This window comes from Alosa pseudoharengus, unplaced genomic scaffold (genome assembly GCF_046254945.1).
Source record: "Alosa pseudoharengus isolate Yale_2024_CS ecotype anadromous, Long Island Sound unplaced genomic scaffold, YU_APseudo_1.1 YU_APseudo_1.1_scf_11, whole genome shotgun sequence".
Lineage (NCBI taxonomy): Eukaryota > Metazoa > Chordata > Actinopteri > Clupeiformes > Clupeidae > Alosa > Alosa pseudoharengus.
This window is the reverse complement of record NW_027468576.1, coordinates 18281212-18424146: the sequence shown is the minus strand read 5'-3', so window position 1 is coordinate 18424146 and position 142935 is coordinate 18281212. Positions and strand designations below refer to the sequence as shown.

The window sequence follows — 142935 nt, the reverse complement described above, 5'->3', positions numbered from 1 at the left end:
ACGCCAGTGGCAGGAGGTCCTCACAAGCACCCGGATCCTGTCAGGTCAACGCAGAACGCAGAACAGAGAACAGAGAACACAACGCCAAAAAGTCACCACTCAGTATCATAAAATTAATACAAATACAAACATACGTCATAAAAAGTAATACAAACACATACCGTGCATGACAGCCATAAATAACACAGTACATCACATGTCAGCCATGTAACAATTGAATTCAATGTAAATGACTTATGTAGCAGCATAGCATTGTGTAACTCGGGAGTGTGCGGCACTTCTCTCCTTTTGCGTTATGTAGCAGCCTTAACAATACTGTAGTCTCAAAGCACTTGTCACTTACTAAGACCTGAGGCAGCATCCATCAGAGTGAACTAACTGAGGGAGTGGGGCCAGTGTTATGTTATGCTATGTCCACTCACTAGGACACAAAGGGGAGTGCATCCTCTCTCTGAGGGAGTGGGGCCAGTGTTATGTTATGCTATGTCCACTCACTAGGACACAAAGGGGAGTGCATCCTCTCTCTGAGGGAGTGGGGCCAGTGTTATGTTATGCTATGTCCACTCACTAGGACACAAAGGGAAGTGCATCCTCTCTCTCTCACCTGCTTTGCTGAGTGCTGGGTGAGGAGGTCTGCAAGTAGGCAGGTGTTCTTCAGCCATAGAGCAGTCATGTCCAGATCATTACAATGCTTCTGTAAGGAGGAGAGGAAACAAGAATAACTAAGAAACAGGACATATTCACTGCGCGCGCGCACACACACACACACACAGTCAGAGACACACACACACACACACAAACAGACACACACACAAACACACACACACACACACACACACACACAAACACACACAACCACACAGTCATACAGATACACAGCAACACAAAAACAAGAATATCAAAACTCTTGAAGAACCAGGAAATCAATTGCTCAGAGAGGAAAATAACTGATTTGTTCGAGTTGCCAAACAGTATGTCATCACAGCTATCAGTTCAGTCCCTGCAATGGACAGTGGATCTCTCTTGTAAGAGGCATCTATTATTGTCTCTCTGTTACACAACAGAAGGAGCTGTTATCAGTGATCATGCATGTGTATGAAGTGAAGCACAGTGCAGCCCAAGTGCAGTCAGGGCTCACTGGCCACTCTGATGAAGAAGCGGTCTCTGCTAATTGACAGCTAGATGGGACATATGCGATTACATCACCCACTCATGACATCATCATGACACTGGTGCCTCTCATGCGGCCCAGTTCTCTCTAAATGACCCCAGACATGAACCCTGGAATATGAATATGTGGGTCATTGTAGGCTCAGGCCATTTCTGTGTCCCCCTTTGCCTGCTTATGATAGTGGGTCCACAGAAGAAATCTAAATCTGATTTAGAGTTAGACTGCACTCTATGTCTATGTCTATGATGCATTGTCTATTAACAATTTAATATTCCATTTGTAAGCTTTTATTTACTGTTATTCTTTACTATTATTTAAAGCACATTGAATTACCCTTGTGTATGACGTGCTATATAAATAAACTTGCTATGTGCAGTTCTTCAGTGGTGCTGTTGTGAGTTAGATATATACCTGTTACTTTTAGTATGCCTAATGCACTGTCTTTGAGATATTACAATTGAATAATGCACTTGCTATTCAGTGTCTCTGATAGTGATAAGTGTCCAGTAAAGTAAAGCCATGTAAAGTGTTGAGTGTTGACCTTGAGTGCGGCCTTGATGCCAGCCACGGCGGCGGTGCAGAGGGAGCGTGCCCGTGCCTGGTCCCCGCTGCAGTCGGCTTGCCGCACACACAGGAAGAGCACCCGCGCGGGCAGACCCAGGGGCAGCGACAGGGCAATGTCCACACGCACGTCTGATACACACGCGCACGGGAACATGGGTTAGAGATGTGCTGCTGCCAGGTTTACCGTAGTGTAAGTCAGATAACAAGCAGAGATTACTTGTACCTGCACTATATGTTAATGCTTACTTTTAATCATTCATGTATGTTTACATTAACTGTTTACATTAATTGTTTGACAAATGCAGAACTCTCTGCTGAGGTATACTGTGAAATGTTCTGTGTTTTAATTTGCCATTGAACACACTGGTTCTTAAACCAGGCAGTAGCTGTCAGACACAACAGCTCCAGTGTAAAGAAGGAACATGAGAGAGAGGACTATAAGTTCTTCAAGTGGAAACCCTCTCTCTGCTCTGCTGAGAAGTGCCCGCCCGCACAGTACACCCTCATTGTCCTCCCAGCTCTCCCAAAGGGCACACACCTGTGACGAGGGTCTTGATGAGCTTGGCCTCGTCCTTCTTGCGGCACTCCAGCAGGCCCCCAGCGCTTCCCCCTTTCTTCTGAGGGGTGGCGGAGGCCTGGGGAGTGGAAGAGCTCACCGCAGGGCCTGAGAGGAGGAGTAGAGAGAGAGGGAGGGAGAGAGAGAGACAGAGAAGAAGAAGAGAGATTACATGAGAGAGGCAATTAGATGAGCAAGAGAGACTTTGACTTTCATAATACATCACTGCTTGGGAACAAGCCATATTAATGACCACCAGCAACCAAATATCAATCAATATCAACCAAAAACAACTCAGAGCTGAACGGTTCAACCAGCCAAGCAGACAGAGAGAGAGAGTGGGTGAGAGAGAGAGAGAGAGAGAGAGAGAGAGACAGACAGAAGACGAAGGATGTCACTCAGACAGTAATGGAACAGCGGTATGAGTGAAGCCAGATGTGTTTGAGAGAAGCTCTTAGCACACAGACCTGTGAAAGCCAGAACCCTCCTCAGCCTGGCCACGCTCCTTAGATCTGTCAGCTCCTTTCTCAGGCGACAGCACTCCAACTCTCTCACCTCCACCTGCTCCAGCAGCTCCTACACACACTCGCACACACACACACACACACACACACACACACACACACACACACACATACAGTTGAACATGCGGTTCAAAACAGCCTCAAAGTGAAACACATACACAACCACACTGACTCGCCCAGTATCCAGACACTGACTCCCTTCACAAAAACACAAATATTCTTCAAAAGAGACTGGCACACTAGTTAACACACACACACTACACACACAGAACACAGGCCCTCCGCATCTATTATTTATTCTCCCTCTCCAGCTTGTTTTGTAGAGTCAACACTAAGCTAACGCACATTTTGTCTGCACTGACTTCAATGGACTGTCTGCTGTTCGTTCCCCGTCAGCCATGTCTCTGTTGTAGTAGAGAGAAGAGAGAGAGCTTACCTGCAGGTCTGCGCTGGTCTGGGTTGCAGACGGTGGACGCTCTCTGTCTGACCCCTTGACCTGCAGTCTCAGGGCAGCCAACTCCTCCTCCCACTGCCTGCGCTGGGTCAACAGCTGGGTCTCCAGGAACCTACAGTGGACAGCAGATACCTTACACTATCAGAGAGGCATATGGTCTATCACTAAAGCATACTAATTACAATATGTACAGATCCTACATGTAAGTAAGCTATTCAGTATGTATGTAAGTTAGCTGAGGTCAATACAGTATTACATTACATTACATTACATTACATAACATTACATTTAGCAGACACTTTTTGACCATAGTGACTTATATGTCAACTACAAGGGATTACATTGTCCGCGGAGCAACTTAGGGTTAAGTGCCTTCCTCAAGGGCACAACGGTGGAAGCCGGGAATTGAACCCACAACTTTTAGGCTACTGCACGCTAGCCCAGCTCCTTAACCACTACACTAGCACCGCCACTATGTATGCATAAATGTGTGCATATCAGTATGCTAATAGAGTATGGCCACTTACTTGTTGGCCACACGCACAGCGTCATATGCATGCCTGAGATCTTCCCCTTGCATCTTATCAGCCGTGTCTTTTGCAACCCCCACCTCCTCCATCAGCACGTTCTGAACACCAGCACACACATTAAACAGTGAAGCAGCACACAAGACCTAACAAGCATACTTGATTTTTACATCTCATTATTTAAGTTCTTTCGTGGCAACGTAGGTAACTTCCACAACCACTGAAGCAACCACAGACGCATTTTGTTTCTAGTGCAAATGATATCATGACACTTGAATATGTAAAGATCATTATTAGGGGCTCATGGGAGAGCAAGAACTAATTTGATACTCTTACAGAAAGGTCACTGTGATTAGTAACTTCCTTCCTGAGCCCTTTCATCATCAGTAAATAATTTATTAAAGCTCCATTTGGATTATTTTTATCCGAATCATTAGTTTCTTCCGTCACTGTTGTCGTTGTTTTGCTGAGCAGTTAGTCTGCATTCTGTGCTCTATATTCATGCATCAGCTCCAGAACCCCCACCCCCCACCCCCCACCACCACCACCACCACCCAACCACACACACACACACACACACACACACACACACACACACACACACAGGCACACACACACACTCCTCTCCCCTTGAGAGTTAATTAACGAAGGTTCAACATGGAGCACGGCGTCGCCGACCTACCAGGGGGCCATCTGGGCTGAGGGGTCTCCTGTCGAAGGTGGGCGAGGTCACGCTGACCCTGCGCACCTCCTCGGGCGACGGGAAGGAGAAGCCGTGCATGCTGGGGGAGGGGGAGGGGGAGGGGGGCTCCAGGACCAAGCTCTGAGTCGAGTCCGTCCGCCGGTGTCCCCGCGGGCGCTGCCATGGCAACGAGGAAGGAATTACACTCCGAAATGACTCTCATTACATAAACAGAGACAGAGACAGAGGAGCACTTTCTTCTTCACTACCAAAAATATGACACTTTAGGACAGACCTTTTTCACTAACATCCAAAAAGTCATACCAAATTTTATAGACGTTGAAGATAATAATAAAATGGCCATACTTCTTGGAGAAGGGGCGTCTGCTGCTCTGGCAGCACAACATGTCTTAAAGTGTCACAACATGAGGGACATGTTATAGAACAAAAAATAAATCTGTCTCTGTGTTAACACACATACATGCTCCTGTTCCTACGCACGCGTGCACATACACACACACACACACTCACACACACACACACACACACACACACACACACACACACACACACACATACAGAGCATAGGTAGGAAGTGAAACACACAGAAACACACATAATCGAAACAAATACACATGTGTATACATTCATCCAATAAATACACACACACACACACACACACACACACACAAAAATGTACCACACACATACACAAACACACACACACACACACACACACACGCTATTGTTTATTCTGTATTTACATGTATACCTGCATTGCTGTACTGTATGTCTATTTTCTTTTGTTTGTGATTCTACTGTGTTATCTGTAACACTGGCTTTGGCAATACTGTACCCAAACAGTCACGCTAATAAAGCTCCTTTGAATTTGAGAGAGAGAGAGAGTGGAGGGGAGAGAGAGAAAGAGAGAGAAAGAGAATGAGTGAGAGAGTGTGTGAGAGAGAGAGAGAGAGAAAGAGAAAGAGAAAGAGAAAGAGAGAGAGAAAGATGTTCTGGGCTTCATCAAGGGAGGTGGGATCAAAAAGACATGTCTCACTGTGTATCAGAGCAGGCCCTGTGTAATTACATGTGGCTCAGGGTTGAGCACTGCTCCTGATAAGGTAATAAATGTGCAGGCCTTAATGGATCATTGCCTGACACTTCCAAGCCATCAGTTTTCATCATGAACAAGTGGCCCTTGAAACACACGCTAGTGATTTCCACAGCAGAGATGGGGTTATTTCAGCATGAGATCTGCGTGCTCTGTGTTTATCTGCTGTCAGGTAGTCTCCTCTCTCTGCGGTTCCCCCAGCGGTGTCAGTGGTCCGCTGAGGCTGGCTTTACCTCGGTGAGCAGGCTCATGTCGCGCAGGTTGTCGTATCTCTGCTCCAGGCGGGTGAACTCTCTCAGCAGGCCCTGGTAGCGACGCCGCTCCTCCTCCAGCTCCGCCTGGACGCCCTCTCCTGCCCGCGACACAGCCTTCTGGACACAGTCTGACACACACACACACACACACACACACACACACACACACACACACACACACACACACACACACACACACAAACACACACACACACACACACACACACAAACACACACACAAACACACACACACACACAGAGCATAGGTAGAAAGTGAAACACACACAAACACACATACCGGTAATCGAAACAAATACACATGCGTATACATTCATCCAATAAATACACACACACACACACAAATGTACCACACACATAGACACATACACATACACACATAAAACACACATACACACACACACACACACACACACACACACACACACACACACACACACACTGTGTGCCTAAACATACTTCATGCATACTTGTACATCAGAAAAGTCAGGGAAACAGCATTTTTGAAATGAGATATGCACGTATTTTCCTAATGTTGCATCATTGTGTTGCTTTGGACATCTTTTCATAGTATGACTTACCTGCCTGTTCTTTCTCCTGCTCCAGTAAACGTGCAGAGAGCTCCTCTTTGTCTTTCAGCAGGCCATCTCTCTCTGCCTTAAGAGCCTCTTTCTCCTAAACAAGGGAGGAGGGAGGAAGGAAGTGACAAACATACCAAACTTTCCTCATAAAACAAATGTGCAAAATTTATAATCTATATTTTATTTATTTATATTATATTATTTATATTTTCAATTCAATTTCAATTTTATTTTACTTATAGAGCGCCAAAACATTACACATGTCTCATGGCACTTTACAGTGTTAAAACATTCAAAGAGAGCCCATGAGTAACAGGGGCGAGGAAAAACTCCCTAGAATTGGAGATACATATAGGAAGAAACCTTGAGCAGATCCACGACTCAATGGCCTGACCCATCTGCCTAGGGTCAGTTACAGGGCAGTAAGGTCTGTAACACTAGGCTAAGTTAAGAATCTTCAGTTACCTGTGTGAGGTGGAGGATCTCGCTGGTCGTCCTCTCGTCGATCTTCCTCCTCTCCTCCTCCTCTCTCTCGGAGATCTCGGAGGTCCTCTGGGGCTGATCCTGCAGCTGGACCTCCAGGCGGTGCAGGGCCCCGCGGAGCTGCTCCAGCTCGGCTGAGTGGGCGACACGCTCCGCGTGCAGTGTCTCCCGTAGACTGCCACTCTCCCTGGCCTATACACACATACACAGTCACAGATACGCACACATACACAGGCACGGATACACACACACACACACACACACACACACCACATACACACACCACATCAATCAGACACTAGACATACAACATCCACCTGTTTACTAGTTTCCCTTACAGATATTTCAGGTTTCTGGCGAACAGTTGCAGCAAATTTGCGGTAAGGTCATATTTTCACATGCAAATTAGGTTACTGGCAAACAGTTGCGGTTAGCTTTTGGCAATGTTGCAGCAAATTTGCAGCAATGTCATATGCAAATTAGGTTTGTCACCAGAAGTTCACTGGAAGTTTGCCATTATTGGCTAAGTGTGGTGGCAAATCACTGGCGAACACATTTGCCACTAGTGGCAAACCTTTTTTATTGTTGCCAGGACAAGTCTGCCTATAGCGGCCAACATTGGTAAACTTCTGGCAATATTTTCCAGTGAACTCTTTTGCTTCCCACAAATCACCCACAAGTTTGCTGCAAGTCTGCCGCAAACATTTCATTTTTGTAAGGGTTACTCAACAGTCCCTGTCATTGTATGGTCACTCTTCATTCTACAGGATATTATACAGAGTAATGTGTTCCTGCACAAAACAGAAACATAACAGCCTCCGCTAAATGAATAAATCTAGTGCAAATGTCCATTTGAGCCCACAGCTTAGACGCACCCTCACACAGCTGCATCTACCCCATCGTCTCACCTGTTGGTCAGCGCGGAGCTGTAGCTGCATCAGTTTGACCTCCATGCCCTTGTTGAGCTCGCGGAACTTCTCAACGGAGCGCGCCTCTGCCCGCAGCTTCTGCAGCTCCTTGCGGGCAAGACGCCTGCGCACGCAGCACTGCATCAGCACCACGGCGGCCCGAACGCGCCCGTAAGCCCGCCGCTGCAGCCAGCCGCGCACCGCAGCCTGCAAGCACACGGCAGCACGCTCCTCCAGCAACTGGGGGAACACAGGGAGACGTTTCAGAAACACCGCTGAGAGGGAGAGTGAGAGTGAGCATCTGTGAGAAAACACTTTTGGGCTTGCTGGGTTAACAGACTTATTAAGACCATGCAAACAGACTTACGACAAAATACTGCAATCGAAATGAGAACTCCAGAGAATATGCTGAGGGCAGGCATAGGTTGAACCTTTGTGAACTTTTGTGAACCTTTCTACCATTTTACACTGGAATAAACCATTTTGCTGTATCAATCCGAAGAAGACAAAATATTTTCTATTTTTTCTTACATCATGTTCATGCTAAAAATTGGGTATAGTATGCTATGATGATGATGACAGTGTTCAATGTACTGTGAGGATGTATGTAACACTTTATTATAATAATGAGTTGATAATAATAATATAAGTTAATATAATAAGTTGATCATGAGTGTATTATCATAATGACAACAGGATATGAAATCCATTTTTATGAAACTATCTGGTCAACATCTTCCTTGAGGAGACACCATACCTTCCGGTAGTTCCTGCGCACCAGCGTGCCTCTGGTGAAGGCCTGGATTGTGATGGTGGCCTCTCGGATCATCCAGTAGAGCTGCCGCACCACCACCATGCGGTACGTCTTCTGGATGACCAACGCCGCGCGAGTGTAACGGAGAGTTTGAGCCAGCCTGCAGGGAGAGCAGAAGATACAACACAGGTGAACAGTGCTAACAGCTACTGGCAGTACTGACACAACCAGGGCAGGCACATGAGTACCTGACGACAGGTAAGGTGCCACCTCAGAGTCAGCATACAGTAGCCTATGCGTCTAAATAAGAGGTGATGTTCAGGACATAGACTATTTAGGTCATAGCATCGGGGGTGATGTTTAGTATATTAGCAATATAGGTCATAGTCTAGTATGACAGAGAGGTCGCCGTTTCAGTGTAACTGTGACACATTTACATGCAGTCATTGATGAGATGCCTTCCCTTACTGTTGCAGGCAATTTACAGTTCACTGAGGTTGAACATGAGAATTTTTTTTTTGAAAACTGAAAAGCTTTCAGCTACTGTACTGAGAACTGAGTTGTGCCTGTAAGTGCTACTCTACTCTACTCCTATCTCAGATTGTTGTACGTAGCCTTACTTAGTGCCTTAGATAGAAGCTCTTGAAGGCTGTTCTGTTATAAATAAACTATATAAATAAACTTGACTTGACTTGTTGGTGATGTTTTTTGGCCACAAAGGCTGCTTTGTTGGTGATTTTGATATGATGATATGATTGTTTGATGATTGCCTGCTGTGGGAAATCCCCTACCTATACAGCACTAGGAATTTAACACCTCACCTGTGTATATTTGAAAGAAAGAAGTAAAATACTTAAAAAGCATCACATCTGTAATATGCTGCAGTGATCACCACTATCAGCCTGCCTCACTGACTGCCCTGATAGGCCTACCTCCTGGCCAGTCCCCCGCGGGCGTATCTCTGCAGGGTGAGGGTGGCCCAACGAAGGCGGAGGTAACGGCGGCGGCCCAGCCAGCCGCGCACCCAGCTCTGGATGACCACCCCGGCCACATGCAGCCTCTCTGACCGCAGCTTCTCCAGCACGGCCACCTGGCCCGCCCGGAAGAACACCTTGGTCTTGCCGAAGCAGTACTGCTCCGAGTCGGGGATGAGTTCTGACAGGGTCCGCTGGCAGCTGGCCCGCACCTCCGCCGGACTGAGGGAACCCCGTAGCAGCACACGGTACCGGCTGAAGAACTCTTCGTAAGTCCATCTGGTGGTCACACAGAAGGAGTTTATCTCATTTCCGCTGCTAAAAATCAACCCACTTAGAGCCACCTGCACGTCACATAAGCACTGCATCTGGTAATATCCACATACTGCTTTCTGTGTGATGAAGTGCATAAGGTATCCCACACAAGGTGATGTATAACATCTTAGCTCTGATCCCCTCTTTCAGTAGCCATTGAACACATCTGCTGCTAATGACTGAGTGATTAATGCAGCGCTAAATCAGAATTATGTAACGACAGCCTTAAATGTGTATTAACAGCACAGTATGCGTAGGGTATGATTTAACATGTGCTTAAGCTCAATGCTCCACCTCTGCCCATAACCCTGGTGGTGTTAGCCGTCACCTTGATGGGTATCCTGCGGCGCTGATGCGTATGGTCTCCAGAACTCCACAGGCTCGCAGCTGCTGGACCGCCCTCTTGGGGTCAAAGCTGATGAAGTGCAATTTAGCCCATATTTAGACATTTATAATCTGGCTATGCTATGCAACAAAACGATCTAATGCCACCTGTTACCTATAGTCCTACAGGTGAACTAGGGACAAGGGCAAAGCTTACCACATACAAAAACAAACCCTAAAATGCTAAAACATCATTTAGGCCTACACATGCCCAAACCCTCGCCCCACTAAACTGTCAACAGTACTAGCAGAAAACTGTAAACAAGACAGCAGATTATGCAAATACTTCACACCAAAATGTTTTTACTGTCATATGGCTCAGACTGGCAGTAGATTCTACTCACACAAATGGCTCTTTGAGATCATTGGGCTTTATACAGCGGACATAGTGAGGAGTGGTGCTGTTCAGGGTTTCCATCAGAAGCTGGAGAGACTGGCGAAACTGTTAGAGCAATGCAATTACAAACAATGCAGTCTTCACTCCGTATAAGGTAAACATCAAGGGTCATATTGACCTACATACATAAAAACAACACTTGTGTATGAGTCATTCATTGTGAATGAAGTCATATTGCTCTTGAGTGCAAGTGTCACCTGAAAGCCCACTGTCAGCTTGTGCTCTCGGTGACCTCTCTTGCCGGAGCGCAGACTCCCGTTGGGCACAGACAGCTTCACAGCGCCCCCTGCTGAATCCTGCTGGAACAACTCAGCAACGAGCTCTGACTGAAGATTCAGAGAGGAAGAGTTCAAAGATAAATCAGGTTGGGTATTTTATATACTGTATGTATACAGACCAACAGGTGCAGATCAAGGTATTATAATCGGGCATACCTGGCTTGCTTTCATGATATTGATAGGCTCTTCAAATACCGTGTCACGGTTCTTGTCTAAAAACCCATCACATTCATACTGAACCTGATCAACAAATGAAAAGAAAATTGCATTGTTACTAACCAAGGTCAAAGAATATCTTATGTCTCTATATCTAATGGCTTATCTCACCAAAGAATACATTTTTTTTTTTTGAACTTGCACGCCCTTGTGTCCTCGTTGTGAGCTCACCGTATCAGCAAAGTGCAGGATGATGAAGGCTGTGTTGGACATGCGGGGCTTGCGGAAGTGGGCGCACTTCGTGGCATGCTGGTCATACAGCTTCCTGGCCCAGCTCTCATCTGAGCCCTTGGGCATCTGCAACAACACATGGCACGGGGAGTCAGAACCCCAGGCTCTGCCACACAAACAGCACATTGCAACGAACAAAACAAGAAAGTCGTGGTGAAGGTGACAAGCTTGACTTGTGGGGGCAGGACTCTATCGGATGTCAGGACATCAGGATATCATTTTTATCTCAACTTCAAGGGGAATTCCAAAAATGTCTTTGAGTGAAAAATTATTTAAAAAAATGAATTCTTACAATAGAAATACCTTCCTGTGAGTGTCACTGCATTGTGACTTTGAGTTAAGAGCCAGCAAGTTAGGAGATAATCAGGCTTAGTCTCATTCCTCCAACTATTCAGGTAAAACCTGGTGCCTAAACCTCTGTCCTTTCCAACTGGGCCTTAATGTCCAGACGCTAATAGCCTCGACCCCTCGGGCCCTGCTTACCCTACACTCCTCATCCAGCAGGTCCAGCAGGCCGAGTGAGCCCTCGATCAGGTCAATGCAGGGCTGGTTGTCACTGAACTCAATGCGGTTCCAGGGCAGCTCCTCTCTCACATACTCCTCCTGCTCCAGGTGGAACACATGCTACGGGGAGAGAGGACAGAGAAGAGATAATAAATAGAGGAGAGAGAGAGGGGTTTCTACCAGCAGGCCCAAGTAAATGCTGAGCACTGTATGGTGCACACAAGCAGAATGACTTACTCTGTTAAACTGCTGTTGCAGTTTCTCGTTAGCGTAGTTAATGCAGAACTGTTCAAAGCTGTTCCTGTCAAATGTTTCAAACCTGTATGAGGAAAACTCCATTACTAAAACTGAAAACAGGGAGCTGTAATCTATCATTAAGATTTTGTGAAGTATGTGTTTTTACTTTTAACTGTTACTTTTAATGCCATCGTATTCGTTAATTCTATGATTTAAGTCGTTTTGGATAAAAGCGTTTGCCAAGCAACTAACTCATAAACATAACCATAACCATACTATGTTGTCAGTATGTTACCCACCATTAGGCCATGCTATCTTACCCACCCATTAACCATGTTATGTCACCCACCCGTAGATGTCCAGGACTCCGATGAAGGACTTTGGCTGCTCCCTCTGTGCGCGCAGGGCAGCGTTGAGCCTCTGCACAGTCCAGCTGAAGAGCTGGCCGTAGATGTGCTTGGCGAGGGCGTCCCGCGCCTCCACGGCCTGCCGGCCCGGCATGGGCTTCACCAGCATCTCGCCACCCACCGCCAGCCGCCGGTGGCACAGCCAGTGGGCCATCTGCGCCCCCTCCACGCCCAGCAACTTGGCAAACAGCGCCAGCGAGCGGTCCTCCGTCTGCCGAGAGACACACACACACATGGGCACACATGGGCGCCCACACACACAAACACACAAACACACACACACACACATACAGAGAGAGAGAGAGAGAGAGAGAGTCAGAGACGTGAGCTGGGTAAATGGAAGTTTTTCTTGCCACCAAGTGCTTCATCAAGGGGGTTCAGGTAGTTTAGGCTCTGTGAGGTCCCTTGGGACCATTTCAAATATTATTGGCACTATATGAATAACCTAAATTGAATTGAACTGAATAGAAACACTTAGGCACACTGACATGAAGGAGGATGTGGTGTGAGGCAGAGCAGAGCTACAGCTGGTCCCATAAAGCTACTATAAAACAAATGACCACAGAGTGCCTTTTAAGAGTAAGCAAACTGCGATGGGTTTATTGGAAAGTTTATGGTGATGAGAGGGGCATTAAAAGGTCTATCTCGCTCAGTGTCGGTGAGGGAGAGCCATACATCAATGTAGCTGCGGTCTCCTCCTCTGCCACTGGCCTGAATGTTGATGTTTCCGAGGTGCAGGACAGCTGCAAGGATGCGGAACAGTTCCATCTGCTGGTCTGACTGCACGCCTGCGGGGCCGGAAAAATGTACACCATTAAAACGACACAATGTAAGAATCGGCATTTCCCCCTTGGAGTCAATTTTTGACTTACTGGCTTCCTCTTTAGCATAATTTTTCCACATCGGAAATTGACACCCAGGGGGGTACTCAGTGTGTCGTAAAGTACTGGTAATGAAAAGGGTCATGTACCTGCGCCATGTAACACCAAAGTTACATAGTGCAATGGCAGGTGTTCCAGGCATACAGTGGCAATAACAGACAACATTCTCCCTATTATCAGTCAGTGCGCAATTAAAATGAGTTTGAAGCCATTATCTTACTTGTGAAATAATGAAGTGTTTGTTTCTGTAAAGTATGACGCAGTGTGTCAGACATGGATTGTTTACCCAGTATGGTGAAGGCATTACGAGTGCGCTCTAGCTCAACAACATCATCTGTGCCAGGAATCTGGGTCTCTTCCCCTTGGTTGGTGTATCGGAAGTACTCAGCTGCCTCTGTGGACAGAAACGTGTTTCTCAGTGCCAAATTAAACTCATAATTCACAGTGATCTGATCGCTTGGGGGCCACAGAGGGACATGTTAGTAGGTAAATAGATTAAAAAGGTTATTGATTTTCTCCATAACACATAAATCGCTGTGTAGGTGGACCAAAGAGAAGGAAAAAGGTATTTCTGTAATTCTGTATTTTTTTTGCCTGAGTGCTGTGCCATTTACATTGATTCATTTGGCAGATCTGATGGCTTACCTAGTTTGAGTACCCTCATCTCAGGCAGGTCTTTAGAGGCACAAAGCTGGTAGAAGATGTGATAGTTTCTCTCCATGGAAGCCTGAAAACATGAGACGATCATGGAAGATACTATATACTGACTAATATAGCTTTTCTAATGGGAATCGCATCAGTCAGGTGCTGGGTACCTGAAAAACAACTCGAGATTTCTCCAATAAATATGTTCTCATGTTTGCTCCAATGATGTCACCCTTGCGTCCAAATCCAATCTCTATGTACTTCCCAAACCGGCTGCTGTTGTCATTCCGTGTGGTTTTGGCATTGCCAATAGCCTGTGCATGGTGATACAACACACTCAATAAAACCATAAGACAATTTAGACTTTCCACCGCCATTACACTAATATTACAATAATATATCACCTGATGAATCGCCATCATCCTGAAATATCAGTATGATTATATCATTATCCTGAAATTTCAGGCTTATCTTTGTCCATTATTTGAAGGACAGCACAGAGGGACACTTTTATATTTAAGCTGTAGTACCTCCATGATAGGGTTAGATGCCAGGACTCTCTCCTCAACGCTAGTCTGCTGGGCAGCACCCCCCACCACAGCAAAGTAGCGCATGGTGAACTTGGCAGACACGGTCTTCCCTGAGCCAGACTCGCCACTTATGATAATGGACTGGTTCTTCTCCTCCCTGAAATAATCAACAAATACCCACGCTGACAAATCAGTCACCAACATGTATAATAGCACACTGTTCATGCTGTGCTTGAATTTGATGTACAGATTCATGTGCCTATTAACTGAGTCAAAGAATATAATTATATTGGCCTTAACCAACCCTGCACTAAGTGACGCAAGACATACTTCCTTCGGCAAAAATAAATTAACAAATATTTGTATCTGTCTTAATTGCTGTGGACAGCCAATTGTATGTCTGTATGTGTGTTTGTGTGTTTGTATGTACCCTTTATGTAATATGTTGTGTGTGTTTTTTATCTGGACTTTGAGTCTGTAAATAACTTTATGTAGCGTATATAGTACATCATCATAATACTTCCATAGCCATTCATTGCAAACACTTTTCATACCCTCAATGGCTTACAATCTCCAGATTTATTACTGTGATGTGATGTTGTATACAGTATATACTCAAACAGACTTATGATCTTCTGCTCTTGGTTATGTTCTTCAGGAGAGCGAGTGAAGCTGTCTTTTGTTGCTGTTGACAGGTTACCTGGTCATGGTGCGGTAGGCTTCCTCAGCCACAGAGAATATATGGGGCTCCATGTCTGCCATGTCCTGTCCACTGTAGGCATCGATCACCTCCTCCCCGTATATGGGTAACGACTCATATGGGTTTATGGCCACCAGTACAATTCCTGGAAATGAGCCCGGCCAACATTACTCAGTAGGTATGATCAATTTATCAACATTACTCCGTACGTACGATCAGTATATCCACATTACTCTGTAGGTACAATACGTTATATTAACATTACTCTGTGGCACTAACACAAGCATCACTACTAAGATAACAAGACACTTCATGTATATTTGGGTAATATGCAGTAGGCATAAAACTTAACCCCACTTTGTAGACCCTGAATGTTATTTTTTTGTGTTTATGTTGAAGTTATATGTAAAGAATGCATCAGCCTTGTAGTAAGGTTAATGTTTACTCAAGACTGTCCATCAAACACCAAATTTGACCGTACCCAGGTGCCATGGCTCGATGAACTTTACACCCAGTAAAGAAAAGACATTATAAGGCCATAAATATAAAACACATATTTCCCTCGCTACTGAATTCCAAACATTACATCAGAGGGCCACTCCTCTCTGGTGTACTGTACCGCAATAGGTGTAGATGCTGCTGTAGTCCAGGAAGCGGACCCGCAGGTTGTGCAGGACGGCCGGCTCGTGCAGGAAGGTGAGAGCTGTCAGGTCATTCTCCCCCTCCAGGATGTCAGGGTTACCCAGCGGGGGGAGTCCAGCGGCGTCTGTGACTGGGTAGGAAACCTCCTAAAGTGTGTAGGAGAGAGGAAAGGGGGGGGGGGGAACTGGCTCTTCAGGAGAGACGTTTGTTTATTCTGTGAATGAATTAGCCCAAAGTCCTTTCCTTACTGTGTGCTTCCAGAGGGACTCAGGATTCAAACTACACTGTCATTAAGACAAATACTCTCCCAAGACTTCTTAATGCTATTCAAGACATTATGTACAAATACCTGGCTCATCTACACAATAAGATATATAAAAACTGTGCTTGTTTAACAGACAGAGACATCAAGTAGTGTGGCTGTCTGATAGACAGTGATAGGATGACAAATGGTGGTCATACAGTAGCTGTCAGCAGCAGTCTGCTGTTATCAGTGTCTGTGTTAGATGTGTGATAAGAGGCTCTCATCTCACCCTGCCATTGCTTAGCTGCAGCTGGAGCTGGCCATCTCCTGGGCTGAAGTCCCGCACAAGCCGAGCGGACACCCACACACTGTCAGTGTCGGGCACCCACACACACGCACCCTGCGGCCACAGAAGCACACACACACACACACACACAATATATATATATATATATACTGGGTCTTTCTCGATGAATGACAATGATTTTACATTTTAATGAAATGGCTTCTCTCATAAGCAAATAAGCAAATAGATTAGAGTGTAATTAGTGTTAGAAAACGACTCTGGGCAAAGTGACTGTATGGTAACCCATGTCTACCTCTAGAACATAAGGTCAACTATTTACTCACCAAATATTACAGAAATTTGAATAAATATCACTGTGCCAGTGCAAAATGGCTGATTGGAGATACACTGTAGACCAATGACAATCACACACATATATCATCAGCTGTTTTATGCATGCACAGCTCTCATGCCCCCATGGGCCCAACCCAAGCACATTGCTTTTCTAGCATCAGCATAAAACTCAGAACAGCCATGTTAAAAATTAACACTGGTCATCCCTACATCCTCTGCTATGCAGTAACAGTAACATTACTAATGTTTGTCCACTTATTGTATACAGTGAGTACGATCAGTACAGGCATTGTTCATGCATTCGGTGGTCATTTCATAAATATGGCATGCAACTTTAGCAGGATAACCAACGTCTACTTTTGTACTGCTCCTACATTTGCATTTTCTTGTCTTCAGTAATGTCATGTCAGGTTTGAAAGTTTCTTCTCATTTTGTAGCAAAACGTTTTATATGCATTTACATTGTTATAACACTTGACCAAACGCTGATGATTTTTTTTTTTGTCATTCATATTCATCAGGTTAGCAGAGAACAATTGCACAGACAGGTACTTTACCTTGGTGTATAACTCAGTTGTAGCCATGCCAGCCAAGTTGATGGGGCAGATTCAAAAAGATGGCCTTAGAGGTGAGTTTAGTCCAAACACAAACACCAGGGAACAGAGGGTCCTCTCTGGGGATGGTGTTGTCCACTTCCCCGGTTGCCTTCTAAGTGAGAATGACTGTCTATGCACTTTGCTCAAACAAGGATGGAACACTTGCTGTGCCAAGCATGGCTAGTTAACTGTTAATCTGTATAAGACATGACTCACTTCAGCTGGTGGACTATATCCCACTAGATGGCCCCAAATTCCATACAAGCCGCCCATAGTACTACTCTCAACAACTATGAGATGAAGGTAAAGTTTAAGCAGTGTCGTTATTATAATACTCTTAAATTTACCATTAAGATGATGGTTAAATAAAGCAAACACATCAACATATATACACATAGTATCATGTAGTAATGGTACGCATTGTGCACTCACACCATCATATGACATAGGGCTGGCCCATTTAATAAAGGAAAAATTCAACCCAGTCCTTAATCATTCAGTTCAAATGAGAAATGGGATTGGGCCAACGTGTTTACCTCTGCTAGTATCTCTACACACCATAGACTGACCATAAATATCATGTCATTTGAAGGTTTTAAATGTCCATTCCCTTGGTGTTAAACATGAAAACACATCTTTGACTGGTTTCCCATACATGGATTAATCTTAGCCCTAGACTAAAAGAAAACTTCAATGAAAAATCCCATTGAAAAAGTCTTAATCCATGTAAATTGGCCATTAAAGTCTAAGCCGCCAAGACAGCTATTAAATGCTAAGAAGTCTGACTCACTGATCATTTGGCAGTTACGGTGATTGTGTGATATCTGAGCAAACAAAATATGACAGCAGCAACTACAACAACAAAAAACAGAAAAGACACAAGACACATCACCACACATAAATAACGCAACAGTGCACCGCTTCACATACAGCTGAATTTTAATCTGTAAACCATTCAAATCAACAGTCTGTTAAAGTAAAACAATACCCCTTTCATATAGTAAGAACCGAACAAGTGTTCTAAGAGTGGGGGCTGCAGGCAACCCCTGATGCTGTGAGTGTCCTTCATCACATGAGGACTCCTCACCCAAAACTGTTTTTCTCTAGCACACATTATGGTTCACATAAGGTTGGGGGAGAGAGGAGGCAGCACCATAGACAATTCAAACTGAATTTTCTAGACAAGAAAAAAAAAAGATGGCACTAAATGTCAAATTTACTCATGTTTCTTAAGAAAGGGTAGAAAAACAGACTTTTTTTAAACTGTTGTTTGTATGGGTGTTCTTGAGGAGCGATGCAAATCTTAACAGTGCTTCACAGACAAGAGCTGTTTGGAAGAGAAAGAAAATAAAACTGTAACATATCCCAGGATAACCAGCTCCTCTTTCTGAGAGAGGTTAAAGTTCATATGACCCTAGGGGCTGTGTAGAATGAGTGTTGAGAATTTCCTGTTATATTTCTTGGCCCCTCTTTGGTCGTCATCCGGAGAAAGATGAAGGACAAATTTCACATTACAAAAACCTTAATGCTCTCTAAAAACAACAGACAAATAAGGACGACGACGGCGACAACAACAACAAAAGCAACAACGCTTTAAAAGTCACAAATCAAACAATCTCGTCTTAAAAAAAACTATCTATGAAATTTAGAGTGCAGGTGTCTTATAATCTTGATCCCTCTCAAATCACTTAGTGCTCTGAGAAACAGCACCAGAAAACAAATCAGTTCATCCCGTAATACCATGTCCCTAGACCCAGCAACACATCTCGCATCTTACCATAGTAACACTTGTGCATCATACCTTGAGCAAACAAGGCTGCCATATTTCTCAGGTCAATTTTGGAGGATGTGATACGGCTTTGACATGATTGTCACAACACTAATGTGTACGGACAGGAATCACATCTTCATGAATCCCGACTTGAAATACTGTATTTTAGCTGACTTTATAGCGTCATTTTCCTCCTACAAGCCATTGTTGAAACAGTTCATTTTGTTCAGGGGGCAAAGATTAACTACGCTAATCGGTGATTCAGAGCAGAATCAGCTGCCATCCGTGGAGCTTTAGGACTCCAAGTACACGTGTGAGGGGGAGGCTTTCTCGTCTTGTTGACGGTAGCAGGTGGGAGGTGGTGATGGGTCCGGGTTTGTTAGAGAAGGTGGTGGGAATCTGGTTATGGTCCTACGAATGAATACTGGAACCCACGGTCAAACTGTCCACATATCCTGTGAAGCCAATGAAGGTGAATTAATGACCATTCAAGCAAATGTCACATAAATCAAAGAGTCATACAATACCTGTTACTGTATGAATATAACTATAACTATCCAAACACATAACAGGTAAGGGAAATCCTTTTAATCTTTTATTTGTTTTTATCAGTGTTGTTTCCAAACAAAGCTTTAATGTTTTGTGGAAGAAACATGAATAGAATGTGTCATCTCTCGGAATTATTTATGTTGTTTATTCCCCCCGAAGCCCACAACCCCCTCTGCTATACTCTGCTGTTTGTGTAAGAAACATGACAGTGTTTGTGTGCTTTGCAGCCCCTAGACCTAGAGCCCCCCGTGTAGTACCTCTGCTATACAGCATCTGCGTCGTCATCTCCGTTGGCGTCCTCCTTCAGCACGTCTCCTTCGTTGGACGCCTCCTCCACGTGGGCCAACATATCTGCCATCAGCGCCTCCTCCAGTCTCTTCCGCACACTGTACACAAGCTCCTCCTGCTTCCTGCACATCGAAACATCAACACCAATTAAAAAAAGATAAAAAGACTAAATTTTACAGAAAAAGCATTTTAGTCACATCATTTGGTCACATCATTTACAGTTCACTTGATCTGAAATGAGCACTTCATGCATCACAAGCAACTGTTAAGGTGATGATACATGGGGCAACTTTTTGAGCAATGTTGCTGGGCAACCACATAACCAGTTCCATTAATTCTGTTTGGATGACCATGACAAATTGCCTACTGATGATTTAAGTTCTCCAAAAAAGAAACTGTTGCCCAACATCAACGGGAACATGACAGAACCACAATAATGAGGCTCAAAGTCTGCCCCAAGCATCATCAGCTTTAGTAACTTCAAACTTTGAAAAGTTGATTATGAGTGCCTGCATACATACTTTCCTTCTCAATATTTTCTGGTTGTTAGTAAGTTAACCAAAGTCTGTCTAACTCTGCTATACTTTATATAAGATTAAATGTCTGGGGTAGTTGTTCACTGGTCTTCCATAATATGGACACGAATACTATGCAAATAGTGACAGACTGCAGACCTCATGGAAACTCGTCCATATGCGTTCAATGCTGAATGGCCATACCTGATGTCCTCGTCTGTGACTATGAAGGCTTTACAGAGGGGCTGTGATGTGTTGAGCCACACGCCAGGGTTCTTCTCCACAGCGGCCGACAGCTGGCCGGTGATGGGGGCCGTACTGGTGTGCAGGGCACTGGCGATGGCCGACAGGAGGGTCTTATCTGTGCATCCGGGTCCTACTCCTGCATTTACATTACATTACATACATTCATTAGGCAGACGCTTTGATGCAACGTGACTTATGGTGCGGATAAGATATACATTTTCATCAGGTCCTAACACAAACACAAGGCCATCTATTCTCACCGAGGACAAATCTTCTCGGCACAACACAAATCTTCAATTGTACAAAAAACATATAATTGTTGCACAAGAACCTTAGTCTCTGTATGTTAAAAAAAAGACAGTATTGCCATTGCACCATTTTTCTCCAGTACCTTGCAAGCCTTTGGGAAGCTCCATTGTCTTTACAAGCTCCTCCGCTATGTCAAATGCATTGAGACCGCTAAGCTTCTTCTCCCAGAATAGCTGTTGGAAAATTAGTTTAAAACAGTCCATTTTGGTATGTGCAGTGCAGATATAACAAATAGTGACTCAGAGGACATTGTGACTGATTATGAAGCCTTAAAATGGGTTATGCTGACATATAATATGTCTGAAGATTGAATCATTTTCCTTGAATGGCATACATACTTACACAACACTTACCAATTACACATGTGATTCAACAACATAGCTATTAACTGGTTATTACTTTCATACATCTAGTCACAACATGCACTGACAACAAAACATGTTTTCAATCAAGACTTGGTTAATCATATAATCATTTCAAATGAAGGTTACCTGTCTAGGCTGGTCAATAGCCTTCTGAGGATCTGTCTTCACCTTATTGCTGGGATGGTTGGTAACCTTGGTGACAGGTTGTTTGAAGATGGAGGCTGTCTGTCTGACTGGCAGTGATGTGTTGAGATCAGGCTTGCCCTTCAAGTTAAAACAGAGTTATGTCAACATAGAAATCTACTGGATTACCTCCACAATTAAAACACTTTTGACCTAGAAATATTGATGAAAATGGTTAATCCTGCTAAATCGTTAGTGTGAACCAGTCCACATACCTTTGTTTGAGTGTTGTTGTCATATCGAAGTCTCTGCCGGTTCTTGTTCAGTTTGCTCATTAGCATTTTACCGGTGCGGAAATCGAAGGAGCTGAGGTCCATTGAGTTTCCGAGATAACGAGCCAACTGCGGCTTGCTCCGGAACTTCTTTCCAGTTGGACTGGGAGAAGGTAAAGGGCAACAAACTATGGTGTGAGGTGTTGAAGTGAAGGGACAATATGGTAAAAGATATTTATAAATAGGAGCACAGTCAGGCACACCAGTATATGAATACCAAGACCACACTTTCAGGCAGCTCACAGATGCAAAACGCTGCATGCACAAAACTATAGCCAGTCAGCAGAGCAGTAGCACACATTTAACACACACAGAGCACAGCCACTGATGGTAATGTTATGGTAAATTAGTGAATTTGACAGGAACCTGATAATGTTTACTGAATTTCAAGTAGGCATCTAACTGAAAAAATCTGGGTCAATATGTCCATGGTGTTTACAGTTACATGTCCACGTTCTGGAGGGCGGAATGTCTGTTCACTTTTCATATGTATAATCAAGAAGCCATTGGTCACATTTCAATGAATGGAGGCAATTCTTCAAATGCGTACCAGTGGTCAAATTCGAACCCCAACAATGGCAACATTGTTTCGCATTATGCAGCTGTCGCCGTCCACAAAACGGAACTAGCAACGTGCGTCATAACCTGAGTTGCGATGGCGAGCGGTCGGATTTGCTAACCCCCTCCCACATGAATATCTTTATTTCAAAGACAACCTGCGTACGACGTGTCTCATCTTCCTTCACCTGATTAGAGGCTACCAGATATTAGCAAGTATGTGAGCCTGCGGTTAGTGCATTTGCTGTTAATGTGATGCAATGAGTATCAAAACAAACAAAACAAACTGAATACATAAATTAAAACATATATCGTGCTTTCCGTCGGTAATGCATGCAAATTCCAGCGACTGAAAGCGGGCAATAGAAAAGCAACAACAGCTTCGCATACGTGCACCATATTACAGAATGAAGTTTAAGAAGTAAAATTATACGGTACCACAAACTATACAAGCGACCCGCCTCCCCCCTTTCTCGCCTCTGTTCCTCCTCCTCTTCCTCACCTCTGCTAAAAAAGAACAACCATCTACTCCTGAGCATAGTCATCTAATGTTACATCTGCAAAGTTGATGACATTTCAGACACTACTACAGTTTCTGTTACATGTAATTCAACGGTCGTCAGGTCATTAGATCATTTAGGCAACGCTTCAGCTTTATAACTGACTTTGAACGTCTTGTAGGCTAGCTTTGTCTTGCAATTAACATGGTGGGTCGCTGGCCTCGTTGTTTTGATGCCGCATGAAGGCTACATCCCCGCCCCAACTTTCTCTAAGTCACCCTTGCAAATGCACCCTACACCATAACCAGGCCCCCCAACCCTTCGCAGGAGCACCCGTACTTCGGCATGATGCACCATGTCCTCCTCTCTCAGTACCTAAAGTAATAGACATCGCTTTTCCCCGCAGACAAACCCGACTTTCTGGTCACTTCTTCCCTTTTCCAGCCCTTTGGGAGAGCCGAGCACTCCCACCTTTTCCTTTCCATGTTTCTCCCGGTTTAATTCCAGTGATGATGGTAACAAGCAGGGCTAGGTGTCTTAACGTTTGTGGCACGGAATGCAAATCATTCGCATTAAATGCTTCTGTCAACTACAACACGGCCATTTTCCAGTACTGCAACAGAGTCCCAACAATAACTGCATCTCTTTGTCACGGATATATCGCTCCGCCGTAACTCAAAGCCTCATCACCACTCGCTTGTCTCGCGAGGGCAATGGGAGATACGTCCGCATAGGAAATAGCTAGCCTACTGTACGCTACAGTAAGTTTAGTGGTTTTACGGCCCTACCTTCCCAGACTGATCCGGACTTTTGTTCCATATATTGGACCCTACATTGGTTGCTTCTCACCATGGCTGTGAGCTAACGCGACGTGATAGACGATGCATTTCTATTCAAAACACCCCAATGTTGAAATGGCTAACAATTTTCACAGGAATTAGCTACCTTAAACACAAAAGCTGAAAACGGTGCAGCCTTCACTAATGTTATAATTTCAAAATGAAACGTCATGGTGGACGAAGTTGGGCACCGGTGAAGATGTTCACTTGCTAGCGGCGGTGCTTCAATTCGCCGTGTATCCATCGCCTATAGCCTACCTTCAAACTACTCATGTGACCATTTCTGTCGAAAAAAAAATTCTCTAACGTATAATAAGATTGATCCACAACAAAAATAGCATCTTATTTATTCAACATATTCGCAGACACCTTAACATTTTCTATTACTGCCGCCGCAGTTTGTGCATGCGAGCCGTTGCATTTATGAGCAGGTTATTGACACTATTAGATTGATTAGCTGGAAAAAGCGAAGCTTAAATGCATTCACATAGACAATAATGGAAATAATAATAGCTCATCTTGAATATCCAATCGAATCGGCTTATTACTTACTCGTTTTTCTCCATCTCGCATACTATCTTGATTTCTCCCGTTTTGGAGTTGGTTAAATCCCCTCTCCGCTCCTCTTTCCCCTCCCCCTTCAACGAGACAAATGAAAGACATTATTCGCGAAACCAGGGAAACCAGTAGACTAGAGCCAATCTATTAGTAGGACTCTGATAATAGCTTATCATTTCAAATAGCTTCACTAGACTTTGGAGATCTCGTGCAGTTAATTGTCATATTTACAGATCTTTCCCAAATAGGCCAGTGACTTACTGTTCTGCAGGGTTACTGTGAAATGTTTTAGGCAACAGACAACAAACGTGTCAAAGTAAAGCAAATATAACGTAACCCCCTCCCCCTTATACAATGTATGGCCTTTTGTTCTGTAGGCTCCAGAACTCTGTTATTCATACCCCAAAGCTTTAGTTTTCTATGCGAATCATTTATGTGAAATGGTATACCTTAATATTCAATGACTGAAGTTTTACAAGAATTAAACCGGTCAGCATCACCCATGTATCTGTTTGAATATTTAAAATTGAACAAACAACACAGGCTACATATGCATATCATTTATTGACAATGGCAAACAACAATCATACAATCCAACACCACTGGAAACAACGTCTCTCCATTTCAATCAGAACTCTTCTGTCGGGTAGGCCTATCATCGGGTGCTGCTCCTGCAAACAATCAAACATATGGCAGACATTAAACACGGTTTGTGACGCCTAGATAGTAGCCTAAGCGACTGAATAAAATACCGGTAATCTTATTTTGTAGATATTGCGCCATCTTCTGTCTGTTCAATAAAACTAGGCCTACTGTTTCATAAGGTGACTGATGTCAGAGGGATAAATATTGGGTTGTATCAATAAAAGAAATACAACTACCAATTTCCTCTTATGTATCCATGCTTATTGCGTGGAAAAGCTATTCTTCCTTCTTGAATTGGCCATTTATGTAGGGGACATAGTCCAGAATCAGCCTCCAGTACGTGAAGTAAATTAGGGCCACTCCACCAGTTGTGCCCCAAGCAGCCAACGTGGGAACCCTTGACAAAGGAAAACAGAGCCAAGTTAAGTGTCCCAGTATCATCTTAGTATAGACCCTCACGCTGAAAGATGTGTTTTGCAATGCATCAATATCTAGGTCAGTATAATCCAGCAGTGCTTTAAGTTTGTGAGTTTAGTGCAACAGTAACCTACCACAAAAATGCTAGTCAACTTACTATCTACGAACTGACAGTTTTTCCCAGTGTCTTTGGTGCATTTCTCGAATCATCATTAACATCTGCACAGCAGTTAGTACATTTCTCAAAACAACTGCACCGCATAGTGGATTACCTGCAAAAGTGTGTATCTTGCTCAAAATGCTTTGTTTTTAGGTCTCAAAAGCAATTAAACTCTCAGTGCAATCAAAATCCTTGCACTGTTTATGTCAAGATAGTCAAACTGCTTTGTCTTGTCTAATTAATAATACGCAAGGCAGCACTATTTTCTATGTGGCATAGCTATTTCAAAACGGTGTGTGTGTGTGTGTGTGTGTGTGTGGGGGGGGGGGGGTCGACTGCAAGACAGTGGATGTTTCAAAGTTTTTACTGTTGACAGACATTGTGACAATATAAAGTAAACAAAGGCATTTACAGGCTTGTTTAAAGGGAAAATGAAACAAAATATACAGTAAAACACCCCATGGTCACCACTGGCAGCCAGATTTACTGTAGTTAATCTTCCTATACATCCTAACATTCCTGTCTGTCAGGCAACATAATATATGCTAAACAGACTATGACAACTAGTTCAACACATTTGCATGTAATGACAGAAGCGATGAAATAAGGCCAATTTGTTTTATGGGGTAGGACTATTCAGCATGGGACCAGTAAAGGGCATTTTTTATCCAACATTATCCGACATTAGCAATTGAACATTTAAAAAACAGCAGACATTTGTACAAAATCAGTTGCATGGATGTACTAAAGCATTTGTTCAAGATGGGGATAAAATGCTTTAATGATGTGCACAAGTGATAAGATGATATGGAGTTTGAACAAGCAGTTTTGAGAATTTCAATTCTGATCCGAGAAATGTGCCAAAGCGACTGAGAACAACTGTAAGAAAAAGTTCAGGTCATCGGGGCCACTCACTCTCCCTTTTTATAGTATGTTGGTCTCAAGGGCCCACATCAACCTAGTCTATAACCACTCATTTGTGATTTGCACCGGTAAACAATGAAAATGCAATATTATACCACTTTAATCGCCCCTATCTTCAGTTCATATGTTCTGAATTGCACCAAATTTCATGTGTATGATTAATTTGACATCCTCTAGAGTTTTGTGGAAATCTGTCCATAGGGGGGTTATACGATAAATTAATGTATGTGTACATTTAGTGACTGTGTGCACCCATCAGCCTGTAGATGGTGGTGTTGAGCAAGAGTTGCCGTTACAATATGATGATGATGTACTTACTACATTTTTAAGGCTCACACACACACTCTCTCTCTCTCTTTCACACACACACGCATGCACATACACACACACACGCTCACACACACATACACACAGGCAGGAATGCACACACACGCACGCACACACACCATTTCCCCACAAACACACACACTCACAAGTTAACAAACACACACACACACTGAAGCACACGCAGCACACAAAAGCAAATGCACACATGCACACACTCATTTACATACACAACAGTTGCAAGAGTAAAGGATGGAGTAGGAAATGGACACAAACTGACAAGCGTGATTCATTATTGCAGTGTGCAGGACTGAGCTGCGGTCATATTTTGTACCGCTATATGGTACATCTAGTTCTAAATTATGTGTCTCCTCTGTTTGGGTTGGTTTAAATCAGTGGTTCTCGAACTTTGTGTCATTCCCCACTTAGGTGGGGAATTTTCAAGCTGATCCCATCAACCGAGTTTTGGTTCCACGTTACATTTCCTGTCTCGTCAGCTGCATCAGGTGTTATTTGAATTCACATGTCGGGCTGGTAATGACTCGTATGTTTGTGTGTGGCTGATTTGTTTTGAATCTATTATCTTTCTTGTCAAAAAAGAAAGCCGTTATTAAAGATAGGCACAAAGAAACTAATTTCCTCCTGTTCCTCGCGCCCCACCTGTCATGTCTCTATTCCCCACTGGAGCCCGCCCCACACTTTGAGAACCACCAGAGAATGTCTAGTTTCAGTGTATCTAAATTAATTCCTGGTGCAGTGCAATGACTTTCACTCAGCATCGGAAGGATGCAAGCAGACTTTCTGGCAGCCGGTAGGTTATCATTTATACGTTCACTAATAAGTCTTTGAAGCCAACTAGGCTACTAAAGGGAACATGTTTCAGTAACAATAGCGGACAACATATAGTCGATAGTCGAGCAGAGTTTGTTCAGCTTATCTGGAGCCTTGGCCTTTTCAAATTATAGGCTAACGTAAACATTGGACTCATTGGACTATATTTGCAAAGTTAGCTATCGTTAGCCTGCTAGGATGACAATTACTTGTACGTTTGCCACAGAATACAATATCTTGATAACACTGCAAGACTCACCACATTCTCGCAATGGCAATATACTTGGGACCAATAACCTTGCTCAATATATTATGCATTTTGTCTTCTGCTTTCTCGAACGCTGTTCCAAGGTTGTTTTAGAAGACATCGGTGTGTTTAAGGACCCGAAGGCTAAGGTGGCCGTTTTATTGCCTGATAGAAATACGAATGTTACATTGGTCACCACCACCTATTACATTTGCTACTATCTTGTCAATTTGTAGCTGTCTACATACAATGTAACCAATGACTATATGTAGCCTCAGTGTGATAAACTATGGCTCGTTTTTACATTGTTGACCTCCACGGGTGGTGGGCCTACCATCACCTTTCATCAGGTATGTGGGTCATCATGGCTTATTTTTGACTTGAAGTGAGTATGCAGAGACAATAAATGCAATAAAGCTATGATAAAACTTTTATTACAACGCTTCAATTGATTTTTATTCTTTTTTGAAGTATACAAGATTCAAAGCCGGACATTGAAAAAAGGTATATTTCTGTCATTAAAAATGGCACATTTATTGCTACATTACTGTTATATACACGACAGTTCTCAATACCTACTTTATATATATATTTATATATAAAACAAAATGATAACAAAAAAAGACCTAAACTGGAGGCACTCTGAAGACACAACAGCAGTATTGTTCATGTCCGTACTGCAGATGTAAGATGCCTGGTTCTGAAAGGTACTGTGATGGAGATGCAAGACCACTCATTCTCACTCCAGCCCAGGACCTTAGCATACTTACACTTAGTACATTTTATTATTCAACTTCTGTGAATATGATTCAGTCCATTTATAGGGACAAACTGCAATCACCCTCAACGAGTATCACCTCGTGATAGAAAATGAACAAATCTCGAAGTGAAATGCAAAACATTGCCTCGTACAATCGGATACTATCAACGCCACTCAAAGCTCTGACTTACAGAGATGCTGAAAATGTGGACAGTGTCAAAGCAGACGTCATAAGAATATTTCCAAAAAAAAGAGAAAATACATCTTTGCAGACTCAAAAGCCTATTCTACGGATTTAAAGGAGGAATTTTGCTGACAGTATAGTATAAAAGAGCTCCAGTTCAGGTGATTTTTTTAAAAGAAAGAGGCCCCTTCTACCATCAAAGTTTTACATTCTGAGGTGCTTCACAGAACAAAGAGCTAAAGACTGAAACCTCAGGTTTTGCAACCCAGTAGTGTCAAGAGGCATAGAAATGACAAAGTAGAAAAAGAAGAAAAACAAAGTGGGGATAAAGAAAAGTGGGGGTTAACAAAATAAACCAAACCTGACAGATTTCCCCCACAGCATTGACATAGGTAAAATATCATACCAAACTTAAAAAAAGACATTTACACATGTTAAATGTTTCATTAGATACATTGAAAAATGTAAATTATTCCATTTCATATTTCCCCCAAAAGAATGTCATGGGGAAAAAAAAAAAAAAAAAAACATTGGGATGTACCTCTTATGACAGCAACACATACAATGTTATGCTGTTAAAATAGAGAGGGAAAATGTTTTACGCACTGAAAGAAAATTTTAAGTTTAGGCACTGGTAAGTCTTCACTCTCCAAATACGACCAGTTTCGTCTTGAGAATGAAAAGGCCACTCTTAATATTGAAAGATTTCCCCTCTTTCCCTCCCTTCCCACTTCAAAAATGGTGATGTGATATGTTTTGTTTGCAACACAAAGACTATAGCGCAAGTCTGTGGCATTCCATATAAGGAGCATAACAATTGCCACAGATAACACTGTTGTACCACCTAATTTCCACAGAAATTTCCCACCGACTTTAACTGTACAGGAATACCAAAGTTCCCCATCGGTGTTATCTCCTAGGAATGCTGCAGACAAAACTACAACAACCTTGAAATAAATAAAAAACAAAAAAAGAAAATAAGGGCAATCTATATTTGAATGGTACATTCAAAACCAGTTGCATAATTGTATGAGCAAGGCAAAGTCCAGAGGGCAGGCATTGCCTTTTAGTAGCTACACCACCCGTCCATAAGAACACTTTGATCTCCAATGGATTTAGTTGCAGACAGTGGCATTGCTTTTGTCTCAACATTCCCCACACCAAGAGAAATTGAAATGTGATGTGTCGAATTTTGCAGTTTAGTTCTTTGCATGGCTCTTCAGCTCCCCTGGACAGTTGTGACCATCCCCTTGAAATGGGAACAACCCTGTTTCTGTGGTTGAGCCAGTGTGCTTGCTTAAACTACATCTTTCCCTCTCTCCCTCATCAGAAAAAAAGATGACTGACTGACTGACTGATTTGATTTGCAGTCTTTTGGGTATGTCATTTAATTTTCTTTGTGATACACTCTTCTTCCTTGCCTCTATGATATATTCTTCATTTTCAAACTAATATTGTCATTTATGTAAAAATCTACAATGTATAGTCTAACAAAAATATACTTTCTTATATATTCATATAGGCCTATATATTCAATCTTGCTTCCTGAATGTTGAGCCAACATCCATAGCGTTATGAATGCATTATGTGGACTTAAACCCAGAAAAAAACAACACAATTGCAATGCAGCCTCCTCCTCTAATGTTAAGCCTAAAGACCTTCCAATTCATTCAGGATTTGCAACTACGCAAAAGCAAGGGTCATGGTGAAATGTCCTGCACCTGTCCCCACCTCCTGAAGTTTATGAAATTTATGTCAACAGAAATATAGGGCCTGCTGAATGCAGTACTCAAAGAGCAATGCTGAGAATTCAGCTTTTGCGCTGGGACCTAACCTCAATCACTAGCCAAGCAGCTATACAAACCAACCATATCGGGCAGGAATTGACACGACTCATACACAGACATACAGTCATATGGGTGAGAGAATAAGAGGGAGAAAGAGAGAGAGCGTGAGAGAGAGAAAGGGTAAGACAACTGAGAGGCAACTTCTCCACCAGGTGGCAGCCAGCGAGAAGGCAAACAAACAACAGCTCAGTCGACCAGACGCGAGTTGATCCAACGCCAAACACAGAGCTTTGTGATATGATCATCTAAGTCGAGGGCCCGATCATCCAAGTCGACGGCGAGGGCGAGTATACGGGATGAGGTGACTGAAACCATGCTTGTGCTGGGAAAACCCTGCACTGCTATTTCACACTTAACACTGTGCCCTTGACTTCAGGTTAATGGGATCTTAACCCAAATGAACCAATGAAGTCTGTTGCACTCGTTATTTTCTTTTTCACTGTGGATGGACACTTCAATCTTCTGCTTTGACAGCTTACAAGCAAGCTAGCCAGTTTACCCTCATCTCTGCGCTGGGTAACCTTCGCACGACCCCTACGACACGTAGCTTGCGTCCGTTTCCGAGACGATCATAGCCTCCAGCACTGCTGAGGTCCCTCTCGTGTCATATGCTTTTGGTTACACAACACAAGTAAGACTGTACCTTCAGGTTGGGAATGACGCACTACATAAACTTGCTCATCACACGAGCAATTGCTAAACAAAATTTGTTCCACACATGAAAGCAATTTGCTTCAATGTCTCATATATATATAAAACATAAGTAGGCACAAATCCTTGATTAAATTTTGACTTTTTTTTTGTTAGGTGTCTCATTCAGAGTACCTCTCGGCAGTGAAAATATTGCCTTTTGCGGAAAAAGGACAACTACCCCAGTGCTCCATCCTAATGTGGAAGCCAAAAAACACATGAGCATACAAAATAAAGAGCATACAAAATGAAGAAAAGAAACGAGTATACAAGAGAAATGTTCTTCACATTTGCGCTGGTAGTGATGGTCAGGAGTGTGGCAAATAGGCTGTGTCAGTTTTGGCAGTAGGTGTGTGTGTGTAGACGAAACGGGTCTGTGTGTATGTGTACGTGCACCTTGTAAATTTCATGGGCAATGCACATTTACCCCAGTTTTTCTATACACACACGTACACATGCACACACACGTGTGCACACACACACGCACACACACACACGATGATGGGGCCGATGGAAGAGTAGGGAAAGGCCACGTCTTCTGAGAGCCATGGAAATTCCATCAGATCTGTGGAGTGAAGACAGAAAACAATTACTGCTGCTCCTAACCCCACATAAAAAGAACACTTACAAAATTAAAGCAAAGTGCATCAAACAAAACCAATATGTCTGTCTTTGACCGTGACAAAACATTGTAAAACTCCCAGTCTGAAGTTATCCTAAGATTTCTTACACATCCTATAAATGCTGTGGCGGTTGACAGGGATGGCGCCCGTGGATTGGACTGGACTCACCTGAGTTTTCTACATGTGGCTGACTGGGTTGTGTCCTTCTCCGCCCAGGCCAGGGTGCGCTCCCGAGAGCTGCATGGGAGACTCCCCCACCACACCGGACACCTTCTCTTCCTCCCTGCGCTTCAGGCACGCGGCTTTAGGGTTCAGGTTGCGCTCTGGGGATAGAAAGACGGGATGATTTGATTATGATTAGGGATTATCATCATGTCAGAGCTGACAAGGAGAGCTCATTTCCTTGGTCCAGACGTGCAGAGTACATCTGAGACAAACATGAAAGGGGGGGGGGGGGGGGGGGGTGGCAGGGTAGCTTTTGTTGCCTACACATGTTGCTTATATTTATCCAAAGCAACTCTCAGAGCAGGCTGGACATACAATGTCAGTCCCTGTACAATCAGATTGTTACAATGCCAAGTACCAACGTCTAACAGTGAGGTCATGACTTTAGATGGATGTATGTGCCAAATGACACATCACCATGATCAAAGATATAGGCATGAAGTACTACTCGACCGTGACTTAAAATATACATCCATTTTGAATTCCATGCAGGGACTACTTAAGCCAAAATATTGGCAAAATTCAAGGATTTAGAAACACCAGAGAGATTGACCATTTCCCTTTTGGTGAACAAACATGCCTTTTGTAGAAGCTAGCCTTTAAAAGTATATATTTTAGGGGGTTTTTTGCCTTTAAAATAGAATAGTTGACTGACAGGGAGCAAGAGGGAGAGAGAATTTAGTCTGAGATCTGGAGACGCGAGCTGGTCGGAACTGAAATCAGGTCCCCAAGGGCACTTGGACCTGCTTGTAAGACATAGGGATGACGCCACTTACACCCCACAGCTTCCCCCAAAGCTAGACTAACCATTTCTATTTGAATGAACAGATAGGTCTTCTGTAGAAGCTAGCTTTATGGCACTAGAGTCACTACCTCGGACTTGTTGCTCCAGGTTGAGGATGACGTTGACGGCCTGGTGGAGTATGAGCAGTTTGGTCTGAGGTTTGTCGTTGTTGAGGTGCAGCTGGCACATGCGGCCCAGCTCCTTGAAGGCCTCGTTGATGTCGCGCACACGCAGGCGCTCGCGCGCGTTGTTGGCCACCCGCCGCTCCTTCTCGCGCTCCATCTTCAACTCGGGCGGAAGGTCCTCGTCATCTTCCTCATCGTCTTTGTCTTGGCTGTAAAGGGAGCAAAGAAGACACTTGCGTGTGAACAAGTGAAATATTGAATCTTCCGGGTGTATAATGGTTGTCTTAAATCTTTGGTGATAAGCAATCTTGATAAACAAAATAGTCAGTCATGCATAAAATGACATTTTCTGTGAGATGTTTAGATGTGAGTGTGTGTTGCATTGAAATGGCAGTATTTTCCAAATGCATCCACCTTGCGTTTAAGCAAAAGAGTTCCATTGCAAAACCACAATAAATGCAAGAGAGAGATCCTGACACAAGCTTGCTTCTGGTAGATATTTATCTTAGACCATGTTTTTTTCTTTTTCATTACAATTTCCATATTTGCAGCTTAGTTCATTTTGAACGTTTTTTTTTTTTTCTCAAAGTGAGGAGCTTTTTTTTACTTAAACTACGTTCTTATGATCAGTGACTATGTGCTCAGTGTTCAAGGGTGGTATTTTCTAGTTTGAATTCAAGGTCTCCCCAGGTAAAGGTAAGGTCAGACAAATGACATGTGTACAATGGGCTTTCCTGGGAGGGAAGGGGGAGCGGTTAGGACATGAGCACATTCTCACGCAGGTGGGGTAACTTACTCGTCTCCTGCGTCTGACAAAACACCTGAGAGCATCTGGAGGGTAAACGCCTCCCTTCTGAAAATAATATCACAGTTGGGGAGGAGGATGAGAGCTGGGAGGACAGGACGCCTGGGAACTTGCCCAGATTGGTAATGGCTGGCCACTGACAAAACTCCACTTGATAACACGCTAACTCAGACACATTATAGGACACACAATAGTAATTTAGCTAACCGAATCTACACCTAGAAGTACTTAACAACTCTACTTCATCAATTGCTTGGATGCATTCCGAAATCCAGTTTTAGTAGCATTTAGCAGACATTTTTCCCTCATTCTCCCATCAAAAATCAAGCTTACCAGAAACATGTGCACCCTTTGGGCAAATTCTAGTATATAATGTCAAAATGCAAATGACTGTACCGTGCTCGATTGCGGGAAGCTTTGCTGTCCTTCTTCTCATCCTCAGACTTGTCTGCTATGGATGAGTTCTCGTCGTCCTCCTTGTCCTCTCGCTTGATGTCCGAGCTGCTGGAGGAGTGGGTGGAGCGGGCTCCGCTTCCTGGCAGATCTGAGAGAGAGAGAGAGAGAGAGAGAGAGAGAGAGAGAGAGAGAGGCAAGAAGAAAAATAGAAAGATAGAGTGGACACATAGAAAAGACAGAAAGAGTTAGACACAAAACTTAATATATAAAAACAATACATAGTTATATACATAGTTGCATAATTCTGGCTGCTATAGGAGGCCAATGTAAATAAAAATTTAAAATCTGCACTTTTCTATTTTACTCCCATGATCCAACTCTACCTGTACATCTCCCCTCACCCACTGCAGTCCTCTAATGAGCATCTGCTATGTAGGCCTTACATAAACACTAAGAAGTCAGTCAAGACTCTTTTTTTTTCTGAGATTCTTCATTGGTGGAAATATTTACCTAATGCTCCTCATTCTAGTGATGGCTTCAAAAAGACTTTTAACCAATTCATTTTTCCATACAGTCACAATTTGTATACATTTATTGTTATTATTCTATTACACATCAGTAATCAGTTCTCTGAACTGTGCAATCACAACCCGTCTCCTCCGCTACATATTTGAGGGTTTCTTGCGCCCTTAGCCGGCCCTACTGCATGTCCCTCTCTGTCTCTCCCGGCAAAATAGACACCTATACAAGAAACTTGGGTGTAATGATTGATGACCAGCGGACTTCTGACCACGTTCCCCCTGTTGCCCGGTAATGTCGCCTCACACTATTCAATGTAAGAAAAATCAGGCTGTGGCAAATCCAACACACCACCCAGCTCTTAGTACAGACCATGGTTCTCTTGCCCTAGCGAGAACTCTGGAAGAACCAACCCTTCCAAGAGTACCTCCTCTCCTAACATTTCTTAACAACCCAACACGCCTACTTTGCACTTCCCGTCTTACCTCCTCCTTCTTTTACAACTATCTCCTTCAATTCTATTTAGTCCATTTAGAGAGAGAGAGAGAGAGATGGAGGAGGGACAGAGAGAGAGAGAGAGAGAGAGAGAGAGAGAGAGAGAGAGAGAGAGAGAGAGACACAGACAGACAGAGACAGACAGACAGACAGAGACAGAGACAGACAGACTCACTGGTAAAGCCCTCTGGTTGTCCTCCAGGCTGTGTGGTCCCAGGGGCATGGTGGCCGTGCAGTAGGGAGTTGCTGGGAGGCAGGCCTGTGGGCTCTTCATGGTGCCCTCCAGACTGACAGGGAAGAAGGCCAGAGACGTGTTACCACACAAAGCAGCGAAAGCAGAACACTGTGCAGCTCTTTAAAGTGTCATACCTGTATGTTAGTATTAAGGTGTACATACAGTAGTGACGAAACACACAAATAGCCACATGCTATTAAAACATCCTCTTTGTGCAATGAGTTTTTGTACTGCTAGGTCAAAATAAACAAAACTTTACACTTTACAAATTCACATAACAAGTCAACAACGGTCTATGAAGTGTAGTAGAGTACAGTAGGGCCCTACTCCTGCTCTGTTTACATTCACTTTGTCTTTCTCTCAGTCCCTCCAGGATCTTGTGAAGATTTGTAGTCATTCATGCAGCCAAAAGAGATGGACTTTGTTACACGACTCCTCAGAAATCGCATTTAAATTTCCTGTGGGATCACAAAGTTGTGATCACACAAGGATCTTGAGTGGATTAGACATGGTTGTTGTTGCCAAAATGTACGAAATTGTAGCTGGACTTCCTAATCTCCATTCATTTGTCATCACTCATTGCAAGATTCTGAGGGGTCTGCCCTCTTTGTTCATGTAAACTCTACTCTCTTCTGCAGACTGTGCGGTAGCTGCTTCCCCAGCGCCAGTGGATGGGGCAGAAGTGGACCTCCGGGGCTCACCATGGCAGGGTGCCGGTTGCCGAGTCCCAGGCCGGCGCCGGAGAAGGCCTGCGCGAGTCCCCCCAGAGCTCCGTTCTGCAGCGCGCTGACAGCACTGACCAGGCTGTGCAAGTCTGAGTGACCCCCCGTGTGACCTGGGCCACCTGGGCCCTGGCCTACTGCGTGGCTGCGCAGCACATGGATGGCCTCGTCAAGACGGTCCTCCATTTTGTTCTGCTGCAGAGGAGATAGAGAGATAGAGAGATAGAGAGATAGAGAGATAGAGAGATAGATAGATAGATAGATAGATAGATAGATAGAGAGGGGGGGCATGTCAGTTGTGATGTTTTTTTTCTCTCCCTTTTTTTCTGAACACCTTTTGGAAGACGTGGAATGAATGGTTATGAGGGAACAGCAAGAGGGTTGGAGCATTTTAGAAAGGATTTTAGAAAGAAGAGGAAATGAAAGTGCATGCTGAAAGAGTACCAAGGCGTGCAGTCCTCCTTCATAGTTTGGCGACAAGGCGGTCTGACCACTGGGTCTTGGCCACTGTGATGCACCTGCATGAGAGAGAAAAATAACGTGTGAAATATGCAGGGCCGTTCAAAGTCAAAGTTTTTTTACAGCTTACACAGCCCTGAGCATGTTATACCTCATCCTGAACAGTAGATGGTGCTCTAACGCCTTCTTGTGCAGAGCCGAATATTATACAGCTCTGTTCTTGTGCATTTCTCAAGACTCATAACAACTCTGCTTCCACATGAAGCAGCACCATCTTTCCAGCACAACACTTCATCATTTGCAAATTCACCACTGATAATCTACCACATCTTGTGGCATGTCTGCAACCATACAACAGCAGTTAGTTGCTAAAGACCCCGTCTCTCAGGCCTAGGAAGGGGGCTGTACCTGCGATGCCTTGTGGGGAGCCGACAGGAGTGGAAGGCGTTGAAGGGAAGTTGTTGCTGTTGTGGTCTGATGGGTAAATCTGCAGTGTGCAACAAAAGTGAAATTGAACAGGAGGACAAGTTGAACAAAAATATTAACAAGAACACGTGAATAGTGCAAAAGGCCATTGTGTTGTCTTTTTTTACTCACTGAGGCGAGAGCTTTCCCAATCTCATCCCCTGAGCTGTTTGTTGTGGTGCTTCGATTGGCTGTGGTGGGAAACACAACAAACTATTATCAGCTCAATCCTTTTACTTACACACACACACACTCACAGGTGACCGAATTAAGACAAACATTGAGGTCGAACATGTGTTTCAGAGCAGAAACACAGCAATTGTTATGCTGGCGACAGTAAGGGCCGTCTCGTACCCATGATGTTGTCGGCGGCGCCGTTGTTGGAGGCCGTGTGGTTGAAGCCTCCGGAGCTGGAGTGGAAGCCGGAGGGCAGGCTGCCGTTGACGTCAGTGCCATGGAGAGGGTAGTTCTGCGGAGACAGCGGCAGGGGCTGCCGCTTCTGCAGGACGAGGACGAGGAAGAGGAGGAGGAGGAGGAGGAGGAGGACGAGGAGTAGCAGAAAGGGAGAAAGGATGAGGGGGAACGAGAGCAAGAGAGAAGACACACACACACACACACACACACACACACACACACACACACACACACACACACACACACACACACACACACACACACACACACACACACACACACACACACACACACACACACACACACACACACACACACACAGGTTAGTCCTCTTCACGTCAGCAACCTGATTCAGATTACACAACCTGTGCGTCACATCTCCACTCAAAGCTATAATTAGCGCAGCTGTATGACTGTATGGTAACCAACACCCCACCGAGTGGGCAGAGGCATGATTGAGGGGGAGAAGAAAAAAAAAATAAGAGTGACAGGGGGGGGGTCGGGCGTGGGGTGGAGGGGATTTGCCTCACGTTCCATACTCACCATTCTGTCCTGGGGGTTGATGACCGAGAAGGAGCCCGACTGGCTGATGTGTGATGAGTTGCCCAGCATGGCCGAGTAGCCCGGCTGTCCAAGGGCTCCGGAAGAGGACCACAGGTCAGGGGAGGGGTGAAGGCCCTCTGTCAACAGAGAAAATGGACGGACACACACACGAGAGTAAGTAATTTCCTCAAGCATAGACAGGGTAGTGGTAGGATTTGAATGACATATGACCAGAAATAAAAACATAAATAAAGGAACGCATACCAACCTTGCATGTAGAAGGAGCCAGGGTATACTGCTCCATCTCGACTGTACTCCTCTCCTGATGTAGAGGCATATACCTGATAGGAATAGCATAACAAACGCTATTACATGGTGACCTCTAAAACAGTCAATCTGTGTTGATCGGTCTTATTACGGACTCTATTAGAATTGAGTCAGTCCTAATATGCTTTATAAGCAGCTAAATGTAAGCTGTGAGAGAGAGGGGAGATCTGAAGCTATATTGGGAAGTGGACACCATATTTCTGCCTCCTGTTCACGCCAGTGGGTAGGGTGGGTAGGGGTCTGTGCCACCACCGCCCCCACCACTCCTGCTTTTCAGTGGCACACCATAATCCATCCATGCAAAAGGGAGAAGAGAGAGAAAAAAAAACGAGCGGTGGCCGTGCCATGCTGGGAAACGCGCCACCGAAATCTCAGCACGCAGCAAGCGCTTCCTCTCCCCTCGCCCAGGTGCCAAGGGAGAGCGGCGCCACACCGCTACCCAACAGGGCTGCCGCCTCCGGCCCAGAGCAGCCGCGGACCTGGCCCAGTCCCGCCAGGCTACCTGCTGCTCTGAGCACCAGCTCCTAACACCCCTACTGAAGCTGCCTCTGCCAAGGCACTGACCACTGTCCAGCCTCCTCCTGGAAGAGGCTGCTTCTTTTCAGCTTGTCCCCCTGCCACCCCCCCACCCCCCCCATTTCCCCCTCCATCTCTCATTTCTGTACAACTCACAAAGAGGGGAGCCTGAAGCTCATCAAGAAACTATTTCAGCACGCAGAAGGGTCCCGGGGTCGATTCCAGGTCGTCTGCTTCATTCAGCACGAGGCTCGGCGATTAACAGCTAAAATGAACCATTTCACTCAATGGCTAGCTATTAGGAGAGCATAATAAATAAATGCTTTATAAAAAGGGGGCTGAATGCGGGGGCCTTTCAGCCTGTGCCGAGAGAGCTGAAAAAGCTGGTCGGGGGACGAGGGGAAGGCATGTGAAGACCCAAGCTTCCTGACATGAGAGCCCATCACTCACCATTTTGGCATGTGTATGGGAGTGTGTGTGTGTGTGTGTGTGTGTGTTGGTTTGGGGAGGGAAGTTGGGGAGGGGGGGGGGGGCAACTACAGCAGCAGCAGAGAATGCAAATCCAGCAAACTGCGTTTTTTTCTGTAATTTGATTTAACAGGGAGAAGTGGAAAGGGAATGGAGAGATGCACTTCTAATTACAGAGCCATCTGCCTGTTCCTGGACCAGGTCCAACTCCACAGGCAGCTGGGCAGAAGAGAGCGAAGCGGAGGGGTGGAGGGGCTGGGAGGCGAGGAGAGAGGAGAAGAGAGGAGAGGAGGGGGTGGGAGATGTTCTCTGTAAAGGAAGGGAAAGGAGGAGGAGGAGGAGGAGGAAGAAAAAAAATAAACTGGCTGATTCTGTGGGAGATGAAGAACTAGAAAAGGATGAGGATACAAAACTGTGAAGGGGAGAAGGGAAAAAAAGATTCTTTATTATGCTTCTTAAATGGAGATGGATCTGACTCGAGAAGAGTGGGAGGACCATTGTTTTTTGTAGGAAGCGTACAAAAAGCTCCAACAATAGTCGACCTTCCACAGAGTAGTTCATTCTTCACAACTAATTCTGCTGAAAAGCTGCAGTTGAAAAAAATAAAAAATACGTGGAAAAAAATGGAAACTGCTTGAAACTAGCAATTTTCTAGAGAGGAAGAGGGATCTTTGGGAATCTTTGGGAAATTACCCCAAAATAGGGGTTCAGAGGATGAAGAGGAGACACCAATCAAGTCATACATCCACCATGAGAAGAAGCATAATACAGGATAAGCTTTGGAAATCTACTACACTGAGCAGGAGAGCGGTCGGTCCATCCAGGGGGGTGGGGTAGGTTGGCAGAGAGAGAAGTAACATGGTGCTGGGGGGGGGGGAAGGGAGAGAAGAGCGGTGGACAGAGAGAGATAGAGAGAGAGAGAGAAAGAGAGAGAGTGGAAGGAAGGTGAGAGAATAGCAGGAGGAGGGGAGAGAAGAGTGGTGGGCAGAGAGAGATAGAAAGAGAAAGAGAGGGAGGGAGAGAGAGAGAGAGAGAGAGAGAGAGAGAGAGAAAGATAGAAAGAGAAAGAGAGGGAGAGAGAGAGAGAGAGAGAAAGATAGAAAGAGAAAGAGAGGGAGAGGGGGAGAGAGGAGAGAGAGAAAGAAAGAGAGTGGGAGAGAGAGAGAGAGATTGTCTGTTTGCTGGAGGATGTCGCCATGCAGATCCGGCTGAGGAGGAGCAGGAGTGGGGGTGGGAAGGGGCGGGGGACCAGGGCCAGTCATTAATCTGAGCTTAGGGACAGGCTAAGAGGCCTCAGGAACACACCAACTCACAAGTGGGTCACCCCAGTGGGGTTGGGGGGCATCATGTGGTAAGACGAGGGTAGTGGTGTGTGTGAGTGTGTGTGTGAGTGTGTGTGTGTGTGTGTGTATGTATGTGTGTATGTGGGGTGACTAAGACCACGTCTCCAGACATAAATGCCTGATCCACAGCTGACACCAAACAATACCCCCTCACTGCCCCCACCCCATTTCCCATCGACCACAACATCAACACAAACTACCTTTACTTCCCTCTCTCTAGAGATCCACCAGCCTGTGTAATTGCACTGCTAGAATAGCTCGGAGAAATATGGACAATATGGATCGTGTTTACATGACTATTTCTTACGACAATTTTATGACCCTCCCTGAATAAGACCTTTTCAGCAATTGCTAATTGGAAGCCATAAACCTGGGGAGAGTGGGGGTCTATAATTGCCTGGCAGATGCCATTCTGTGTAGAGTGATTCATGAACTTAGTACTACATTTCACAAAAAAACCCTGAAAAACAAAAGACAAGAACATAGACACTTGCATACGGTTCAACCTACAGCTGTCAAGGCTTGCGGCATGTTTGCGGTGGGCCCCTTGTCACCCAACTAGTGGAGCTGAACGCGGTGAGCAATGAGCATGCTAGCTGCCAGTGCACTGGAGACAGGAGCAGAGAGGATGGGAGGATACTCACCGATGAAGGCAAGCCTGGGGGTTTCCGCATCTTCTTGGGCTGGGAGTCTGTTTGGGAATGGGGAAATGGAGGGGGGGGGGGGGGGTAACAAAAGACGTTTACTGAAAGAATCCTCATTTGCATCATCAGCGGCATCCTGGCGTTAAGTTTACACATCGCTCGGAGTCAAACGCAAAAACGCATCCCTCGAAATTAGCAAAACCATTTACACAATGTTACGACTAAACAATAAAGGATTGCGCGGGGGCATGGAGCTGGGGTGGGCCATCACAAACATCTGTTAAAAAGAAAGCTCAAATGGCCCAGGTTATATGTTTGGTGAGGGTAAGGAAGTGACAGCTAATTAGCCTATAGCCTATATATTAAAAACAAATCAGTAAAGCCAATGTGAAGCTTGAAAAGCACATAGTATTCTGCACCAGAACAATGATCAGGGTTCCCACTCTAAGTGAAATGTAATATTCCATAAAAATATTTCCACAGTACAATATACTGTACTGACCAAAGATTTCAGAACAGTCGCGTAGTATTCAGGAATCTTTTACTTTGAGATTTATAAATGGGCATTGAATAAACAATGTTGGACTAAACACAACTACTCAAGCAAGCAGTAAAGCTAATAACCAGATATACACCAATGAAATATATTTGCATTTTGGCAAGTAAATGTTAAACTGCTTCTATGTCTGGAATAGACTTTCCAAAATTTCATGATATTCCAGAAATTCCATGACCCGTGGGAACCCTGAATGAGAAAACACTCCACACAACTTTCCTCTGGCTGTCGATTTAGATGTGGACTGGGATACAGCTAACCTAACGTGTAGAGGAACTTCTATGGCAAGGGTTCAAATCTCTATAGGATATGGTCAAATGTAAACGTATAGGCCAGTGACTTCAAATCTAGGCTTTGTCTAAATACGCAACATATAGACCCTCAATCTGTTCCTTGAGGGTTTCAAGTTGAAACGTTCAAAACCGATGCAGATACTTCGAAATAAAAATTAATTAGCTTAATGTTCTACAAAATGTCGACTTAAAAACAGTATTTTTTATTATTTTTGCTTGTCCCCAAGTTACCATTAGCGCAATGTTGTTTTCTGTGCCACCGGAAATGCCTTGAGAAACACACGTTTGTTTATGCTGTTGAAAGGGTCTATACATTAAGAGCGAGACACAGCGATGTGTATCGTACCCATGCTCCCATCTGAGGGCCGCCTGCGGAGGTTGTTGGGATATGACTGGTAGAACTGGGAGCCCGACTTGAGGCCGGAGGGGGACATGGCGTCCGGACTTGGCATGGCTATGTCACTGGGAAGGAACCCTGGCTGCACAAAAACAAGCACAAGAACGAAACACAATAGAACATTGAGCGTTGGAGAAATGTAAGCATCCAATTAAAAACACAAGAACTCATAAACACTTGCTACCAAAATCACATGCAAGGGTTTTCAACCAATTTTAAGTAGTATTAGGCATTTTGAAACATTCTACAGAGGGCCAACAGTACTCTTACCTCTAAATGCAAATGTTCATAATGATGAACTACTACTGTAAATGCAGAGCAAATGTTATGGTCTTACCTGTCCCCCAAATGAGCTGTATGGTACTCTCTCATTCTTTCCTGTTAAATAAAGAGATAAAGGGTTAGAAAAGGGTTCACTGGCAAACTGAGGTTAACTGAAGTGCACACAATATGTACTGAAACACTACAGGTGATGAAACAATTACAACGCTAAGTTGCATTTTCATGTGTGTGAGAATAGGCCTGAAAGTGAAAAACAGGCGGGCGTGGAAGCGAGAGGGGGGCTATGGGAGTGGGGTTATGTGAGTGTGAAGCTCCCCCACCTCCAGGCTCTCGGCTCAGCTGCTGAGAAGCTGTCGGCCAGGCCCAACCCAGGGGAGGCTCTCTGCTTCAATGCCCTTAACATGCCCTACGTCCCACACAGACACAAATGCTCACCCCCCCCCCCCCTCCACACACACACACACACACACACCCATAGTGACACAGATAGCTTCCCTTTCCTTTACACACACAAACCATCTCATTTCTTTGCACACTTACACACACACACACACAACCTTTCTTTCATTCATGCGCACACACACACACACAGGCGCATGCACAGTTGCCTCTGCTCGATGCATGCTTCCACTAGTAAGTATTTCCAGTGCTGTCTGTCCATGGAGCTGCTGAATTCCAGCATCTCCCAGGGCAGAGAGAGAGAGATTCTCATGACGAGCTGCCTGTGACCTCATAGGCATGTGATTCCCCCACACACAGCCCGATAAACCCACCGGCAATCCCTGAGCTGAGGAAGGGGGAGGAGAGCCCGTCATGCTCGCTGTAGTGGGAACCATCTCCATAGCCCTGAGAGATGGAGAGAGAGAGAGAAAGAGAGAGAGAGAGAGAGAGAGAGAAAGAAAGAAAGAGAGCAAATGAGAGAGGATGGCAAGAAAGCAAGAGGAGAAGTGAGACAGAGAGAAGTGAGAAGAAGTAGTGAGCTCTGTGCACTAAAAATACAACTCCCATGATACTCATTTCTGAGAACAAAACCTACACAGCGCACATATGAAAGGACACTTCAGTTTGTTTGCCCACAAAGACAGGGCTAATACACAAATACATCTCTATGGTAAAGAGGAAGGACTGTAGGGCTCTAATTTGCTGTGCCAAGTGACATTCACAGAACTATTAGCTTCTCAAAGCTATCAGGTATCTTACTATGATGGGACTTCAGAGCTTGGATTCTGCGACTAACATCTTGTCTTGTTTTAAGACATTAGCTTATACTCTATGGAGGTAGGAGGACTGGACAAAGTGTAGTCTTCCTTGATGAGGTTATGGATGAAAAGTGAGAAGAGCTTCTGGCTCCCCAGGTCACTCACCCGTCCCTGACTGAAGGAGGGGCTCTGCTCTCCTGGACCCCAGGAACCAGAATTGCTGCGCTCATCTATACCTGAAACACACAACACAAAAACACACACAATATGAGGAAAAAACTCTCTCTGACCGTACTAGCCATCATTTCTGGAGCCAGTCAGGAAAATTCCATAATCCACACACAGCCATGCTTTGCTCGCTTAGTCACACACACACACACACACACACACACACACACACACACACACACACACACAGTCATTGTTATGTATCTGAGGCTGGGGGTTTGAAACCAATACACAAGTCATTTTGCAAGGCACCGACGTCCCAAGCCTATCAGAGGACCCTGGATCGGTCCGGCATCCCGAGAAAGTGCAAATCAAGTGGAGATTCAGCGCTGGCTCCGATTGAACGCCATCCATCCACTTAGCCCCTGTTGCCTACATGAGACAAATGCTGTGCAGTTCCTGCCAAATCGCATTCATGTCAATCAACTTGCCAAAACATGTTCCATCTTTTCATTATTTATTTATTTATGTCCGTCTCCCCCACCCCACCAAAGATCATGGCAGAGAATGTGAGCGTTTTTAAGACTGGTGGAGCAGAAACTCCTAATAACCCATTCCCTTCTCTCCTGTCTTACGCGTTAATGCTACCAAAGCTCTCCAGAGACACACAGCTTAATTGCATCCTGATTTGCATAATTGTGCATATTAATGTGGACGGTCTATGAATATTCATAAACTCCTTTAGTTTTTTTGGAGGGGGGGGGGTCTAATTAAAAATGTGTGAGGGGACAAGGCGGAGGAGAGAGAGAGAGGAGGGGGGGTAGTTGGTTGGTTGGTTGGTTCGTTCATTCGTTCGTTGTGGTCTCCAGAATGCGAGGCGGCTGAGAAGTGTGTGTGTGTGTGTGTGTGTGTGTGTGTGTGTGTGTGTGTGTGTGTGTGTATGAGAGAGAGTGAGTGATGACGCTAGTCGAGCAGAGCAGGCAGGCGACATGCGCCCTGACAGCGGTGATCTATAGAGCCTCCTCCAGCAACACGGCGAGAGGCGAGGGGGGGGGTGGGGGGTGGGGGAGGAAGCTCTCGGCTTTACTGAGTTATTGTCAGAGAAATAAGAGGCCACATCTCTGCAAGAGCAAACACACACACACACACACACACACACACACACTTTGACTATGACAAATACGGCAGGGCTCAGCTCAGGGCATCAGACTATCTGACTGGCTTCGGCCATTCAATATGATCCTTGCTTAAATTCTAGATGCTCGTTCCGATACGTTAATCCCGCTGTTGGGCCACGGTCATCTCAGCATTTGAAACCGGAGACAGGGGCAGATAAAAGGAAAAAGGATGCGCCGGGCTCTTTGAGGAGGCCCTTCATCAAAAGGCACTTAAAGTCAGGTATAAAGTCGCACCGCCTGCCGGGGACTGTCATTCTGTGTCGCTCTGTCGAGAAACCAGGACGGCTACGACGCAGCACAGGCAAAACAAGAAAATCTGTCAATGGGGATTTTACTCTGCTGTGTTTGACTGCTCACCTAGAGCTTATCGGTAGAAGAGAGTGGGTTAAATTACTGTAAGAACAGGGTAGTGCTGCTTCGCTGAAAAGACTTATGGTGTATGACTGAGAACAACACGTGTTGTTTAGGGTGACAGGCTTGTAATTAAGCTTTGGTCGCACTAATGCATCAATCCTATCTTTCAGGTCAACAAAACTCCCCGAGACCCTGTGTTAGTGCATGCATTATTAATTGGTAATATGTGCTTTCATGTTTAAGAAGGGGAAAAATACAACTAGCAATCTGCAGCCAGCCATGAACTATTCACAGCCACTGATTACAATTAATTTATATAGGCTAACAGATAAAAGATCATGGGAGTTAAAATCAGGATGGTCTATTTTATCTGCACCTGTAAACATAACTGTGGCCATATCTGCATGTATAGAAAATATGGCTGCAACAATTAATTAACTACTGTCAAATGAATTGCCAACAACAATGGGTTTAATTTTTAAATTAAAATACCTCCAGATTCTCTGATTGCAGCTTTATAAACTTGAATATTTTCATTTTTACTTTACTAAATATCTCTAGCATGTAATGACACGATCTAGGGGTTTGGGAAACACTGATTGTCTTTTTTTCACCATTGTACATTTTATCGATTAATTGAGGAAATAATCTACTATGAAAATAATCATTAGCTGCACCCCAACAAAAGTCAAGGCACATTCTTAGAAAGACAGAAATATTTCTCCAAAAAGGGGCAGTCATTCCTGTCATACATGACTGAAACTGAAAAAAAAAAAGCCACAGCTCTGAACTCTGATGCTCAAGCTGGAGCGCTTATTATTAAAAACAAGACAAAGGATGCCAGGTCATCCAGAAGGTGTTGAGTCTCTTTAGAGATTATGCGTTTGGGAGTGTGACTGTGTGACTGTATGTGTGTGTGAGTGTGTGAGAGGGAGAGAACGAGAGGTGTGATGGTGGGGAAATGGGCCTATACTCAGCGGGTGACAGGAACGGCAGCTGCGGAGGTGAGCGAGGGGACGCCTGGCAAAGCCATCACTGTGTGAGAGCTCCCGCGCAGCCGCAGCTCCCAGCTCCACAAACCCAAACTCCAGCTCCCGCCGCTGCCCTCAGCCCCTAATGCTCTCGCTCCCAGCCCCAAGGCCCAGAGCGGAGTGAGGCAGTGGGGGCGGAGGGTGGATCTGGGGGGGTGGTCGAGGTAGGGAGGGTTGAAGCAACGCTAAACACAATTAGCACCCCTCTGAGTACTTTTGTCTGGGACAGATGCAGAGTGGAAGGCCGCTGTAGTACAGGCCGGTGAATCTCGGGGGCCGGGCCTAGTTCCCGCACTGTTACACCTCCTAATGGATGGGCTGTGACATCACAGGCAGAGGCCAGATTTTTGCTTGCCCCCCCCCCTTCCCTCCATGTCTGACATCACTTTTCTTTCCTGTGACCCACTTTGCTTTAAACTTCTCCGATATAACTAGTTCCTTCTCTCTTTTTGAACATTACAGGGCAAGAAATACATGTTATGTACTTCCCCTCAAAGTTACATGTCTTTCCCCTTTCAAGAGGAAATCCACAGCATCCAAATCTAGGCCAAATCAATATTCATCAATATAAGTCCTATATGGACTAACACTTAACCTAACAACAAACAATCTGCAACAAGTCCAACATCCAAGAAGCCAGTTTCATTTCATTTCACGAGACACGTCGAGATATTCTGGGCCTGCCCTTGCTGTGGGGTCTCAGCTGAGCCTTCGCCAGCTGAGGCTGGGTAGCTGACGCTCGTGCTCAGTGTCTTCCCACACGGCGCCCGGACGCATGCTGGGCCTGCGAGTGGCGGCTGAGAGGACAAGGGCGTCGGGGGGCCATTGTTTCAGGGGCGAGCCGCTTCCTGCTGGTCAGTAGGAGGAGAGGGGGCTCTGTTGTGTAGGGGGAGGAGTGTTTCACACTCCAAGTGGAGGGGGCTCCCTTTTTAAGTTCATAAGCCTTTGTGTGTTGTTTGGTGTGTGTGTGTGTGTGTGTGTGTGTGTGTGTGTGTGTGTGTGTGTGTGTCAGTGCTCCCCAAATGCAAGCCCTGAATGGTATTCCAGGGAGCATGCCAAGAAATTAGGGTGTAAATTTCACACCTTCAAATAATACAGGTCAACAACAATGGGATTAAGAGAGCGCAAAATGAAATCTTTCCAGGAGGTGGTAAGCAATTGTGCTTCTAATTGAATTGCTCCTTCTACTAACAGTGACTTGTGCCGGCCTTCAAACTCATTCACAAATGCGAAAGGGGACACCATGATTACGCGGACCTGTCCTCACGCTCCTAACAAAACAGACAATAAAATCCCAGTGAACCCTTCCGAGATCATTTCTTCTAGGGACCATGTCAACAACAGATCAGTTCCTAAAAACAGCAATGCATGAGACAAGGCTATCCCATGGGCTTGGTCAGACAGAGTCATTTTAAATCAGTACACAGCAAGCAAACGGGCTTCCAATCACGTGAGATATGCAACTTGTGTTCCGCTTTGGTTTGTTGAGTACAATGACGATATAACTCCACGTTCATTCAGTACTCAGAGTGGACATCCCACTGGGGGCAAGGCTAGTCTGTTCAGCTCACGCCCACTCATATTTCATTCCAGGTCTTGTCCACGTACCCTGTGTTCATAGACCAAATTCCAGGGCTGTGGACGGAGAGGTGTTGTCAGCTGCACAAAATGTTCAAAGGAAGCGAAACGGCCTCGAGCCTCGACTTTGCTGTGCCATTTTGGATGCATAAAAAGAGGAGAGAGACGAAGAAGGAGGGAGGAGAGAAAGAAAAAAAAAAAGAAAAAAAAAATATTCAAGAGACATGCAACAGCCTGCCCCGTCCTTCTCTGACTGCAAAGCAGCCAGATCAAAGTAAGCAGCGCTGGGGCTGGGCTGCCCACAAGTGCCTGGGCTAGGAAGTAAAGCCCTCACGAGAGCGGTGGTATTCCCACTCCCCATTTGGACACAACCGTGAAGGACATGGGACTTCTCATTCCCACAGTTACAACTTGTTAACACCAAAGGTGCATTCAGCTCAAAAGCACCTTTTTTTTTTTTTTTTTTAACAATCCCACTGGTGCAGATCAGAACAAATGAAGCAGGTGACCAGAATGATGCAACAGTCACTCTTAAGGTCGTTTTTTTTTTTTAAGGGAGTAGGTCTGCGGACTTACCTGAGCCACTAAACTGACTGCTGGCGAGTGTAATTGGTCTGTTCTTTCCATTGGCCACCGGGGGTGCGAACATCTACGGGAGAGAAAGACAGGGTGGGGCGGTTAGCAGGGGTCATTGCACCAGCTTTTTTATTTGTGGTTTCTCGTGTTACAGGGAGCAGTAATGATGAACTATGGTGGTGGTGACACCAGACGACTACGTTGATGATCACTGTCCTGCTACCTATGAAGCAGTGAGAAATTGGAGGCTCTTTACACAAGTTTGCGAATGTTCACAACATATCACCTCTTGGAGCTCTGGGAGAAGTGTTTATGCGCCTTGTCAGTGAAGACTGTCAAAAAAAGCTTGCATAATATAGTATCTGCCACAACAGTTAGACAGAGTGAAACAAGTGTCTCATTTGGAGGCAAATTACTAAGTTCATTTAAGATAATTCTTTTATACATTTCTCCTTCAAATGCTAATTATGTTTGAGATTTCACACATTAAGTTTCAATTATATTCATTACACTGGCACACATTGTGAAAGAATTGATGTTGTCCATTAATCTCTCTTATGTTCTGGAAAACAGCACTATGGAAGGCAACTAGAAAAAAAACCCTACAAACTCCATTAGTACAGATAGTCATCCCAAATTGGTTCAAACATTTTTGTTCATTCTCTGAGAGGAACATGAAGAATAAACGTTTTAACAATCTGTCGCCTCCTTAAGCATACAGACAGACATGTAGGACGGCATGAAAATTTGTCCAAGCCTGATTTAAAAACCCACATGGAGGCTTGTTCTCCTCAGTACACTGAACGACCTAGTGAGAATACACAGGGGTTTTGCCCTCTTGGGGGCAACGGCCATGTCCTGTTCTCCCCACCGCTTTTGATTAGTCAAAAAAAAGAGAGAGAGAGAGAAAGATTCCCTTTGCATGCCATTTGAATGCTGATCATGTGCTTTGAATACTTCTCTGTCAAGCAAAGCTTCAAGGTGCTCTGGTCACCATGTTCCATAAGGCATAAATAATTACAGGAGCGAAAGGAGAGACGCGGACAGATTGAATACCAGCAAGTTGTAATTAGTTGTGAGATTGTAATTCATTTTGGTTGGCAAGCCTGATTACAAGTATTTTCATAATTAGGATTCATAGCCTTGCCATCACCGAAGATGGCAATTTTCCATAACAATCAATTAGGCCAGAGCAGGCCACTCATTGAAAACAGAGATTATTGCTCTATCTGTGCAGCAGCCTCCTTTTTTCCCCACTGCAAGCCACGATGCCAGAGATACCCAGCCACCGTGCCCAACATAGTTGCGGGAGAGAGCGGCGTTCCCGCATTGAGGAGGGTGGAGGGCGGGACCAGGGATGGATCAGCTGAGAGAAGCTGTCCCCTTCCCTCAGTGCCCAGTCTCTCTCTCCACATGCACAACTGCCAACCCAGCCAAATTTGTGATGTGATGTGATGCGGTGCCATTCGGGGAACAATGCAGGATGACCTGTACCTTTTGGGCAAAAGACGGTCATTGTTTTGAAGACATGGACTCGCAGTCTAGAATTTGCTACAGACAAGGTCGGTTGAACTTGTGGGAAGTGTTTGGGGGGTATTCCCAATGGATTTGCTCAAAAGCTTGCGCAAGCAAAACTTGTCAATGGCACCGTGCAAGGGGTGGTGGAGTGGGGTTTGGGGGGAGCTGACTGATTTTTTTTTTTTCACCTCTCTCCTCCTCTCTTTTTTTTGCAAAGATCATTATGGACGGTTCAGAGCCCTCACTTTTCTCTTCTCCCAAAGCTGGCCTTCCCTCCCTCCCTCACCCCCTCCCTCCCTCCCTCCTTCCTAACCCACCCACCCACCTCCCGACAGCACTCGAGCCCTGGTCCTACACCCTTCCCCCACTCTCTCTTACCGCACTGAAATCCAGGAGGTCGTTGAGTTCCTTGTCTGTTTCCACTGCAGCCATTCTCTGCTGCTGCTCGTTCATGCCCCTCTGTGCTTAAAAAACCCTACGAGAGAGAGATTCACATATGGGGTAAACTGACTACACGGAACGGAGCAGAGCAGAGGCCCAAGGCCAAAGCTCTGGAACAACAAACATTGGTAGATAGGCCTTTCTTCTTACCAAGGGAGGGGGATTTGTTTCTCTTTTTTTCCCTCTCCTAGTCTGCAGTGCCTCAACAAAGACTGGTGAAAACTGTGCAACAGTCAACCATGTGATCATGTCACAAAGAACAACTGCACTGACTGACTTAAGTAACATTCTACACTAAAGACAAGTGTATTGCGGCTTCAGTAAGTGATGGCTAACCAATGCTCAGTAGTTCTTAAAGTTCTATGAGCTCAGATGTCACCCGCTGCTACTCTTCAAGCCATGTCAAACAAAGAGTGTGCTGGAACTTGGCCCTCATGGTCACAAAAGCACACCAACTGGTAAAGAAAAAAGATCCTTGATGCTTCATGCTACAAATTATATGTCCTGTAAGTCAAAACAACAAAAACATATCACTGTAAAACCACAAAATGGAGATAACATATTTAGTCATAGGTATTCTTATCCGAATCCTTGTAAATGCACAGTCATCTCCAGCATGCCATATGTGATGCTTGCTGAGGTATACATACCTCCATGCGAGCCAAACCAGCATGGTAATGTCAACAGTAGCAGATATGTTAGCTTTACTGTTAAGCATACAAATTCTGATGTGTGCTGTATTACCACACATATGCATCAGTAATACAACATTTTAAAGCAATGACAGGTGAATATGTATTTATCACCGTTTCTGTAACATCCAGTGGTCAAGAAATGACAATATCTCTGATCTATACTAGCCAATATCATACAGATTTGTATCTGAACAGACAGAAATGACTGAGGGACCGAGCGGCAACACAATCACATTTGTTCAGAAATAACAAGGATTTTTACAAGGACTCAATAAAACACATGGCATCTTGCCAGCCCCACACCATAATACATTTTAATTAGACTGGCATGTGCCACGAAACACAAGGTATGAGGGTTTTTTTAAAACCCTGCTCATTACTTGTGAGGATACCACAAAGAAAATGCCAGATGTCAACAGGTGGTTTAGCATTTTCCACAATTCCAAAGCTTGAATAAACTCACAATAGGTTGAGTTTGAACTAAATAAAAGCATGATTAAATCATATTCATAGCTATCTTAATTAATGAGGAGGCACTTCCTCTGGTTCTCGAGATGCCAACGGCAATCCAGGGGTCAGATCCTTTCCGGATATCACAGATGAGCTCTTTAGCTATGCCTATACCAATTGCGAAGGTTTTCAGACTGAATAAGAATCCACTTCGTAATTCAACAATAACAAAACCCCACAAGGTGCGCCATTCTAACGATTAAGACCAACTGAATGACAATAGACGGTAATCTACGGTTATCAAAAGTGAAGTGTGGTCAATGTTTAGGATCGCTGAACATGTCTGAATTAGGCTAATACACGAGGCCTAGTAGGATACCAAACTGTCAAAAGGATAGCCTTCCTTATAATTTTGTCAATGGTCTGCGTACAGGCCACGACTACACTATAATGACAAATGTCTTGGACCAATAGATTAGTTGGTAGGCTAATATTTATACAGAGGCATATCATACAGGCTAACGAAAATGATTGACTGTAAGCGTAAGCTGTCCAGTTACGGTCGTTGTGATGGAGATTTTATTCAATTCAAGGAATGTGTTCGCTTATTTGTAGTAGCCTAGTGTTAACGCAGACCTTTTCTTAAAATAACACCGACCGACCTTTATCTGCCAAATAAACACCATGCGTACAAATGACAAGCTTAGGTCAAAGTCATCTTGGAGATTCTGGTCATTTTCAGTCGATGACTCGAAATACATCTTAAGAAAAGATGTATGAATCATGCAACACAGAAGTGTGGACAAATAATAAAGTACAAGGAACGGTCAACCCATTTCATTAGAAGAACAAGCGCAACTGTTGCTCCTCGTCAACGGGATGTAGGCTGCCATATAGCTGTAACATGAAATGTTTGACCTGAGCGTAATTACGACATTAAAACCCTGATTATTTTTTAACTCCATCAGCCTAATTGTAGGCTACAACTGTGTACAAATGTCCCTACACACTATTGCCATTACATATTTTGCAAGGGCCGGACCTGCTTTCGCGAGTGGATTGATGTTAAACATTTAATTCATATTGTAGGCGTCATTCAATTATCTACACTTATAATTTCAGCCAATATGTCAGAAGTCTAAAAAATACATTTCAAGTATCCTAAATGCTAGCATCTAAATCATGCATATCTTAACATAGCAACTGACAAATTTCCAAATCAACACATTTTGAAGGTTAGCACCTGCGTAACTGTAAAGTGAAGCTGTGCGCCTAGAACAAATTGTATCTTATATTATATATGTGGCATTGGTTTGGTACTAACTGAACCAGTGTTGACTTCCAACACTTTTCAAGGTATTAAACACAACCTCGTAAAAATATCCAACTTTCACTCCAGAGACTGCAATTGAGGAAAGAGGAGGAGATTGTGGGGGTTGGGGGCCATAAGGAATTTCCTGCCAAATACGCAACAAAGTCAGTATTTTGGTTGTACTACTCAGGAATTAACGTTATGCTAATGTAAAATAGAGCTATCCGCCACTTGCTCTAGCATATGACTACTTCGACATTCATCAAAACTTAGGCTGCGACTTTACGGCGCATTTGTAAAAATTTAGGCTAACGTTTAACTGTGACCGAATTCATAATCCAAAAGATACGAATGCAGTGCGTTGGATGTTTTAAAACTCACACCCAAAAGCTGTACAAAATTCCAATATTCGTTTCAAATGTCGACTCTAAAAAAGTACAACTCCAACATTTCATTTCCAATCCATATCTTAACAGCGAACAAAGGAGTGGTTTCCCTCATGGTAGGCTTGGCGCAGAGACCACCTCAACAACACCACTAGGCTGGACTCACCACCTTCTCTGCCACCATACAAAAACTTCACATCCCCCACTCTCATAGGCACGCATCCCCAAACTTGAGTTATTGAGGCAGAATAAGTGAAACCTTCAACAATAGCCCACATACTTAACTTTATCATTACCATATAACGTGATAAAATATTTATTAACTATCATTTGACAGCAATAGGATAGTTTTACCTTTCTTTTTCAAACGTCTGACATCCAACAGAGAAAAAGAAAAGCTGAATCTCGCAGGGAAAACACATAAAACTTGGGGAGAATTTCAACCTCTGCGTCCGAAAAGCATTGGGAAGCGCTGCAAGAAGTCGTCTATTGCTCCACGACCTTGCTTCAATAGGCAATCCGCGTGATAAAACAATGTAGCCCGTTCGACTATAAACAGTCTCCAGTTGCCAGACTCACGACTTCCTTTTTGTTGTTACAATTGTAGCGATTTCATTCTTCTAGTAGACATCTTAACCACCTCCATCCACATTGTTGGTAGCAACAACGTATCCTTCCGCATGGAAAGAGGGGCCTCAAAGCCAGCGGTGTCTAATTTCAAACGCCCAAATGCTGAGAATAGCAAGACCACGACGAGCTAAAATTTAACATTCAATATTTCGCTGTTCTTAAATACTAGCCAATCATATCAGTATTCTCGACGTTAGTTAAGAGGGATTATTAAAATCTAAACAAATAAGGGGAACTATACCTTTTAGCGGATGTTTAAATTAGAGAAGAGAGCTTTGATAATGCCGGAGCAGCAAGAGATGGAGAGATAAACTATGGGGGTCTGGCCAATCGAAAAGCTATACATCTGATGGGCACTTGAACTAGCCAGTAGTTGATCGAACATAGGGACGGCCCCCGCCTTGACGCTTGCTTCGGCAGAGCGGCCAGTGAGGCTGGCTGAGGGGGCTTGAATACAGCTTGTGACATCATTTTAATACTTTGGTTAACGTTTCCCCTTTCAGCGAGAATCCAAACAGAATCCCCCAAGTCCAAGCATTAAAAGCATGGTTAACGCATGTCAGTCCGTGTAGCGCACGTTTTACTTTTTGTTTGCCTCTACAGTCGAATCCTTGAAATATTTCGTGGCTTTCACAATCGCTAATTATTGAAATAGTAGCCCACTTACTTTGATAGAAGGGTTGGTGAATTGATTAATTTCTCAAATACATGAATGCTTTTTTTAATCAAAGGAGAGAGGAAGCGTGCCGTTGTCACACATGGGTAATCCTATTCGTATTCAAATTCTGCCGTCAGAGTTGTAAGCTATGTGTCAATCTAAAAAAGCTTCCCCTTCCACAAACACATTTTACCGGGTAAAGTATACCTTAAACAGAGAATCTATTTGTGGCTCTGTGACTGATTCATAGACCTGGGGAGGGGAAGAGGAGGGAGAGGTGCACAGGATCACAGAGTCCGGGGATCATAACAGTGCAGAAAGTGGGGGAGGGTAGAAGAGGTTCGGCAACAGAATAAGAGAGAGAGAGAGAGAGAGAGAGATGTCTAGGTAGGACCTCCGTGCTTCACCCCAGATGGTGGTCATGTGGGCGACAGAAAAATAAACAGACAACATAAATAAAATTATCCTCTATTAAAATTACTTTTTAGATCCAACCCCGCATTCACACATAATATTGTAAACTACATCTCAATTCTTGGCAGCAACAGGAAAATATCTTACAACAACATATTTGAGAGTAAAAACCATGATATCTGGCATTCTTGACATTCAAAATAACAACTGATATTGTTTAAAAGCTTTTACATATGCCATTAAAACCTTAAAAGATAGTGTCTTAGTAGTACTATACTTAAAAGAGAGAAAAGAGATGAGCAAGCTCGTAAGTGATAATCGTAAATAATAACATTCATCTCTCTTGGGTGAACAGAAAACCACAGTGAATTGTAATAATGAGCCCCATGGGTCCTGCGAGTTATAATGGTGCTTTGGGGCAGAGAGGAACCACATATGGCTTATGCATACCTTTACAAACTAACATATGCATTGCATATACATCAGGCTACAATTATGCAGCTCTCCCCAATAATTGTTTGTGCAAAATTGCCTTGATGAACAATCAAATGAGGCGCCTCTAGATAGCAATGGGACAGTAAATCACTGGGGCACTGCATACATTGTTGAACAAGGTCGGTCGTGGGTAAGAATCGTGAGGTTGTCAGTGTTTGTGACAGAGCTTCTGAGCCCTTGAAGTAGATTGTAGTAACAGCTGGGTCTGACATGGAGAGCTTGTTCCCAGTCAGACAGACCGAAGGAGGGGACTGAAAAAAAGAAAAAAGAAAAAAAAACAGTCACCTCCTCTTTGGAAGAAAATTACTTGACCAAGTAAAGCACGTGTAGTTCAAAATTAGTTCTTAACTTGTATAACGACTGAAAAATGAATTTCCCCATGTTCCCATGTTATGGTTCAATAAGAGGTGTGTTGATTCATGTTTCTGATAATGAAACTGATAATAGCCTCAGCATGATTTGATTGCTTCATTGTATATAGGAGAAAGAAGCAAACGTTGATAGGGAAAGGAGTAAATCTGTTTCTAATGGATGTTCAAATGAATTAAATATTATAATGGAGCAACAGAAAAAAAACATCTCTGCATAGCATAATACATTAAGTCAGGAGGAGCCTTTATGGGCCTTTATGCCCTCCGTACTCCCTCCGAGCCATTCCCCGCCCTCTATCCGTAATTAACGCCAGATGTAGAGGGAAAATTAGCATATGTTTCACACATTTTAGTAATCATTCATATATTTGGACAAATTTATAAAATATTTATATATGTGTATAGAAGGTTTAAAAGATTATTGTTGGTACAAGCTTTCTGTTTATTTATCATTATGTGCAGCACTAGAAAATGAATTACAACCTTTAATATAATGACCACTCAATATCTAAAATAAGAGCTATTGCTTACCTAATACCAGCTATTGTTAGTTTGTAAAAACTAAATGTGTCGTGATGGCTGCAGTATGCTTTTCAAATAATGTCTCTGTCTGGTCTCTCACATAATTGAAAATGACTTGCTTGGACAAAGTGGGTTTGTGACTGGCCAGTGAAAAGAGTACAATTTGTATTGTCACTATGTGCAACAGAGGGTATACAACCACACAGAATGGAGAGCCTCTTATGTAAATCTACTTTCATAGATGGTACAATATTTTGTGTAGGTTAAGCTCTGATAAAACAGAATTAGGCCAAGATAGCCTCGCTTTGATCCTCTTTTGCCTTCTCCATCACAGTAGTCAACCAGTCATGACAGCAAGAAATAATTATTTGGATTTAGGAATGTCTTCAGAAGCCCTCTCCATTCATTTTGTCCACTGAAAAAAAAACATACATTCTGAGAATTTGAGTCACTTTTAGTTTATGATTTCATGAGTTCAAAACCTTGAAAAAAATGTCTGCTTAGTGGCGGAGCTGCTGGAAACAGGGAAAGATTGATGGCCTTGGCTGGTTGCCCATGTCCTGGGCCTATGGCTGCAGAAGAAGGAGGGGGAAGAGAAAGGGAATCTGTCTGTTTTGCGTTCCATGCTCCTGGTAAACTGACCCCTGCTGAACTGACTCTATCATCCCCTGACCAAAGGGGAGCGTCCAACATCAGACACCCACTTTAATAACCTTTATTTTGGACTGAGAGACCGACCACCTTGCCTGCCCAGCCATTTAACACTTCCAATATAAGCCATAATATTATAAATATGTATTCAGCATACTCAACCAGCATTGGTTACCATTGTAGCCTATAATGTCTGCTGTTGAATCAAAATTGGCTGCATACTCAAATCAATGAGCTATGAAGAAATGGCAACATTAAGACAAACAACAGAACCCGTTCATGTAAATATACTGTTGTCTACTTTGTTCTCTTGAAAAGATCGTCATCTTGGAATCCCGCTCATATTGCGCAGTTATTTGGGTAGCCCCTGTTCAGCCGCCCACGCATCAGGTACAGTAAGTGGAGCGTTCACTTCCTGTTGACTAACCCCAGCACCCCGGGGCTTCCGTGCTGTGCGAGCCTGCGGTTGCCTGACTGCGAAACAGTGTGAGAATGCAGCGGGCTGGGGCCAGGTGCATGACAGGAAAAAGAAGAAAAAAAAAAGATAAAGCAAACATTTTTTTTTAACAGCAGTGATGATAATATCAAGCTGCAATAGATTTTTCTCTATGCTGCTCACTGAGAGACCAATGTCATGTCTTTTGATGGAAGTGAAGGAGGTCTTAAATGAATGCATGCAAGTATATCAGACCACATGCAAGTATATCAGAGCGTGAAAGCCAAAATTCCAACTCAATCAATTGAAGTAGTCGTGATAAGGAGATCCAGGAAATGAGAAGGGGAAGGAGTGAGAGAGAGATGGACGTGTGAGTGGGGGCTGGGAGATGGAGATTGTGGGTGTCGTGGGAGTGCTTCAACAACAATAACAGCAGTGTGTGTGTGTGGGGAGGAGGGGGTGATTGCTTACAAAAGTGATGAAATAACATCTCTTCTCCACAGCACAGCTGCTGTTGCCATCCCCATTCTGCCAAGATACCTTGACTTCTCTCTCTTTCTCTCTTCTCTCTCTCTCTGTCTCTATTTAAATGCATAAGCAATGATCAGTAGTAGAAGAGTGCCAGCATTGTGTGATATACCTGACAAAGCTCATTAAAACAACTTGGGCTTTGTACACTGCAGATACCAATGACCTTTTTGACTTGGATTGCATACAAAAGGTGTCGCTTGGGTCCCTTCCAGAGGAGCCCTTGTACAGATTTGTCTGTCAGCTCGCCATCTTTGCATTTGATGAAGTCACACACTGGAACCTCTCTTCAATCAGTGACCTTTCGGTAATTTCGTTTGATCCTCGAAGTTTTGAATTTTGGAAACCGATGTCTAGGCACTGAAACATCCTTTTAATCCATCCCCCTGTCTCTCTCTTTTTTATGCCCTTTCTCTTTCATCCCTTTTTTTCTCCCCCCTTACCCTCCCCCATTCTTTGCAGATTAGAATTCATTAGCAATCAAAGAGCCTTTGGAGAGCTCAGGCTCTTAATTACCCACTCATTTGCATCTTTGCATATTAATGACTGCAGAGTTTTTTGGTGGGGATTTTTGCCGCAGTGGTTTAAAGGCACCTCGGCCCCTCCAGTCCTCCAGGGAGATGTGTGTATGTGTGAGAGTGTGTGTGTGTGTGTGTGTGTGTGGGGTGGGGGGGGTTGTCCTTAGGCGAGGCTTGCAGCTTCCCACCTCTCTCTCTCCCCAGTCTTCCCACCAGCAGCACGGGACTGGGACCAGACGTGGCATAGGGATGCAGGTCCGAGGTGATGTAGGGGGGGGGGGGTCCGCCATCGCCATATGAGAGAAGAAGAACATGGTCCTGAACGACACCATGTTTGTGTCATATGGCGAGGTATCAGGGGGAGAGAAAAAAAGACAAAGTCATTATGATAATAGATTAAATTGTGCCCCTTTACAAACCACCAGAGCTTGCCACTAGTGTTGCTACCAAAAAAGGAAAACAGCACAAAAGAGATGGCACGAGGCAGGTTGTTCTACAGGGGGTTACGAGTGTAAGTCTTTAACTACCTGGTCCATAGGGAACAAGTGTGCCCAATGAAGATTTGTTCTCCTCAGCGTAAAGACATATCTCCTGATGATCGCCGTTGTAAACACAGCAGGAGCTGAACCACCTCCAGTCATATCTGCAATGTTGCTCAGTCGTGCAGCACACATGTACACACATACAGCGCACATACACACACTACACACACACACACACACACACACACACACACACACACAAACACACACACACACACACACACACACACACACACACACACACACACACACACACACATGCTCACAGTGGGGCTAGGAGCTGGGAGGAGGACAATGCCACCAGAGACTGTCTACAACAGCTCCAGGGCTTTCCTTAACCTCGGCCCAGCCTTGCTCTTCATTCAATCTGTTGGGATCACACACACACACACACACACACACAAAATGTGCTCAGGAGTGGAGAAAATGAACAATGAAATTCCCCACTGCCTGCTATGCGCTGCTCAATTATTAATTAAACCCTAGTGTCTGTGTTTCACAGCCCTAACCGCTCTTGTGAAGAAATGAAATATTGCTCCCAACAGTGTCTGACCACATCAGTTCTGGCAGTAAAAAACAAAAGGCTGCAGGTTTATGTTGTGGCGGGGGTCCATAAACGTCCTCGGGGACGACTGGGAAACAGAGATGTTTCATCTGCAGGATACCTGCTGTCCATTAATGACAGAGCATGTAAGAAGGAGACAAAAAAATAAAAACAGATCCACTCATCATTAGCTGCCTTCCTCGTCATGAATGACCTCTCGGGCGCGGTAGGAGGAGGTGGAGGACATCAAAAGCCTTGTGCTGAATGCTGCATGGCCTCACCTCTCCCCGGCTGCTTTGATAGCATTAGCAGGGTATTAGAAATGTGTGTGTGTACGTATGTGTGTGTGTGTGTGTGTTTACATGGGCGTGCGTGCAGGGAGGGCTAGGGTGGGGGTTTTCCCCTGGCCTGAGGAGCAGACTAAGGTAGAGCCGAGTGGCTTGGACGGGCTTAATAAGGTGCAGCGTGCCCCTGTTAACCCCTGGAGGTGAAGCTCACAGAGCCTTTGGGCATTAGAGGAGTCCAGGTAGGCTGAGGACAACGCTCTTGGGTTACTGGCCACCCAGTGAAATCCACTCAGCGGGGACATTAAGCCCAGCACAGGCCATAAGGGTGTTATGTCCAGTCGAAGAAAGGTCTGCAAATATGTTGTCATGTGAACATCTGATTGTGTGTGTTCAGTAGTGATGTATTACATTCTGTATGTCTGTATGTGTTAGTACTACACCAGCAAAACAGCTTTACCTGGTACTCATTTGCCTTCTTCTTTAATTAATGTACACTGCCACCTTGTGGCTGAATTACAGCACTGTGCTACACAGAATTCTTGCAATGACAATGTTTGTTTTTTCAGGGCAGATAATATCTATATTCATGTATACAAATAAAACTATGATAGTTAAAATATACAATGTAAATTTTTGAATGCGCATATATTGTCAGGGGTTTATGACTATCTACAACAATATGTAAGTGAGAAAGGTGATATGAGTGTGGAAAAAGAAGTCACAAACATCCAGTTTTAATAGAAAGATCTTATTTTTTAAACCAGGACGCCAGACATTTTTTGGATATATTTTGTAAAAAATAAAAACAAATAAACAAAAAATAGAACAAAAAAACTGGAAACAAAATGGAATTATATGATTTAGACGATGTAAATTTAGTGGTCTCATATACAATACAAATTCTTTTCATCGCCAAAAGTGCAAATTCTCCCAAAAAAAGACAGCCTACCTCTCCCTAGCTTCAACAGACAATGACGGACAAAGGAGAGGAACAGGACATGTGAAAAGGTGAGGGTTAATATCGTCCATAAGCCTGAGCCACAGAAGATGCTCTGCCGCCCCAAAATAACCTGTCTGCAGAAATTTATGTAATGTACTGTATGTTAATGATCGTAAATGAAACAAAATAATCTTTATGAATCAGAAAACAAAAAGAATCGGAAAAGAAATAAACAAAACATTCAAAAAATATCCCAAAAACTGAAGCTATAGAGAGTCACATGGGCACTCTCATGTTCACACCATATATATCTGAACTATACATTTTCGATGTCTACTCTGTTCGAGATTTTTCACTGCATATTAAGTGTTGAGTCAAAAGCCTTTTTCAGTGTAGACTCTGAGAAAGCTATGGTTCCCAAATCTAGCATACACACTTAAGTATCTCTGAGGAATAGTTATATGGAAGCCTGTAGTGTAAAAGGGCTACAGAATCTGTGCTACTGTAGGCAAAATGGATGCTACATGCCATCAGGTGAGAGATTCTGTGTCTGTCTCTAAGTGAGGGATGACAATTCAATGAAAACAACAACGTAATCTTGGAAGACTCACTACAATTACCAACTGATAAAAACTGTTGCTAGTGGAAAAACAAATGAAAAAAAATCAAATGAATAATAATAATAATAATAATAATAATAATAAAAACCCTTCGATAGGTCTCCATCCAGGTGTCTTTCTGATGTGACAGTATGGAAGCTGGATGAGGACACACTGGCTGAGTTGATGCTTGTGTATGGGGGTGCGGTGGTGGTGTGTATGCCACTGCTTAACTGTTCAAAGTCATGACTGTGGAACCTGGAGGGGCGGCAGTTATAGAATGGACTTCAACCCAGATATCGAGTATTCAAGTTTTTCTTTTTTTTTTTTTTTCTCTGTCTCTGTCATGTCATGTAGTTTTTGCATTTAAATAATCATCAAATATCCACAAGTGAGATAACAAAATATAAACAAATAAAGATGAACATAACAACAATAACAACAGTAATAACCAAAGGAGACAGCACACAATATTCTGGATGGCCTTTCAAAAAGTGCTTTGTTACAATCGCAAAGGGCCGGCAACAGGCAAGGTGGCCTTTTTTCCAAAGCACAGTGCCCCCCCGATGCATGCCCACTCATGGGACAGAATTGGAAGTGGAGGTGGAGGGACACACACACACACACACACAGACAGACACACGCATATACACTCACACAGTCCACTCCTGCGTCCTCTCCACCATGTATTATCAATGGGAATTCTGAAGTTATGGAATGCATCCTCTATTGGTTGGTGACCTCCCTCCCTTCCCCCCTCCCCCCTCCACAACCCACCCCGCCTCGCTTAAAAGCCTCTCTTTTTGGCATCCTCAGCTGCCACCTCCCAACACCTCCTCAGCAAGTGGGTGATGGCAGAGTCCAGAGAACACAGAACATCTTTCTCTGTTTTTTTAATAACCCTGACAAAGGCCTTTGTATTAGCAGGCCCTCACTCATATTCAAGACATTTCAAAGATGTTGGGCTGAGAAGCGAGCGAGGGGGCATCACAATCACGCCACATAGCTGTCGTCGTGCTCACTGCATTGACACTCAGGCCGAGGACAAGGCCTGCTTCGTGGACTTTGTAGTACAATTAAGATGTTCGTTACACATGGAAGGCAAATCATTGGACTTTGAACAATGGATTGCAGTGTTCCTTTTTTCCACCTGAGAAGCACTTCAAAATAAGACAATGAATTGATCAATATTTTTCCCCCCAACAAAATAAATGTCCCCCTCCTCATGACAGACATTTTTTTGCTAAGACATTGTACCATCCCTGGGCAGGCGGTGAACCGTGACAAGACGAGGCCTTATGGGGCACCAAAGTCAAACCAATTTGTTCCTGAATACCGCAGCGTTAGTGTGAGCTGGCTCCATGCATCCCATCCACACGCCCTGTTGACCTCTCCTACCCACCTACACCCCACTCAGACCCCCTGTATTTTGTGCAAACGATTGATCCCCACTGGCCAGAGGGAGAGAAAGAGAGGCTCTCCCCGTGCAGTGGCTAGAGGGGTATCGGACAGCGCTCTACCTTAGAAGCGGGGTACAGGGGGGAAGAGAGCCCTAAGAGTGGCTTAAAAAAGCATGGTAGCCTTGACGTTTGGTAATTTGTGCCACGCCATGTACATTGGCGCTCCGTCTGCCATGGTCGCTCCGCTCAGCCCAGGGATGGAGTGTGCAGCAACAAAATAACATCCAACAACCCAACCAGCACGCTGGCCTGTTCCATGGTCATTACAGTTATCACTGTTATCAACATTTTTTATTCTTGTTTTGAACGTTAATGCTTTGTCTTCCAATAATAAATATTAAGAAAAAAAAAGACTCAATTTGGATAAACACAAGCAACAATGGCTTAAGGGCTTGCGAGACACTTTCTCAGTGTAGTGTCTGTAGAAGTAACGGGGGCTGAGGCTCGCTCTTGGTTTTTCCTTAAAGGACCGGTGGCTACGGCTCTGTAAAAGCCAGGCCACTCTCTCCATGTCCCGTTTGTTTACACACGACTTGTCATTCAATGCTGGGCAGGGCACTAACGTAAGACATTAACACCTGGAGACCTGGAGAACGGTGCACTTTGACCCCTTCTCCAGGTGATTTAATTTGGCTTGGTTCTGATTTTTGCCCGATTGCTCGTTAATTGATTGGACGTGGCAAGCTCTATTTGAGCTTTTTTTCGTTGTTGTTGTTAATATAAAGATTGTGAAGAAGTGATTGCAAAAGACTCAGAGGAAAATAAAAAAGCTACTTTTTTTTAAAAAAAGAGGCATCCCTGTATCTCTCCATGTTAAGGCACATTCTTGCTGTCCCATCCAGGTGGTGAGACCAAGCCCCAGCCCCGCATTGTTTCCGGACTCACTGAACAAAGCTTAGTCAACGAACAAGAGCCTCCTCTCGTCCCTCTGAACACATGTGGCCCCTCAAATCACAACGTCGGCAGGATATGCAGATAAATATACATTTCAGTTTTAGTCATACGATCTGTGCGTTGCACAACCTCCTGAAACAGCCTAGGGTAAGGCTTCTGAGCCCATACGTTTCTGATGCTTATGGCATGATCACTGAGGAGGCTCGACACTAGGGCCCACTCCTTTTGAAAAGCAGGCCTCTACAGCCCTACGTAGTGATCCCTGTGTTCATTTGAGCATTATGGCTTACAACACGGCCTGGCAGATGCCTTGAATGTTAAAGTTACAGCCGAGTGCGAGCCGTCCTCTGCTTTAGAATAGTGAGCATTAACCGTAGTGGTGAATGTTAATAGGGGGCATTGAAGGGGGGGGGGGGGAGTGAAAGGAGTCTGTGTTCAGAGGAACTCGACAAGGCCTTGCTGACTTCTTCTGCCCTTCTCCTTTCAGGACAAGGGCACGACTTTTTAGTGCAAACTCTTGCTGTCTCAGCTAAAGCACTACTTCCAGTGCTATCAGGCTTTGTAATTCCCCACCCCGACCCAGAAAAAGCACCCCGTTACCCGCGCCTCCACGGAAAAGCACCACCGTAACCCACCCCTACACCCACCCTCCCTGTACACACACAAAAAATCCATAACCTAAACCAAGACCCACACAAACAGCCTTTTAACAGTTTTTCGAAAACAAGGAAAAAATATTAACACACAAGCTCTAGCGACACCTTTTGAAGGATAATCAACAGAAACATACAAACCAACAAGTAAAAGGAGAAGCTCTTAATATCTACAAAAAACGATCGATTCTTTTTAAGTTCACAGAAGAAGAAAGGGGACAAAAATAAAAAATCGGAGGAAGAAGAGAAAAGGGAACTCAAGTAAAATGCTTTGCATGATTCCACACAAATTGCTGCATATGCAACGAGGGGGGTAGGCGCTCAGGGTGTGGCAAGACTACAGGGCAGCCTTGTGGTCTTGACTAAGAACCACTACGCTGGGCTCCACTAAGAATAGGGCACGAGGACAAGACCAGAACAGAAGTTTGTGCTGAAGCCAAATGAACCTTAATCAAACCTATGTGTTTTTAAACCACTGCATGGTAGAAGTGTATATGTGTGGACACACTCAGAAACACACTCACACACATACGGGCACACAGACACAACACACACATGGCAAGGAGGCTTGCTAACTTTGTAGTTGGCCATGCAAAGTCCAACAGCATTAAATGCATCACGAAGAGCAATCTTGCCCTCGATCGTTACACAGGGTGTGTCCGTGTCAGGTACACACACACACGCACACACACATACTGCTCCTGCCAACGCAGTGGTTGTCCATAGCTGAAGCTAGACTAGGGGGAACTCTGTGGTGAAAATAGTTTTTTTTTATTGAGCATAACAACTGGAGCTCGGAGTGGTAAGCTGGTGAGCAGATGGGTATAAAATGGAGTTTGTTTATCCAGGCTTGCCCAAAGACCCTGCGGCTACACTCACACACACACATACATACACACACACTAATGCTCACACTCCTACCGCCACCCCCTTCAAACACTCAATCCCCGTGCTCCATAATAAGACATGAATAAAGACAACTCTAAATATCTCTTTAGAAATCAAAAAGCTAACTTCAAGTGCAATCAGTTTCATGGGGATATCTCATTCTTTTGAAGAATATTTTTGAAAAGTGTTTGTTTTATATAGGTCACAAATCCTGACATGTCCATCTCCAAAAAACAACTGTTCTCTTTTTTAGGCCTTTTTTTAGAGAGGTTCTGCACACATATCTTTTTCTGTCTTTTTGGCAGCCTGTCGTCAAAAGCTAAACAAAAACAAAAGGATGGGCCTAGAGTCACCGTTCGGATTGGACCGTGTGTGCCACACATTCAATCTTTTGTTTCAAGTACCCGTTTCTTTGACAAAAAGTGCCCTTCTCAGTAACAAAGTGCAATCAGAACCTGCTTGTATCCCATTAAGGTGCAAAGGACCAGCTCTCAGAACAACACAGCCCTGCAGCAACGCCGAGGAGGGGAACATCGACCTCAGCCACAAACACTCTCTCTCTGTCTCTCTCTTAGAGTCAATCCTGCAGATCTGGTCCACATATGCACCAGCGAATAGCCACCTGCACCCAAACACACACACATGTGCGCCTCCTCTTGGGGAGCTAGCCTGCGGAGGGGTAGGACTGGCGGCATAGGCCAGGCTAAGCATGCGTGCGTGCCTGCTAGGCTAGGCTAGGTCAGCAGGCCGTCACTGCGGCTCTCTGGAATAACACAGTAGGCTCTGCCGTCTCCCGCCGGAGGCTGCCCACTTTCGCGGGTCTGCTGGAGCTTTGTAAGCACTCCGCCAGATTCTCAGGAGCGTGTTTAAACGCGTTGCCCCTCCCAATCCTCAGCCTCCCACCCCCCCACTCTTCCTCCACCACACCCTTCCTCACTCGCTCAGTCTGTGCTGCCTGGTCGTCCGGCACTCCCGGGCCTACGGGTGAGTCGATCGGGAAAGTGGCCAGCAGGCGACCCCACCGCCTGACTCTCTCACATACACGCACACACACACACAGCAACTGATGCACAGAGGCCCAGGGGGCTAGTGGTGTGTGTGATCCCGCTGCTTGTTTTAAGGGCCTCAGAGAGAGTCCGAGCCCGAGATCGCAGGATCGGACAGATCTGATCCAGAGCGGATCTGGCCCGTATTGGAGCCAGACTCATTCACAGGCTCGGCCTCAATCTGGGTGCTGCCGGCAAACAGGCCGTGGATTCCTCCAGTCGAAAATGGAGAGGGGGGAGAGGAGGGGAGTGGTTAGGGGGATTGGGGAGGGGTTTAGTGGGTGGTGGAGTGGGGTAGGGTAGGTGGGGGTTAAGACAAAAAAAAGACCAGATTTGATCCGTTGTACAGCGAAACACGGCTGTTTCGGGGCAGATTATATTTTGGAATGCAAGAGACATTGCGAAATCCACACACCTCCCCCCCTGCCCCCCCCCGCCCTCTGTGGCTGGCTGCAGCTGTTCGCTTTTCTCTCTCTCTTTCTCTCTCTGGTTCTCTCTCTTTTTGGCCTCCTAACTTGGACAGGTATTTATTGCTCTTCTCATCACACAGGTTGTCTTAAGGTCCGTGGTCCCTAGGGCAAAATATTGGAATAAGCACTTTTAACCCTCCTCTTTAACTGCCTTATTAAATACATCTCATTCAGGTTGGATATCTTTAGTTAAGCTGTGCAAATGCATTTAAAAAATAAAGGTGCTCAATCTCGTCATCTTTTCACTCGTGCTGAGTAAAATAAAAAAAGAAGAAAGAAAAAGTTTTCCCTGTCTTTTACCAGCTGTTTGTTAGACAGCACACTCTCATTCGCTCATACAGACAAAACCCTGGAGAACTTCTCAAAGGGAAGTACATCACTTCCTTTAACCTTTGGGCGGGAACTCAATGGTTCGGTCAAGTGCTAAAGTTTTTAGGACAAAACGGGTATGTCGGAATTAAATATTCTCTAACATTCAAGCAGTATTCTCTCTCCCGTATGCGAGCTTCACTCTGTGAGAAATCAGAAGTCAAGCTGAAGGAAAACACCCCCATTTGATTTGCAATATATCTCAAGTTAAAATGGGACCAAATATTATCACCATCTAATATATATATATAGATATATATATATATATATATATATATATATATATACATGTATACAAATGTAAAGTGTCAAGTACCCAAAAGCAGTCAACTCAAAAAGAACATACGACAATCAAAAAAAAACACAAAAGATTAAGACGAATCAAATTAAAAGAAATGCTGAATAAGCAGGGTGGCGAGAGGTAATATTCGGTGAGGTTTTTGCCGCTTGGCCACCGATGATGATGATGATGATGGTAGTGCTTTAGAAACACTGCACCCCACCACCTCCCCCCCCCAATCCCTGGTCCTGCGCTGCAAAGAGCCCCCGCAATAGTGGATACGACTCTGTTAACCTTTCAGATAGATGAACCAAAGATTTCTTAAAACCTAGTTTATAGAGAAAGCAACACTTCACTCAAACCCCTGCCTGATTCTTTCTGAACCATTTAGGAAAGAAAAAATATAGAAGTTGCTGCATCAGAATTGCATATATTGCCTTATTAATCAAAGAGACAATATCAGGTGTTATGGAATATGTACATGTTATAACTGCATTAAAGTAGAAAAAGACTGATTGGTTGTTTTCCACCTCCCTGGACTAACTTGAGTTAACCCGTGCAACAGCCCACAGGTGGGGGTGACACCACCTGTGTTAAGACAAGGCTCTGTGAGAAACAGACCCGGAAACGTTCTTCTCTACTGCATAGTTGCTCTGTTTTTCACAAATGCATATGGTAAAGCCATCGCTCCAGTATAGAAAAGAAAAAAGAGATACGACTCAGAAAGATGAAGACAGGGTGGAGGTGACGTGAAGTGCTCTTTGCTCTTTCGTGTTTTTTTTGTTTTGTTTTTTAAACAGACCCCTAAGTTGTGAGTCTACTCTGTAAAATCTAAAGCACAGGGGGGTAAAAGGTAAAATGAGAAAACAAATAGATTTTTGTGACACCCTGATTTTGGTTTAGAGGAGCATGTAGTTGTCATTTTGTTTGTTTGTTTTTTTGTTTGTTTTGTTTCTTGTTTTTTTTTGTTGTTGTTGTTTTTCAATTTCCATCTCACATGTCCCCCGCCGCAAACCCTTCTCTGCGTCCCTTCCTGAAGTCCCCAGCGCGACGTTCCGACGTCCCTTTCGTCTCACTGCACCTCCTCCACAGCCTTCTCGGCCCGGGTGGGGCTGTGTGCATGGCTTCCTGGGCCTCCTTCGACGGCGGCAGATGCGACGGTGGTGGGGCCGGCGGCAGCAGGAGGATGAGCCAACTCGACGCGCCTTCGTCCCCGGCCGCTGCGTCCGCCGTTTCCGGGGCCCGGTGGCCCCGGGAGTCCTACAGAGGCCCCCTCCAGGAGCTCGGGGTCCCGCACCCGGGGCTTGCGGCCGCGCCGCGACGGGATGCCGTTGCAGCCGTCCTTCTTCAGGTGGCGGTGGAGGTGGTCGGAGCGCACAAACGTCTTGAAGCAGCTGGAGCACTGGTAGGGCCGCAGGCCGGTGTGGACGCGCATGTGGTTCTTCAGGTCGTAGTTGTGGGCGAAGGCGGCGCCGCACTGGGTGCACAGGTAAGGCTTCTCCCCTGTGTGCTTGCGCATGTGAACCTTGAGCTTGTCCTGCCTGTGGACAGAAGAAGAACAAGACAGAAAAGATGGTCACGGCGCAGGTCACAAGACTGTCCATTCAGAGAACACCCATCTGACACAACCATTCATGACTACAGGCCAAGATACTGGTTTCAGAGAGGAAGCCACAGACAGCTATCAATTTATCTTGTCAAATCATACACTTACAATTAACTACTTTAGAGGTCAGTTAGATCCAAAATGGTTAAGTCCTGCTGGAAACAATCCAAGTGTGTGGACAATAAAAAAGGGCATTTTTAGTGTCAATAAAGAAACAAGACTAAACTATAGTAAAACATAAGAGCTTTAAAGCTTTAAAGAGACAACTGTATATATTTATATCGTGGAATATAGTATGATGTGTTCCAACTGTTTATGAGAATTGTCTCAAGACCTGGGTTTCTTTGAGCATCCCACAGAAAATGATAGAATAAATATGTATTGTTCATCGATTGAGATATCATAGATTTACATCAGGGCTGTACAATGAATCGTTTTTTAATCGATATCGCAATTTAACTCATGCAAGTAGCTAATCACAAGGGCTGCAATTAATTGTGCAGATCGCAACTCTATCCCAAAGGTTAATCTTGTCACATCTGTGATTTTTATATTCATGTCATCCTCTTTGTGTGACAGTTAAGCTCACCTAACAGGAGTGTTGTGCTTCTCATGCACTAGGCATTCTCACCAATTAGAAGCGGCCCAACTTAAAACAAATATGGAATATTGAACTGAAGCTTAACTTTCAAAAAGTGTATTGCAAATCAAATCACAATCACGAAATCTGTCAGAAAAATCGCAACTAGATATTTTCTTCCCAGATCGTGCGGCCCTTTACATTAAAGTCTTTCATCTAATTCATCCAAAGTAGGTGACTGATAAGAGTCTATAAGACTCATCACAAAAGTGATTTAAATATAAACAGACTACAAAAATGAAGGCAGCCTAATTACTGAATGCATTTTTGCAGCACATGTCATTGACACAAATCACCATAATAAAATAAAACCATGAGAGTGTCACCCCACTGATAAATCTTAGTTTTAATCCTTCGAGCCAGACAGGGAAATATAGTTTGAATATCCTGCAGCAACTTCTATCTCCTGCTCTCAGAAGTTGAAACTGGGGCCAGGCTGTGTGAAAGGCACTGCTAGCTACTGCCTGCTTAAACAAAGCAGCGGGCAATTCTGTGATTCCTTCCTTATTGTTGTGTGTGTGTGTGTGTGTGTGTGTGTGTGTGTGTGTGTGTGTGTGTGCGTGTATGGGGAAAGAGGAGGTGGGGCCGTGTATCACTCTCCTTACGATAAACGATAAATACTGTGTTACCCTGGCGACCCCCTAAACATTCCCCGGCACATCCTGCTCCTATCTGACGAGGTGTGGATTTGGTTTCAGCAGTTACAAGTGTTTGCTCTGCTGATCACCACGCTGGGTCATATCAGGACAAGGGGCTGTAAATCTATTTTTTTTCCCTCTCTCTCTTTTTTTTATCTGTATTATTTCAGAGAGGGGCGGCAGCAGCCCAGCTCTGGAGGGCTCAACGTCCAGTCCAGCGCCTGGTTATGGTGGGAGCAAAGGAACCCTGGGTAGGTGGTGGTTAATGCCTACCATAGACGCAGTTTATAATCAAAGAGCGGCGCCGAGATCGCTACAGCCGCCCTTGATCTGGGCATGCTGTGATGGGTCACCGCTGTCTAATACAGGGAGATGAATTGGTATGAGGTAGCAGAGGCCCCCTTTAGGCCATTAGGACAACGCTACTGATTTCTCAGGGCAACTCAGGAGACCTTGGCCGGACAGGACTGCAACTTCAAAAAGCCGGGAAGGCAGTATTATTCAAGGTTATGGAAATAGTTGTGCATACCTGCAAAAAGCTATGCATTGCACTCCTAGTGCAGAAGTATGATACTAGCTCTTACTTAAAAACTGGTCACAGAAACATTGTCAAGGTTGATTTCAGAGGATTTTTTTCTATTCTAGAATTTCCTGTACACAGGCAATAAAAGGGGACAGAATTCTTTAAATAATTCAAACCCTTGGACATTTAACAGTGGTGTGGATCCCCTGAGATGCTAAAAAACATGCAAAGGATAGAAGAATTCTTCCAAAGCAAAAGCTCAAAGTCTTTGAAGAGGAAATCCGACCCTCTGATCCTGGGGGCAATTTGCAAGTTTGTAATAACGTAAGGAGAAGCAGGTGGTTTGTGCATTAGCGGGGACGAGAGGAGAAGCCATAAAACTCTTTAAATCTATGCAGTGTGTGTTGTGGAAGAGGATGGGGAAACTGCTGTCTCTGTATGCCACTATGTGTGTTTGTTTTTTGTGTGCGTGTTCGTGTGTGTGTTTGTGTGTGTGTGTGTGTGTGTGTTTGTGTGTGTGTGTGTTTGTGTGTGTGTGTGTGTGTGTGTGTGTGTGTCTTCTACTCTACCCTAAGCGGGGCAGAGTACAGCTCCACACTCACCACTGTGGCTAAGGTGACTGAATAGCCAGGCAGAATGGTGGCTTAGATAATACACAACCACACACACACACACACACACACACACACATACACCACACACTAGTGCTGGCACATGCGCGCGCGCGCACACACACACACACACACACACACACACACACACACACACACACACACACACACACACACACACACACACACACACACACATAAGTAAACACAACCAACAACCACACACAAATGCTGGCATTCATGCAAGCACACACCAATGCACACACTCAGTGTGTACACAAACACACAGGGAAAAAACAAACACACATGCATGTGCTCAATTGGCATACCCAAACACACACACACACACACACTGGGCCATGGAACAAAGTGGCACACACTGATGGGGGTGAATTATTTAAAGGACGGGAGTGATTTATTACAGCGGCAGGCACACTCTTAACCCTGATCAAGCAGGATTAAGATTACAATGCCCCTTCCCATTGCCTGCCTGCTGCATTTAGATGGCAAATTTAGATCACCCGCCCGCACCCCACAAACAGGGGCGCTGATATTTTCGGCTCGCCTGCGCGTCTATTTCCAACGCGCATCCCCTGATTAATTCATTAAGGGGACTGTTTCATGGAAAAGGTGATGCTCCCTATACATGGGAAATCATTTCGCACACACACACACACACATACACACACACACACACAAGCGCATACACACATGAGCACACACAAACATACACATATACACATACACACAGAAGCTGGCACAGAAGAGCCAAACAGCACACTACATTAGTCAGCCACTGAGAGAGAGAGAGAGAGAAAGAGAGAGGGAGGGTTAGAATAAGATAGAGAGAGAGAGAGAGAGAGAGAAAGAGAGAGGGAGGGTTAGAATAAGATAGAGAGAGAGGGAGGGAGAGAGAAAGAGAGAGGGAGGGTTAGAATAAGATAGAGAGAGAGGGAGGGAGAGAGAAAGAGAGAGGGAGGGTTAGAATAAGATAGAGAGAGAGGGAGGGAGAGAGAAAGAGAGAGGGAGGGTTAGAATAAGATAGAGAGAGAGAGGGAGGGAGAGAGAGGAAAAGGGAGAGAGAGTGACGTATGTGCCGTGGGCAATAATCAACATACCTCGGGATCACAAGTTCACACAACTGACTGGCATAGATAGAGCTCAGCCAGAATCCCCCTCCCCCCACCCCCAACCTTCCCCTCATCCAGCCCCTGTATCGGAGCGACGAGAATTTTATAGTGGCCTCATCCCCTGATAACAGCCCACACTCACAACGTTCAGCTCACTTTTATAGGACCCCCGCCTTGTTAAAACTGCAGGACTTTGTGATGAACCCTCTCACGCTCTACTCTTGTGCCTGTTTTATGGCACCCCCACCCCCGACCCTGCCAAACCATTTTGCATGTTCATTTCTGCTCAGCGTTTTAATCAGTGCAGATTACCAAAGGTACGTCTGTGAGGGGGACAGTGCTGTACCAGAGCCACAGTGTGTGTGTGTGTGTGTGTTCAGTGGGGCTTGATAGCACTGTGGGACACCGTAACTGCTACCTTGGTCTTTTCAGTGGGAGCAAAAAAGCTACATCATAGTAAAGGGCAAAAAGAGAAAGTGCTCTATTGTTGCTCTGTGTGTGTTAAATCCAATTATGAAATAGTTCAAAGTTCCACAGCAAAGCATTCAAAGAGGGGACTGGGACTAGGACTGTTTAACTGAGAAATAATTGCCCCAAAACAAGCGATTAGCTGTGGGCTGGAATGGGTGAACTGGACTGATTCTGAGAGAGGTTCTGACTGGGTTGGACTGATTCTGATTGGCACTGGCGCCTTCATGCAGGGGCTTACCTGGGCTTCAGCCCAGGGGCCTCGACCAATGAGGGGCCTCCTAATAATAATAATGATAATCAATAATAATAAACGGCGTGTCCGTATTCGCGGCGTCATTATACTCTGGAGCTAGCCTAAATAATTGAGCACATCGTACTGCTCTTACATCCATGCAGAGGCCCCATTTGTCTTCTCCAATTCTAAAGTGTAACAAAATGTAACAAAACGTAATAAATTCCAACGGGTGTAGAGGAGCTAGAGGAGAGGCTGAAACTGACTGACAAACTTATCATACAAACTCTGGAGATAACGTGGGTAGGATTGAAGCAACGATAAACGAATGACGTGGACTCCTGTAACTGTCCATGAAAACAGAAGGCATAGCAGGTAAATATCGTAGCAAATAGCCTGGAAATGAAACGGCTTTAAAAACATGTATTTCACTTGTCTCATTGGAGTGAACGCAGAACATGGGCTGTGGCGCAAAGACATGAATTAGTGATCTGCATCTCCGTTCACCAACAGCTAAGTTTGTGCTAACCCGTTCGCACATATAATAGTCTATGTTATGTTGTCTCCCTTGTTAACGTGAGATATGTCTCCGTGTAGTGTAGTGATAATGCATAAGGTAGCCATGTTCACGTCACATGAGCCAGCTTGTTATAGGCTAAAAGTATTTCTGTGCCTCCCAAACTGCGTTAAACTGGTGTGTTAAGTAGACAGGATTTAAAAAAAAACTCCTGGGGAACCCCCCGACACGACAAACACGCACTTTTGAAAAGCTTTTAAACGTCCATATGTGTAGCCTACCCATCTTAACTTAGCCTACAACATGTGTTGTAAAAGTTCAACGCTTGTTTTCGTGCAGTAGGCTAGCCTTTTTGATAAGCAATGTCATGTGGCTGACGTGATTCGAGGGCATTCTGTTCCTGTTTATGTAAAGGTTTTACATAGGCTGAATAATAGGCTACACTGCATATTATTAACCAAAAGCGCACGCTATGTGTCGGGTCAGATCGCGGGCCGGGTATCATTTAATCATAATTAATATTTGCGGTTGGGGGGGGGGCCTTAAGAAACATATAGCCCAGGGGCCTCGGGTGGTATTAAGGCGCCCCTGCTGATTGGTGCTGACTGGGTTGGACTGATTCTGAGTGGTGCTGACTGGGTTGGACTGATACTGAGAGAGGTTCTGACTGGGTTGGACTGATACTGAGAGAGGTTCTGACTGGGTTGGACTGATTCTGAGTGGTGCTGACTGGGTTGGACTGATACTGAGAGAGGTTCTGACTGGGTTGGGGCTGAATTGGACGAGCTGGACTCTGGTTCTGGTTCTCTGACTTTGATACTGAGGGGTTTCTGGCTGTGTGTGAGTGTAACTTTCCTCATGGCCTACCTGGTGAAGCGCACTTTGCAGATGGCGCACTCGTAGGGCTTTTCTCCCGTGTGCGTGCGGATGTGCCGGGGCAGCTTGCCTGCACCCTGGATGACCTTGGAGCAGATGGGGCACTTCTGGAAGGCCTTAGAGCGCATCTTCCTCTCGCCCGTGGCCCCAGTGCCACCGCCACTGCCGGCCTGGCCGCCACCCCCGCCACGCACCGACCACAGCAGGCCCTGGGAGACGGCGGTGGCAGTAGCCACGGCGGCAGCGGCCGCTGCGGAGCCTTCCTCCTGCTGCGCGCTGTTAAAGTACTTCAAGTAAAACTCCACGTCCGGGTCCTCCCCGTCGGGCGGCTCCTCGCCCGCCGCCTCCCGCTCTTTCTGCCGCTCGATGGAGTCCATCATCTGCTGCAGGAGAGCGCTGGCCGAGCCACGCTCTGGCTCCCGCTCCTGATTATTTGGATCCCGCTTTCGGTCTCGCTCCTGGTCCCGCTCCCGATCCCGCTCTCGATCTCCTGCCTCCACCCGCTGCTCTTGCTCCAGTTTCACACGCTCCGTTTGGAGGTAGAAATGTCCGTTCTGGGCCCCCGGGGTGTAGTAGTGGGGTAGCACGGCTTCTCCTCCGACCCCCCCATTGCCCCGGGCCCAGGCCGAGGACACCTCCATGTCTTCCTCGTCCTCTTCATCGTCCTCTGGGTCCTGCACGGGTGGCTGGGCCAGGGCGAGGGCCAGGGGGGAGTCGTACTCATGCGGCACGTTGGGGGTCCCGTTGCGCTCCGCTCCGTTGCGCTGGCTAAAGTGCTGGTGTGTGAGCGGGTCCCTGAGCTCTGGCGTGCTGCAGCTACTGCTGCCCCAGTGCGCCCCTCGCTGGAAGAATTCCAGGTACTCGCGGGCACGCAGCTGGTTCCCCTGCTCTCGTGTTCCTCGGCCTCCTCCCCGACTGCCACTCTTAGGCCTTTCCTCATCTTCTCTCTCTTCTTCCTCATCTTGCTCACTGCCCGCCTATGGAGGAAGGAAGTGAGACTCAGTCAGTCTGTCTTTGTATATCAATAAACACAGTCAGGAAAGCCTCCTGTGACAGAAAAAGATTTAGGCCTACTCATATAGGCCTACAGTGTCCCACAGGAATCAGGAATATGCTAAGCTATGCTATGCTAAGCTATGCTGTGCTATGTTATGCTATTAACTCATGCTATGCTGTGCTATGTTATGCTGGGAGCGTACCTATGTTCTCCGGGTCCTATGTTCCCCGCTTTGTATGAGACCGGGAAACATAGGACCCTTTTTTAAAACCCTAACCATAACCCTAACCCTAACCCCGAGCGGGGAACATAGGACCCAGGGAACATAGGCATGACCCCGTTATGCTATTAGCTCAAGTTAAAAGAGACTAATCAAAGGATAGAATTGTTATAAATTTTGGTCTGGAGTTGGTTGGAGTGACAGTGAGGAAGACTTCTACACTTGCTGATGTTGGGGTAAACATAATGTAAAGGAAAGAAACTAGCTAAAAGACTATTGCAACAAATTAGCGATCAAAGGTCTTAGCCAATTCTTTGAGAACAGTCATATAGGGCGAACTAAGGTCTTGGCATCATAAACGCCTTTTTTACAGAGCAGTTGCCTTGAACTTTGTTTTCTAAAGTTTATGTTATGGTCTGTAATCTAAACCTTATTTGGTAAAAACACCTCACCTTCACATGTGAATTGTTCACTGGCAAACCAACAAGATACTCTAAGCTCGAATTGGAGCTACAGAAGTAGAGTGACCAAGAGCTCCATAATGACTGGTTTGCAAACTGGACAATTGTGCGGGTAAAGGCATGGGGAAGCTCCATTCAAATACAGTGACAAGCCACAACACTACTAAATAGCAATATGAGACAGGTCTTGTCCAATTTTTGGACCAAATCATATAATCATGAGAGTCATAGCTGATAAAGGCTGGGGGTAAGAGAGAGGGTACAAAGCCACTCAGAGTGATTGAATCCATTTTGCATTATCCTAATTAGAGTGGGGTTAGGAGACCAGGGATCAATGGGACATTAGCAGATTCTACAACAAGTTGTTTGATATGCATGCCACAGTACGATCATCATGGTCTTCCCAAGCACAAGCCATCACTACAACCAACAAGAAGACAAATAGGCTACTGAAATGTTTGTCCTTTGAGTGGCAGACACTTCTGTACTGGAATCTTGAACCTCTACTTGTTCTTGAATCTGTACCAGGGTACAGATTATAAAGCAGTTGTCTTGTTAAGGCATGATTATTGGCTTTCCTCTTTTGGCAACTCTATGTAGGCTACCCAAGGGGGTAAGCAAATGTTCGGAAGGCGTACCCCCTATGGGAGGCTCTGAGGCTAATAAGGCTTCACCTGAAGTTAGCATCCCATTGACCCCCATTCATTTTGGCGTCACTTTGAAAGCAAATTAGTTAACATCTGAAGCGTTTTAAAGGAAAATTCCGGTGTGATATTGACCTAAAGTGTGTTGAAACATGATACCGAGTGTGAACGTATGTCTCATAGCCCATCTCGGCTTGTCCCCTGCACTCCAAAATCTGGTGCTAGTTAGCCGATGCTACCAACAGCTTTTTCAATGGTGGTGCTTCGGCATCGGGCTAGCCATGCAAATAAATCACTGTTTTACACCATTTACGAGGCTCAATGTATCTCCACACTTCATTGGTAGACTTCCAAGGGCCCTGACATTTAAAACGAGACATTGAGAACTTTGAAAAAGCACTGGTAGTTTACTTACAAGACGATTTATACAGACAGTATCTTCACGAAGTTTAGCGTTTGCAGCCATCTTGAATTTAGTCACGATAAGTCGAGCGACGAGTAAGAATGAACAGGTATGATAAGGGATCAGATTCCAAAAATAATTCAGTGGAAATGCATGGATTCCAGTTGCTGCTACTGGAAGAAACTGGAATCTATGCATTTCCACTGAAATACAGCATTGTGTGACTGGTGTGTGAGTGTGTCTGACTTTACGGCTCTGTAATTTTTTGAAAACCAATGCTAAAATGATGTCATGAGCATGCGACTTCATTACAGTCGCACATGAGAGAAGTAACCGTATTTTTTGGATAAGAAACTGAAGGCAGTCTAAAGGGAAAGTCCACGGGTGAGCTATTTAGGAAAGCATTGAGGGGAAACAAACAATTAAGTGATGTTTCATTGGGTTGGCTCTACGTCGGAATAAATCACCTACCAGAAGCTGCACTAAAACTCGGATCAGTCTGCACGTTATCAATTTTCTTAGCCCGGCTACCAGACGACTTACTGTGTTTTTGTCCGTTGCTTGACTTCACGTGTTATCACTCAGCTGACACTGAGGATGCGCAGTACAATAAGGCTTCATCCGGAAAAGGTGTTCAAATTGACTTCACTTGTCTCTATCGAAGTTTATAGGGTAGCTCTGTCTATTTCTTTTATGAGGCTAGGCTACCTATAAAAAGCAGATTGTTCTTCCTACTTTTCCTACTCTCACCAAAGAAAAATGTTAGGCCAGCTATAAAAAGTGTACCTTTAAAACAACAGGACACCATGAAATTAAACCAACTTGCTGAACAAAGATCTCATTATTTATGGTAATGCTAATTTGGATGGTGTGAAATATGATGATAACATTTCAGACGCCAAAGTAACTTACAAAATGAGGATTAACATTCAAGTTACATTGCAAAGGACACCTTAGGGTACCAATAAACACTACTTCCCAAACACTATGAAACTACCAGAGGAAGGCAAGGTATAGTCAAAATGTAATCAAAGGAGATAGTGGTAGAGGGAGGAGGAAGAGAGAAGAGAAGGAAATTCATGTCAAGGGTTGTTACTAGATGTTGAAGATGTGCCATGAGCCTTCATGAGAGCATTAAAGTAAGTGGGACCAGACCCAATAATCACTTTGTAGGTTAGTATGAGTGACTTTAAATTAAATGCGGGCAGCTAGCCAGTGGAGCTCTATGAACAGTGGGGTATCGTGCCCTTTTTGTTTGACACGCTGCTGTTATATGACATGGGGTGTTTGACATTACATGACATTTACATTTATTAATTTAGCAGACACTTTTATCCAAAGCGACTTACATCAATTATATTACAAGGGCCATTGTCCCCGGAGCAACTCGGGTTATGAGCCTTGCTCAAGGGCATAATGGTGGTAGGTGGGAATTGAACCCACAACTTTTTAGGCTACTGTATGCTAGCCCAGCTCCTTAGACACTATGCTACCACCGGCCCACATGACCAATTGATGACCTATTTGTGTTTGCATTAGTGCTCCTACAGGCCAATGTTATATGTACTTTGCATAGCAGCGAGTCTGAAAGGCCCCACTAGGGTCCAGGGGATGGACATCTGCATAAAGCCGTGCATGCCACCTCAGATCACAAAAGTTACCTGGACCAGGCAGACCCTTGTGCTCTTACGTACAAATTCTCATTCTGTAGTATTGGGTTGTAAGCTACTGTTTCATTCTTATCAATCTCAACCTCAGCATAGGTTCTGACATAATTTGTCAAGGAATCTTACTGGAACCATCACCCTTTGACATCTGACATTTCAGATGACGCTAACCTTTGGCTAACCTGTCTCACTGAGACAAAGCTGTTCATGACTTGTAATGCTGTGAATCCAACAGCCATACCAAGTTTCTAAACGCATTCCTGCCAGACCAGTACATGCAGGTCCCTTCTTCCAACAATATAGTGAGATCCTGTTGGGTCTAATATCTCTGCAAGGCCAATGATATAGACATACAGATCAACATATCCATTGAATTGTCAGTCAAACCGAATAGTACTCACCACATAAAGTGTGAAGGACTAGATCAATACTGTCTAACAGAGTTTGAGGAGAAGATTGTGCTAATATGATAATGATAAAGCATAGTGCTAATGCAAATGTGAAATATTCTCCAATGATGCAGCAAAATTGATTAAATATATATATTTGAAACAACTAATTAAGTAATTGATTACATGATATGAATATAAAAGACCTCCTTCAAACCCATTTCCAAGTCCCAAAGGGTGATATTTTTTTATCTTGTCCTTATCGTATCTTGTAGTAAATAAATAAAATGAAAGGGAATCAAAAATAAACTATGGTTAACATCTGACATAGACACAACATAGACTAGGACAATATACATTGTGATGCATCAATTATAATTTTAGAATCAGATCATTACCATTTTAATCATAATCAAATCCAATCAGGAAGTCACTGAAAATCCATACCTACTGTTTATAACTTTTCATCAAATACAGTAGTTACCTGAAAACCCTTAACCCTAACATACAATCCATTACCTGCTCCTACCTGTATTGAACTTAAAGGCATTCCACCAGAACTATTGAGATTATGACAGGGCATCATATTATCTGGGAATTTAAGAAAACCTCAACACTCTGAAATAAATCCAATTATCCAAACATCCAAACATATCTTACTAGAAAGTGCTGCAGCTAACTGCAGCCATACAGTAGAATACTATTTAAAATGCTCCTTCGGGAAATATTACAGAACACACAAATAATACTTTTCAGAACATAGTTCATGGAAAAGGCATGACACGGACAGATTGAGTAACATTGTGAAAGGAACCTAATCCACCATCTTGATCAGCAAGTTGAGGCTACTCCCTACTGGTTTAGATGATCAAACTACTGCAAAGCTGGTCAAGCATGAGTCAAGCTGGTCTACTCTTAGTGAGGGAGTGAGGGCATCTGTTGTAGAGCAGTGTGCCATGGGTGCTTGTCCATTATAACATTGCACAATATTATAATGGTGTGTCTGAAGGTTCTACCTGTCTGTGTGTGTGAATTAGCCGTTTTTGTGTTTTTAATTTTTTCTGAGGGATTATTAATATTATGGGGTTTAATGGTATGACCTCACTAATCTTAGTTATATGACTTAGAGGTATTAGCAACAGAGGTTGTGCCTCTAAGTGTGCTTGTTTGTGTATAGGTGTATAATATATATGTATGTGTGTGTATGTGTGTGTGCGTGTGTGTGTGCGTGTCCATGTATATGTTTATTTCTGTGTGTATACATTATTTCTTTGTATATTTGTCTGTGTGTGTGAGTGTTTATGTGTATGTTTAAGTATGTATGTGCCCATATGTGTATGTTTGTGTGCGGGTATGTGTATTAATGTATGCGTGTGTGTGCATGTATGTTTATGTATGCATGTGGGTGAGCTGTGAGCGTTGTGCGTACCGGCGGGGAGAGCACTTTGGTGTCCAGCAGGTGCGTGCAGACATCTTGGACGGGCGAGATCTCCAACAGGCGTGCGGCGCTCAGGATATCGGCCACGCTCGAATGGCTGACCGTCAGTGTGGCCGTGTAGGCGAAGTCCAGCAGCGCCGCCAGCGCCTCGGCGCGCACAAAGTCGAGAGCGTAGACGCTCTGGTGGTTGGCGGCCAGGCCGGAAGTGAAGAGCTTGTGGAAGTAGGCGCTGCAGGAGGCCAGGACGGATCGGTGAGCGTGGAACTCTTGCTCCTGCACGACCAGTAGCACGTCGCACAGCAGGCCACTCAGCCGCTGCTTGTTGAGGCCGCCCAGCACGTCGGCGCTGTGCTCGGGGAATGGGATACCCACCGGGCCCTCCTCGACCACCACGTCCCTGGAGCCGTAGCCGCCCGAGATGCCGCAGCTGCCGCCACTGTTACGCGACCGCGCATGGCGGCTCCCCCGCCCGCCGGCCCCCGACGACATCTTCCACCAGCCTGCCGCCGAGCCGCCAATCACAGGCCCCGCCGGCACGTCCGTCCTGCCGTCTGTCCGTCTGCCTGTCTGAAGGAGACACAGAGAGAAAGAGAGAGAGCCGTCATGTGAGAACTATGCTCATAAATCACACAAACACAAAACAAAACAAAACCGAGTAGAGACACTGAGGAAGAAGAGAACTGCCAAACCGAAACATTCTTACAGAGAAAGAGAGTGAAGCCGCGAGCAAATGTCAGCGAAAATGCCCTTGTTTACATTCATATACAGACAGATGCTGGCTAGAGCTGTGCAGGGTTCACCTGAGACTGTTGACGGTCAAAGTGAAATATACTGGCAGTGGTTAAAAACAAGCACTGCAGAATATTGTGGCCTAATGACTGAAAAATGGTTTCCTACAGTTCAAATACATACCAGATAGTATTTATCTTTACTAAATGCAATATGAATCTGCACAGTTAACCATACACACAGCATGCATAAAAACTTATGTCTGGATGAACCAATAATAACATTAAGTGATATCAGAATGAGCTGTGTGGATAACAAAAGTGCCTATTGCCACTGGGAAACTAGTGGGAGGGCAGTGCTGGTGGTGCTAATTCATGGTGAAGGATAAGCTATTATAGGCGCAGCCGCTTTTAAGTTCAGGTTTGGGTCAGGCAAGCGAGCGAGCGCAGTGTGAGAGTGTGTGTTAATCTCTTAACTTCTGGTATGTCAGTCTGGTCTAGGGCTCCTTTGTTGTGGCAAATATTCCAGCCAAGGCCTGAATTTTATTACGTGCCCATCTCTCGGGTAGGGGGGTGAGGATTTGTGTACTTGACCGAAATACATATACAGTAATCTCAAAAGAGCAGCAGAATTATGCTAAAGAAGAATAACATTAGTAGTATCTATTTGATCGTTGCAGTTCAATAGAAACCAGTCAGTGGCTGACAGCAACGAAAGGATTGAGAAAACATCCAGGCTGTAGTCCGGCCTAAAAGCTGTGGGCTGAGCACCAAACATAAAAGTCTTCCACAACACACCCCCGGGACTCATGGTGACTTAGCAAACACTTTGCATAGTGTCAGTCTAACAACATTACAACAAAGTATCTCTTAACAACTTTATTTCCTTGTGGCCTATGTCAAACCCACGTGAGGCACAACATTGTTTATGTATATTTTTCCCTTTCGCCATGCTGGGAGGACTCTCTGTGTGACCTGGCTGTCTGGCCTGCTGTGTGTGCGCTGTGCCTGGGCACTGGTGAAGTGTGGAAGGGGAGGTGCTCTGGGGCAAACTTCTGGAGCGCTAGCGTTAGCATTAGCGTGTGGCTGTGAGGGGGAGTGAAGGGCAACCCAGCACGGCACGGCGCGGCTCGGCAGACTGAGGGGGGTGGGCAGGGGGGGCATGGGGGTGGGTCAGAGAGAGAGAGCACACAGGAGTGCAGAGAGGAGAGGAGAGAGGAGAGGGAGAGCACTGGGTGTGGGGCTGTGCAGCATGTGCACTCTGTGTCGTGTCAGTTGACTGCTGGAGAAGGGGGAGAGAGGGAGAGAGAGAGAGAGAGAGAGAGAGAGAGAGGGAGAGAGGGAGGGAGGGGAAGGGTGAGGGAGTTTGGGGAGGGGTGGCCGAGGGCGAGAGGGGGGCTGCCTGCACGAGAGACTATAGTGGAAAAAACCCACTGGAGGAGGAGGAGGAGGAGTAGGACACGCACAGCCTGCGAGGGAACAGTATTAAAAGGGAGGTTGTCAATCCGGTCTGAGCCGGTTACCCCACCCTGCGCCCTGTGCCAAGTTTCAGGAAAGGCTGTCCCCTTGCTCACGTGTGGGGGGTGGGGGGTGGGGGGTGGGGGGGATTAAAATGATCGACTGCAGCCCGAGCAAGGGGGAGGGGGGCTCGGTGAAGCAAACCCTCCCCGATTTGTTCGTTCAGTCACACACACACAGACACGCATGCACGCGCAAACACACACACACTCAAACACGGAAGGCAAACAGCTTCGCTCCCACCCCCCTCCACCACCACCACCACCACCATCACCACCACCCCCCGGCTCCCATCTGCCAGAGAGACCCAGCAGGGGGTTGAGGCCTGGGGGATTATGCTCTATAAGAGCAATGCATTCAAATGACATTCCTCCAGACCAAGCCCCTTGGTATGTATGCCAGACCTGCTCGACCTGGGAGCTCGCTCTCACACACACCTTTAGCCGTAAACTGGCAGCCCGGCTTCCCACACATCCACCACAACTGGCACCATTTCAACGTGAACCCGAGGATTAGGTAAAACAACAGATAAAAAATACTGGTTTGGTTGGCCCCTTTACTAACCACTAACTCATCTGCGCAAGAGGGAACTGTCCTAAGCGTAGCAGTGTAGCAGTATTGCATTGAAATGAATGTGTTGTTATAGGAAAGATTAAAATGGTGTGAAAAAGCCTGGTATGGCTGACACGGCACATTCTGACTGTGCCACACCTGTATCAGGCAATTTGACATGTCCTCCCCTGAATAAATAAACCATGAGGATAGGTATATGTGTAGGCAGAAATGGCTGTTGGCTGGAGCCGGTCACACGCATGCAGCTTTACTGTTCACACTGTACACACACACACACACACACACACACACACACACACACACACACACACACACACACACACACAGTGCAGGGGCCCTGATAAAGCCACCAGAGCGAGGGCCTAATTTCACTATCCACCTCTCATTTGACTATCTATGAGGCAGGGGAGAGGCAGGGGGCTAACTGACAAGTCCTTGTTATGTGCAAAGGAGACAGAGAGAGGGATAGAGAGCGAGAGAGGGAGGGAGGGAGGGAGGGTTAGAGGGAAGAGGTCACTGAGGGCAAAGTCTCTAAGAGAGAGAGAGAGAGAGGTTCATCTGTGTAGCATTCCCTCAAGCCTGCAGTAAGAATACTTTTACTTGAATACTCCCAACACATGAGGTGGCCAAACTGACTCAGAACCTGTCTACTTCTACTTTATTTACTTTCTGGTTTTCTCCCCCAAGCTTGAACAGAAGGACAGAAATAATAGAATAGTTGTCTTGTCAGTCATCAGTGTTACAGGTGCGGGTATGGGAGCCTGTCCCAGAATAACCCGGCAAGCGCAAAGGAGAGAGAGAGAGAGAGAGAGAAAGAGAGAGAGAGAGAGAGAGGAAACACCGCAAACAAACCTGATCCTAACACCTCCTCTTGCCTCCCCAACATTCCCTATTACTTATTCATGGCTGCGGGTGACGGGGGCCATGACGTGTCCCCAATGTCTCGTTTCAAGGCCTCTCGCATGGCACACTGCACACAGCGCCCAGCGCTACACGGGCTGCTATCCACCGGGCAGGGCAAGCCACTGCTTTGCAAGTCAAACCAGAGCAGATCTCACCCCACCACGCCTTCTTCATGCTGGCCTTATAATCAGCGCCCAGCACCCCCTAGTCCATCAACACCCCCACCCCCCCTCCACCAGCAAACGTCAAGAGCAGGTATACAGATTAGATTTCAGGGATGATCGGCCCTGTATCCCCAAAGCTGAATATCCAGCTACTGGTTTTCCTCCAGACAAGTGTGAGAGAGATTTTTTTTTACATTGCCTCAAGCATGTAAACAAGCATGTATTATTTCAGCCTGATGTTAGGTGGTCTGGCTCTCTCACCACTGAAGGTAGCTATCAGCTGGACATGATTTGGCAGGGAAAGGCTGCCAAAAGCCTGATGTTTTATCAGACGCGTCATATCAGCTCTCCGAGAGAAAAAGAAGGATATCTAAGAATCCTGCGCTCCAGTCGGGCCCCGCGCTGCATTCCAGGAGCACGCCGGCTCATGACATCAACACAAACAACTCTTGCTGCCTCACAGCCAGCAGCACTGTCAGAAGAGCCTGCCTCTGTCAGAACTGTTTTCTGTTTGTTTGTTTGTTTTGTTTTGGTGAGTATGGAACAGTTTCTAGTGGAGATGTAAGAGGAAGGATAGGAAAGATAAAGACAGAGAGATAGAGAGAGAAAGAGAGAGAGAGAGAGAGAAAGCAAGAAAGATTGAAAGAGCAGGAGGATTAGAAAGCTCACTGTATGCCTACTGTATATGTCAGCTTTCGATGGCGCAAAGCCCTGAAACGCGGCGTAGCAGGAGGCTACGGCATGCCGACGGGGGGGGTGTTCCCCAGCTGGGAGTCCTGAGAGCGTGCCTGCGATTAACAGCCGCCACGGCCCACAGGGAGAGGGTGGGGGCCGAGGGGCAGGCCAGGGGAGGAGAGGGGAGGGGAGGGGGATCACTAGCCAGGGGTCAGCAAGGTTCAAGGTCAAGGCCCAGCGGATATTACAGGATAATCGGAAACGCTATGGAGAAAAGGGATGGAGGAGGAGGAGGAGAGGGAGGGGTGAGGGGAGGAGGGGGGTGTGGCGAGTTCCAAGAAGAACAGGATTTCAAGCAAGGCCCTGTGTGCATTTATGTGTGTGTGTGTGTGTGTGTGTGTGTGTGTGTGTGTGTGTGTGAGTGTGTGCGTGCGTGCGTGAGTCACTACTGCCAGCGCTGGTAGGAAGCCTGACTGGCCATACAGAGCGTAGGCAGGAAGTAGGGCGAGCAACTGATAAAACTAAAGTTGTGGGGCTGGGCTGCCAAACTGGAGGGATGTCAGAAGGCTGCCAAAAATCAAGACTTCTCCGCACAATGCCCTGAAAGGTAGTGGGCGAGGCTGTTTAAAACAAACTTGCACCACCACTTCAGCTGAATCCAAGCCTGCGCCTGAAAAAAAAAAATAAATACTCTACGAGACTTATAAAACCGCCCTCAGCCCCACACAACCCTGGAGAGACTCAAGAGGGGGAAAAAATCTTTATAATTTCAATTTCTTATGTCACACTGGACAATAAAATTTTAGTGAGTCGAAGAAGTCGCCTTTATTATGGAAATCCAAAGGTCAAAGTTCTATCGCCACACATGCCAGTTACACCGCTTGCCAAGAACTGTAGATATAATGAGAGGCACAGCCTAGAGGCAGTATTATACACGGCTACAGGCAAGCTATCAGAGAACAGGGAACAATCTATTAAATTAATACGCTGTGTTTCTTCAACACTTTTACAGCAGTGATAGAACACATAAAAAGTTTGCAAACCTATGTAATAGGCCTATTTTTGGCCCTTGATGAACTGATACCAAAAGTGTTGTAACAAGATTATACTCTTTTAGCACCTGTTCCAAAACCCTTTCAATTTTTGTGGCCAATTTGAATAGCGAGTTGAGAACTATTGTGACAGCTTTAAAACTGTGGTGCATTTTCCTGCAGTGACATAACATTGCAGCACATCAGATAAAAATAAGAACGCTAGAATGAACAAAGTGACACTGCAGACCATCAGAAAGTGACCGACAATTTACAATGTTCTATTTGATTGGAAAACTTTTTGCACATGATCATCCTGGTGAACTCTCTGAAGTCTCTGAAGAAGCAGACCCCCCCCCCCCCCCCCCCCACCACCACCACATCCCCTCCCCTCAGCAGAGGACAACTGAAAGCCAACTTCAGTTTGTGCACTCATCCTTGTGCTCTATACCACAGTGGAAGATACCTTGGGAGTATAAGTGTGAAAAGTAGAGGAGAGGTCTGCCACGCTGGCCGGCTCTCTCTCCAGCCCTGCCCTGCCCTACCACCTCCATCAGTGCCACCTCTCACTCTGCAGACCCACCTCACTCTGCAGACCCACGCCTCTTACACACACACTCACATATACACTCACACACACAACCCCCAACCAAAGAGCACTTCCTGTGGTGTAACAGAACCCTCTCTGTTATCAGATGACCAGCTCGCCCAGACACTGCAGTGCGCTGATCTCTGCCCAGCCCAACCCCTGCCTCGCCGAGCCCACACTAGCCCAGTCGACAGACCCACCTCAACTCCCACTTCCTCCTTGACACGACTCAACCGGGCAGGGGGGGGGGGGGGGGGGCACAGACATAATATCCAACCAACACCATCTCTGACAAGCATCTTCTAGTCTCACTCACACAAAAACACACCACATAGACACTTACACACACACACACACACACACACACACACACACAAACACACACACAAAAACACACACACACACCACAGGCCACTCAGTTACCATTGGGCCTGCCACTCTGCTCACAAGCATGGAAAAACATTCTGGCCTGGTTTGAGAGGGACATGAATGACACAAACAGCATTCACCAACTATTTACAAAGAAACCAGCCTGATTCGAGGGCACAATGTGGGAAAATAATGAGTGAAGCCGTCAGTCCCCAAGAGATAATGGAGACTCCAAGAAAGCCTTTTAAATATGCAACGCGGGCATATAATAAGGTGCGCTCTCTGATTACCGGTGGATAAACCGCACAGGGGACAGCACGACGTGAGGCTTTGCGAGAAAAATCTAATTCGATCAAGTCGCCCTCTTTACATGACAAACCTGGAAGCCCACCCCAATCACTGGCCCCTGAACAAAACACAACACACACCCACGACTCAACATACACAGAAGGTTGCCTGTCGGTGTGGGTGAGGGAGTTACAAGATTATTTTATTGCTGACGAGTAGAGCTCATTCTTAGCGGGTTCGCGAGGACTTCAGTCTGGCCAGCCACGGTGGCTGACAGTGCAACTATGGGGCACATGGATCCACACTTTAGTGCCCTACACTTCCCTCATCCAATACATGTAAGCAGTTTACCACCCACCACCACCACCGCGCACCCACCAGCACCATCCCCGACGCCACGCCTGCACTTTCAAATACTACTCCACTTCCTCACTGGGCCTGTCCCAGTCACACCAGCTCACAAAAATTCCCCCCAGTGACTTTGGCAGTTTGACCGTGTGGTTTGTATTACTTCTTGTGGAAAGTCATAAAATACGTGTGTTATTTTTTTTTTTCATGGTTCCTCAAAGGCCTATGTATGTTGAAAGATCAGCCCTGCTAGAAAACTTTTTGGCAAATCCACTTCCTCGCAATGAATTAAAACTCTCCAACTGTACACTAATGGAGTATGACTGATGTAACGAAAAACGCTCAGACACTTTCGATTCTCGCTTTCGTCTTTCAAAGAATGTACAGCGGCAGCCTGCTCGTGCGCTCACCAGGCTGAGAAGTTTCTCAAACGCTGCCCCGCTGCATTCTTCTGTAGGTGCCACGACCCGAGTTGACCCATACGCTGCCATTAACTTGCCATGTGTGTATGGTTAGGGTTTACATTGGGAGATAAAGACAGGCTGGGCCACTGACGGGTCTGTGAGGGCTGTGCACGCGTTCACTCAGGGCCAAAGACATCACCTTGTGTAACAATAACAACAAAAAAACTCTCCCGACTCTCTCTGTGTCGATTTCTTTCTGTGTCTCACTGTCTTCTGAACCCGCAGTCTTCAAAAACGGGTTCTGCAAGTACAAGGTGAACAAAGGGAGGGCAAAATCATATGTCCTTAAATACTTCACAATTACAATAGAAAAAATCATTCCAGCTTCCTGCAATGTCTGTCAACATCAGACACACACTATTGCTACATATGCCCCACTGACTCAAACACACTCAAAAACACACACACACACACACACACACACACACACACACACACACGCGCACACGCGCACACACACGCACACACACACACACACACACACACACACACACACACACACACACACACACACACACACACACGTACACAGCCCCCCCAAAAACCCGCACACACAAAACACAAACATGCACACACACAAACACACACACACATACACAGTCCCCACCACAGAAAACACACACACTTGTGATGTGCACTTGACATGTCATAAGACAGTGCTGATGAAGACTGTTTTGTGAGGGCAGGGAGGGGAAGTGGGAAGCTTGGGAGGGGACAGCAAATAGGGGAAGGGGCGAGAAGCAGTCAGAACAAGAGAGAGAGAGAGAGAAAGAGAGAGAGAGAGAGAGAGAGAGAGAGAGACTACTGCGAGCTGACACGAGGCACAGCTATGGGAAAAAACGCCTGCTGCTTTCAAAGTCCATGCTGGCATTTGGAGTTGCCAAAAGTGCCATGGACAAGACCGGCGCGGGGAAGTGAAACTGTCCGCTAGAGGTGCCGCCACATTCTCTTGCCTCATACCAGTTCTGTGTCAAAACCACCAGGACCCATGGCACTGTATTACCCCCCTACACACACGCACACACACACACACAAACACACACACACACAAACACACGCACACACGGCACATAATACCAGCCAGATGTCATCAAGTTTGCTGACATCACGGACATTATACTTAACTTGACTGTGCTTTAGAGACAGAGAATGAGTTAAGGAACAGCCGAGACATTTTTAGGGAAACATCTGCTACTCTGGCTGCCTTCAGCGCATGCACGCACACACCTTCACACACACACACACATACACACACACACACACATACACCTGAGCATGTCCAAAAAGTTGTGAGCAGCATCGACACCGATGTCTCCTTTCTTTTTTTCTAAAGTACCTGCCACATCCAAGCACTTCTCCATTTCCTCCCCTCCACCTCATCTGCAAGTGGGTCAAGAGCTCGAATCAAGTCCTGTCCCCCTCCCAACACACACGCACGCAAACACGCGCACACACACACACACACACACACACACACACACACACACACAGCAGCGCCACCACTCCACACACACTCCCCCTCACCCCCTCTCACAAAGATCCAGCGAGTTCTTCTCTATCTCTGCCTGTCCTCTGCCAGGCTGTCAGTACAAGAGAGAACAGTGTGTGTGTGTGCGAGCACTCTGTGTGTGCGCGTGTGTATGTGCGTGTGTGTGTGCGTGTGTGTGTGTGTGTGTGTGTGTAGTTGCTCTTACCAGCTGCCCAGAAGTGTGCTTGCCTCCTCCAGCCCTAGTCGGTCTCCCCCTGCCTGCCTGCCTGCTTTGCCTGCCTGCCTGCCTCCGTGTCTGGGCAGGGCCCTGCCTCGGCACCAGAGCAATCGCGAGACAGGAAACTTCTTGAGTGGCCGTAGTTACACAGGCAAGCCCTTGCCTGATCCCACACAGGCAGGCAGACACCTACCACCTCCTCTCTCCCTCCCTGCCCTCCCCCCTCCCCTCTATTTTCAGCCCACTGCTGTGGCTTTGCTTCCTGCCACGCGATTGGCCTGACGGCTGCTCACTCACCACACCTCCCCGTCGGGATAGGCTGGCGGCTGTTCCCGTTCCTGCATGGCCAAGGGCAAGGCACTCTGGGATGTGGAGTCCTTGAGCGCTATCTGACCTGCTTGCCAGCCCGCCTGGGCGAACTACGAGTCCCAGCGCTCTCCCCCTTGCCACCCCCACATCTCCGAGCCTGCTTCAACGTAAGCACTCAGGGCTGAATTATACACTACAGTGTGTTGCTAGCAGGATGCCAGGTATTAAAAGTACAGACCAGCCATCAAACAGGGCCAAGCTCCGCAGGAAAAAAACCCCACCAGACCACTGGTTTCCCCCGAGTCACAAGCAAGCGATAGAATACAATTATATGACACAATGACTCGTTCTGCATTTTACGAAAAACTTCAGCATTCCTGACCTAAATACAGACTTTTTGGAAAGACTGAATAAGACGACACCACCCGGACAGATCCCCCCGGAAAATAATCCAAATCAGCCGAATGGCAAGGGCTTGATGACAACTTTCCCTCCAAACTTAGTTTGGCATGAAAGGACAGCATCTGTAGAAGTGAGCCCCAGCAGCTATCACTGTACCATGTCCTATGGAATTATTTTTGGTTCCTCGTTCCTTTCAAGCCGACTCCCCCCACACACACACCCTCCACATATACACACACACGCACATCAAAACCCCACCATCCACCTCCTCTCACAGCGACCCCCCCTCCGCACACACACACCTCCGTCCGAAAAGTTCACACCTCTCACAGACCAAAATAAAGTTCCAAAAAATAGAGCAACATCAGCAGGTATATTTTAAAAAAGCTTTGTAGCGAGAAGTTGAGGGGAAGAAGCCCCAGCTCAACTACTGACTGTTTAGCTCTCCCCCTCCCTTTGCTCTCTCTCTCTCCTCACCCCCCACCCCACGCCACTCACACCCACCTCCACCACTCTCTCTCTCTCTCTCCTCTGTCCCCCTCCCTCATTCCTTTCTCTTCTTCTCCTGTGACTGCTCTCTCCAGTCAGCAGGCCCTGAGCAGTAGTCGCCTGGGCTTGGGGGGGTGGGGGTGGGGGGGCAAGCGGGGGGCGTCCGGGGCTCACCTGCGATGGCCGTGGTGCTGCTTGCTGTGGGGATAGCTCTGCCCTCCTCTCCTCTCTCCTCCTCTCTGGAGCTCTCTCTCTCTCTCTCTCTCTCTCGCTCGCTCGCTCTCTCCTCAACTGTCGTGCAGTTTCAAAGCCCCGTATGCGCTAACCAGGCAGCAGCAGCAGATCAACTCAATTCCCTTCCTGGTTTCTGGAGGGCAAAGAGGTCCCTCCCTTTCTCTCTCTCTCTCTCTCCCTCTCTCTTAAAGAAACAGCATTCCCCCTTGATGAGCTCTCTTTGGCTCCTCTTCTCTGGGGACTGAGAGAATATTCTCAAGTCAGAAGGGGCTATTTCAAAAGCATAAAAAAAACAAAAACAACACAACAACACTGACAGATAAAGAATATGTCAAAACACAGATTACATTTAATCTGCTCCCTTTATACGACCTTCCCTCAGAAACAGGTTTGCGTCCAAGGAAATGAGTGTGTGTTCAAATTATAACTGTACCGTCTTGTCTTTTCTTGCTCTAGTATCTCACATGGTGCCTGAATAGAGGCACACCCACCCATCCCATAGCCTGAGGTCATGGTGTCCCACCCCAAAAACAAGCCTTGGCACATTCCAGGACACTCAGGGTCTGCCAGCACCCACCCACCCCCCCCCCCTTGCTTCCACTGCTGTCTTCACCCATTTCAAGTGCACGCCGCCTGAAGAGGGGGCCTTAAAGTCTTAGCACTAACTTCTTAGTACATTAATCTTCCCTTTCCAAACCAGCCCCAAGCTGTCAGCAACACCTTGGTAACCTCTTCTTCGTCCACTATTCCTGTTCATAACTATGAAGACATAGTATTTGTTTGGGGTTTTGCGTCAGGCAATGTCACACACACACATACAACAGTCTAACCACCAGCTAGAAGAGTATGAGTGTGTGTGCTCTGTGAAAGTCTCTGCACATCAAGCTCTCAGTATGAAGAACCCAACCTGATCATCATCTCAGCTGAGGGTACTGGACTTCAATCATTTTAACAAGTCCCAGATGACGCCAGCGGAACTTATGTAAAACTATTTGACAGGTCACCTCCACATTAGTGGGGGGAAAAACTCCAGGAGGTCTATGAGATTATCACAGCTTTGCATTTTAGAGGAACCTAGGGGACAGTATGGAGCAGGGACATTACACACACTGACCATAGAGGGCGCTATCCGAGGGAGACACACATGGAGGTAACACACCACAGCCCCACGTGGCATTCGCCACTTTAACTATTTCTTACCAGGCATCCAATCTCCACTAGCACCACTGACAGACGTGCATCTCCCTCTTTTTTTATGACGACGACCATGAATCACGGCAGACTATGAGGTGATATTCTGAAAAGGCAGCTGAGAAGCTGTGAAACTATTTTGTGTGGGCTGGTTTTTATTTTTGACAACCATACTGAGGGTGGAGAGTTACTGGTGTGCATTTCATAACTTGCCCGTACACTACGCTCCATAGATATGTGTATGGCTACAATCTTTCTTGTTTTATTGATATTATCAAATCTCAATCATGCATTTACCTTAAAGTACACAAAGTAAATAATTTTCTCAATGGCACCACATTAAGAAACAATAAGGTCCTCATATTTTATGACGTTTCTAATTTGCTGCCCTTGGCCCTTTTTTGTCATGGTTAATTTAGCTGACGTAAGCCATGTTTATTACCCACTGTCCTTGATTTTAAAACAGGCCATTGTAGCTCTATCCCATACACCCTTCCGCTCTGGTATTGCCATTAGTGGGTAAACCCCATAATAAAGACAGAAATCTTACTTATATGAATACTGCACACCCCATACGGACATGTCACATACAAGGCCCTGTCCTACAAGTCGTCAGGTGTTATTCATGTGTAACATGGGATTACGACGGAACCAAATGTCTGGCAAAGTAACTGCATGTGTCAATGTCCACAGGGTCTAAAAATATGGAAATGGTGCCAAGAATCATCATGTTCCATGCCATATCAGCAAAAGCAGATTAGGTGCGACCACTGCGTACATTACACATGCCCCATTAAGAGCCTGAGAGTGGTGTAGTTTTTATATAAGCCTGCAATAGCTGCCACCAAATTAGGAAATGCCTCTCACATTTTAATTCACATAATGATATAACAAATCCATATGATGTAGTTCAGTGTACATTAAAACAACTACAAAGTAAACCATTCACAAATAGGTTTTATTTTTATATTAGAACTGTATTCAACATATTTCGTGTGACAATAAAATGACTTTCCTCATTTCCTCTAAACCAGATCAGAGAGAGAGAGAAAAAAAGATTTCTTTAAGACTGCAGAGACAGTACTTTTGCACTGTTAAGTAAGCTTCACACACCAACGTGTGGAAAAGCTTTCATCTCACTTTTTCCCGTCAAGAGAGTACAGGATAGTGGAGAATAGCAGAGAGCACAGAGCAGGCAAAAACGACAGCTTTATCATCATCATCATCATCATCATCACCACCACCACAAGTGCTGCCCTTAGTAGAGTGAGGGTCTTCATCACTTAGTGCAAACTCAGACCAGTCACGGAAAGTATAGCACTGAAGCGTTTGGCAGACCTCTACTCCAACAGTTGAGAGAAAAGAAACAGAAACAACAACAACAACAACAAAAAGAGAAAATCAGGCAAAAGAGAAGAAATATGATTTCAGGCATCTTCCGTAAACACCGAATTAAACCACCATGAATTGAAAGAGTGAAAGAGGCAAGACAATTAACCATGCCAGTCGGAAAGGAAACGAGCATGTTTGACCACGTCCTTAGATTCAAGAGAAGTGACCGATGCTTTGGCCTCTTTTTGAGAGACTAATAAGCATGATACCAAGTTTCTCCAGTCACAAAATGCCACAATTAAATACAGTACAGTATGGTTTCATCAGGCTTTATACTTTTAAGAGTATTTTTTTTTTTGTGAGATTAAGGTCAAAAACATAAGACTTAAAAGCATTTACATCTCATGATATTGGTAGTGGTCACACAGAGGCCAAGAAAGCTACTGTGTGACCCTCCCCATCGATCACCACACACCCCTCGAGCTTCCCTAACAGAGCTGCAAGCACGCCAGGGAAACCGACAGTAGCCATGAGTCTACATTCATGATATCAAACACCATAACAGCGCATAATGGCGTGTTCAGTCTGCATTCAAGACAAGTACCTTCTTTGGTTTGAATTGAACAGGCCAAAAACATGAAACACAATGAAACAAATAAACAAATGTGAGACAAAAGAAAAGATAAGGTCATCTTCCACTGTGGCTTTTTTACATGACACAGCGCAACATGCCGCTGCCAAACAGCGTTGTTTTGGTGACTATTTCACATTCATGATATGAATAACCCACCATCACCCATACTGGAGGCCTGTCAACAATGTGGCCCACATCAGATCATGAAAACACTGAGGATTTTATAAGACAACAGAAAGAAATTACAAACCTAGATGGAAGAGATGAAAGAAAAAAAAACCCACTGGAGATAATTTGGTGTTTTCAACTTAAATGAATCACAAGGTTTGCTATGGACCTAATTCATCGCAATGCATCTCCAGAGATAGAGTAGCTAAATGATAAACAACAAACAAGTGTAGAAGTGTGTGTGTGTGTGTGTGTGTGTGTGTGTGTGTGTGTGTGTGTGTGTGTGTGTGTGTGTGTGTGTGTGTGTGTGTGTGTGTGTGTGTGTGTATATGTGTTGCACAGAGAAGGCAAAGGGATCGGAGAACTGTGAAGCAATCAGGAGTACGAGAAGAGGCTTGGTCATTCGGCACATCGGGTCGGAGTGCTGGGTTGGTTGAGGCCCATGGTTTTGCACAGCCAGCCGGCGAAGTCCACCTTCTCCACCTCGGCGCGCTTGATGAACGTGTGACTCTGAACAACGACAGGCAGAGACAGAAGATCATCTCACACGCATCAACCTCAAAAACATCACTCAATTCCGACACAACCCTTAAAAAAAAAAAGAGTTATCTCTGAACGGTTGTGGTTGGCTAGGACTAAACCCTTACAATTAACATGCAAATGAGAAAGCATTAGAGAGCTGATTCCCAGCCACGCTCCTTGAAAGCAACGGATTAGGATGCACAAAACAGACATCGCCACTCACCACGAGCATCTTCAGGTCGGCCCGGTCTGCAGGGTTCTTTATGAGGCTAGAAGTACAAACAGACAAGGTTTTTTTTTTTTTTTAAATGTGATTTTTTTTTCTCCTTAAGCATCAACTTGAACCTGTTCAGTACATGAGAAATACAGGCTAGCTGACAGGCAACAATTGCCTAAATCTCTGAGACCTCTAAATATGACATGCCACACCCTTAAGTAAGTTAAAAAAAAAACAAGTTGACCTGAAAGCTCTGACCCATATGAGGTTACGGATCTCACTGGCTTGATGCGCACTTGTCTGTACTTGTTACCACATACACGCGTGCACATACACACACCCCCACACACACCCCCACACACACACCCCCACACACACCCCCCCACACACACACACACACACACACACACACACACACACACACACACACACACACACACACACACACACACACACACACACACACACACAAGGGAAAAATGCAGTTTTGCATAGCACCACAACGAGTGAGCACTCGACTCTTACCATTTATTCACAAAGTCCTGGAAGTCGGAGGTGTAGACTCCATGTGGCAGCTTGGGCGGAGGCTGCAGCGGGAAACACAAATGGGGGTGGGGGTGGGGGGTGGTGGAAGAGGGACACAACTTGAGAAAGAGTAAGTGAGGACCGCAGAGGGGACTGCGCAAAAGAAGACAGGACAAAAAAAAAAAATCAGCACAGAAGAGAAAAAAGGGGCTGCACCATCAGCACTTTGTTTCTGACCTCATTGACAATGTAGTCCAGTAGTTCAAATATAGCCATCGCCGGACGACTGTCCATTCCATGTCCTGGGGGAGCAGATGGTCACATGTATGAGCGGAGTACCACCCCCACCCCAAAGAACAGCACAAGCCCTCTATTTTACCCCTGTGTCGCTTGCTATGGGTGAATGCACGATGTTTTATGCTGTGAGATTCACGTTAATGTTGCATTCAGTGATTCTAAGCCAATGCACTCTTTTCTCAAATTCAGCGTTTCGCAAACACTAATGCATGTACACAGTACGGGGGCTGTGGTTAAAAAACAAAGAGGCTTGGACCAAACCATTAACTGTTCCAGCCAATTACCACATTGCTGTATGCTTACCCAACAATGTTGGGGAGTACAATGAATTAGAATCACATATCCATCACTTATCCCCACTTCAACCTTTTTAACCTGTTTCTGACAGAGACAATGGTGACGTTGGGGGGTGGAATTCACCAGAACCTCTGGCTGCACTTTTGACTGAACCTTTAAAGACATCGGTGACGTTGGGGAGTGGACTCACCGCTGACGGGCCGTCCAGGGGGTTTGGGCCTGGGCGAGGTGCTGAGCGCCTCCCCGCCAGCCTCGTTCAGCACGGACCGCCCGAAGATGGCCTCCAGCTCCTTGGCGTCGGGCGGGGGGATGGGGAAGCGGCCGATGGCCAGCTCCACCAGCGACAGGCCCATGCTCCACACGTCCGACTGTACCGAGTAATGCGTGCCCTGCAGTCTCTCCGGCTGTTGAGGACCACAAAGCGGCAACAACAACGTCACAAACACACACACACACACACACATACATACATACACGCACGCATGCATGCATGCCCGCCCCCGCCGGGGAGCTGCCAAACCCGGGCTGGAGCCAGTACGAGCGCCAGCGTCAGCTCTGAGCGCCACACCCTCCAGGTGCCGGAGAGGAGTGGGCGCAGAGCTGGCAGAGGCCACGTCCGTACCACGCGCTATGTTTCCTGGGCACGGGCACAGGTTCTTGGCAGGGCTCTGTGGGTGTGGGTGTGTGTGTGTGTGTGTGTATGTATGTGTGTGTTTGTGCATGCAAGGGGGAGGGGGATAGCTGACTCACCGACATGTAGGAACGGGTTCCCACGAAGGAGTTGGCCATGGAGTCGATGAGCTGGCCGCTCACGCCAAAGTCGCACAGCTTGATCTCCCCTCGCGAGTTCACCAAGATGTTGGACGGTTTGACGTCTGCGTGGGGAGAGCATCGGAGCCTCAGGTGAACGTCCACAGAGAGAAAGAGCGGCCAGCGTTTCCATCTCATCACCCCCGACACACACACACACACACACACACACCCACACACACCACACACACCACACACACACACACACACACACATCCCCCCAGCATCACCTGCCCATCCCCATGGCCTGCGCCAACATGCTCTCAGGCCCACTGCCTTACCGCTAAAAATGTTTCACAATTCGCTAGAGACGCTAACAAACACTGAGCATTGCCAAACCTCCCGAGTTTGAATTGGGAGAGCACCAAAGAAACCCTCTCTTTTCTTCCACTCCCCTTTTCAAATCGTGGGGCAGGAAAATGTTTTAGGGCCAAATGCAAAATTTCTGTTTTGACATTACTCTTTTACAGTGAGTGCCTCACCTCCAAACTTTTATTTTCCCCCCTTTTTTTCAGCGGGAAGGGACAGAAATAAACAAGTCCATGTGAGAAAGACAGAGAGAGGGAGAGAGAGAGAATGAGACAGCGAGCGAGAGAGAACGAGACAGAGACAGAGAGAGAGAGAGAGATGGCATGAGACAGGGAGAAAAGCAGGGAGGGGGTTGCAGGGCGCGGCCACCATGTAATCACATCTGAGAGGCTGTAATTACTGCCTGGGCTCCCAGACAGCTCTTCAGTCACTGGCCCTGCGACCACATCCACCACCACCAGGGCACGATAGGCTCCGTCACCGAGCCCTTCTGCTCCCTACCGGGCACCACTCACTGCCCACCGGCCACCACCGCCACCCATTCCTACTCTTCTCCTACCAGTTCACACTGGCCAACGACTTCTAGGGGTATACTGATTGTTGTGAGAAGGACAGTCCCAAATCTACCATTAAATCTGCAACCTCCTTTGTCCGTATGTTTGAGTGGGTGGGCGCTAACAATAAGGCTAACAACCTAGTGTATCCCATGCCGGCAGGTGACATCAGTACACAATACACCTGTCCCCACTGGTCCCCTTTAGTCTGATCTCCAACTCTACCCCCAGATCTCACTCACAATACAGGTGCAGAACACCACTGCTTGGGAGCTCGGTCTCATCGTGGCAGTGGTATCATAGTGGCTAAGTAACTGGGCTAGTATGCAGTAGCCAGACAAGTTGTGGGTTCAAGTGCTGGCTGCCAGTGTTGTGCAACAAGGCACTTCATCCCAAGCTGCTCTGGGGCGACTGGCCCTTGTAGTAATTCACATACGCATATTGAATACGTAAATGGCTTTAGATTAAAGCATAAGGCAAATGAATAAGTCATTATATTCTATTATATTATCTTGAATTTCCCCTTGAGGATCAATAAAGTATCTATCTATCTATCTATCTATCTATCTATATATGGTCAGACATGGGAAAGTGACTGTTCATAAGGAGGCTAAAACTAACGAGTGCAGACCACTACCTGAAATATCTCTGATGGCTTTGAGAAACAAGCTTTATTAGCTGTGCAGCTCTTTAACCACAGACTACTGTTATATTTGTCACTAGTCTTGCAAAGCCATATATGATCGCCTTTGAGGCAAAAGGACTTTTAACACGTCATTAATCCCTCCAAAATCTTAACTTCCTGCTTTTTACAGCATGCACAGCACACTTGACCAGGAACTTTAAATGGTCTCCTCCAGCAAGAATTAGAACTAGGCACAGCAACATGTTCATAACAGAGAGGTCAGTACTGCTGAGCTGATGGAGATGTCTGGTGGTTAATTAAAGGAATGTGAGGCTACTCTGCTTCAAAAAAGGATCATGTTTTTAGTTTGGGTCGGTTTACAAATGTCTAGCACCATAAATGCTATAAGCTTTCCCACCAGGATCTGATGAAGATGTCACTCATGGATGTCACCCTCAGACATATATGTCTTTAGATACACAAGACTACATTGGTGGCTGCTCCGTTCTGCTCTCCCAATTGGAATCCAGGACGATTGCAATTTCTCTCATTGCTAACTCTTCACTGCCTTATGGTTTATCACCAACTCTTACCTCTATGCATAATTTGATGCTTCTCTCGGAGATACGCAAGTCCTCTAAGTACCTATGAAAACAAGAATAAAAACAGCAGTTTACAGTTATATTTTAAGAATGCTTCCTTTACACCAACAAAGCTAATATTACCCATTAAAACTCATCAAAATGAAATGTTGCTGCTATATCTATTCAACTCCACACTAAAGTAAAAAGTATACATTACTTCAGAGAAAATGTTGAAATTATTAAATCTTTTAATATCTTATACAGCAGAAAGAGAGAGAGAAGCGTGAGGGAGAGAGAGGGAGAGAGAGAAAAAAGCAAGAAAGAAAGCAAGAAAGAAAGAAATCGAGAGAGAGAGAGAGAGAGAGAGGGAGGGAGAGAGAGAAAAAAAAGCAAGAAAGAAAGCAAGAAAGAAAGACATCGAGAGAGAGAGAGAGAGAGAGAGAGAGAGAGAGAGAGAGAGAGAGAGAGAGAGAGACACTTACAGCTATGCTGACTTTCCCAAGTATTTCTTCCGGGACTCTCTTGGCTTCTTTCAGGACCTGGTCAAGGGACCCTCCATCCTGCAGAGAATTAATGTAAATACAGCCCTCAGAACCATTCAGAACATGGCATCACTTGCCCACTGGCACAAGGAATCAATGGTTCATTCACAAATATTCCAAATCAGTGGCAGTTCTTGGCATGGGCGTCATGAAGCACACATATTTATTATCAAGAGGAAGCCCTTTTCCTCAGAGTTGTATGTTAAAATTAAGATAGCAAAAAACAAACAGCTTGCTCCTTTCAAGAATTGAACAGATCTGATATACTCATTGTGGTCAGTAGCTCCTAGTTCTCACCATGTGCTCCATGCAGATGCTAATCTCGCCATCGCTGTAGAAAGCCCCATAGAAGCCTACTATGTAGGGAGAGTTGCATTCGTGCAGCACTTGAAGTTCTCTGATGATCTGGTTCCTGATCGCTGGCTTGATTTCTAAATGGATAAGCTATACCACACATGAAATGACATCCTTTAGGACATGATTACTGGAAGCAACCATACATTACCATGGCAAGAAAAAACAGGTTGTAATGGTTTCACTCACCTTCCTTGCCATGACTAGTCCAGAGGGTTTGTGACGGACTTTGTGGACCACTCCACCGTTGCCGGCACCGAGCTCACAGATGAGGTGGAAGTCATCATCTTTGAGTTCGCCCACCTTTGCTTTCTGTGTGAGAAAAGCCTCCAAGCGTTTCCTCTGCTGCTCATCCAAGTCCAGTTCCCCTAACATTTTCGGTAGGTCTACTAGACTGGCCCTAGGTGATGTAAAAGCCAAGCCAACAAAAGGGTTAAACTATTTACATAATTTTGCAAGTGGTACACAGTACATCAGTTATTAAAAGCATCACACCTTGAAACCTGGAAAGCTGTTTTTTGATAAAGTGCTAGTGGATTTTTTTCTTAGTAACAATATTGAAATGTTACAAGAATTTAATTGATTTTAAGTTCGAACCCTCTACAAGAACAAAGAAGTTCCATAAAAGGTATTACACCCATACCTCTGTTACTGCAGTTGACAGATAGCCTAATCTACATAAAAGTTAACGATAGCGGAAGACCTAAAAGTCAAAACAATAACAAAGACAAATTCAATTAAACAGTCCACTCACTCAATTGCTGCATTGGTTGAAACCGCTTGCCCCTCTCCAGCAGGTGTTATGACAATGGGGCCAGGTCTCTTCTTTGGGGCCATGTCTGATAATCTAACTCGAAGGTCTAACACGTAAACACTAATCTATATTCAGACTCAGTAAAAACTGACAGTAAGCGACTGAATTAGCGGAATAACTTCGAGATATAGGGAGTGACACTGGCACTTCACAAAAACAATGTGCACTGACAACTCTGCGAGATAGTTAAGTATTGTAGTTAAGCTAGCTGACTAGCTGTTCAATTGGACGAAAAGATCATGCCCAGAAATCATTTTAGGCTAGTTTCCAGTGGCTTTACAGCTAGGCGCTTCCTCCTGGCAGCATGAAATCATTCAGCCCTTAAAATTGATAGTCCGTATAAAAATTAAGCAGCAATATACTGTACCACATGTAATAGTAATTTTGCATAATACATCACTGAAATGTCTATATGCTTTCGCTCCCCAACGAAAATCGTGCTTTGCTCGACGCAAGGTGGACGTGGTGTCTCAGCTCTCACGCAGACATGGACAGCAGCATTATTTGCTGGTGGCACCTTCCTCGAACCCTTGCACGTCTATGGGCACGACTGCTGACTCTCCAAAGTAACGGGAAGGGTGCGTGGTTTTAACACTCTGGATTTCACAATATTCGGTGGGGATTCCGGTCCAGGAAGCAGCAGCAAACCAAAAAGGAAGCTTTCTCAATCTCGCGAGACGAAGTTTATATACCAGAAATGACTTACATGAATTATCGCGACAGGCCATTACTGCTACACCGGACCTGAGTGAGAACGCGTGACACCTAGTGGAGCAAATTTGCCACATCACGGGCTTTTGCTGTAGGACCTAGGCCTAATTGAATACAAGGTTCCTATTTATACAGTGACACACTTTCCATTCCATACTTTTTCCTTACTCAAATTTCCAGACTTTGCGTTAGGTTTTCTGACTAAAACAAATTGCAGAGGTGATGAGGTGAAATCTATTTCCTAATGTGCAATGAGGAAAATCATTCAAGTACTTTACTTTACTGGGCATAAGACACCTTGCTCTTTGACTGACTTTGCACTTTGCCTGTCATTTTATTTGAGGCTCTAAACACTTATTATTAAAATAAATTATTCTGAACACATCTTGCCATATCTGTACCCAAGCAAGCTTGGTTATGCTTGGTTACAATGCTTGGTTAGAAATGTTGTCCGACTTACTCCGATGCAGCAAGACGTCACCAGGGTGTCAACATGCCACATGACCCTTAAGACCTCGCTGGAGTAAGGCGCTGGCAGTCAGTTCATGCAGGTGCTTCCCTCTGGCTGCACAAACATGGGACCGCTTCTGTGATGACAGAACTTTGCCCTGATTGGGCCTAAGGCTTCACTGAAACATGTAACATTTCTATTTGGACAGTTCAGACAAGTTCAGATCAGTTATCCCCTATGCAGTGGCAATTTTAGGCAGTTCTTAAGGGTTGCTCAAGCACCCCAGTGTGCATACGATAGTTCACTGATGGAAGAGGCCTCAGAATCACCTCAGACATGTATTGGTTGCAACAACAGGGTAATCAGATAATACAAATAATACAGATTCAATTTCAACTTAATATCACTTATAGAGCGCCAAAACATTGCACATGTCTCATGGCGCTTAACAGAGTGTTAAGCAATCAGAAAAGGCCCATGAGTAACTCCCTAGAATTGGAGATACATGTGGGAAGAAACCTCGAGCAGATCCACGACTCAAGGGCCTGACCCAGCTGCCTAGGGTCAGTACAAAACAGTAAGGTCTGTTTACATGATAAATGAATAAGAGAAAAGAACGTGTTTAAAGCCATCTGATGTGTATGTTACAAAGAGGTGGGATGGTTACATATCCAGAATGATAATGCATGAATCTTATTTAGTGTCAGAGAAAGTTCAAAAAGTCCAGTGTAGGAAGTGAATTGTCCAAGGGGATTAGGAGTTGTCATAAGGCAAGTAGTGGGTCGTTAGGCTGCGCAGGCCAGGAATCCGGGCAGGGGGACAGCAATAGGTGATGAGTGAGATGAGGGCCAAACACAAGGATGTCTGGTGACTGGTAATGGTATACCTCATAAGTGAGGTAAGGGGGAAGAGAGAGAGGGATATAGAGCGGGTTAGTATTACTATAAATCAAAATGATTATATCAATAAGTATATCATTGGTACTTGGTACTATATAGTGTTATACCATAGTGAGAATAGGCAGTGAGAGTTGAGAGAGAGAGGGAAGGGGGAGAGAGGGGAGAGGAGGGGTTGTACGGCGTGACACATGAAAGTCCATGACAGCACTATGCTATAGCAGCATAACTAAGGTATTGTGAAGGGTAGTCAACACCAGCGCAGGTATGGTCAGTGACCACCATCACACGTGCGACTGGGGTGCCAGTCACACGAGGACTCAGCAGGGTGGTCCATTCCAAAAAACCCTGAGGTGGGTGAATTTCCACGCACCATACCTAACTATGGGAGGCAGTAAAGAGGTATGTTTTAAGTCTAGACTTAAAAATAGGGAGTGTGTCTGCTAGTCGAATTGAGGTAGGAAGATTATTCCAGAGGAGGGGTGCGCGATAGCTGAAAGCTCTGCCTCCTACTGTAGTTTTTGAGATTCTTGGAATTACAAGAAGGCCAGTATTCTGTGATCGTAGCGGTCTGGGTGGGTTATATGGAACTAGGAGATCTTTAATATATTCTGGTGCCTGGCCATTAATGGCTTTGTATGTTAGAAGTAATATTTTGAAGTCAATGCGACTTCTAACAGGCAGCCAGTGTAGAGATGCCAGGATAGGGGAAATATGTTCATATTTTTTAGTTCTAGTGAGTGTGCGAGCAGCTGCATTTTGTATAAGCTGTAAGCTCTTTAGACAGGTGTTATTGCAGCCAGCGTATAGAGCATTGCAATAATCAATCCTTGAGGTGACAAAAGCATGGATTAATTTCTCAGCGTCTGGTAGGGATAAAGACTTCCTTATCTTTGAAATGTTCCTTAAATGATAGAATGAAACTTTGGTAATCTGTTTTATGTGATTACTTAGTGATAGGTCTTGGTCAATTGTAACTCCTAGATTTTTAACACATGTGGATGAGGATAGTCGGAGATCAGTAAATGTAGCCTGTGATGAGGATAGGATATCCCTCATCTTTTTAGGACCTAAAACCATGACTTCTGTTTTATCGGAGTTCAAAAGCAGGAAATTGTTTGTCATCCATGTCTTTATGTCTCGTATACATGTGTCAAGTTTGGCTAACGGAGTTAATTCGTCAGGTTTTATGGAAAGGTATAGTTGTGTATCGTCTGCATAAGAATGAAATTTAATGCCATGTTTCCTAATTTCTGAGCCTAGAGGAAGCATATAGAGAGAAAATAACAGGGGCCCTAGTACTGAGCCTTGAGGCACCCCATATTTTACCATAGTCTGGGTAGATGGTTCATTGTGAACCTGTACAAATTGTCTGCGGTTGGAAAGGTATGATCTAAACCAAGCGAGTGCTGAGTCTTTAATGCCTATCGAATGTTCAAGCCTGTGGAGTAGTATGTTGTGGTCTATGGTGTCAAAGGCAGCACTGAGGTCCAGGAGGACCAATATTGATATATGTCCATTATCGGCAGCGATGAGGAGGTCATTAAAAACTTTAATTAAGGCTGATTCAGTACTGTGGTGAGCTCTGAAACCAGACTGATATAATTCTTGGATTTTATTCATATGCAAGAAGGTACCAATTTGTTTCGACACTATTTTTTCTAGTATTTTTGACAAAAAAGGGAGATTAGATATAGGCCTATAATTGGCCAGGTTGTTAGGGTCAAGGGTAGGCTTTTTGAGGGATGGCTTAATGACAGATAACTTAAACGACTGTGGTACATGGCCTGATAGCAGTGAGTTATTTATAATCTGGAGCAAAGCATTATCCAACAAAGGAAGAGCAGTCTTCAGAAGATGAGTAGGAATAGGATCTAGTAGACTAGTTGTAGATTTTGATGAAGAGATTGTGGAAGTGAGGTCTAATATGTCAATAGGTGTAAATGAATTCAACGTTGTTCGTCTCATCTGTGATTCAATTATGTTTTCGCTACCGTTCAGCAATGGAGTATAAATATTTGGTGAGACTGACTGGATATTAATCTTATCTCTAATTGTTTCAATTTTGTCATTGAAAAAGTTCATGAAGTCATTACTGTTTAGGCAAATAGGGATAGATTCGGTTACTTCGTTGTGGTTCTTCGTCAGGCGGGAGATTGTGGTAAAGAGAAATTTTGTATTGTTTTTGTTTTCTTCGATCAGCGAGGAGTAGTAAGTTGACTTGGCTTCGTTGAGTGCTTTTTTGTAGGTGATAAGGCTATCTTTCCATGCTTGGCGAAAAACTTCCAATTTAGTGGTACGCCATTTTTGTTCAAGTTTACGCGCTGTTCGTTTGAGTGTTTTTGTCTGTGTGGTATACCATGGAGCACGCCTTACTTGTTTTCTCATTTTCTTTTTGAGTGGTGCTACTGAATCAAGGATTGAGCGTAATGAGTTCATCACATTATCAGTTAACAAGTCGACCTCGGCAGGATTAAGGAATGGGCCTTCTGATAGGCCTACCACATGAGTCCGGAATGGGGCAAGCGTAAGCGAAATTTTTTCTAGAAAGTCTGCATTAGTTTTTCAGATAAGCCGCGGCTGTAGTATTCAGCTAAATTTGGTACTGCATGTTGTAATGTCATTGTAAAAGTAATTAGATGGTGGTCAGTTAAGGTCGGGTGTTGTGGCAAGATTGTTAACTGCTCTATGTTTATGCCGTATGATAAGACTAGATCAATAGTATGGTTATGTCGGTGCGTGGGCGAATTAACATTTTTGCAGAACCCGACATGGTCAATTAGGGATTGAAATGCAATTGTGAGACAATCGTGCACATTATCCATATGAATATTAAAATCACCCAATATAAGTATTTTTTCTGTTTGGATAGTTAAAGTAGAAAGGAAATCAGAAAATTGAAATCAGTGTAGGGGCCAGGGGGTCTGTACAATGTGACCACAGTTACAGGCTGATCAGTTTTCCAGTCTGGCGGTAAAAAATTGAGGACTAGAACTTCAAAAGATTTAAACTTGTGTGTGAGCTTGGGAGATGTGAGAAGACTAGATAGATAGATTGTAGCTACTCCACCTCCCCTAATTCATGACAAAAAACGAATGACACTTGACAGAAGCGTTGTCATAGACGTTTATGACTTGTTTACGACACGTTCATGACAGTGTCATGTCACTCTTATGTCGATACTGTCAAGTAAAGTGTAACCGGTAACTTTTACAAAACATAAGTGGAAAAAAAAAGCTAACATTTTTGTACAAGCACAACTTACTAGCACTCTAGTGCAGAATACCAGGGTTATGCAAACATGCCAGTATATGCACAGTATGGTGTTGGGCACTTCCCTTGACTACAGCCTTCAACACAGAAACAAATCACATGGTCACTCACACGTCTTCCCTTGCTTCCTTCAGAGTCAACAACATCAAGCTTCTCTGGTCCACCGGCTCACATACATTGATGAACATTTTGGCAATTTAATATTTTGAAAATAAAGAACTGGAGACAGACTAGTCTGGAAATGCAATCCAGACGTAGAAAATACTCAAATCAAAGGCAAGACAAACTCTAGATTTTAAAATCAGTTTAATCAATTGCACACATAAATGACAGGTGTTAGAATACGATTTCTCAAAATTACATTTCTCAGCCATCTCAACAAGAAACAAATGGAATCGGTTCCCTTCGCCCAGTCTTTCGCCCCAATTGTATGAGCCCGCCCGTTTGTCCCATGCTCTTACAGTATCCGACATGTAAAGTGGCATCAAGGAGTCATGTTTAAACTGTACTCCATTTTTTTTTTACTTCAACGATTGGAGGCAATTCAAATCTTGATAAAATATTATTTATTCGTTTTTTATTGGCTTTTAATATGAACATATAAAAAGACAACAAACAAAAACATTTACATCAAGGATTGCAAGCCACTGCCCATGCTACCTAAAGCATTGTAAGAAAAAGGGATATGCCACAAATTACCAGCTGACCCTCTGATTCCTCCTTTGTCTGCATGGCTACGATGACGCCCCCAGGCCCTTTCCGTCACTGGTCAACCACGGGCGACTTTCACCATTACCCCTACAGGTGTTTCATGGCTCACAGCAATGGCCTATGGTAGGCTATACGTTCAAGAAACTACCGGATCCCGACAAAAAAAAAAGCATTGGTCAATTTCTCCTGAATAGACTGACTTAAGATAAAGACCTACACATCTTCATGAAGTGTTCTTGTATGTGTACAAAATGGCAACATTTGGGATATGGGCCTTGTTGACGAAAAAAAAAAACCTGCCATCAACTACAACAGATGACGTTAACCATTTGTGTTTAGTCATGTCGGTCCAAAATGGTTATTCCAACAAAATGGAAGACCAAATTGTTATGGTACGCAGCTCAAAAGTTCCTCCCTACTTCTAAATTCATTTTATTGATTGAGTTATTACTTTGAACAAATGTTGTATTACAGTACTGAGTGTCTATTCAAGTCTGTGCTCAGGTCAGTTTTAGAATGCAGAAACCAAACAAGGCGGGAACTAAAGCGGCATTTCTCTCTGAAGACCTACTGAACAAAAGCAGAGCCTAAGAGGACAGCGGAGACAACAATAACTAAAAAATATCAATAAAATTAGAGATAGTCGTTTCCGTAGCACTACCATATATGTAAATCCAGTTCAGATGTGTTGTCTGTCTAGCTAACTGATGAAGTGCATGTTCTTCTGCACCAAGAACTGTTCAGTGACCAAAAAGAGAACAAAGAATCAAAGAATGGATCATAAAATGAAAATGAAAGCAGGTCACAACTCATCCCTGAGTCCCCTCCCCTACAGCCTGAACCGCCTGGGTTCAAATGTAGTGTGGGGGCCATATCAACTGCCACTGCAAACATTAGAAGCCCCACCCAAAAGACCACGAGGGAATCGCAACCCTGAAAACTTAAAATTATGTTGGCCCACCAACATTTTTACCTTTAGGATGAGCTTGAAGTTCAACCGAGAAGACTGCATAAAGTTGAGGGGAAAGGGGGGGGTGCCTCAGTGGGTTAAACCAAAGTTGAAACCTGCTCAGGTGACCTGAAGAGTCAGGCATCAAGAGTGGGGCAGGTGCAGCAAAACTGAGCATGGTTATGAGCATGGTTATGACCATCCTCATTGGTGCACTGATGTTTTAGCAACAAGGCTCAAGGGAACCAGACCAGGAAGTCCCAGGGTGGCTGAACAGCCTCGACAAGAGAGCATACTGGAGAAAGAAAAACAGCAGCTTCACTCAAGACCAGCACATGCCTGAACGCCACCATCAGCTCTCCTCAGTGGGTAGAGTCTGTAGAAACAGCACAGCAATCTCTCCAATGCCATATGTGTGCAAATAATACCTGCTGCCATTCAAAAACAAAAAGCCATGATGAGACAGTCAATAAATACTTTTACTGAACAAAAAAAACAAAAATTAAAAGTCTGCATGATGCAACCACGCGGCACCCCGAGAAGATGAAAGGGCAAAGGGCAGCCCAACCTGGAAAACAAAACATGAAAAACCAAACAAACAAACAGAATAAAACAAACAAAATAAAAGTCATATCAGTCAGTTGACCCTCACTCACACTGCATCTGAAGGCTGCTTTTTCGAACCGAGACGCACCTTAAGAGTCACCCCTAAAAAAAGTCACCCCTCACTCCAATTATAATGGCCCAGATGAGTCATGGCTTGATGTAGCGCACGTTACTTCACAAACTTCTACGGCTGACCATGCTTAAAGACCCTCCATGACTAGACCTTTGACTGACATGTTGTATGGGATGTTTGCTCGGATTCCCCATCTCAGCATCTATTCCAAAACTCCTTCCTCATGACTCATTCCACTGCCACCCTGTACATTCCATCCTCAAACTACTTGTCCTCATTAGGAGAAAAAAAACACTTTTATGCAACTCTAAAACTCCCTCCCCCCGGCTGAACACCATCAAGGCTTTCAGTTAGACATGTGTCTGTTCCATGACTCGCTCTCTTGTTCAATGGAGACTGAAGGTGGATGGTGGTCTCAAACTAAAGATCGGTAATTTCAACTGCACCCACAGGAGACCAGCCAATCAGGTCTGCTGGCAGCCCCCCCTCTTCAGTTAGATTGTTGGGAAAACAAGATGGGTAAAAGAAACAAAGAGAGACAAAAAGAGCATCATCCATCTAGCATTTGTCTGTTTTGGAAGGTCACCTCTCTAAGGACTACTTGCGATCAAGTTTGCAGTTTGAATTGAGGTAGGTTATTAGCTACTACGGCTTGGAAAAAGAATCGTAATAACTAGGTTGGAGGGGGGTGGGGGTGGGAATATATGGTGAAAATGGTAAAAACAATTTAGAGCCCAAAAAAAGAGAGGATAAAGCCTAAAAGGTCAGGAGATGATGCACAAGTCCACACTTGCGTTTGCTGCTTTACACGTTGACCTCTGAACAGAGTCGCAGATGGTGGGATGTCGAGGGTGGCGGTTGTCCACTCGAGGGTGGAGGACACGGGACAGTAATGGCGTCTAGAGCCTGATGTTGCATTCTGGGACCCAAAACACCATCATGTCTACCACAAACTGAAAGGGGGGATGAATGTGGGAAGGCAAAGGAGAGTCAATGGAGCTTATTGTGTTGTGATCTCTTAAAGGGAGGACACAGCAGAAGAGGGGAGCACAACAAACTGTTTGCGTGTTTGTTTGTCTTTGGGGGTAGGGGTGGCGGGGGAGAAGGGGGGAGAGGAGGGGGGGTTGGGACAGGGAGCTGCTCCTGTGGTTTCCAGTGGTGAAGAGGGAAAGGAAGCTCAACCACTCCCCAGAGGTTTTACAGTGCATGTTGGTGTGTGCATTGGGGTGTGTGTGTCTGTGTTGCATGTGTTTTGTGTGTGTGTGTGTGTGTGTGAACATGTGTCTCCGCACAGGGTGGGGGTAGAGGAGGATGGGGGAGGGGGGTGTTCTGGGACTTTCCAAAATTCCTTGCCAAAACATCAGGCCTTGTCCCCCTCTCGCCGCCCCCCTCCGTCACACCGTAATTATCTCAGTCTTGCGAGTCCGTCCTTCTCAAGTCCACTCAGTAGGCCGTCACCAGGTCCTTGTCGTAGTTGTACCGGCCTCTCTTGGGCGACGGGCTGTCCTGGCTGTCGTCTGTGTCAGAGCTGTCTCCTCCCGCGCCACCACCGCCGCCGGCCTCCTCGTCGGAGGAGGAGTCCAGCGTCAGGTCGACGACCACGCCCGACGCTGCCGGGGCCGACGACCCGCCTGATCCCGACTTCGCTGATTGGCTGGTGCTGCTGTGGGCTGGAGAGTGGCCATTCACCTCCGAGACACCTGTGGCCAGTCAAGGAACACAGATAGTATTCAGTACAGTCGGTACAGTATGGTGACCCAACATCAACCGATGAAACACACAGAGTACAGATTGACAGCTCCAAGTAGAAGTTGAAGTCTAGCCACTGACTAAACATTTCAAAGAACAGAAACGAAAACCGTAAATGAACAAAACTTTTGGATGAACGTAACCAAAAACGGGAACAATGCCAATTCCACTTGTCCCAGAGCGAAAACGCCATTTCAGATAACCGGTTAATAATGGTATTTATCGTTCAAATTAACTTTTATCTGAATATTTAACTACTACTGATAAGCTACTTTGTGATATTAACTAGGGAGTGTGGTTACTTTTCTCAAGGTCAAACTTAAAATGGGGCTGAAGCTAAACTGTTATCTCCTAATCAAGCCCCTCTACAGAATCTCAAAGTATATGGCCAATAGGGCTGCACGATATATCTAAAATCTATCGTTATCGCGATATCAACGCTTGCGATGGACATACCGCAAAGATGACTTAATTTTCGATACATTTTGATACATTTTCTGTGCCGCACGCATTCCATACAGTCTATGGTGTATTCACATTCTGAATGTCAACATATTTTACCAAACCGATGCGGTCATGCAGCCCAAGAAGCCCGTCCCCCACCAGTTTAGGTGTGTGGTGTTTTTAGGTGTTGAGGCAGGAGCTAAGTCGTGATGGCTGAAGATAGTGAGTCAAGCGAGGTAGGCGAAGAGGAATTGGTGACTAAAAGGAAAAACACGTCTGTTATAGGGAAATATTTTGGTTTTATGAAGGCCGACTTATTACAAACACAGCGCCAAATTCGTCCTCCTCCACCGTGTTCAAATAAACAATTTCTTTCGTTGTTGTTATAGGATCAGAAGATAGCCTATCTGTCTTTCACTGTAAGGCTTGTATTTCATAATTTGCATTTAGCAAAAGCCCCAGACAGCAGCAGAGAGGTAATCAGGATTCGTTGTTTGTAAAAGTTGTTTAGCCTACTTTGTTAGCCTGGACTGTGTGATCGCAGCCACTTACTTTCCGCTGCCCTCGTAGTCGGCATGCCGGTAGCCTAATAACGTGGGATGCGCAGCGTATGAGGTTACAGACTGGGATACTTAAGATTTTAGATGAGTGACCGCCGCGATATAGCTTAAGTACAGTAGCTTTTTTGCTAGGCCCAGCGAAGGCTGGCAATGTGGAATATTCCGCTGGTTGGTGCGCAAGTATTCAGATTGGCTGTCTATCCTTCTTTTACGAGGATTTTCTTGGAGCACATCTTCCACTCAACTTCGATAGCCTAGTCAGTGGGTATCTTAGCTGTCCACCTAGGCTACATAATATACTGCTCAAAAAATTAAAGGAACACTTACAGTTTTCCACAATTGTTCAAACCAATTTTTTGAAACCTTCCACCCTTGTTCTTGCAAAATAAAACACTCGCCTTAAAAGTTTTTCTTCTGCTCAGAATCAAACAGTGTCAGCACCAATCCAGTGTATGATTGAAGTGTCCCCTTAATTTTTGAGCAGTATATTTGATATTGTTTATGTAGAAAATTATACATTTATTTCTGTAATTATACATTTACCCCCCCCCCCCACCCTTCAGTCTATGTTAGCAGCAAGTAGAATGGAGAAAAACATTAAATATTTAAATATCGCAAGTTATATCGTTATCGCAGTACTCAATAATGTTATCGCATATCGCATGTTTTCCTAATATCGTGCAGCCCTAATGGCCAAAGATCCTTGATTACTAGCTCCGCTTTAACCCTCTCTGATATGGCCACTGGATGGGTTTAAGGTTCTGGCACTGGATGCTATGGTAACTGCTCGCTGCCTTTGACCGGAAAGCACTGCACAGTAGGGATGGGACAACGCGTCGACGTCATCGATGACGTCGACGCAAAATATGCGCGTCGATTCATTAAGCTAAATATTTTGAATTTTACACCTTCAGTGTTTCCCATACGTTGACTAATCTGTGGCTGGGGGCCATGAAATCATTGAGCTGTGCTTTTCACGCACGCAGCCTTTCCTTGATCCGGCCACTCTCTCTTGTAACGAGCCCGCTGCCCCTCGTCTGCATGTGCATTTAACAAAATATTCACGATTGTTGAAGGATTGTTGTTGCCACATAGAAGCATTGCATAGAACACGGTGGGCTAAATTGCTATTAAATCCGCTTAGCATCGTGGCCATGCTGCGCAAATTTGTTCAAAACTGCTGCATTAAAGTTAACTCTGCTAAGGTCTCATCACAACATAGTAGCCTACATTGAGGAGGCCAAACTAAGTTAAGTTATGCAATCAAGCAGTATCTCAAAGCTAACGTTAGGATACTGTTCGGATGTCAAGTTTAGCATGCTCACATCTGCTTGTCAATTTCTTACTCATGTAGGGCTCATTTTATTGACTCTGAATGTTTGCAAAATCCCAATGTAAATGGAAAAGTGTTTTCCAAGACTCAAAAGTGCTTGTCCCAAGGAGAAGTAGGCTACGAACCGTTATTTGAACTAACTACGTTATGAATTGCATCCACACATCAGCAGCGTTTTAACGGTGTTAATGTTAATTGCAGGGATTCCCTCACATCGTCTTAAAGTGACAGGCACTCAATTAGACCTATACACTACTGAACTGAATGCTACCTCTGACTAAGAATGCATTACTTTGCACTTGTATAGTCTTTTATTTTGGAATCTTAAGAGCAATAAACATATATTCCAATGTTAAGGAATTCATGTTCTTTTTTCATTCAGATATGTAAATCAACATGTATAAGTTGCTATTAGTCAATTAATGGGGAGATAATCGAATCGGACTGAAAAAAATGAATCGTGAGATTAATCGATGCATCGAAAAAATAATCGCTAGATTAATCATTTAAAAAAAAATCGTTTATCCCAGCCCTACTGCACAGGGTGGTGCAAACTGCCCAACGCATCATCGGTTTGTCACTCCCCTCCATCAAGGCCATCCAGGGCAAGCAATGCTTGTGTAAGGCGTGCAGCATCAAAGACTACTCTCACCCCAACCACTGACTGTTCAGCCCACTCCCCTCCGGGAGGCGTTACAGGTCTCTCCGCAGCCGAACCAGCAGGTTCAGAGGAAGCTTCTTCCCTGCAGCTGTCACCCTACTGAACTCTAGCTCTGCACTCCGGTGACAACCAACCAAGCTGTACATGTTGTTCATGCATTGTTCATACTGCATATCCATATCTATTCTGCTCTTATAACGCTACTGCTAATACATTGCACATATTTATATTCAATTTATATTACTGTAAACTTTCTTAACTGTATACTATTGTCTACACTGCACTATATGTCTTATACTGTTTATAGCACCACCTGTCTATACTGTAAATATCACATTGCACTTTTCTGCTTTTTTGCACTTCTGGTTAGACGCAAACTGCATTTTGTTGTCTCTGTACTTGTACTCTGCACGAAGACAATAACATTTAACCTAATCTAAAAGATGTATTACTCAGCTAAACTACTTAAAGAGTTTATTTTTGTTAATATACATCTTGGAAAATGCAACAAATATTAAACACAGGTGATGTTTGATGATGAATGTGCCACACATTAAACTTAATCAAATAACCATTGTAAGGAAAATCATTAGTGATTAAAATACTCAGATGCGAATGATGTCTACAGCAGAGGACATCTTTGCTTGTAAAGAGTAAAGTAAAGGCTACGGTCACCACAGAGAGAATGTGTTGGGACAGTGGCTTAAGAGAAGCTTTCCTACATTATTGGAGGGCTTACTGTATTGCTGTGGTTGCTGTTGCTGCATCGTAATGGTATGCACCAAGAGGTTTAGCCTACTCATTTACACTGTACCAAGTTAGAGCACCATGTTTACTCGTTCAACATTCAATAACCAGTTGGAGCCTGGTAATGAAACAGCAAGTCCTTTCCACAAAGTCCTTTTCATTCATCTCACCCAGTCAATGACTGCATAGTGTACATTAGTGAAAGTAGCTCATTCCTTGGAATACCATTTTGCCCTGCAGCAACACTCATCATATAGTTCAATCACCTTCCCACTATTTTTTTTAAATACCTCTGACAAATATGTGATTGTAAAATTTTGTTATTGGAAAGCACTCGCAGTTCTTTTTTAAACTTTTTTAATTGCCCCATGGTTGTTTCGGGTAATATGCCCTTCTTCAGCGTGATTATGGCGATAATCTGCTTAAAAAAGGAACTGCGAGTCCCATCCTTCATTCAAAAACTGCATTCCCAGAGTGGAATAATGGTCTCTGCTCACAAAACAAAAAACATTTTGCATCGCTGACCGCTGCCCCCCAAAGGAGGATTGTAACATAAACGCTGCTTTGCCTCAGTCTCTTGTAGCTAATGTGTCCAAGGGGTAAGTAAGTCTCTGGAATATTTTCTAGGGGACATATTCTCCCAATCGTGTGTAAGCCTTTTTCACGCTTTCAGTTACATACTTTTTAGAGAAGCACATTCTCCGCATATCATACATTAATTTATTTACTTCTCTACCTTCACGAAGCTGAACACTGACAACTAGTTGTGCGATTTCGAGTAGGCCTATGCTAAAGCAGGAATAACTGGGCCAATACCAATAACAATACCAACCACCATTTGAAATACAACGTTAGAAAGAACGTCAATGTATTAGGGGGAAGATCGGTAGAATACTGTGACTTTACAGTTGTTTGTCCAGGCATTTGCACAGGTTGAAACTGTACGACACGTCAGTACACGCCAAAACAGTATATCCAATCGAGGTGAGGAGGATACTCACAGCAACCTTCTCTGAACTTGGGGAGCTCTTTCCCACTTTTAATAGATATCTCTCAGTTTTAGACAGCGCACTTTAAGGATTTTAAGGATCTTTAAGGATTGCTTGCTTGATAGAGCACTTACATATGTCAACCAGGGGGTAGACAGGCGTGTGGCTGCGCTCGCGCTCCTTCTCCTTGTCCCTCTCGTCTCCAATGGGTCTCCAGGAGCCGTCGGTCAGGTACTCGATCTCCTCCACCTCCTCCTCGGTCTCCTTCAGGATCTCAGAGAGCAACCTGCAGGGAAAGGTCAGTGATTGTCAGAACAGCACATTTAAAGGGTGCTTTGATGTAACACTGTATTGCATAGGCACCTTATGCCTATATGGTTATTTTTCTGTTTGTTCCCTGTTGTAGTTGTTTGTGGCACAGGGTACAACTGTAAGTTTGTGCGTTCCACAAACTGTTGTTTTTCTAACCAAAAAAATTAAAATCAGAGCAGTAAGGGGAATATAATTATATTCATGGTTGAGTAGTATCTGTAATGTTGTATAGTATTTGTGTACTTAAGTAGTATCCGTAATGTTGTATAGTATTCGTGTACTTAAGTAGTATCTGTAACGTCGTATAGTATTTGTGTACTTAAGTAGCATCCGTAACGTCGTATAGTATTTGTGTACTTAAGTAGTATCTGTAACATTGTACAGTATTTGTGCACTTGAGTAGTATTCGTAACATTCAAATGAATTGCATCCAAATAACATTCCATGCAAAAGGAGTATTTGGAATGCAAAGGAGAAGAGAAACAGGTTTGCCCAGCAGATCCAGTGATAAAACAGAGACAAAGACATAACAAATGTAATTTAAAGTCAGCATGTCTGCATTAATTATGTTTCATTTTTCTGCAGGCCTGCTTGGCATGACACTGCTAATTTACAGAGCCTATAAAAAGTATTCCACCCCCTTGGATATTTCCACTTTTACTGCTTTTTTAAATTGAATATTGATCAATTTAATTTGGCCTTTTTTTTTACAATCATTTACAAAATCACTTCTTTAATGTCATAGTGAAAGCAGATTTTTTCAAAGTAATGTTAATAACTTAAAAATATAATGCAAAATAAGCGATCGCATAAATATTCACCCCCTTCAAATCAGCATTGAGTAGATGCAACTTTGGCCGCAATTAAAGTGCAGAGTCTGCGTGGATAGGTCTCAATTGGGCTTGCACATCTGGATACTGCCATTTTTCTTTGCAAAACTGCTCAAGCTCTGCCAAGTTGGAAGGGGAATGGGTGAACAGCCCTTTTCCTAGTCCAGCCACATATTTTCTATAGGAGGTCTGGGCCCAAGTCTCTCCCAAGTTGTTTTTTTCTTGCAGACTGAATCAGATTGTCCTCCAGTCTTCCAGGGACTGCTGTCGAGAAGTAGCCTCACAGCATGATGCTACCAGTACCATGTTTTAAATTGGGGATGGTGCGTTTTTGGTGAAGTCCAGTGTTTGATGTCCGTTAAAAAGCTCAATTTTGGCCTCATCAGACCAACGAGCCTTTTTCCATTTGACTTTGGAGTCTTCCACGTCTTTGGGCGAACTTTAGTCGAGATTGATGTATGCATAGTCTCCCATCTTAGCTGCTGAAGCTTTTAACTTCTTCAGAGTTTTCATAGGTGTCTTGGTGGCCTCCCCCACCATTATTCTTCTTGACTTGAACAGTCATTCAGTTTGTGGTGACGGCCTGCTCTAAGCAGATTTGCACACTTGTCATATTTCTTACAATCCTTAATTATCGATTTCACTGAACTGCAGGGGATGTTCAGTGACTTCACCATTTTTTGTATCCATCCCCTCACTTATTCTTGTCAATAACATTTTCTTTGAGTTGTTTGTAGTGTACTTTTGTCTTCATGGTGGAATTATAGCCAGGAATACTGATTGACCAGTGACTAGACCTTCCAGATGCAGGTGTCTTAAAATTACTATACACATTCCCTGCACTCAGGCAATCTCCATTTCACTAATTGTGAGACTATTAGCACCAATTGACCTGTCGCTAAGCTCCGCACCCCATTGTTACCGTGTGAAAACTCGGACATACAAACCAGGCTTGATCAGAATTACATTGTGGACAATGGCAGCTGACAGTATATGAAAGCAGGCTTTGAGGACGTTTTGATCGATAAAGGATTTACTTTCCTCCAGAAGCTATCAAAAGGGACTTAATTATGCTATGGAGGGGTGTATTCAAAACTTTAGAATACATACAAGGTGACAAGCAGTTGTGAGAGTAGCCATGCAAATCACAGCGCAAAAACCACTGACGTTAATGCTAGGTAGCTAGCGGAAGATTGATACTAAGATATGTTAGGTTACGTTAATATTTGATGTAGTAAGAATATAGCAGTTGGTTAATGTGCATTTTCATCTTGGGATTTAACAGGGAACCTGGGCCCACGTTGTTGGCTTAGTAGCCTACATTACGTCGAGCTGTTGCAAACGCGAGAGACGTCCTGTAGGCTACTGTTGCTGAAAATATACCCTGTTTTCTAGCCTCGGGGTACCGGCTATCAGTATTACATGTCCCCCATGCAAAACAGTTGACCATGGTTATCCGTCGGGGTTTTTTGAGTTAATAAACTCCATAAATAACCATTAATTTGCCATTTCATGCCTCCTCCCTGTAGTTTCCTATGGAGTTGTCCGAGCTGATGTCCGAGTCCCGTAGAGGCTGGACTGTCATTGGCTCATCAGCGTTCTAAGGGTGGCGCTTAGCGACAGGTCAATTGGCTGGACCGCTGTTGATTTAAGTCAGAACACTTTTTTATAGGCACTGTACATCAAATGGGCTTGAAGTGATCCAATCACTTTCTGTATGATTTTCTCTGATTAGTCACACTGCTAACCCAAACCCATCAAGGTCATCCAGGAGACAATGAAAGGGAGAAAATGTTGTTGACACTCAAGCTGATAATAAATCTCCCTATCCTTTTCAAGTTGAAAAGATTTAAGTGCCTTCCCAAATATAACAAATTTAATGGCATTCACAATCGTTTATGTATACACAGACAGAGCTACTACTATTTGCACCTTACCCGTCAATAGTGAGCAACTCAAAGGGAGCGGGCTTGTCGCAGACTGGACAGGTCCAGGTGGGCTTCTTCTCATTCATTTGCAAGAAGAAGACGGCATCAAAACACTGCAGGTGTGCACAGGTGAGCACGCGGCATGGCACGCCCAGACGCATCTTCACCAGCTGTGGAGAGATGAGCAGTCAGTACACACCTACTAGACAGCGTCATAGTTCATACCTGCAAACTCTGAAGGGCTGAAAAAGGTGACATATTTCCGAATATTATCATATTATATTATAATAAATTTAAATATGGCTGCATTTGACACTTTTACATATTAAAATGACATAGTCCTAACAGTAGGCCTACCAGCTGTTTTGAGTTAAGGCCATGATTAGCCTAATTGAATAACTTAATGATGGAGAAGATATTTTCAGACCTGCCATCCTTGAAGAAATGTCAGTATTACCTCAAACCAGGGAAAACACATTGCCCACCTTGGCCTTCATGTATGCAGCCAAAAACAGACCAAACAACATAAATGTTGACAAACTGTTTTAAAGCCTAATCCTTATCTATAAAAAACCCTGGTGTTGATAGAAAGGCACTGTGGATGTCCATTTTCTGGTATCTGTTCTAGCATATCTAGTTTATTAGTACCTCTTTTCAATCCATTATTATTTGATATTTTTTTGTGAAGAAATACATCTATCCCTCATGTTATGTTGGTGTCTTTCTGCTCCTCTCGTGTCTACTGAGGCTGCAATGATCACATTCCGACTAAAGGGGCGGGTCTCAGCAATAGGTGCGTTATGTCAGTGTACTCTAGAAGCCTAGGTCTCGCTTGTTTGCGCGCTAATTATCAAGAATTATGATCTCTATATGCTACACAGAAAACAAACAAATTAAACACCTGTCACTGAGCATGTCCACTTTCAGATTTGTTGCAAATAACTACATTTGGCCTTGGAAAGGTCTGCACTCCCTGAGAACGTCATGTTTAACCATCAGACACATGGAAAATATAATGCTAAATGAAATAACTCGTGAACAAGCACTAACTTTCTAAGACAATATTAAACTATTAAGTCGAACTAAATTCACAATCGCACTAAGTGCAGAGTTGTTTTGTTTCGCAAAGCAATTCAAAACGGCCAGCTGCGAGAATGTGAATTTGCGAGTAAACACTTGTTAACCTCACCTCAGCAAGTCTTTCATTTAACCCACCGAGGGCAAGAGAAAAGTATCCTAACAATATGATTTTTTACCTTGAGTTTATAGTCAGAGAGAGCGTAGCATGTGGCCCGTGTTTGTTAGCTAACATGTACTTTTTTTCCTTGGTCATATCGCTGCTGCAGGCCATAGCAGGCAGGCTATGCGTAACAGAAAGTGAGAGAGATAAAGCCCGCCCTCAGAAACAACTGATAGGTAGGTCTTATAGGTAGGTCTTATAGGTAGATAGCACAAAGAGAGGCCAATCACTTGCCTATCAATCTTGCATGAAATCGATGATAGTCTCACTCCAGACTATGGGAAGTTGACCCACCCCGAAAAGAAAAAAAACTCTTCGGATCTACACGATTCACGTGAATGACATATTTTGATTCAAAAACTGTGACGAAAGGTGACTAGTTTGCAGGTATAATAGTTATAGATTTTAGTCAGTCAGGCCACAGCATTTGATTAATGCTTCCAAGGCCATCTGCTTTTAAAGCTGCAGTTGGCAAGATTTTTTTATCATATTCACTGAAACCGACACTATGCTCCAACAGAACAACATAAATCAGCCGGTTTTAGATAAAAACCTGTACTTCTACATCCACCGAGAGCCTTTTATTTGTTTTGCAAAAATCCACAGCTCCCAGTTCTTCTGGTCCAATCAGAGCAGGGCTGTGTGAGATCTGACTGTCAATCACAGTCTGGTGCAGACTGGTGCGCACTGACGAGCACAAACTCCATGAGAGGGTTCTCGGTGGTAGTGGGGGAGGGGCATGAGAGTTGTAAACATTCAAAATGTTGGGTAAGTCCCCTCAATTTGTCAGACTTGCCAACAGCAGCTTTAAGCTGTATGAAAATATGTTACATAAAGTCAACTACTGGGACTGATCAATTACAAAGCAATTTTGTTGCATTAAAAAGGTTTAAGTAATTTAATGGAATGCTGACTGTATAGTGAAAGCAGAAATTGGAATGAGAGAAATGGTCAGACCACTTAAGTAAGCCAAAATTCACAGCACCAAATTCATGTTAAGAGCGTGACTTACTGGACAAATCAGGGATACTCGCAACCCCGTGGTGGCAATCTCACTCTCTGGGTCGAAGCGCAACTTGTCTTGAACTGCAAAACCACACAAGAACACACAGCAACAAAAAGCATTACATTGCCATTTAGATTTTGTCACTTCCTTAAATTAATATTAATGGCCTTTTTTGAGAAAGTGAATAGTTGTGGTGAACTAAACAAGAGGATATCTGCTCAAAGCATCATAGATGATATCTGCTGAGAGCAAGCGAGTGAGCGAGCAAGAGAGAGAGACAGAGATAGAGAAAGAAAAAAAGAGAAAGAAACAGGCAAAAAGAAAAAAGAAAGAATGAAAGAAAGAGAGAGAGAGAAAGACAGAAAGACTTACTGCGCTCACGACAACGTTCGGCACTCTCCACTGAGCAGTGTTTGAGCTGATTGAAGAGTTCTGCTGACGTGAAGACCCTCACAAGATATATAGCCACCGAGTAACGCTAGAGAGATACAAACACACACACACAAATACAGAAGCATAAGATTCAAACAGACTCCACTTCCAAAGAATGTTACTCTGGTCAGAATCACTGTTTTGACTAAAGGTTAACACCAAGATCTATTACATCAATTCTACATTGAACTTGTGAGTGCATCATTAAATGTAGAGTCCCTTACCTTGCCAAAGTTGCCCCACGTGATGGTGACTCTGTTGGTAGTGGTGGAGAGATGCAGCCAGGGGGTGATATTGACGGGGCGGCAGGGGCGACGTGGCTCCACACCCGGTTTATTAGAAGGGTAGTAACCCTGTTGGGGCACAAGCAAATGCTATGGTGAATCTAGCAACAAAAACACTGTCAGATGTCATCCCTCCATTTGGATACCACACAACATCTAGAGTCCAGTAAACTGGCATACCCTACATTTTGAGTCTCAAAGATCAGCCTTTTAAATTAAATTACAGAGATAAAGGGGTATTTAATCTGTGTGTGTGTGTGTACACTGACATGCAATTTATACAGACAAGCACTTACTGGCACATGACAGAAGGACTGGTTGACTCTCACAGCAATATTAGGGGGGTACTGATCTTCCTGAACACCAATGGAGTCTGTATAACAGATTCTAGGGGAGAAAGTAGGGAGTTCAAACACTGGACTTTCAATGCTTGTTATAACATCACAAACATGTCACAACACTCTTCCTCCAGGCCCAGCTCATTTTTGGGGGGGACATGTTGATACATGTTGTGCTCAGTGATGAAGCTCAGCGGAGATCTCCAAAAACATGATCTTAAATGTTTAAGCAGAATACAGGAGCATAACTTTATGCAAGTATGCATTTGACACAAGTTATATGGTAAAGTTTATATTTAGCAGATACTATTATCCAAAGCAACATGGACTTGTGGGTTTGGGAATCAAACGCAGGTCGACCTATTGTCAAGTGGTGACGTTAGCGCTGCTTCATGCATTTGGTAATTTTTTTGAATTCTTGAAGAGACGTACCTGAGAACCACCTGGACAGACTTAATGCCTGGGCGATGTTCACTGTATGGGTGAGAAAGAGCAGGTTTGTATGGTTAACATAGCAGAAATATGTCACTACCGAACATATTTACGATAGTATAGAATCATACCAGATACAAGATGCTTTTTTAATACTGAAATCAATACTTACTGAAACTCCAGCCACACCTGACTGAATATCTCTAAACATCCTATTTTCTGAAGCCTAATGAAGCAAGTAAAACTAACCTGGAGTTTCTGATTTGATCCACTTGACTTTGTGTCAGTTCAAATATGCATTGACTGTCCTGCAGTTTCTCATTATTCTGGGCAACTGTAAATAAGACAAATGAAGATTTCAAAACAATGATTAGTATGATGAGTCTTAAAGATATCTAGTTTCTGCAGCAAAAACACAGGCAACATTCAAAGGGTGTATCTAGAGTTATCCTGCCCTGCTATCATATTTATGGTCAATATTTATATAGGTGATAAAACAACTAACCTTCCATAATCAGAGACGCTAGATTTGACAAATTCCTGGACTGAAAGATATCACTTCTCTCCTAACTTCTCTCCAGGAACTCCTGACAGGCAAACTTGACCTGATCTGAATGTGGCCTGGTGCTCTGTTATCTATGAAACTTTCACAACATTTTTTGTAATCATAACTGACAACACAGGAGACTAGCTCAGCCATTTCTGCCTCACAACATATGACTGCTTTCCGGGGCACTCTTAACCTTCACCAAATGTAGTCACCGGGAGCCTCGAACGCTGACTCACTTAGCTCTGTGGGGGGCAGCAGTGTCTCCAGGGTCTGGTAGAAAGGCAGCGACACCAGCTTGACCTCGGCTGCGGGGGCGGCCGTCTGCTTGGGGAGGCCGCCGCCATTGAGGTAGTCTGCGCCCTGCGACTGTGTCAGGCCCCTGGACGCCGAGCTGCTGATGGACGAGTAACTGACGGGCACGGCCTCCGGGCGGCGTGCCGCCAGCCAGCCCGATGTCTTGGGGAAGCGCGTCTCGTAGAGCTGCCGCACACTCTTCAGCAGCTCCGGGCTGCATTCGGACTGAACCAGCTTCAGCGCCCGCACCACCAGGTCCTGCTTCAGGCCACTCTTGCTGCGGCCCATAGAGGCCAGCAGTGTCTGCAGGTCAGACACCCGGAAACTCTTCACCATATTCTGGCCAGAGAGGAGACACAGAGGACAGAAATGTTGAACATAAAACTTTGGTTGATGAATAAGTCACCTACTTTGGTACAGTACGGCAAAGAATAACATGTCAATTATATTGGAAGGTACTTTCCTGTCAAAATAACAATTGACGAGGAAAGACAACGCAAGAAAGCCCATGGGAACAGAGAAAATTAATTTACATTGACAAAATAGTTGGGAAAATGTTTCAGTACATCATGTAATGAATGAACAGCCATTGTTTGTGTTGACTTGACGCTCCTTGCTATGTTTATGAGAAATGAACGTCAACAAATGCACAAGCAGATGTTATGCGGAGTGCCTCACGACACCTTATTCCACATGGCCTTGGAACCATAAACATGCAGGTGCTAAGATCTCACCACTACACTGGCTATGTCATCTTGTCAAGGATACCGGTAAGGAATGCATGGTTGCAGGCTCGCTAACCAGTTAGCCAATCCCAAAATGTACTTAATGCGTGTTAGTTTACACCACCGTGTTAGCTAACAATTCTTTCAAAGCTTTGGCAGGGGTCTCTCCAACTTGGTTCCGTTCAACCTGACACGTCCCATTATCCAAATGAATAAGTCCCTCGAAGAAATATGCATGCTTTTAAAAAACGTGGACACACAAACAGTAGTTTCGCGCCTACTCCCTGCATGCTAGCTTGCTAGCCAATGTTTTTAATGGTACCATCATTCATTTTCCAACGCTTCTTAGCTAGATAGCCACCTAGCTTAGCGGTGTCTCTTGCCCCGGTGTAGACGCATTTGTCAACGCAGACTTATGATTATCCATAAGCAATATACTGCCGCCACTTTTGGTAGTCAAACAATCCATTGTGCCAGACTTTACGTTTGCAAAAATAAAGTCTCTATTTCAAGCAACCCGGTTTCATTCTACTTGAAGGGACGAAGCTTCACTCACCATCGCTTCGACTTGTTCGGCCGCCATCTTCGCTCTGCAGCCCCGCGAGAGCCTGAGGCGTAAGGCCGGGAGAGGCCAATGAAAACCGTAGAAGCTTCTCTTCGGTCTCTGTTTGCGTCCAATCAGTGGGCTTTTACATTGAAAAAACCAACACACTCTTCTCTAAAAAGGCGTGGCCACGACAATTTAAACTGACAGTGCACTTAAAAAGCAACACTGTGACACAGGTCTTCTCCCATGAATAGGCCTCATTATAACGTAAATATGCGTCTAGTCAATATATGTGGACACACCGCTGAACTGAGTTTAATAGTCTCGAGAAAAAACAGAAATACTTAACCTTTCTGCTGTAAATAGCTTTGGCGGGGAAAACATAAGGTGTTAAAAGGAGACGAACGCATGGCCTTGTTAAATCCGGTCCGCGTATCAAAATCCATTACATAGTGTACATCAAACCATGTTGTGGGAGCAGAATGCATTGTCTAAAATAAGCCTATTACCTTGAAATAAATGCAATTCCGTCGGTTTATTGCTAAAATATTGATAGCTTATTGTCTCATCTGCGTACGAAATCATATTCTGAGACATTCAACACAGAATTCTGTCATTTCTAAGTCTGTAACAGTATCACACCAAACTGGTTGAATCCTCAGTTAAATCCATTCCGTGTTTTACATGTTAGATGAAGAGTGGGGGAGGGGATCAGTGGTAGACACAGAGGATCAATTTGGTCAATGAAACTAATGCAAGGAGCAAAAGAGCGCTGTCGTGATTTGAGGGGTGTATTTTTTTTTGTTTGGACGCCAGGAAATGTTGACAGTTTCAGCTATGAACAGAAATAATGTTTTATCAATGGCAGTTAGCCAGTTAGATTTTGTCAAGTAGACTAAGATTTGAAATCAGAGCCTATGAAATCAGTTCGATGTGTAAGGTCTATGTCTTAGTGCGGTGTGAACTGTAAAGTCATTATTTACATTCCATCTCGGTGCGCTTTAAAAACTGTTGCGACATTAATTTGCCTGCACCGAGAATGGACTTTGTTGTCTTGTTGAAGTTGCTACATTATTTTGACACAAGATGGCGTAAAAGGCCCATGATTAGGTGAACATGGCTGCACTACTTGGATCTGAAAGTAGTAAGATAGTAGGCCTAGTAGGCTAGTAAATTCAGTAAGTTAAAGACAGACGACCTGTCATGATCAGACGTTCCCCATCCACAAAAATGACAAACTAGGCTATAGTCTGCACAATTGTCTTATGTTACATCTTCTCAAATAAACACTGTGTGTTATTAGACTTACAGACAATTACATAAACCTATGTAAATTAGAAATAACTTAGCCTATATATTTGCTTGACTTCGTTCCTATTTGCTCTTAAGATGTTTAGCCTAATGACAACTTTTGCACATTATTGGCTTGTGTTTCTGCTGCATGCATATAGGTATAGCCTACTCTTTCTGAAGATTGATGATTTCTGCCAGTCTGATATCATAGAAGTGACGTAGCCTATGTTATTGTACTCTGTTATGTTGTACTTATGTTATGTTATTGTAGGCCTACTCTGTTATGTTGTACTTGTACTTGTTATTGTACTCAGCACAATGACAATAAAGTTGAATCTAATCTAATCTAAAAACTTAGTGTCTTTTTTAAAACTTATGTAATACCAAAGAGTTTTAAAATACCACACATTTTGTGAAATGTTATTTATGACCGCCGCGCAACGAATAGTCAGATTATTTATTTTTTTTATTTTTCGCATGTCCAAATTTCCGTCGGGGTACATGAAACTTGGTGGGCATGTAACCCCACATGGATAGCATGGAACCTCCTGTTTTCGTTTTGATCTGTAGCCCCCCCCCGCTGGACTGGACTCCCCGAAAAGGAGGGTATAGGGCAGACACAGTTTTCTGTGAATATCTCGAGAACCGTAGGGTTTAGGAATACCATTTTTTTTGTATGCTGATCTCAAAGGGCCATGTCAACCCATTCCATAACCACTCATTTTATGTATAGCGCCACCTAGTTAAACACAAAAAAGTAAAAATGAGGTGTTGTAATCGCAGGTATCTGTGCCCTAACATAGTCAAAACTGCACGAAATTGGAAGTGTAGAATCGTTATGACACCCTCTGAATGCATGCCAAGTTTTGTGGAATTCCGTTCATAGGGGGCCACACAATAAATTAATTTATGTTACTATACACCAACTGGCCTGTAGGTGGCCGGAGACAGTTTTCTGTGAATATCTCGAGAACCGTAGGGCCTAGGAGGTCCACCTTTTTTTTGTATGTTGGTCTTAAGGGGGCATGTCAACCTATCCCATTACAACTTATTTCATGTATAGCGCCACCTAGTTAAAAATTAAAAAGCAAAACATTAGGTGTTTTCATCACAATATCTCTGGCTGACATGGTCAAAACTGCACGAAATTGAAAGAGTAGGATCATTATGACACCCTCCGAATGCATGCAAAGTTTCGTGGACTTTCGTTCATGGGGGGCCTTACAATAAAATCATTTATGTGTACATTTAGTGACCGTACACCAACAAGGATTCCCGGGACACTGAAAGACCGGCGTACACAAAACTTGGTGGGCATGTAACCCCAGATGGATAGCATGGAACCATCACTTTTCATTTTGATCTGTAGCCCCCCCGCTGGACTGGACCCCCCGAAAGGAGGGTAGGGCAGACACAGTTTTCTGTGAATATCTTGAGAACCGTAGGGCCTAGGATGACCAATTTTTTGCGTATGTTTGCCTCCAGGGGTCATGTAAACCCATTCCATATGCACACATGTGCATAAACAGATACACACGCACACACATACATTCACAGTAATCCTACGTATGACACATACTCACACAGTAGCAGTGGTGGACGAAGTACACAAATCCTGTACTTGAGTGAAAGTAGAGATACACATGGTCAAATGTTACTCCAGTAAAAGTAAAAGTCCTCCTTTTACATTTCCACTTGAGTGGAAGTACAAAAGTACTTGCCTTCAAATGTACTTAAGTATCGAAAGTAAAAGTCTTGAAATGTGTTATGACTAATACAGTTGCATTTACTATTGTTGAAATGATTTGGCACAGACATAGGCATTCATTAAGCCTTTCTCCTCCATTCAAGGACAAAATCAGCTAATAATTGTTGTATGTAGAAAGAACTTAAAACAAACTAATGTGATATCTTATCTTAGATATTTCAAAGTAACCACATTTTTCTTTGTTGAATGCTTTACACTTTCAGACCAAATCAAGATGTTCCCTTTTGTGTTTGATAGTGTCAGATTGTCTATCATTGTCTATCATTTGCTCGATGGCATCAAGAGGCTAGTTATGATAACATCAATATTGTGAAAAGGGGTCAACAAGGTACAGTAAATAGTGGATAATAACATAGGTTATGCAACACCATTATTTAAAGCCTAGCTCGCTTCATAGAAAATATACATGTATTTGGACAGTCTTTTTTCCAAAAGGAACTTCAGCTGTACTTCTGCTGTCACAAAATGTAGTGGAGTAAAAAGTAAGATATTTGGCCTTGAAATGTACTGGAGTAAAAGTAAAAAGTTTAACAAAATTGAAATACTGAAGTAAAGTACAGATACATGAAAAAGCGACTTAAGTACAGTAATTGAGTAAATGTACTCAAGTAATGTCCACCACTGCACAGTAGACATATATACGCATGCATGCACATGCACACACACAGGCACATAAACAGGCAAACACACACATGCACGCACACACACCCACCCACACACCCACACACACATAAACATAAACATGTACACAATTCAAGAATTTCTCAGAATTATGAACAGGCAAGATGGGGGTGGGGTTGTATAAAATGTATATTACATGTGAAATCTATGAACTAATCATGTTTTGGTACTTGTTGTCTAGCAGATACCAGTGAGAATTGAGTGTGCATAATGCAATTCAGTGAGACAGTTAGAATCATATATGCCTTTCAGTGTGACTTAATTTTGTGGAAAACATGTGCTGGACTGGGCGGCGGTCATATTTTGTACCGCTTTGCGGTACATCTAGTTGATAATTTTAACAGATATGCTGTTTGATCTAGTTTGTTATAGGGGAAGGGCGACAGACAAGAGACAATCTGAGAACACATGACAGGTTCAGATGATGTCCAACACAGAGCTAGCCTATATCCAAACATGGTTTTCTAAAAGTTACAATAAAAGTCCATCACAAGAAGACTTGAAGTTGCCACCTATGGAAAGATTGACAGATAAATGTGTGAAATATCAGATAGCACTGAAGTGACATTAATGCTATGCTAGATTTTGTTATGAAGAAACTGCCCAAAATAATGCTCATTTAAATTAAGGTAATACTGTTTACTGTTCATTCCGCCTTTCATTTGTGCTGATTGTTTGGTGATGCAGTGTACTAAATATATATATATATTTATTTATTTTATTTTTTTTTTTTTTTTTTTTTTTTTTTTTTTATTTAGTATCTCATCTGTTTGGATCTCTCATCGGCTTGGTCTTTCTCTCTGATCTGCATTAACAGCTGTGATACTTAGAATGATCAAGAGAAATGCAACCATATGTGTCATATAAGGCTCTCAGTATTTATTGTGATATTTAAGCTTTTTACTTAAAATTTAAAATTCTGTTTTTGTTTTGTCCTTACAGGACTGTTGATTGATAAGAGAAAACATGTACATATACACATGTGTCCATATAGCAAAATGTAAAAAAAAATTGGTTCTGAATATGTTCTGAATTCACTGATGCAAAAGGAGGTTAAAGGCTGGGGGTGAAACCTAATGAACTGATAGTTATCTTAAAGAATTACAAATCTCATATAATTCCAAAGGGTCCGCATCACTAAATATCACACCAGCATCAAATTGCACAGCCATAATATCTGACTGAGATTTCTATGAACATAAAAAAAGTTAATGATTCATGAAAGACCTCAAATACATGTAGGTATCTATAGAACAGTATACTATGTAATTTAAAATCCAATCTTGTATCCCTTTATTTATTGTAGCGATATTATTCAGTCTGCTTCTTCATTCACACCTCTCTGTAAAGCACTCAAATGAGATGACCCCATCCAAAGGCCCTTTGGTGAAACAGCAGCCACTCTACTCCATGCCCTAATAAATCAGATTGTGTAATCTCTCCTAATTACAAAGATTTGCTTAAAGTAATAAAATTAATCCCCTCCGATGAGACCCCCTACCTCTAACTCTCTGGTCTCCCACGTTGCTGCTATCTGTGAGGGATAAATTCTAGGGTGTTTAAATAGTGCTACTTTGACTCTGGGTCATTTAGAAAGCAGCCCCCCAAGAGTAACATCAAGGGCAACAACGCAGAAACCAGTTGGCTGTTTATCTTGGACAATTGTAGAAAAAAACAGAGAATTTTCACTACTGAGTGGGTGTCAAAACCTGAAGATGACTTACAGGCAGTTTTAATGGCTTGAAGTTGGAGGTCAGATTCATTACAGCATCTTGACTGAATCAAATTGACTGAGACAGTGGCGAGGTTCAAGTGCATCAGTAGAGTGACAACAGTAAGCCTTCATTTAATTATCCGTCAAAGACAGAGAGGTTGCTTCTCAAAACTCAGGTGTTACTTTCCTGCCAGCGAGACCACGCTTATTGGACTGCAGGTCTTCACTTTTTTTGTCAGTGTACACATTTGGATCATGGAAGAAAGCGGCATTAATACCGAATCGCGGGGGCTTTTAGGATTACGCTTTACTATTGACTATCTGCTGTTCAACAAAGGTACCAAGAGTGAGTGGGAGGGTTCAGAGATGGAAAGCACCAACGTAAGCAAAAATTCCCCCGACACCCAGGACAGTCAAAGGGAGGAGACCCCTCGAGATGAAGAAGAGTGTCCAAAAAGTGTAAGCCCAGAGATGGGTACAGATGCATCCGAAGAGGACAATGATGAGGAGGTCAAAGGTGAGGGGGCAGAATGTAGTGACGGCCAAGAAGACAAGCCCACCCAGTCCTACATTGCATTGATCTCAATGGCCATTCTGGCTTCGGAGGAGAAGAAGCTTTTGTTGTGTGACATCTACCAGTGGATCATGGATCACTATCCTTATTTCAAGAACAAGGTAAGGCCAGGTGGTGAATATGAGGGCAGCAATTAAATTAGTTGAATTGGTATTAATTCACATCATTTTATCAGCTAAGTGGACCAGTGACTAGTGTATAGAGAAATAGTAGACATACAGAATGATAATAACATGAACACCCTGTTTAATGCAGGAAGGCAAAATTTGCAGGAAGGCAACATTTACTAAATAATATGGTAATGTGTTTTATGGAAGTGTCTATTAGGGAAGTGTTGCTTTGGATGAAAGTGTCTGCTAAATATCAGTCACTTTTAAATTAAAAAAAATAGGCTAATATGGATATAATTACGCTGACACAAGTATGTGTGTGATAATGGAAACTGTACCATAAACAGTGGTCTTAAAAAGTAATGAGTTTAAGTGATGCCTACAGTGCCTTAAGGGGATCTTGTTGTTGGGTGGTTTATTGACCTACACTCTTGTTAATCCAGTTGACAGGACATACTGGTAACCTGTTCTATACCAGGACGTAAAACTAAGTCCTTAATTGTTGTGACAAGTGATTTACCTTGAAGGATTAAGGTAGGGTAACATGATTGAGAGTAATGGGGAATATTTAGCCACCAGGCTGTCAACTGAATTTTATGACCTTTTGGTGCTTAGTTTGTGTTTCCTATAAACACCCAAGAAAGCACTACTACGTTTAAATTATGATACCTTAAGTGACAATGTATTCATTTTCTTACAGGACAAAAATTGGAGGAACAGTGTCCGACACAACCTCTCCCTGAACGAATGCTTCATCAAGGCAGGGCGCAGTGAAAACGGCAAAGGCCACTTCTGGGCCATCCACCCAGCTAACTACGAGGACTTCTCCAAAGGGGAGTACCACCGGCGTCGGGCCCGCCGGCGGATCCGCCGGGTCGTTGGGCAGCTCCCGTACCCCCTCATGTCCCCTTATCACCCCCTCCATCGACTCAAGGGGCCACCATGCTGGTGTTGCCCCCCGAACCACCAGCTGCCCTACCTGCCTCCTGGGATCTACTGGGGGTTGGCCGCCTTGCAGGCTCGACGCAACATCACCAACCACGCTCTGTTATAGGCTATCTATCACATACAGGTCAATAGTCTCTTCTATAACTCAACAACTAATTCGTATTCAAAAAACACAAATGCACCCTATGCACATTTTAAAAACAATGTAATGCGATCCAGCACAAGATTTCTGCATTATGTGTTGATGGGCATGATTTAAGCCCCTGTAAATATATTTGTTTGTATGTTTAATGGGAACCTGAGCTAAAATTCTATTTAACAATGTAATATTTTTATTGAAAGATTTGAAAATATTTAAAATGTTATTTCTCCACTGATCCAAAGGCTTTGTTCTTTATTATATTATATTTATTATTATTTGAATGAATGAATCTATGAATGAATACAATTGCACAATTTGTACTGAACAAAAACACTTTTTATATAAATTATATATCAGCTTACACACACTTTAAGTTGATACATAATTTAAGAAAATACCCTGAGATAACAAATGTTTAAATTACACATTTAGTTATCTCAGACTGTATCTGAATAATGTCAGTGAATAAACTGCATTCATCATTATCATGTTTACAAGCATTCCAATAAACTTACAGATTCATCTATACTATGTGCTTCAATTGTGTGTGTGTGTGTGTGTGTGTGTGTGTGTGTGTGTGTGCGCAAGTGTGTGTGTTTGTGCGTGTGTGTGTGTTCATGTATATGTGTGTGTGTATGTGTTTGTGTGTTCGTGTGTGTGTGTGTGTGTGTGTGTGTGTGTTCATGTATGTGTGTGTGTGTGTGTGTGTATGTGTGTTCATGTGTGCGTTTGTGTGCGTGTGTGTGTGTGTGTGTTCATGTGTGTACATACACATCATTAAAAGTGAACACATCCTCCTGGCAGGGCCCACTTATGGTGCTAATTAATCATGGTTGTCAGGAGGCCAAATCTTCCGCAGTAAGACCACAGGCAGGCTGTCCAAAGCTGACTCAGGGGATAAGAAAGAGGATAATCCTGGAAATCTTCAAGTAGTTTCGAAAAATAGGAAGCTTATCACACAGTGTAATCTGGTAACCGCTCCTCGAGAGAGGACTCAGGCGCGCGTAGGCTGTAACGACAGGAGGGCAAGCCATACGGCAACGGATGAGTGCAGCTTGATTAGGTCATCAAATGGGATGAATGACAGCAGTAAATTCAAATAAAAATGTTTGAATTTTAGTGAATGAATTGTTATTGGAAAGGGTTGGCAGGAGAATTAACACAAAGCAAAAGACAAACTTGAAAGAATTATCACACATGTGAAGGTGGATATGGGAAGAAATAAATGCTTGAGATTAATGCACATCAGTAAATCCACACAATACAGAAGACAAGTAATAGACTTGAACAAAGTATGTGTTTTAAACCTGCCCCAAAGACTCTTTCAGAGTATTTTCTACCATGCATGTAAACATGCTCTTTTATATTCCTCCACAAAGTATATGATATTTCCTCTCTTCTCCCATTGAGAGCCTTACTACTGGGAGGAAAGAGGGAGTTCATATGTATTTAAGGATCAATATAATTTTTGACATAACATTACTGTACCAACATAAAAAGGAGTGAGATAAACCACTGACTGAGTGTTTCTGACCATACATATTTTGAAAATGAGACTACATTTTCAGCTAAATGTAGCATATGGTTAAATAAATCAGTTATTACAACCAGACAATGCTCAAAATCTTTAAAAAGCCCAATTCTGTGGAGGGTAGTCAGACTGGTAGCTAGATTGTGTCTGTGTATTTGCTATTTAGCTTAATAAAATTAGTACACATGAACCTGTTCATGGGAAAAAATTAAATTAAATAAGACTAAACCTAAATTAAATATTTAATGTGTTTTTTATTTAACACTTGTGACAATTAGAGCAATAAGAAATCCATGTAATTATTTTTTTATTCACCAAATCTCTGTATCCATTCAGGAAAACCTAATTGGTCCACTAATTTGTTTAATTCCCATGAATTGCACTCTGCATTAAATCCTCTTCAATTCGCCAGCTTTAGGGTTTTAATTCTGTTGCATATGTTTGCCGTATGCTGGTAGGAAACAAGACACAGAACGGGCTGAGTTCAGCATGTGTGATTAGACACACACACACACACACACACACACACACACACACACACACACACACTCTCTCACACATGCATATGCACACACTCCGCACACACACAATCGAAAAGGCATCACCCACCTACACACAAGCATGTGCACACACACACACACACACACACACACACACACACACACACACCAATAGACTCTTGACTTAAGAACAACATTTTACTCTTATATATGTACTTAGCTGAATTAAAAGCTGCACCTCTGCTTCAAGAGGGATCTAGTCATGCAATTAGTCAAACACCACCTCCCATCCCACACATCTCAGTGCAGTACTTATCTTAACTTGGTTATTAAACATGAAATAATTAGCGTTAATCAATCACTAAGGGTCCTCCAACTTTAGGCCTTAGTGGCTTATGTATGGAAACAGTGGGAGGTTTGTAGGATTTTGTGTTTTATCTTCTTAATCTAATAGGATAGGCGGAAAGGGGGCAGAGGTGCCTAGATTAGAGCCGGGAGCTAGCGTCAGATTAACAGAGAGTGAGGCAAGGTAACGGGTCGTGCTGTGAGGGCAACCAAAACATTCTGTTCTTGTTTTAGTACAGTGACACATTCCATGGCTGATTTCTTATCTCGTGAGCAAAAAGCATGTCCTGTCCATGCGGTGGACCTTCCATTGGGAACCTTGTATTTAGTGAGAGTGTTTTCATTTCAAGTGTGCATTTTTTTTTACAAATACCACAAATACAGCACAAAATTAAGGACATTCACTTTGTGGCGGATAGTAGTCATCTTTGGTAAATTTGAAAATAGGCTAAACATTCATAGTATTGAAATAAGTCTGTGGATGCAAGAAATACCAAACCCAAGTCTCACAAAACTGTCTGGAACCTCTCATACAAACGCACATGGCTGAGCTGTTTTGGCAGAGATGGTGATGTGGTGGTGTGATCTGCTTGGGTCAATTGGGTATGATGGCATAACAAATTACTTTGTTAAGCCTGGAGAGGACAAAAGACAGCTGTCTGTGGTTCTCATAGACTCTATTGAGCAGATGATTAAAAACAGACATCTTTCCTTGGTCTCTGTAATGACATGCCTTTTCTTTGCGTAATCGACAATACATTAAGTAGGATGTGTAGCATAACCCACTTACCACACTGAACACCTATACTCGAGGTTTGCATTAGCAATAGCGAAGTTGGGTCAAAGGAATTTAAAGGCCCCGGGATTCGGGAGGAGGTCCAATAATGCCAGATCAATAATCATGAATGTGAAGCGAGGCGCGATATTCCTGTAGGCCTATGCAATAATTTGCCTCCCTGTGTAGCGCTGACATCTTTGAAGGCATGTTTTAGTGTCTGTCTTTTCATATGCAACTGTCCTCCCAGAGGTACGCTGTTTGATCTTTGCCTCAAACCCCTCTACTCTCCCCCGGGCGATGTTGACCTGTTGATTGGCAGCTGGGCTCAAACGTATGGTAGAACGAAGCATCGACCGTCAATCCCGAGAGCAAGGTGACGACGAGTTGGGGAGCCCGGCAGTCCTCGGAACCCTCTACTGCCACTAGATGGCGCAAGACACAAATGAACTGGCCGTGCACGTACAGTGCTATTTCAGTCGGTATCAATTTCAATCGAACTCTATGCGTATTTGTTACGGTCAGTTAACAGCCTCATCTATTATGCTGCAAACTGAAGGGAATATGAGAGAAGTGTTTCATCAAAATGTCAAAATCGGTTCTTTCATCAGATCAGGTATGGCTTGGGGGACATTTTGGGTTCTTTGTCATTCTTATGTCTGGTGACAGTCAGAGGAAGGCAGATGAGGAAGTAGCCTACACACACATCTGCAGTGGTGTGGTATACACTCTGCTCTGCATGGACAGGGCTGTGATGCTGTCCAGAGCTCTTTCTCTCTCTTTCCTCCAGAGATGGTATGGTTTCCATGGAGATGGCTCCTCGGACCAGGCCAGAAGTGATTCCCTCTGACCCCAGAGAGTGACCTTTGCCCCATGGGCCATGGCCAGGGTCAAGAGGTCAGCAGTGGCCGGAGGGCAATAAGAGCACTTCCACGATTGGCTCTGGGGTTCGGCCACTATACTGCCCACTCCTAGGCAGTGTCTTCCATATTTCCTCCAGCTGCCTTTGTGTAGAAGCAATAACAGAACACCTGACATGTGTTGGAAAAATACAACACTAATGACTTATTCTGATTAAATAGATTAACCAGAATGAAGGAACATAATACCCACAAAAGATATCATATTTTTACATACCCATTTCAATATAAAATGAGGAGAGATATTCTCTTGTGTTTTATTGTTTTGTTCATTTTCAACCAGGGTGATCTTGACAAAGGTAACCAGGGGAAAATATATGCATGTATGTATGTTTATGTGTGTGCGCGTATGTGAACATGTGTGAGAAGAAAGACTGAGCGAAAGAGGGTGAGAGAAACGGAGAGAGGGGGGAAGGGGCCACCCACCCACCATCACGTTAGTTACCGAGAATAATTATGAAATCGTGGGCACTAAAACAGTCACGTGACCACGTACCCCTCTATTCTATATCCAAGTCATTTATTCCCCAGCTGATAGGTTGTCAATATTGATTTATTAATTTAATGGCTCAAGCCTGATAAAAAGGTACTATGCATAGATAGTGCACTAAGGAGCGCATTAAGGATGAAGATTATGGGCAGCAGTGTGACAGAGAGAAAGGGTTAATTGTGTGCAGGAGAGGAGAAAGTCACACACAGAGAGAATGCGGCAGAAATGAAGGGCTGTATAGAGCACCGAGATGGATTGAAATACTGTACGCTTGTATGTAATGCACGAATACCTGCAGAGCCGTGCACTTTATAATGCAGTCTTTTTTCTGCATTAAGCCACAATGCATATCTGGGAGGAATGCGCATATGGAGATGTATGGCTTGCATTAGCCCGAGCAGCATTTATTCTGAAATAAATAAACTAACGGAATGAAAGGAACATCAGCATGTATAGAGGAAAGATAAACACACATATATCCTAACCCTCCTTGGCCTTTTCCGACACGTCTTTGAAATGCTAATGAGAAGGTAATAAAACACCAGAGACTGTACACACTCCCACTAACAACCTAGATCTGCCCCCCAAGTCCCGGCCGCTCTCCTTGCCATTACATAACGTCCGTGGAACAGGCTAAAAGGTATTTTAACTGGACCCTGTGACCTCTGACCCTCCTCACCTTCCTCTGCTAACCATAACCTCCTGACCCCACTTAAATAAGCAACTGACAGCACTGCCATTCAACCTCTACACCTTTTTTGTTTGCTACTAAAACCTTCCATAATTTTACTTCATTAAAACATACAATTATGCAAAATATCATACGATAACTGTATATATATATACCCCTACAATTATAGCTGCAGTAAGTAGATTTAACCTTGCATAAGAAATTGTGTTGCCTCTACATCACTCTTTTGTTTACTGTACCCTTTCATAATTCAGCTTCAATACACAAATGTACATATTTTTCACTATATCTGACCCCCATGGCCATGATTTAAAGCAGCAGAGATTTCGTCTTACAGCAGGTGACTAGTGACAATACTATCTCAGTCTCAACCTTTATGCCTTGCTTGTTTGTGCCTGAAACCTTCCATAATTACATTAAAATTTTACTTTATCAAACATTCAAGTATGCATACCACATATCTGTATTTGACCTCTACAATGTTAAAAGACATACTGATTTATCTACGGTGCAAATATAGGGTGATGGTGGAAGTCGTGTCTTTTTATGATTACTGTAACACTCATGCATTAGAAGGGGCTCTTGTTATGCTCTTGAGGCTGATTTTCTGAACGGTGTAAGTAACCCGACCCCCCCCCCCCCCCCCCCCCCCACACACACACACACACACACACACACACACACATACACACCGCGGCTTACATCAAGCCATGGCACACTGTAAGATTTATTCGGTGTGGCCGTCCGCCTGGTGAAGGCGCCTTGCCTTTGCCTTCAGGGAGCTGTAGCTTTGAGCTGACAAGAGGCCAGGCGAATGGAGTGGGAAAACGTCAGGAGGAGAGGGAGAGAGAGACAGAGAGAAAGAGAGAGAGACACAGAGAGAGAGATAGAGAGACACAGAGAGAGCGAGAGAGAGAGATAGATAAATACAGTAGATAGGTAGATAAATAGATAGAGATAGAGAGAGAGTGATAATGGACAGAGGTTAAGAGGTGTCAAGGCGAGACACGAGGAGAGGAGAGCTGGAGTGAAAAGGAGAGGCGAGGAGAGAAGAGGGCTCAAGGACTCTTAAGAGTGAAGTCTGCCCGATGCTCTCTAGCCCTCTCCACTGATTAGCCAACACAGCCCTTCACTTAAACGGCACCCTTCACTTACACACTTGGCACACTGATACCATGATGGCCGACACACTGACACCACGATGTGGTGTTTGAAGCCGTTTGAAGAGCCCTTGGTGGCGTGGCGTCTCTCACATCGGATGTGATGACCAACAGTGAAGTGAAGTGGAAGACAGACATGATGACACATAGAAGTGAGATGTATGGTTCACACACATTGCTTTTACCACAAGTCTTTTTTATTTACAAAACCATATAGTGACATCTATATAGACACATTTAATCTGATAAAGACATGTACGGGTTTAATAGTATTTTTATTTGAGAGGCAAATTTATTTTTTTCTAATGTATACTTACAAACTAAGAACAATTGGATAAGGAAAAAAGACCCCAGACTGTACAGGCAAATCACACCACTGGCTTAAGGGTGAAATTGTATAAGCTCTGATTTGCATCCCGTCTCTGACTTCTTTCTCTCTCTGTCGTTATCCCCCTTCTCCACCTTTGGCCTCTGATTAATCCTGCTACGGTGAATGCATTTGCCTAATTTAGCTCCGTGACCTTTGGCCCTCTAATATGATTTAGTGCATCTCTGAAAATGAACCCTAAGGGGTCAGGAAATGGTGCCTAAGGAGCTGTCAGAGGATTAGAGCCAAGACATATTTTGCACGTTTTCCATACGTATCTGGGCATTGGGCAAACAAGGTACTCAGTCACATTAGTTGTTCCAAGGTACTGTTCTTCATGGGTCACTGACCACTCAGGGAGATTCTGGGAACGGAATTACCGCAGACCTGATGATAACAACTGTTCATCACACCACCCCTCTCCCCCCTTACATGTGAGGTGGAATAATGGACGGGTATAGAAAATAATGGATGCAGATAAAAAAAGCAGGGATGAAGCGGAGGTGGTGAGGGGGTTGTTGGGGTGTGGAGTGGAGTGGAGGCCAACTTGCCCCTACTCCAGGCGCCACTCCATGCTGTTGTTTTATTAGCCCCTGTCAGATTGCAGTTCGGCCTCAACTGTAAACACACACAACGGGCTTAATTAAGAATTTTTGAACGGGGAGACAGTCGAGTCCGGAAACATTAGGGAGGCGCAACTGGGCGCCATAAAGATTGATGGAGACAAAGAGGGCGACGGAGACAGACTGAGTTAAGCGCTGGAGAGGAGGCAGGGAAGAGGGGGGTGGTGGTGGTGGGGGTGGTGTAAAGCATCTCGGGGGCATATTCTTGTGTTGCTCTGCACAGTGCGTGGAGATAGGCCTGGACAGATAGGACAAGAGATTTTTAATGCCCCTAACAGCCCTGGTTGCATAGGGCAATAACAAGGACGAGATCCGCTCTAAAATGTTTGACATCCTGCACCGAGATCAATGGATTCCCAGCTTCGCACATTAGCACAGCATACACACCTAGGCCCTCGTGTGCGCTGATGCTACCAGCACAGATGCATGCCCCCCTCCTCTCAACATTAGGTGGCACAGAAACATATTGATCTTGTTCTGCATGGCACAAACATTCGAGCTCCATTTGCGGTTAATGCAGGTCCCCAGCATAATGGTTTGATTAAAAACACACAGAAAATCCCTGTCTTAGAGTTATTTTATCTGGGTAATGTGGTCTTTGGCAATGATTCCGTGGCCGATGACAAAATCAATGTTTTATTCCACTTAGCACACAACATTACTAATGGTAAACTTTGTTTTTTTTTCAGATCGGATGCACTCCCCAAGGAGCAGTAAGAGCAGCATGGCTGAACACATGTACTCACAACTCAGAAAATAAATAGGCTGAGAGAACATTATGATATGCTCTTAAAAAATAAAGAAAAAACAGCTGCAATTAATGACTGCCTCCAAACGATGGCCTACTTTTAGTCGTCGCTGTTCCAGGGTGACGTATAAACTACGATGAACCAAAGGACTCCCAATTATCTCAGGTTTCTCTGGTAAAATCAAAGGATTGAGCGGGGTTTGAAGGACAACACTTATGAACACTCCACTTTATAGGCTCTTAGCTCGAGTTCTCTGAGAGACACTCTGATTGTCAGGTTGTAACGGGCACAATCTCACCACTGATGACAGAAACATAAGCATCCTACACGTGCCTATGAATTTATAAACACAATATCAACAAGGGCATGTCTGAAGATGTGAAGAAATAAACACAAAGGAGGATTTCCTGGAAGATATCATGAAGTAAAAGACAATAAAATTTGACATTTCGGTTTACCAATCCTGTGTATTGGCGAGATCTCACAAATACCTCAGTAAGCAATGCAAAAAAAAAGAAAGAATTAAATAAAACTCACCCCCTTTTCAAAGAGAGTATTTGTCATTTTCAGAATAAAGGATTTCAAAAATATATCCCTCAGCCAACCCCCACCCAACCCTCCCCTGTTCTCACTCTCAATTCCCCACTCTCCAGTTCCGATCAATACAGTATTGATCAGCTCTCTCCATGTCCATTATCCAGAAGTGACAAAATAGCCTAAAACTGTTGCAGCAAATAGCATACCGTGTGTGTATTTGCAAATGTATAATGTGTGCGATTAATAAACAACGCCCATGCAGGGATGGGGAAGTGGGGGGGAAGTTAAGCATTCAACACAAAGGCAAATTGCGTGAGACATTACCGTTCTAAGCATCTCACAATAAAATATCTTGAATTAGCCTTTGCACAATGGATAGGGTGAAATTCACTGAGTGGTTTCCTGAAACGCTATTCTCTTCCTACTCCCCCCCCGTACCTCTCTCTCTATTTCTCTTTTTCTTTTTCTTTCCTTCTCTCTCGCTCCCTCTTTCTTTCTCACCATAGACAATGCTACGGGCAAAATCAATACTTTTTTTTTAAAGAAAAAGGCAGTATTTTTAGCTTCTTATGATCGTGGCTTCTGGATGAAAACATGTGAGAGAGAGAAAGCAGCGGGAGCGTAGGCCAGAGCTGTGTTGGATGGAGGCAACAGACACACACAGACAAAGGAGAGCGAGGGAGAGAGAGAGAGAGAGAGAGAGAGAGAGAGAGAGAGCTGAAGGCAAGCAGTGGAGATAGCCTAATGGAGATGAATAAAACGAGAGCGGTGATAAGATAGAACAACTTAAAGACGATGGATAGAGAGACAAGTAGCCATTTCAGGACACTGAAAAACGAGAGCCTGTGTGTATTCCTTAGAGAGAGTGAAACAATGGAACTCGGTGACATGAAACAGTTATTTGATATGGATTTATAAAAAGTATTGTCAACCCATAATCATTATCAACAACAATAACCAGTCAAATAATGATGATTTTAAGTTGTCCATTCAAATACTGAAGAAATAGGGCAGCAAGCTTCACACCGTTTCATTCAACTATGAGTCACAGAATTTGATCTTTCAAGTTAAAAAAAACCTTGCTTAGTCTGTGTGCTTGCATTCCGTCTCTCTGACTGAACTCTTTCTACTTCATGAATAAAAGCTATCTATCAGGCAGAGAGGTGCACTTGGTGCCACACCTGTGTGTATTTAACTGTAACTCCTTGATGCTATGACCACAGTAGCATCTCACTCCACCCTGCTGCCAATGAGATTCTGATTGACTCCTCTCTGGTCTCCAAGACAGTTCACGTCCATTTTGCTGTTAGCCTGTCCAAAATCCCCACTCACTATTGGTCAACGGACCCCTGTTGATCAAACAGCAGGCCGTCTGATTGGCCAAGAGAGTTCAAGGGAAAGGTAAGAATTGATTTATTTGTGGTATTAGGAAATCAATTAATCCCCATTCTGTGTGCCAGCATAGATAGAATACTGTGTCTTATTTGGTATGGCTTGATTCTGCATGGCCTAGATAAGGCTTGCTCATCCCAACATCATGTGGCCCAAGGACAGCTTATTCAAATTTGATCATAAGAAATAGATATAAAAATGGCAAATACACTATTGACAAAAGTTTCCAATTATTTAGACATATTTCCATTAAGAAGAAGAAGCTGAAATCATCTCATATCACTCATCTGTGTTTAAGGTATACAGCGGAGTGTTTTGTGTAGTATTATGTATAATATGAAATTAATATCTGAAGTATTACCCATATTAATTATCCAACCGATTGAAACTAAGAGATAGATGCATCTGTGTCTATATAAG

General features: G+C 44.3%; 8 protein-coding genes across 17 annotated transcripts in view; 1 reads left to right on the top strand and 7 right to left on the bottom strand.

Moving 5' to 3' along the window:
• The window catches only part of LOC143117524 (unconventional myosin-Vb), a 19928-nt gene extending 2533 nt beyond the window's left edge, over nt 1-17395 (bottom strand). Inside the window, exons 1-31 of the mRNA XM_076279269.1 lie at nt 17369-17395; nt 16462-16572; nt 15906-16074; nt 15287-15431; nt 14587-14743; nt 14227-14370; nt 14057-14138; nt 13698-13805; nt 13206-13318; nt 12473-12741; nt 12124-12205; nt 11866-12006; nt 11323-11448; nt 11092-11175; nt 10855-10983; nt 10605-10702; nt 10205-10291; nt 9520-9840; nt 8591-8747; nt 7834-8073; nt 6908-7117; nt 6443-6536; nt 5823-5971; nt 4479-4655; nt 3797-3897; nt 3252-3381; nt 2759-2867; nt 2274-2399; nt 1713-1864; nt 605-694; nt 1-37 (exon numbers count right to left, since the gene is read on the bottom strand). The exon at nt 1-37 is cut by the window's left edge and continues 99 nt beyond it. Coding sequence (XP_076135384.1) covers nt 1-37; nt 605-694; nt 1713-1864; nt 2274-2399; nt 2759-2867; nt 3252-3381; nt 3797-3897; nt 4479-4655; nt 5823-5971; nt 6443-6536; nt 6908-7117; nt 7834-8073; nt 8591-8747; nt 9520-9840; nt 10205-10291; nt 10605-10702; nt 10855-10983; nt 11092-11175; nt 11323-11448; nt 11866-12006; nt 12124-12205; nt 12473-12741; nt 13206-13318; nt 13698-13805; nt 14057-14138; nt 14227-14370; nt 14587-14743; nt 15287-15431; nt 15906-16074; nt 16462-16572; nt 17369-17395 — 4165 coding nt within the window. The remainder of the gene's footprint in view (nt 38-604; nt 695-1712; nt 1865-2273; nt 2400-2758; nt 2868-3251; nt 3382-3796; nt 3898-4478; nt 4656-5822; nt 5972-6442; nt 6537-6907; nt 7118-7833; nt 8074-8590; nt 8748-9519; nt 9841-10204; nt 10292-10604; nt 10703-10854; nt 10984-11091; nt 11176-11322; nt 11449-11865; nt 12007-12123; nt 12206-12472; nt 12742-13205; nt 13319-13697; nt 13806-14056; nt 14139-14226; nt 14371-14586; nt 14744-15286; nt 15432-15905; nt 16075-16461; nt 16573-17368) is intronic.
• A 933-nt stretch (nt 17396-18328) lies between these two features.
• On the bottom strand, nt 18329-24430 carry mbd3b (methyl-CpG binding domain protein 3b). Of its 9 annotated transcripts, none has more exons than XM_076278229.1 (8): nt 23339-23613; nt 22902-22970; nt 21849-22008; nt 21577-21714; nt 21168-21258; nt 20735-20912; nt 19985-20137; nt 18329-19633 (listed from the first exon to the last, which is right to left on the bottom strand). In XM_076278229.1, the coding sequence occupies exons 1-7, from the start codon at nt 23446-23448 to the stop codon at nt 19990-19992; spliced, it is 894 nt and encodes a 297-aa protein (XP_076134344.1). In that variant the 5' UTR covers nt 23449-23613; the 3' UTR covers nt 18329-19633; nt 19985-19989. The 9 variants fall into 9 exon arrangements, with proteins under 9 accessions (XP_076134344.1, XP_076134345.1, XP_076134348.1 ...); XM_076278230.1 differs by having other exon boundaries at nt 22902-22967; XM_076278233.1 differs by having other exon boundaries at nt 23435-23612.
• Nucleotides 24431-24905: 475 nt separating this feature from the next.
• Nucleotides 24906-31951, bottom strand: LOC143116875 (cytochrome b-c1 complex subunit 10-like). Its single transcript, XM_076278228.1, has 3 exons — nt 27921-31951; nt 25242-25402; nt 24906-25031 (listed from the first exon to the last, which is right to left on the bottom strand). Exons 1-2 carry the CDS (start codon nt 27977-27979, stop codon nt 25282-25284), a joined length of 180 nt encoding a protein of 59 aa, XP_076134343.1. The 5' UTR covers nt 27980-31951; the 3' UTR covers nt 24906-25031; nt 25242-25281.
• Nucleotides 31952-32189: 238 nt separating this feature from the next.
• On the bottom strand, nt 32190-54796 carry tcf3b (transcription factor 3b). The gene is made up of 20 exons (XM_076279268.1): nt 54266-54796; nt 51006-51102; nt 49110-49182; nt 44390-44460; nt 43755-43871; nt 42693-42825; nt 41498-41544; nt 39685-39765; nt 38468-38540; nt 38200-38336; nt 37597-37741; nt 37375-37433; nt 37186-37264; nt 36763-36836; nt 36223-36513; nt 35537-35648; nt 34348-34495; nt 33943-33999; nt 33111-33355; nt 32190-32335 (listed from the first exon to the last, which is right to left on the bottom strand). The coding sequence occupies exons 2-20, from the start codon at nt 51078-51080 to the stop codon at nt 32190-32192; spliced, it is 2163 nt and encodes a 720-aa protein (XP_076135383.1). The 5' UTR covers nt 51081-51102; nt 54266-54796.
• A 10234-nt stretch (nt 54797-65030) lies between these two features.
• On the bottom strand, nt 65031-92384 carry zbtb7a (zinc finger and BTB domain containing 7a). 2 transcript variants are annotated; one of them, XM_076278226.1, is made up of 4 exons: nt 92300-92384; nt 81561-82136; nt 75342-76327; nt 65031-69647 (listed from the first exon to the last, which is right to left on the bottom strand). In XM_076278226.1, the coding sequence occupies exons 2-4, from the start codon at nt 82056-82058 to the stop codon at nt 69179-69181; spliced, it is 1953 nt and encodes a 650-aa protein (XP_076134341.1). In that variant the 5' UTR covers nt 82059-82136; nt 92300-92384; the 3' UTR covers nt 65031-69178. The 2 variants fall into 2 exon arrangements, with proteins under 2 accessions (XP_076134341.1, XP_076134342.1); XM_076278227.1 differs by lacking the exon at nt 92300-92384 and adding an exon at nt 90914-90998.
• Nucleotides 92385-94489: 2105 nt separating this feature from the next.
• On the bottom strand, nt 94490-102794 carry map2k2a (mitogen-activated protein kinase kinase 2a). The gene is made up of 11 exons (XM_076278225.1): nt 102075-102794; nt 101510-101720; nt 101264-101410; nt 100907-100984; nt 100434-100485; nt 98293-98417; nt 97733-97946; nt 97186-97250; nt 96949-97010; nt 96430-96475; nt 94490-96194 (listed from the first exon to the last, which is right to left on the bottom strand). Exons 1-11 carry the CDS (start codon nt 102155-102157, stop codon nt 96084-96086), a joined length of 1194 nt encoding a protein of 397 aa, XP_076134340.1. The 5' UTR covers nt 102158-102794; the 3' UTR covers nt 94490-96083.
• A 4960-nt stretch (nt 102795-107754) lies between these two features.
• pias4a (protein inhibitor of activated STAT, 4a) lies at nt 107755-125255 on the bottom strand. Its single transcript, XM_076278224.1, has 11 exons — nt 125215-125255; nt 123876-124272; nt 123339-123423; nt 123090-123131; nt 122616-122706; nt 122260-122388; nt 121976-122081; nt 121610-121683; nt 119367-119527; nt 116422-116573; nt 107755-111504 (listed from the first exon to the last, which is right to left on the bottom strand). The coding sequence occupies exons 1-11, from the start codon at nt 125239-125241 to the stop codon at nt 111248-111250; spliced, it is 1521 nt and encodes a 506-aa protein (XP_076134339.1). The 5' UTR covers nt 125242-125255; the 3' UTR covers nt 107755-111247.
• A 5772-nt stretch (nt 125256-131027) lies between these two features.
• On the top strand, nt 131028-132399 carry foxq2 (forkhead box Q2). The gene is made up of 2 exons (XM_076279267.1): nt 131028-131336; nt 132046-132399. The coding sequence occupies exons 1-2, from the start codon at nt 131028-131030 to the stop codon at nt 132397-132399; spliced, it is 663 nt and encodes a 220-aa protein (XP_076135382.1).
• Nucleotides 132400-142935: the final 10536 nt, after the last annotated feature.

What these genes read in the sequence shown, in the direction of transcription:
- mbd3b (XM_076278229.1), bottom strand. Translation starts at nt 23,448, where the DNA reads ATGGAAAGGAAAAGGTGGGAGTGCTCGGCTCTCCCAAAGGGCTGGAAA. An exon ending in AGCGATGTCTATTACTTTAG is followed by an intron (nt 22,971 to 23,338) that starts GTACTGAGAGAG and finishes GTTCTTTTTTAG; the next exon opens with CAGAGGTGAGGAAGAGGAGG. An exon ending in CTATTGACCAGCCTAGACAG is followed by an intron (nt 21,259 to 21,576) that starts GTAACCTTCATT and finishes ATTTTCCAACAG; the next exon opens with CTATTCTGGGAGAAGAAGCT.
- LOC143116875 (XM_076278228.1), bottom strand. Translation starts at nt 27,979, where the DNA reads ATGCATAATATATTGAGCAAGGTTATTGGTCCCAAGTATATTGCCATT. An exon ending in ATTGCCATTGCGAGAATGTG is followed by an intron (nt 25,403 to 27,920) that starts GTGAGTCTTGCA and finishes TCCTTTGTCAAG; the next exon opens with GGTTCCCACGTTGGCTGCTT.
- tcf3b (XM_076279268.1), bottom strand. Translation starts at nt 51,080, where the DNA reads ATGAACGAGCAGCAGCAGAGAATGGCTGCAGTGGAAACAGACAAGGAA. An exon ending in AGGAACAGGCAGATGGCTCT is followed by an intron (nt 38,541 to 39,684) that starts GTAATTAGAAGT and finishes TATTCCTATCAG; the next exon opens with GTATATGCCTCTACATCAGG. An exon ending in AAGGAGGACTGCACGCCTTG is followed by an intron (nt 36,514 to 36,762) that starts GTACTCTTTCAG and finishes TCTCCTCTGCAG; the next exon opens with CAGAACAAAATGGAGGACCG.
- zbtb7a (XM_076278226.1), bottom strand. Translation starts at nt 82,058, where the DNA reads ATGTCGTCGGGGGCCGGCGGGCGGGGGAGCCGCCATGCGCGGTCGCGT. An exon ending in CCAAAGTGCTCTCCCCGCCG is followed by an intron (nt 76,328 to 81,560) that starts GTACGCACAACG and finishes CTTCCTCCATAG; the next exon opens with GCGGGCAGTGAGCAAGATGA. An exon ending in TGCAAAGTGCGCTTCACCAG is followed by an intron (nt 69,648 to 75,341) that starts GTAGGCCATGAG and finishes TTCTGTCCACAG; the next exon opens with GCAGGACAAGCTCAAGGTTC.
- map2k2a (XM_076278225.1), bottom strand. Translation starts at nt 102,157, where the DNA reads ATGGCCCCAAAGAAGAGACCTGGCCCCATTGTCATAACACCTGCTGGA. An exon ending in CCCTGGACGGCCCGTCAGCG is followed by an intron (nt 97,251 to 97,732) that starts GTGAGTCCACTC and finishes CTGCTCCCCCAG; the next exon opens with GACATGGAATGGACAGTCGT. An exon ending in TGGACTACATTGTCAATGAG is followed by an intron (nt 97,011 to 97,185) that starts GTCAGAAACAAA and finishes TTCCCGCTGCAG; the next exon opens with CCTCCGCCCAAGCTGCCACA.
- pias4a (XM_076278224.1), bottom strand. Translation starts at nt 125,241, where the DNA reads ATGGCGGCCGAACAAGTCGAAGCGATG. An exon ending in AGTCCTTCTGTCATGTGCCA is followed by an intron (nt 122,389 to 122,615) that starts GTAAGTGCTTGT and finishes GTGCCCCAACAG; the next exon opens with GGTTACTACCCTTCTAATAA. An exon ending in CGAACGTTGTCGTGAGCGCA is followed by an intron (nt 121,684 to 121,975) that starts GTAAGTCTTTCT and finishes GTGGTTTTGCAG; the next exon opens with TTCAAGACAAGTTGCGCTTC.
- foxq2 (XM_076279267.1), top strand. Translation starts at nt 131,028, where the DNA reads ATGGAAAGCACCAACGTAAGCAAAAATTCCCCCGACACCCAGGACAGT. An exon ending in ATCCTTATTTCAAGAACAAG is followed by an intron (nt 131,337 to 132,045) that starts GTAAGGCCAGGT and finishes ATTTTCTTACAG; the next exon opens with GACAAAAATTGGAGGAACAG.